General features: G+C 38.4%; 7 protein-coding genes across 8 annotated transcripts; 5 read left to right on the top strand and 2 right to left on the bottom strand.

The window, feature by feature from the left end:
- The first annotated feature begins 4,341 nt into the window (after window positions 1–4,341).
- Window positions 4,342–18,836, top strand: LOC116299721 (polypyrimidine tract-binding protein 2). The gene is made up of 21 exons (XM_031708440.2): window positions 4,342–4,529; window positions 7,125–7,158; window positions 7,500–7,522; window positions 7,764–7,841; window positions 8,554–8,619; window positions 8,971–9,047; window positions 9,123–9,195; window positions 9,521–9,715; window positions 10,305–10,356; window positions 10,429–10,487; window positions 10,998–11,098; window positions 11,420–11,490; window positions 11,976–12,044; window positions 12,962–13,038; window positions 13,721–13,754; window positions 15,205–15,297; window positions 15,691–15,785; window positions 16,327–16,445; window positions 16,643–16,717; window positions 16,982–17,045; window positions 17,251–18,836. The coding sequence occupies exons 1-21, from the start codon at window positions 4,485–4,487 to the stop codon at window positions 17,317–17,319; spliced, it is 1,569 nt and encodes a 522-aa protein (XP_031564300.1). The 5' UTR covers window positions 4,342–4,484; the 3' UTR covers window positions 17,320–18,836.
- Window positions 18,837–19,547: 711 nt separating this feature from the next.
- On the bottom strand, window positions 19,548–84,645 carry LOC116299720 (cytoplasmic dynein 1 heavy chain 1). 2 transcript variants are annotated; one of them, XM_031708438.2, is made up of 93 exons: window positions 84,039–84,645; window positions 83,561–83,819; window positions 83,127–83,313; window positions 82,314–82,534; window positions 81,794–81,844; window positions 81,124–81,293; window positions 80,399–80,656; window positions 80,064–80,280; window positions 79,384–79,470; window positions 78,509–78,664; window positions 77,914–78,048; window positions 77,705–77,839; window positions 77,498–77,569; window positions 77,123–77,206; window positions 76,410–76,589; window positions 75,648–75,794; window positions 75,384–75,530; window positions 74,729–74,973; window positions 74,403–74,586; window positions 73,861–73,980; window positions 73,181–73,321; window positions 72,316–72,538; window positions 71,879–72,024; window positions 71,513–71,623; window positions 70,959–71,168; window positions 69,588–69,734; window positions 69,148–69,314; window positions 68,584–68,757; window positions 67,346–67,697; window positions 66,558–66,755; window positions 66,045–66,327; window positions 65,784–65,884; window positions 64,612–64,762; window positions 64,133–64,370; window positions 63,554–63,737; window positions 62,807–63,019; window positions 62,462–62,614; window positions 61,956–62,041; window positions 61,709–61,865; window positions 61,275–61,493; window positions 60,408–60,611; window positions 60,104–60,271; window positions 59,495–59,728; window positions 58,793–58,967; window positions 58,427–58,580; window positions 57,644–57,973; window positions 57,126–57,312; window positions 56,483–56,578; window positions 56,046–56,141; window positions 55,544–55,705; window positions 54,957–55,079; window positions 54,566–54,657; window positions 54,087–54,180; window positions 53,435–53,626; window positions 51,870–52,049; window positions 51,371–51,436; window positions 50,748–50,835; window positions 50,230–50,425; window positions 46,577–46,694; window positions 46,138–46,227; window positions 45,596–45,721; window positions 44,827–44,965; window positions 44,123–44,223; window positions 42,501–42,685; window positions 42,134–42,203; window positions 41,516–41,662; window positions 40,794–40,944; window positions 40,401–40,488; window positions 39,065–39,230; window positions 38,604–38,738; window positions 37,874–37,968; window positions 37,428–37,527; window positions 36,920–36,994; window positions 32,539–32,614; window positions 32,029–32,189; window positions 31,205–31,316; window positions 30,725–30,785; window positions 29,971–30,094; window positions 29,089–29,202; window positions 28,338–28,508; window positions 27,853–27,954; window positions 26,261–26,379; window positions 26,001–26,104; window positions 25,810–25,891; window positions 24,119–24,172; window positions 23,169–23,256; window positions 22,634–22,826; window positions 22,034–22,176; window positions 21,784–21,894; window positions 21,101–21,164; window positions 20,928–21,024; window positions 20,468–20,504; window positions 19,548–20,040 (listed from the first exon to the last, which is right to left on the bottom strand). In XM_031708438.2, the coding sequence occupies exons 1-93, from the start codon at window positions 84,551–84,553 to the stop codon at window positions 19,897–19,899; spliced, it is 14,004 nt and encodes a 4,667-aa protein (XP_031564298.2). In that variant the 5' UTR covers window positions 84,554–84,645; the 3' UTR covers window positions 19,548–19,896. The 2 variants fall into 2 exon arrangements, with proteins under 2 accessions (XP_031564298.2, XP_031564299.2); XM_031708439.2 differs by lacking the exon at window positions 24,119–24,172.
- Window positions 84,646–85,075: 430 nt separating this feature from the next.
- On the top strand, window positions 85,076–87,523 carry LOC148911021 (transcription elongation factor 1 homolog). Its single transcript, XM_089030857.1, has 3 exons — window positions 85,076–85,266; window positions 85,526–85,596; window positions 85,876–87,523. The coding sequence occupies exons 1-3, from the start codon at window positions 85,154–85,156 to the stop codon at window positions 85,938–85,940; spliced, it is 249 nt and encodes an 82-aa protein (XP_088886983.1). The 5' UTR covers window positions 85,076–85,153; the 3' UTR covers window positions 85,941–87,523.
- Window positions 87,524–88,500: 977 nt separating this feature from the next.
- Window positions 88,501–102,336, top strand: LOC116299731 (mesoderm induction early response protein 1). The gene is made up of 13 exons (XM_031708449.2): window positions 88,501–88,540; window positions 88,862–88,889; window positions 94,544–94,698; window positions 95,097–95,427; window positions 96,010–96,098; window positions 96,816–96,879; window positions 97,256–97,315; window positions 97,524–97,603; window positions 98,209–98,290; window positions 98,422–98,466; window positions 98,574–98,620; window positions 99,276–99,403; window positions 99,668–102,336. Exons 1-13 carry the CDS (start codon window positions 88,523–88,525, stop codon window positions 100,257–100,259), a joined length of 1,719 nt encoding a protein of 572 aa, XP_031564309.1. The 5' UTR covers window positions 88,501–88,522; the 3' UTR covers window positions 100,260–102,336.
- LOC148911020 (uncharacterized) lies at window positions 91,285–92,458 on the top strand. Its single transcript, XM_089030796.1, has 2 exons — window positions 91,285–91,544; window positions 91,685–92,458. Exons 1-2 carry the CDS (start codon window positions 91,285–91,287, stop codon window positions 91,986–91,988), a joined length of 564 nt encoding a protein of 187 aa, XP_088886922.1. The 3' UTR covers window positions 91,989–92,458.
- An 896-nt stretch (window positions 102,337–103,232) lies between the features above and the next one.
- Window positions 103,233–118,084, top strand: LOC116299755 (sodium- and chloride-dependent GABA transporter 1-like). Its single transcript, XM_031708477.2, has 15 exons — window positions 103,233–103,383; window positions 104,749–104,883; window positions 105,070–105,220; window positions 105,551–105,643; window positions 108,669–108,801; window positions 109,815–109,949; window positions 111,018–111,121; window positions 111,901–112,025; window positions 113,050–113,162; window positions 113,841–113,969; window positions 114,170–114,269; window positions 115,018–115,118; window positions 115,979–116,146; window positions 116,880–117,097; window positions 117,329–118,084. Exons 1-15 carry the CDS (start codon window positions 103,233–103,235, stop codon window positions 117,399–117,401), a joined length of 1,929 nt encoding a protein of 642 aa, XP_031564337.2. The 3' UTR covers window positions 117,402–118,084.
- On the bottom strand, window positions 106,220–108,712 carry LOC116299754 (uncharacterized). The gene is made up of 3 exons (XM_031708475.2): window positions 108,547–108,712; window positions 106,906–107,716; window positions 106,220–106,668 (listed from the first exon to the last, which is right to left on the bottom strand). Exons 2-3 carry the CDS (start codon window positions 107,691–107,693, stop codon window positions 106,524–106,526), a joined length of 933 nt encoding a protein of 310 aa, XP_031564335.1. The 5' UTR covers window positions 107,694–107,716; window positions 108,547–108,712; the 3' UTR covers window positions 106,220–106,523.
- Window positions 118,085–118,314: the final 230 nt, after the last annotated feature.

Raw genomic sequence — 118,314 nt, 5'->3', positions numbered from 1 at the left:
TATATTTTGTAAATTGTCTTTATACTTATAACAAATGATGTCAACGTCTCAGTGACCGAAATAACAATAAACCAAAAATGTCTTTCACTAAACCCAAAAAACTCATCATTTTATAAGATAACCAGAGCCGAACTTTGATTAGGATGAGCGGCGCTTCGTACTGATTGAGCTGAGATTAAACAATATTCAGTGTAATGAAAAAGGTCTAATTACTATTTAAATGATCGATGTTCAAACCAATTAAACATTGAACGAATGAAATACTCCGGGCTTTAACTCTGTTGGCCTAGGCAAAACGATAACTAAATATAGAATACCAAAATAAATATAACTAACTTGGGCCAATAAAAAACTGAATTCTTTCAAACAAAAGATATTTTTCATAAAATGAAAAATTTTAACAAAATTATTTTCCAAATCTACTTCATTTTCTTTCTGATATTAAAATTATCACTTGTCTGGAATTATTGGAAAATTTATTTTAGCCGATTTAGCGAGTTATTTTTCATTTTCACGCTTTTCCTGGAAAATTAATATACACGGGAAACTTAGAAGGTTTTCTTTTGGAGTTGAAGTTGTAATAAAAACGGGATATGAAATGTCATATCTCCATTGCTCAGATTTTCTCGAGTGACGTGGCTCCAAAAAGTTTACCTCCTCGAAGAAATTGTTTCAATTGCAGGTTGATAATCGCAGTTTGAGAAACGATCACCCGTTACGACAAAACCGCCCTTCGTCAAAAATTCTGTATATCTGTATTTCTTATCCTTGAAAAGTAAGATTTCGCACTTAATTCATTAAGTGAATGACTTTAGGCGCCTTATGAGCGCGCATTTTTTTTGTTCTTCTAAATGGATTACATCTGTTGGTAATTTATAGACAAGAGGGATATTTTTATTTTCGCAAAGATTAGAATATTTAAGAGCGTTAACGTTCACGTAAGTCAAAATAATTCGGAAATATAGGCAAAATCAATCACGCGAACCAAGATTCAATCAAAAATCGAGGCTTTTCCCAAGTCACAAATACAAAACATTCAGTATACATTCATTAATTCCCTCAAACATATATACAATTTGTTTAATTATTTAGTAACATCTTTTGATATTACTTGAGTGCTAGGTTTTTAATACGCGATGTGGTTTTCTCTCGTATATTGTGGTTTCTCAATTTAGGTTTCGAACGAATCGAAAATGAATTTTTTTTGGAAAAGGAGCTATTATTTTTGGGTGTATTCGTGAGGTTTGTTCTTTTCTTTTTCCTTTTCTTTTTGCATTTCATATCCTTTTTGAATTAATAAATGAGCAAGTTTCTTTGTTTCTCAGAATTTTGGAGAGAAAAATCGGAGATGAAAATTGACCATCTTCAGGCCTTTTTATTTTGGACGAAAGAATTTATTTAATACATAATTCCAAACCGCTTTGAAATAATGTGTTTTGCTTGAATTATCCATGGAGACGATGATTTCCTGGCATTATTAGAAAATACGTAAATGATACTGGAGGGGATGAAGCGTGGTCTAAAATTAATAGAAAAACGAAACGCCCAAGATAACTTGCTCTACTCTGATCAGGGATTAAAGGAATGATATGGCCTACATGGTATCTTGGGAATGACCGTCAGACTTCAAGTACTTTTTCTTGACTACTTGAACATGCGCATCGACGACATTGGGTTTTACCTTTTTAGAATTGAATAAACCTCAGATTGCTTTGGATAACATTTAAACTGACGGAGTTTGTGAAGGACCGAAAGACGAACTTCTGGTCGGCTGAACTGAAAATGACCAACACTCCATCTTCCTTGTGTGATAAAAACTCTATAGTGGGCTTTGCAACAGCACCATATTTGTTACACGAATCAAAAGAACTTCCGGAAAAAAATATGAGCCGTCTCACACTAATAAGTAAACGACCGTGCAAAGGGAGTCCCAAATCCTCGTCTTTTTTCCTCTCCAGCCTCCTCTCCTTCCCTTTCCTTTCCCTCTGCACAACCGCTAATCACGCAAGCCCGCCGGATAAAGTTCCGCCTGTTGAATACCGCCTCTAAGACACAAAATATTCATTTGGAATATTCAATAGCCATGTAACTAGATTTAAAAAATGTTTTGTCTACCATCAGTATTGTAAAATGGCGGAGTATTTTGACACACTGGCGCTGCGGGATGTGGAGGCACTCGCGGTGAAGTGATTGAAATTAATTTTACAACTAGCTATTGAAGTAACTTTTATTGAGACTCGTGTGGCAATTGTGTGTCATATACAGCTATTTTAAAAACGGTTATTGTAGGTTTTGCTGCATGCTGCTTACCAAGCCCGCATTGCACTATGTGATTGCAATCAGCAGAAAGCCGTGTCACAACAACCCCTAACTTTGTTTACATATTTTACCTCCATAGTTTCTTATTTGCTGACATTACTGACATTACTGATGCTTCGGCTAGAACATTTTCTCGCGTAATTCGTACACCCAAGGGCAGAACGGATTTAATCGCCGTCAGGTCCGAAGTCCATACGTTGCCTCAGCTCTGCGGATGTCTCGGGGGTATGACACAGTGGAATCGCAGAATCGCATTTTTTAATGTATTTCGGTGGGTTCGAATTTCATCGTATCCAGATAATATCATCTATTTTTTAGAAATCATGTTACCTTGAATTTGGCACATGCTTATATACTTTTCAGTGTTACATTTCTACCTTAGATCTTTTTTGTTCATTTCCATTGGAAAACACTCTCGATAGGAAAAATCAGCCAGGGGAATTTGAAATGTTCAGGATAATTCTTAACACCTCCTTAAAGTCATGCAAAAAATACGAACCCTCCTAAGGAAGGCTTGTAGCTTCTTTCAAAAATTGTGCATCCCCCCCCCCCCCCCTCCATTTTCCTGGTAAAAATTAGCCCATCCCCTCCTTTTTCCTACCAAAATTTTCCCGATCCTCTCTCAATTTCACCTGCCCTCCCCCCCACCTCTGCAATACCATGAACGCAGCCTTACGAGAGCTTTTACTCCACTTGCTTTCGGGTCTCGGTATTTTCTCTGGCTCTCCATGCATGGAAACAAATAAATTGTTGTTCTGATAGCCTATTTACAATGCAAGTTGTAGTAAATAGGCTATCAGTATTTCCGTGTTTAAATGGTACTGCGACTACTGCATGTCTACCGAAAGGGGCCGGCACTTCCCCACGCACCAATAAGCACCCAACCCCTAACTCCTTTCTGACCATGCCAAAAGAAAAAAATCAAATTCTAAGTACCACGAAGAAAGTCGTTAGTAATTTGTGCCGAGGAAGGACAAACATGTCAAGACAAACATGCTGAATCTATTAAGTTTAGGAGCATCGCTTAAGAAATCGTCGAAAATTAAGCCAAACTTCCCACTGTCCTCAGTCCCAATCGGCAAACGGCGCGCGCAGTTCAAGACTAGCTTCAACCAAACCTCTCCGAGACGCACAGAGCGCTGAATAAACTTCCTCGCTCGCTATTTTATTCTGTTGCAAACTCGGATTCAAATAATGCATTTCAGGAAAGCCATTGTAACCGGAAGTGCACTATTTGAATTCGAGTTTGCAACGAAAAAGAAAGGCGAGCAAGACTTGGAGCAAGTCTTGAATGAGGTCGACCTTCGTTTAGCGCGTGACTGGTTGGGCTGCCTGTGCTTTATTCAGCGCTGGTACCGGTTAATACCAAGACGAAGGACTTTACGAAAGTTTACGACTCGTCTCAAATGCAGCAACTTGTGTAACATGCAGCAACTAGTTTCTTGGGGCCTGTAAATAATAAAATCAATAATAATAAGAAACTAATAATGATAAAAAGCAAATAATTATTATTACAATAATTTAATAATAAGAAAAAGCATATTACTTTACACGAAGTTAGTATTTTATGATAAAAATAATAAAAATAAACGTGAAGTTAATGGATGCAAATAACCTATATAATGAGTGACGAGTTTGGTAATTTTGTTTTTTCGCGGCTTTAATTTTCTTGCAAACGCATGGTAACCTGTTGGATTGAAGAGTTCTATTGGCTCAATGACCTGCAAATACCAGTTTTTCCGGTTTCAAAATATATTTTCATCTGACGTCATTTACGAAATACTTCGCTCAAAATTCCTTTCAAAACGACTTTTTAATATAGAGCGCCATTTCTTAGTCTTAACGTCGCCAAGTGTTTTAAAAAGATAGTGTACCAGCAAAATCTCGAATATCGAGTTGGTTACGTTTTATCTCGTATCTTTTATCCCGGAAGTGAATTAACCGGATGTAGTCACTCCTTATCATGGTCAACGGCGTGTTGTGATTGGTGGACGAGTGTAATATATCCCAGGGTTCCATGGGGTAGTGTGGTGGACTCGGCGGCCATGTTTTTCCTGTAGTAAAGTTTGCTCGCAGTACATCGCATATTTATCAGGCAAAGGAGTTTAAATAAACAGCTCCTTTCTTGACGGTAAAAACCGCTTATCTCTCTACAGCACGGAATTATGACCACTGTCGCAGCCCTGGCTGGACTGGCCTCGGGAACCAAGGTAAGGGGCTCTAATGCGCATCTGAAAAAACACGCACATGTGATAACATTTTGCAGGCAGCGAAAAAGGCAGCAACGGTCCTAACTCGTCTTTTACCAGTAAATTAAATGCCTTTTAACTCTGACTGAATAGCTTTTGTGTGTGGAAGAAGTGGATTACTTGTAATTTCAAGATAAGGGTATCTAGTTTATCTCTTAAAACCGTTTCATAAAGTTTTTCGCTTTGTTTTTATTGGACTTTCTGCGATCGTCTTCTCGCCGCTTCACCTTCAAGGAGCTGGCTTACCGCCAGTGTTAACCTCTTAAACCTCAATTTTAGACACCCGAAGAAGGGGATTTAAGATTGCAGTATAATAAGTATTCTTCTTCTTAGCAAGTTTTCTAATTAGCACATGTAAACTTCCGTCTGTTTTGCAAAATCTCCACGTCTTACTAGTATCCTCAGTTGAATTTGCTAATAATTGCGATCTTTAAAAAATCATGTTTTGCACCTCAACTTCTTTATGTTGTGATTGGAAACCAAGTTTAAATAGCCGTTATACTTAAACAGACTTATATTTTTAGGATCCAAGGTAAAATAATTTTTATCGTGGCTTTTTAAATTCTTCATCTTTCTCGCTATGGTTAATCAACGTGGCATATTTTAGGGACCAGCAAGTTGTCCTGGTGAACAAGAAAATAATACTTTGCGTTGTTTTTTACCCTAAAACTTCGTATCCAACCTATAACTCAGCATTTGAATCTCAAAATCATGATAGTTTTAGATTTATGGCTCTTATTCGCTAGTGTTTTCGTAAATATTGGGCTCGTGGGATTCAAAAATTCTTTAGGCAAACTTTAGTTACCTAGACGCTGGAGTTCTACTTATGACTAATTACCTTATATTTGCATAAATATTTAATTGAGAATACCTTTTGTGCCCCATTTTACTGAATATAATCCTCGATTATTACACCTAAGGATAAAATTAAGATTTGAGTAGCATTTTTTAGTTTTTACAGATTATTTTTGTGTTTTATGAATTTGTTATCGAAGTTTGACTCCTGCATAAACAAGTTGTCTTGAATATAACCAAGAACTGTGTAGTGCAGATATCGGCTGCATTGACAAAGCAAAAAATATCAATAATCTTAATTTCAAAAAAACATCATTTGAACTTTTCTTTGTAGGATGCACAGTTTATATTTTCTTGCTACAGTGGAAGCTTTAGGCATTCCTTTGGAAAGGATTATGCTCTCATTTTATATAACATATCTACATATTTGTATGTAAATGATCTGCTTTCTGTTTTGTAAAAATTCGTGTTATTGGCTCAGATCCAGTCATGCAAAATTATGAGACATCATAATGATTTGTTTTCAAAACGTTATTTGTGAAGCCTGGAATGCTAAGTCCAAACAAAGCTGGTTTTTTAAAGAAACTTTTGTTTCTTCAAAAATTAAACAGTCCAAAATGATTGCTCTTACAGAGGTGCTTTGAAGTGGAAAGATATTAATCTAGCTAGATTCTTTACCTTGGTTTTATTTCAAGTGCTCTCAAAACTGTATCTCTAGGTTTGTGTCCACCCTTGCCATTGAATCGCTTTCTGGTTTTTTATCTTTCTGTTCGCAGTTGTTTAGTACCCATACAATTACTGTACCATCTGTGAAAGAAATCATGCACAAGAGATGACAAATTTCCAAATGCTATGAATGAAATTAGATCATATTTTGTTAAATAAACAATATGTCAGTATTCTTTCATTTGTAGCTTACTAATTAGCCTACTAACTTGTTTTCTGAATAAGATTTGCAAAAAATCAAAATGATTCTGTAACTGATCTTTATTTATGTTCATATATTAAAAAGTATCAGCTAAAGAAATATATAAACAATGACTTTTGTATACATTCCAATTAACCATGTTTGAAGGAACAAATGATAATATTTGAAGCCTTAATCCTCCTTTAAGCAAGATATCAAAAATTCTGTTGTCCAGTGCTCGTGAGCTGGTGGACTTTAAGACACTTTTGTAAAAATTCCTTTTTCAAAACTATATTTCAATTTCTAGGCATTATTGAATGTTTCTTTAATATGTCTGTTTCATTAGCATTGTAGAATATCTGAACTAAGATCTAGACAACCCAGTATTGGCCATTAGTTCACTAAGAGTCTCCTGTAACTCAGTGGCAGGAGTATGATTAGTATGATAACGACTGCATAGTTTTTGTCTGGGTGAAACAAGGCATGAAAACAGAGACAAGCACTACTGTATGTGCACTCTCCCAACCTATTTGGATAATACATTTAAACCTATAGATAATTTCTTCTAAATAGAGTTACTACAAACAAAATAGAATATGAACCTCTTCGCAAGTTTAAACTATCCTGTTTCATAATGTACCCCATGGATTTAAAGTAATATTTTGCACTAAGTTTTTCAGACCAAATTTTTAATCCAAAAATGCCGTTGCCACTTTTAAAATTATCTATGAATGTTTTACAATACTTCCTAAGATTTTAATTTTTTAAGAATTAATTATTTGATTATTATTAGGCTTGCGAATAGTGAGTATTTTGTCCTGTTAGAAATTAATGGTGTTTTCTGATTCCTTTAGCGGTCAGCTGACGACATTATTTCAAGTATGGCTGGTGAGTACTTATTGTTTTTACATTCTACTTGCATTATGGCATCATTTTCTCCAATACCCAGGACTACAAGTAATGTGTGGTTGGTTGCCAGTCAATAGTTTTGGCTCCGTCTTACCTTATTTTTAGCTAAACTTTACTGGTTAAAATGACCAGCAAGAAAAAGATTTGACCAGAAAAGTTCCTGTTCTGGCTGGACATTGTCTAATAAGCAGCCTATATTTTAATCCCTGAATGAATACTAAATTCTTCTCTTGCATGATATTTCATGATAGATACTTATTAAACTTGCTATTAAATATTATTACTGATAATTAATATTTACAATATTTTATCCATTCCAGGGATTTCAAATGATCAGAAAAAGGTAAAGCAACATTAATTTATTTGTTAAGAAAAGTGAATATCTAAAGTTCTCTGATGGTCAGAAAAAGCCATCAAGCAATTCTTGTCTAAAATCGTATAAAGAAATCTATTGAAAAAAACCTTTGTGAATTACCAATTTCCTTACCTCGTATACTTATTGTATCCCTACAGTCTATCTTTTGCCCTATTGTGTATACCATATTTTTTGTATTTCATTTAAGAAAACTGTATGTTTTTTCCAGGCACGAATAGATAATACAAATCCCCCTTCTAAGGTTCTACATTTGCGTAATGTTCCCTCCGATGCGTCTGATGCTGAGGTAATATTATTTTGAATTATTATACATTACATGTAGGTTATTTGATTATTATGTACAGTATTTCATTTATTATATTTTTTTATGTGATTGCTACCCCCCCCCCCCCCCCAAAACATTTACATCCATGACCTTGAGTACTCTACCTTTTTTTGCAACATGTTGATTTTGCAATTTTAGAGGTTGCATACAACACAACACTTTAATCTCCATTATGCCATTAAACCATATTCTAATTCACTTTGATTTCACAATTTCTTTGAATATATCAATTTAACTTGCTTCTAAATACACACATTTCTTGAACAAAATGACTTTATTCTACCTAGTAGTAACCAAAAAAAGCAAAAAAAAAATCATCATTTACTTGGTTTTACAATTTAAAAGGAAAATTATCAAAAATTAACAAGGTTTGAAAGTCAACATGACTTTGTTGGTTTTGACTTGAATAATATAATGATTACTGGAAGTGCCGGTACTTCTCAATACCAGTATCTTTTATCCCTGCTTTTTATGGTCTTTATCTCTTTATTTTCTTTATTACTGAAGATCACTCAATTTTCACATCATTATATTTTTGCAACACTTATTTTTTATGTCACTTTATCTTTTCGTTGTTTTTCTTATTCCGAAAATTATGATAATTTCATGCAGTAGGGTAGATGTTATGTGTTAAGTTTATATATAAATTTAGGATATCTTGTTATTTCACCAGATTATTGCTCTAGGCATTCCCTTTGGAAGAGTAACTAATGTCTTAATGCTTAAAGGCAAAAATCAGGTATTCAATAAACTTTAAATTCTATTCAGTATATTTCATTTTTTATGTAATCATAATAAATCACTGTCTTCCTTCTATGGAGATACTGTAATTTTTCATGATACATCTGATTATGGTTTAAACTCCACTATTGCTTTGTCCTACAAGCTCAACAAATTTTGCTGGAATATCTCTGAATTTACAGTGAATTTATTCTGTAAAAAAAATGAGAAAAGAAGCTTTCCAATAGTCTTAATTTTTATGAAAAAGAAAAGCTCTTAGTTGTTTGTAGGACAAAATGGGTATATTCTGCCACAGTGATTGTTTTGTTATTGTCTTAACTATGAGTACTAACATACTTTGTTTTAATAGGCATTCCTTGAAATGGAAAGTGAGTCAAAAGCAATTGCTCTTGCAAATTACTACAGTTATGTTACACCAACTGTCAGGTAAGAATATCTTTTCTTGTGTGCCTGTGTGTGTCATCTTATTTTATATTTATATTTTTTGGTTATTTCTTGCAGAAATCGTCCTATATATGTTCAGTATTCCAAGCACAAGGAGTTAACAACCAATGAATCCCAACATGCTCCAGGGGTAAGAGTTTTATACTATAAATTATCACACTCAACAGTCATTCATATGATACTCGATATCCTATAAAGGTTTGTTATGCCAGGTTTAATATTAAAATTATAACTGTTATGTTAATACTTCAACATTCATTTCTTAGACATTTAAAAGATAGTTTTCCTTGCTTATAAATTTAAGGTGCATTTTTATATTACAAAAGCTGCTCTTTTCATACAAAATTTACTACGACTTAGACAAACCAAGTTTATATATATAATGGAAAATAAATGGTCAATCTTTCCAGTTTCAGTTTCTTATTAACCAATTCTTGTTATCGTTATCTTGTCAGACATCCCATATATTGGCAGCAGCAAGTTCATCTGAGGTTGTAGCCGCAGCAGGAAGTGCACTGAGTGGTTTAAGTGCTAATCAACTGAGTTCCAGCACTTCTACATCAACTGCAGAGGCTGGAGGTGCTGGATGTGTCTTAAGAATCGTTATTTCCAATATTATATATCCTGTTACTCTTGACATACTTCATCAGGTAAATGATATTAAGTTTTTGTCAGGTAATCAGACATTTTTCCTTAGTGGAGGAGGTGAAGAATTGAGAAATTTCCCTGGATAAAGTCCTAATATTTTGCCCCTAAGTTTCTGCAAGCCTCTAACCGATGGGGGTAAGAACTGACCAATAAATAAACATGGGAAAAGCTTTCAAACTTCACCCACTTGTTGTGCTACTTGAGTAGTATGAAACCTGAAAATCTCATTATAGATATTTTGACTAGATTTTGAGAAAAATGCCAATGTTTCAAGCAAATGGCATTTGGTTGTTGTTGCTGTGGTAACACATGTTGCTAGGAAACCATTATCAAACAAAACTTTGACAAACTTGACAAAGTGTTACTAATACATTTGAAGCATTCTTACCCTGCGAAGTCGTGATTTCAAAAGAGGGTGCCGCGCATGCTGTACCTCAAGCCAAAAAAACTATTTCAAGCCACCCTAATGCCTTGTTTCATGAATTGTTAGTGAAATTTTAAAAAATCTTGTGAAAGGCATACTGTATACTGGAAGGGAAGACCATACAGATATTTAGTAAATTAAATCTTAATTTGTGTTTCATTTCTTAGATTTTCTCCAAGTATGGTACAGTCCTCAGAATTGTTACATTCACCAAAAATGGTGGGTATTTTTAATTTGAAATCTGTTACATATAGTTTTGCTTTATTTGATTTAGTTTCTTGTTAACTTCAGACCAATTCCAAGCATTAGCAGAGTTTTCACAAGCCAGTGAGGCATTAAGTGCTAAATATGTAAGTATTTGTCATGTTGGCCGAATTACAGTATGCATGTTGCACAAGTCATAGTTGTCTACAGGTACTGGCTCATATGTATGCAGGGATGTTGCCTTAGCAGTGTTTCCTTTATTAAGTTCATATAATGCCACTATAAACCTTGAATCAAAACACATTTACTCAGGGTTAGCCTCATTTTAGTATCTAAATATATTCACAAATACCTGCAGGTACTAGTGAACTAAAAAATCCACAATTTCAACGTTGCAAACACTTTGTATTTTCATGGACCTTGCACGAATGCATGCAGATTCTACACAACATCAAGAAACAGCAGAGAATTTCAAACTGGAGCAAGATTACTCTGCTTATGGAGGGATTAAAGATAGTCAGTACCAAAACTAAGGCTTCTATCCAAGATCGTATCACACTTTTCTAGTATTAAAGTCTATGTTCTAAGGGGTAGCTAGTAGACTTTGCTTGATTAGTTTCCTTGTTTTTGACCCTCTTTATCTTACTCTACAACAGTGTCTTGATGGACAGAACATCTATACTGGATGCAACACGCTAAGAATAGATTTCTCCAAACTCACCAATCTTAATGTCAAGTACAACACAGAAAAAAGCAGGTAAGCCATCCCTTTTTCTTTTTGAAAATTAACTTTCCTATCATGGAAAAGCTAAGTGCACTACTTTGTCTCACTACCACAACCTAATTCGTCTACTGACACGCCTACTTTTGTCACTGTCTCCGATCCAGCACATTGCCAGTAAGGTATTTGCTGTAATACATGTAACAAAAGTAGGTGTGACAGTGAACGAATTAGGTTGTGGTAGTGAGACAAATTTTTGACGTGACGCCACAGTTTGGTGAGATCCATAGTACCTTCTGTTCCTAATTACTTTTTGCTGCTGTGACTCAAGCCTTGAATATTCTCTGTATTCTTCAGAGACTACACACGTCCAGATATGCCGCCAGGAGACGTTGATGGTGCCGCTGCTTTTTCACTCCCTGGTTTAGGTAGGTTTACAAACATTTCATGCAATTAGGATGGAACTCTTGTTTTTCCTAAAAAAAGTAAAGTAAATATTTAGGGAGGGATCAGAGTAAGTGGGGAGGGTGTAGTACATTTATGTCCCATAAACTTTGCTTGTGTGTGATGCCCCTCTGCAAAGTCTATTACCAGGCTTGTCCCTACGACCTTGAAAGGAGAGGTTGGTTTCTCTACCAATCTTAGTTATGCCATGTCTTGAAAAACTAAAATGGTGTTAAAAATAATTTTGTATTCCTGCAAAGGTGGGGGGGGGTTCATTCGAAGGATCAAACCACCTCTGGTGAAGGCCTGCTTACTACTCCATGTCATGTCATTGAGAGTGGTGATCAGTTAGCCTTCTTTAAATGACAAAAGTTTGCTAAAAGACATGATGTAATTTATTTATTGTACCTTCACAAATAATGAAACGATAAAACTTTGTTACTTAGGAGACTATTTTTTCTCATTTCAGGTAATGCGTCCAGTGTGCTAGGTAATCCTGCAGCACTGTTGGGCCTGCCCATGGGACTCCCACTAGCAAGTAAGTACTATAAACACAGTTTAGTGTAGTATGTAATCACTGATGAGATATCTATTTTTCTCCATTACTAAAAAGTCCCCCTAAAAGAACAGATTAGATATCTGTAAATTTTATAGACTATGCAATGAAACATGTATTAATTAATATATTAGCTTCTGTAAATGGCATGGAATTGTCACTTCTTGATACAGTACATACTACAGTGAATTACAGTGAAGTTGCCTGTGAGTTCATTGGCCTGGAGTCAAGCTGCCTGGAGTTGTGATTCGGCCCCCCATAATGTATGGTTCAGTTGCACGGAGTTCATAACTTGTCAAACCAGTAAACGCTTTTTTACTCCGACGAAGGACTAGCGTCTCAATCTTCAGTATGATTTGCCTTTTCATCATTACTGTTTCATTAGAAACACCGACGCAGCTCACACTAGTTTTTAGCTAGTTATATCTTCTTAACGCAAATATAATTTATTTAGCAGTAGTAAAGCTTTATAAAACTCCTAGCGACTGAACCATACATTACAGGCGACCGAACCAGGACTCAGGGTGACTTTACTCCGGGCGACTGAATTCATGGGCGACTTCACCGGATTCCACTACAGTAGTTATATTTTAGACCCCTGATTCTTTATTCTTAGTTCTCCACATTAATGTAGTATGCATAGTCATGAATCTTCCTTTCCTTAGATGTTTCTCAGTGTTCATAGAATAGATCATCTAAGAGAAATTGCTAACTACAGCAATATAGTAGCTATATTTAGATCCCTGTTTCTTTATTCTTAGTTCTCTCTATTCTTAGTTAAGGAAGTATGCCTAGTCATGAATCTTTCTTTTTTTAGATTTCATCAGTGTTCATAGAATAGATCATCCTAGAGAAATTGCTAACTGCATTCAGTATAATGTTATTGTTCTCTGTCACAGATATTTCTATGGCTGGAGTGAATCAGAGGTACCAAGGAGGCAGCCCACTGGTACTTGTGAGCAACTTGAATGAAGAGGTTAGTGATTACAGCAGTCAGTCCTACATCACCTTAAATAGAACTGTTTCACTTCAAATATATCTATTTTCAAGAGAAGAATATTGAAGATACAAATAATTCAATTTGATTTCTGTTTCTAAAATGAAGTTTCTGGTACTTTTGTATTGATAAAAAGTATTAGTAGTCGCTTTCACAGTTGTCTGTGCCATTTGAAAGGGTATCTGTGCCTGTGCATCACATATAATGGCGGTAATAAACTTGCAGTGCTAGAGACGTGAATTATAATATTGTCCAAGGTTAAAAAAGGTTTCTTTTCAAGATATAAACTACGAAGGGACTTTTGGATTTTTCTTCTAATTTTCATCATTCACACCTTTTTAAAGCTTTTTCAAAGCATTTCTAAGAGGGTTTGTTCATGTTTTTTCATTTTGTGTGCAAAAATCAAGCTCTTCACACCCTCTTCACTACAAATTTCTGTCATTTATACTTCTCATTGTGAATTTTACTCATTATTCCTCATTATTTCAATGCATGTGCACATAGCATTGTTGTGTTTTCAGTTTTTATTTTGACTTTGTTCTTTTTAGGTTAATAACTTTAACTCTGTCACTGAACTTTGTGTGTCTTTTCTCTTTTTCATTGGACGCTGCGGCGTGGCATTCCTACTCCTATCTCCTCCTTCCTGGTACTCCCTCTCTAGATGATTACCTGTGATGCACTTTTTACTTTGTTTGGTACGTCTCTCTCTTAATCTTTCTGCCACTTGCTAAATCCATACATGACTTGATAACTCGATATAAAGATTATTAACTCAATCTATTTGTTTTTTGTTGGGTATTTTGTATCTTTGTGTGGGTGCACAGAATCTTGCCACCAGTCGTAAACACTGTACATTGCTCTCAGTGGATTTCATTAATATATATATTTTTTCATAATAACTATCATATACACACCCAATAGACCTTTCCCGAATTCACTTGGATAACCATAAAACAATGGTTACAAGTCGTAACTGAGCTTGATTTTTTTATTCATCATGTCCAATCTCGACTTGAAGCCATTGTTTAGTGGTCATTCAAGCGAATTCGGGAAAGGTCTATTGCAAAATCATTGTCGTGTTTAAAATGTAGGACATAGAAGCTGTGACCAAACGGTATGCCGGGAAATGACATAACTGTCCTCAATGTATTATTTGAAATACACGGTTCGATGCGAAACACGTGTTTAAAGCCTTCATGCTTTATGTCAGTGCAACAATTCTACAAGTTATATCACTAGATACATCTCAGTAACAATCTTCCCTCATGTACCATTTTTGTCTTGGCTTCTATGTTCTGTGTAAGCCCAACAATAATTTTGTAATTGAGTGTATACATTAATTTCATACATGCAAGAAATGGCCTGTTTAATGAGGGGGGGGGGGGGGGGGGGTGTCCAACATTGGAGCAGATTTCTCATGGATGAAAAATACATATGGCACTGTGATTCTAGAATGGTTGCTGCTTTAAATCAGTCTGTGCTTATAAGTCCCTTGCTTTAAATAGTCACATACTGATATATCACTTGGATTTAATAATGTAATAATAAATAAATAATAATTAAATTCATGTCCCTTGGGGAACTCCTTTGCCGAAATAGAACCCTTGCAGTATGTCGGAATGCAGCTCAATTTGGAGGACATTCCAATTCTCAAGAGATTGAAATTCTTTTGTTTTGTCCTCCAAATTGACCTGCTCTGAAGTCACATGCAAATGGTCTGTTGAAAGTGATGTATTCCAGGAAAATACATTGTGGCCATGATTGATAATTGGTAAGAGTTGTTTTAAGAGAATATACATCCTGCAAAGAATCTATTGCTCTTACAAATCAGCAAGCCATTTTAGAGTCATTGAATTGTATCATTCCCTCATACCAGAGGGTTTTTTATCCTGGCCATAGGGATTCAAAGGGGTTACTTATTTATTATCTAATTGGCTAGCCTTTAGAGTTCGTTTAGCTTGACAACTCTATCACATAGAGTAGTCCCTGAAGATATCCATATACAGTAATTGCTATCATAGGAATCCCCATTTTGCTCACATGACCCTAACCATTAGAAGTTAAATAAAACTAAACTCAGAGGGAGGGAAGTATATTTGAGTATCTTTTCTCTTGCCATGCTATATCTTCTAATCATGATTGTAGGTTGCTATGGTGATGTGCAACGTGTAAAGATTCTATTCAACAAGAAAGATACAGCCCTCGTACAGTTTTCTAATGCCCAACAAGCACAGACATGTAAGTAAAGCCACTATAACAACAATTAGTACTATCACATATTAAATCTTTCTAAATCCTCAAGATGTTTCTTTGTGAACCGCCATATATATATATATATATTTTTTTTTTGAATTTGGTTTTGGGGCTGGTACTGAGGAGGTGGGGCATATCAGCATGATGCTAAAGAGTTCAAACATAGCCTTCAAAAAACCAAGTCATATTTACTATTATTGTAGGCTTAATCCTTTTAGGCAATGTTTCTAATTACACATAACATGTCTTTAAAAGTGTCATTTTATCATATGGTAGCCTTATGGGTGACAAAAGAATTAATTTTTGATGGAATCTTTAACAAATATTGCTTGGCTTCAAATCATCTACAATCTGGATCTGGATCAAATTGATTTTCAGCTATCGCCCATCTGAATGGAGTACGTGTTTATGGCAAGGAAATAAAAGTTACTGTATCTAAGCATTCGTCTGTCTCTCTACCAAAGGAAGGCGAGGTAAGAATTAAAGGTTATTTGAATCAGAATATACCATTTCTGAATTCCGAATTACTGCTGTGTTCCTTGATTACACACTCATTTGACTCGATGTCTAAATATTTATAAATATCAAGGGTATAGTGAAGAATGCACAACTTCAACAATGCAAACACTTTTGAATAATTCCACAGACCTTTGCTCAAATGCATGAATATTCTGCACAAAGTCGAGGCTAACCCTGAGCAACAGAGAACTCGAAACTGGAGTATTGCTACGCTTCTACTAAGTACAGCAGCAAGAGAATAGAACCTTTACCATAAACCCAGTGTGAACTCAATCTGAAGTGCTTCAATGTGAGACTGCATGTAAGAATATCTCTGGCTGCTACTAATACGGCTACCATTTCATGAAAGGTCCATTGCCGTGGTCTTTCTGGAGTAGTGCTCCCACGAAATTTTTTCCGGTGCTTCCTAGAGGTTCATGAAAATTCCCTTTAGATTTGGGCCAAAATTATGAATTATGGATGTTTTAGATAATTGTCATTTGGTTTTGATTTCAGGATAATAATCTGACCAAGGATTACAGTAATTCACCATTGCATCGATTCAAAAAACCAGGATCCAAAAACTTCCAAAATATTTTCCCTCCAAGTAGAACACTCCACTTATCAAATATCCCGTAAGTATTACCATTGTCATACTCATTCCACTTATCAAATATCCCGTAAGTATTACCATTGTCATACTCATTCCACTTATCAAATATCCCGTAAGTATTACCATTGTCATACTCATTCCACTCTGTTAATCTTCTCCTTTTTTATTCTCGTTTGTTCCTTTTATCCTTTTCATTCTTTCCTGTTTTGATTCCATTAGTGAGGGCGTCACAGAGGAAGAATTAACCGCACACTTCAGTGAGGCAGGGGAAGTCACAGATTTCCGATTCTTGCCGTAAGTAAAACCTAATGTTGGCTCTTTCAGGTATCAAAGCACAGTATGTACATGTAATTCAATATAAATAAATAAATAAATAAATAAATAAATAAATAAATAAATAAAACAAAAACATACCCAAGTTATACAATAAAGAGAAACGAAAAAATGAATATATTAGGGTCTATTTAGGTACATATAGAAGGACCCCAAATGTTTGTCAATTTTAAAGGAAAAATACAAGACCATTGATTAACGTCATGGTTTTATTCTTGATATTAGGAAAGATCATAAGATGGCTCATCTGACAATGGCATCACCAGAAGAAGCCATTGATGCACTAATAGTAAGTACATTGTTTAGTAGAGATGGGTGCTTCTCTCCATTCATTTATAGTGTCTCATGGTCGCTGGATTTGTGGTATAACAAATATCCTGCACAGAACTTCTACAGTCATAGACTAAGCAATAATTAGTGTCCGCCCCAAGTAAAGTTACCTCGCATCCGCCATACGAAATCTGTTTTAAATAACATTTTTTTTCGGTTTACAGAAAATGCATAACTACAAGATCAGCGAATCCCATCATCTTCGAGTGTCTTTTGCCCGATCATCCAACTAAATTCATCATTGATATTTTTTGTAGACTTAAGGTTATCAGTTGACTCCACATCACTAACATAATTCTAGATTTGTTGGACCTATATAGACCACCCCATCAATACACATTTCGTACACTCATTTTCCTCTACCTTAAAAAAGCTCTATATACATCTGTTCCTTGAAATTATATTTTGCATTCATACTACTTTAACCTGAGCTCCAGAGGCTCTAATGCGACAGACGAAGCCTACGACCAAGAAGCACTGCATCGAGAGAGCCTCTGAGACCCAGGGTAATACTACCTCCATTATCCTTTGCAAAATTTAATTCACTGATTACTGGCTGTTAAGCGAGAAAAACTTTAAGCTACTTGTGTGCAAAGCAAGATTCAGCTGAAAAGTTTCGATGTTTAACATCCTCTCCTTGTGAGACGTTGGCGAGAGTTTCATAGAAGAGTAGAACTAGTTTATACTTGTGCGTGCTCCTGAAACTTGTGTTGCACGGCTTTCACTGTGAAACACGCCTTTTACAGACAGCGCTTCTCAATGACGTGCGAAATCGTGTAATTTGCCGTCGCGACAAAGTAGTTTTTAGTGGACGTCAATCAAGTCGTTTCCATGACATTCTCTAGCCATGAGGTACTTGAAGGCTTTGTGTCTCCTGACAGTGCCATGGAAACGAATTGATTGACTATCTTACCGCAGCAGAAAATTGTACGATTACACGTATGACTGAGAAGCGATGTAGTATCGATATTGATGAGATAAGTATGATGTTTTGTTTGCACATTTTGCTTGTTGTTTGACATTTCACTAACTTTTGTCGTTTTTCGATTTATTTCAAGTTACTTTTATTAGGTTTCGTTTGAAAATCAAGTTCTAAAAACTTGCTTTGTTCATTTTATCTCGTTGATACATGGACTTTTCTCACAATGCGACCAAATTTTAAAGTAGCTGTTAACCAGTGCATATGTTATCAGCAATATTTAGACTCGTTCCTATCAGCCAAATTTCTTAATTTTTCTTTTGAACTAGAATACTTCGATTAAATTGCCAAAAAGAAATGATTTGGAAAATATAACGTTTCAGTTTCAAGATGGTCGCGCTGTCCCAAAGTCCACCTGTTTTCCTCAATGTTGCCCGTTTAAGCCTGGTTTTCACTTGCGACGGAATCCGGGTCGGAAGCGCGTCGGCTTGTGCTTGCGGTTTTATGCAATGCACGAACTGCTTCCGACTCTTTTGCGAATGAAAACAACGCTTTAGACGTCTAAAGAAAATGGAACGATTTTCTAAGATAGGACAACATTGATTGATTATAGCAAAATAATGTTCGGTTTGTTAAATAGCGATCTCTTTAAATAAGCGTTGTATTTTTAGGCGGCCATGATGCCTGTATCAGTTTCAGTAATGAATATGACATTTTTATAATGAATAGCACGATTGTGATTTGCTTTTTCACGCTTATATATGAACATGTAAAACACTATATTCTAGACGTCATTTCATACTATCAAAATAAAGAAACTATTTCTTATAACGACTTGTAAGGAGTGTTCATTACCAATCAATAGTCCTCTTTCGCATTTGATGGGTTCCAGTTGTCGTCATCTTTTATAGATTTCCATTTAAAGCTCACAGGATTTCATGGCATTCACAGATTGGGTTAGTAGGCTAATACACATTAAGCTATGGACACAGTGCAACATTTTTATGCACAATGTTGCAGACAATCGATGAATGTCGCAGGATGCAGTTTGTTGCAAGCAATAATAATAATAATAATTGAGAAATGTTTTCTGTAATGTTGTGCGCAATGTTGAACTGTCTGCCTTTAGAAAACAGTAATTCTATTTTCTTTTTTATGTCGTGTCTACCTGACTTCTGTTCTTCATTTTTGGGTACCCAATAACCAAGATAAGAATACAAGGGAACCATGGTTATATGGCTTCATTTTATGATACCCAATAACCAAGATAAGAACAATAGTTTCTTATTCTCAGGAGATTAGAATCCTTTTGTTTTATCCCCCAGATCGAGCTGCTATGAGGTCACATGCAAGGGGTCTATACAGCTTTTTGAGCTTGATGAATGCTTCGTTACAAAAATTGTTACATACCAAGCCCGAAAGACAAATGCACAATGGCCCAATTCAAGTGAATTCGATCAGTGAAAGGAATTGCCCTAAACTTTGTTCACACATTTTCCAGGCATATATTTTTTGAAAACCGAAAAACAAATTCACAACAAATCGAGTTAAGTAGAGAGTTTATTGTCTATAGATTTACCCTTTTTAACCAAATATTTGTTTAAAGATTATAGTTTACTCCAACAAATAAATCACAGGAAAAAACGAAATGGCTCACAATCAAGGATTTTATCTTAGGTAATAATACTATCTGCTTTTTAACTAGTTTAAAGAGACTGGCGCACAGATTTTTGGGGTTAAATATTTAGGAAAACAAGATGGAGGAATCCAAAAACGGCCCCATAATACAATACGGAAAACATACATTTCCAGTCTTCTTTGAGTTTAAATTCTAACCAATCAGATTACTATTTCAGAAATATTACTAGGGTTTTTGTAGTCTTGGATTGTCTTATCCACTGAGAGAAGACGCCAGGAAAGCTACTCCTCGTTCGTAGAACCGGTGACCACGTCCTGAAGGTTCGCCCTGAGTTTTCATGTCTAGAGTAAAAAGCAGTTCGGTTCTTGACTGGTTCAGGTACACTGGAAGGGTCACCTGTAAAAGACGTTTCGCATATAAGAAAGCTATTTACTGAATTCAAAAACATGGTGTTCCCCTATGTTAGCGGTGTTGTGAAAAGAAATCACTGAGAAATCTCTTGCTAACTAGCGTAACGTGCAAAATTCCTATAGGCTAAAGTTTTCAAACAATGTTGTACAACAGTTTGCATTACAGTGCATTGTGGGAATTCTACGCCATTTTGAAAATATGTTCCCTAACACAGTCCCACAATGCACTGTAATGACAGCTCGACCAGTTTTTCCTCAATCTCGGAATGGCTAATTATTTGGAATGTTCTCCATTTTACTTTTCACACGCTTCAGTCATTTTCAGACGCCAGTTTTTCATACCCTCATTTCATCAGCCGTTCATGACTAAATCAAAAATTAAGCATTTTCGGTAGAAGAATCTCAGAACTTACCATGTTACTTGGAGTAGAAGCCTGGTCAGATGGCACTCTGCAAGAAGTAATGGAATTCCGTTAGCATCTCCTAAGAGAAGGTGATATTATGCAAGGCCTCGAACGACCTGGAATATGTTGGTTTTGTACGTACTGCCTCACGCCTCACCCAGCTGTTATTAGTGTCGGCACCAGCCCTCCCTAACAGAGGGGCAAAAAACAGCTGCGCGGGAGACTATGCCCTGCTTCAGGAGTATCATTTATTATTGTTTAACGGTTGTACATGAGAAGACACATCAATAAGGATACAACCAAAATAAAGAATATTATTTTCAAGAAAATGACACATGGTCTGTAATGGGAAAACACATTACGCCTAAGGCAAAGAGGTCTATTTTAAATATTTGTACGACGAGTATGACAGATTTCTGTAAGTGAGGTATACTAGTGTTACAATGGGGAAGAGGACGTTGCAACCCACCTGTTCCACTTGAGACTGGTTAATGCTAGGTCAGTCGAAATGGAAGTGGACAGCTCAAGTTGATTGTTATAACACTTGGAACCTTGTAGTTTGAGTCCTAAAAGGAGATTAAAAAACAGGTTATCTAAACCGGTATAAACTAGTCTGACGTCACACGAAAAGTGAAGTATTACCGGTAACGCCAAAGCTGCAGTCATCCATTTTCAGCTTGTCATCTGGACCGTTGGCGATGGTTACCTGGGGAAAAAAGAGTAATTTAAAAGAAGAGTAATTTAAAGCCCTGTTACTCAAGGCAATTTTTTAAGCAACGAAAAGAGCATTGCAAGTTACAGCCAGTGAGATGTTAAATGTGCGCAACTCTCTTTGCAACTTGGAACATAGCGCTTCATTAGTCTGTGATTAAACCGAGTATGTCAGCAGGGATAAGAAAGAACTGCGCTTTGGTTGGTTATTTGCGACAGTGATTGATTTGCAGTTTGTGGGATATTACACGCTGTAATTTGTAGAACTTCGTTCAACTTTTTCTTCAACTTACAACGTTGCACTGCAAGTCGCAAATGGGGGTGTTACACACGCGATCACTTCTGCAACTTGCAATGCAATGACGTTAAATTGCAAGCTGCAAGAAAAATTGCATCGTGTAACAGGGCCTTCAGACTGTCGCGATATGACTAAGGTCAGAACAGCGTTATAATGCGAAGACTAATATGGTCGAGATACTGTCATTACAATAAAATGATCAAGACACTAGTTTTTACAATACCGACACTATGATCATGATACTGTCACGCCAACTACAATAACGACACTGTCATGACAGGTCACGCTCATGACACAGTCTGTGGTGTATACTCACCTCTAGGGCCAGCTCTTCCAGTGACCAGTTGTTGGCTTGTGCTACGTACTGACGAGTTGCTGTAATGTAGGCCTCTGGTACAAACATACCTCCCAGCCAAATGTGAAGGTTCTAAAAAATATATATAGAACTTAATTTACTCTAAAATTAAGCGTAAAATATGTCCCTAATTACTTCATAGCGTATCAGTAGTGCATTTCATAGTGCATGATAGATGTTTTTACGTGCAATAAGTTAATCAACCCCTCACCTTAAGACCTTTAGCTCCACCAGCGTTGGCGGCCTGCGAGACGGTCTGCAGTTGTTTGACACGATCACTGAAGTCTACCACCCACTGAAGAACAGTGAGCTCCTTGGGAACCGTGTAACGACGCCAGTCTCGAGGGAGAATACCTGCAGGTCAATGAGAATATAATATAATGATATAGATATGAATAGAGAGCAACGAATAAACGAGGCAAATTAATCAGAGCAATTTAAGCCTAGGTAAAGCAATAGGTAAAGCAAATAGGTATAGCAAGAAAAGTAAAACCAGGCAACTTAAATCGTAAGTGGAGAACTGGCGACGGTGTCCGGAGAGGCGAGGTCTAGAGAGATAAGCCATGGAAATAAAGCAGGAAACAGCAAAAAAAAAAAAAAAAAAGGAGTGGTGCAACAAAAGATCCAAGCAAGGGGTTCAGCAGCAGCTGGAATGATGCCGAGAGTACCCAAGAAAGCAGGAAGTACATATACACACCATTAATCTCGTTACTATTAATTATATTTGCTTTGTCACTGTTTTTAATTCATAACAAATAAGATTGGCCGTCATAAGTTAAATCTTTGTTACTGTTATGTTGGATTGCCTTACCTTTAGCCAGATCACTCATTAAATTCCGCAGGTAGTTGGTTGGTTTCTTCTGAGCCTCGCACACCAAGATAGTATCGTTTAGGTTTTGCCTGACAGTGTTGAGTAGAGCAATACCAGTGTTCACCTCACGCTCGAAATACCTGAACAACGGATCCTTGATGTTATCCAATGTTCTCTTGAGTGGATTGATTATCTAGAAACATAGGAATAACGGTCATTTCATTTTTGGGCTTCCTGTGGTTGCGCCCACAAGGCATTGTGGGCCTTTTAACTTATATACAAAAAGTTTGTTACACGTTTGTACTTCCGGGAAAAATCAATAAGTTTTTTTTCTTGTTATCAACTTAACTGCATTAGTGCAATGCATCCCTTCTTATGTCAACAAGACCAAATATTTTGTCAAAGTCGACCAAAATGACGGCAATGTAACGTCACGTCAAAGGCCCAAGATTTTTAATGTTTAACTTCCTTTTTTAGTATTTTAAGACAATATTATCGCTCTAATTAGCAGACCTAAAGTGATTGTCGTAAATACCTTAGGAATCATGCTCAACCAGTTAGCAGCACTAGTGTGCAATGTTCTCATCCATTGTGGGCGGGGATCACTCTCTCTTCTCTTCTGCCTGTAAACCATTAATAACAATGGATTAGCTGAATCCATGGACTATCAGGCTGCGTTTACAGAGTACCAGACGAATTTTTAACCGGGTCAAAAAGTTGTACATTTGGGGTTCCGTTCACACGGGCGTTTGAGCTATCCAAACGAAAAGCCATGCAAATTTGAATCCAGTTCCGTATAAACAGAACGTATTTCTTACACAATTAAAGGAGACGGTTCCGTGTAAACGGTATGTACAGTTCAAATGTTTGACCTGTTAAAAATCGAGTACCGTGTAAACGCAGCTTTCGCGTTCGATGGACATGTCATAGTAATTATAAGGTTTTTTGATTTTCATGCGTATGGATGACAACTTGGCTGTTGGGGAGATGGACGTGACAAACGTTTGTATAGAGTAGTATGACGTAATGCTTTACTGTTTTGCTTGTTGTTTTGCACAGTGTCCATGGAAACCCTAAACGCACGATATATGACGTCAGTTTTCTAAATCTTCTCCGTCAAAAAAACCCTTCCACTCCAAGTCGTTTTTCGCGTTTTTTTTATAATTTCAATCAAATTATTTCTGGACTTTTAATGTAAACAAAAACAAAAAATTTTGTTCCTTGAACGTAATGTTCTTCCCATTTCAACCCTAGGAATGAACAGTCCATATTTTAACATCTTCTTAAGCGTTGCTTTTTTTAAAAAAATAGCTCTCAAGGAAACGAAACTTGAAATGGAAAAAACATTGCGCCAAAACAAAAATTTAATCTAAATTATCAAAGGAGCTTTAAATCTTTATCATGTTCAATACATGTCATTTAAGTGTGTTCACTAGTCTGTTAGCTGACGGACAGACAGCCAGACAGACCGCCCGACTGACTTACTCATCTAGAAGACCTTTGCTTAATGATGTAGGTACGTTGAACAGTTCTTCTGGTCTTTAGAGGCAAATGGTAGTGTATTTTATGGTCAGTAGGTACTTAGTAAGTAGAGCGATTTTAGGAGAATAAGAAACACGCAGTTTAGAGATGAGTTTTCGGATTAAAATAGCGTTAAATTGAGATCGAGTTTAGGAGTTTAGAAGTTCATTTTTTAAGGTTATTCAACGTTGAGGAGGTTCAATTACGAAGTCAATAGAACTGATCAAGAAGAATAAAATGTTTATTTTTCAGATTCAACTTGAGGGAATTAGATTATTAAGTTTAGAAATTCAGTTCTTGTGATTTGAGTTCTTGAACACAAAATGGTTATTAAAATCACTCGAATTAAAAGGACCACGGAGGGGGGTGGGCTGAGGGGCTATAGTCCCTCAATAATTTTGCTGCCATATTTTGAATCAAAACACTAACAAGAATTGTTTAAAACTGAGATTATTTTAGAAAGTTAAGTCCACGTTTAGAAATTAATTTCTGAGATTCAAGTTTTGGAATACACTTAGGAACATTAATATTTCCAAGGTTTAAAATAATGCAGATCATGTTCTGAAGTTCATTTCCGAGAATAAGCCTTGAGAAACTCAGGATTTAAACCATCAACGAAGAATTCAAAGTTTAATTTGAGAATTATAATGTTAGAAATCAAAAAATAATCCAGTTTTTACTTCTGATTTACTTTACTTGGAACATAAAGATTTCATCGAGAAACGTTCAAAATCTTGTTATTATTATTATCATTATATTTTGGTTATACCAGATCGATTTCTGTAGTACAAATTCAGAGAAGTCGGAAAATAAGTGGTTGTAGGACAAAAACTAGTAAAATCTGTCAGTTTAGTCGCTGAAGTCTTGTGTTTGTAAATCCAATATCAAATATTCCTGAATGTAGTCTGTGTGAGGTTTGAAAATGAAAGAGTTGGAGAGATGAACGGTGAATAATGAATAAGTCGGTAAAAAAGGGGTGAACAGTTGATAAACAGTTAGTGATTATTATTATTAGTTTTTTATATTGGAATGTTATTATAGAATTGAAAAAAATAAGAAGCAACACAAATCAAGAAAAAATTAAATAAAGTTACAGAAACAAGTAAAAAAGTAATAAATAAAAGACAAAAATTGAGAAAAGAATTCCATTTCGTTTAGAGAAAAAAGGTTATGAAATGAGATATTATTTTGATAAAAGTAGTTTGGAAAACATCTTTGACATTAACGATATTTTTTGAATGAAAATTAGGATTAAAAAGAAAAAATTGAGAAACATGAAAACACAAGCAAAAATTCAAAATGAAAACAAATCTGAGAAAATAAAAATAACATAACGTTAATTTAACAAATTCATTAAAAACAAAAAACAATAAAACGAAAAACAAAACAAAATTTTTTAAATAAAACTTTTTAAAATCAAATGTTTTGGTCAGTTACGATGTATGTTCGGTTTATTAAATTGAGTGTCGTTACAAATAAGTTTTTACTGCTTCCCCCTCCCCCCCAAATTATTTTCCTTCTCAAGGGCATTGGTGTTTTTCTTTTGGCCACACTGGGGTCACCATTTTGTTCACGTGGTTCGGCACTTTCTGACAGTAAATTTTAGCCGTCCTTCGAGTATGAATGATTAATGATAAATAATAAATAAGACATACCTTGCCGCGTCAGGGGAGTAAGCCAGCTCGTCATCATCACTCAGCATCTGCATCTTCAGCAGCTTGGCGATCAGGTCTTGTCCTGGTAGTCGCGGAATAAAGGAATAGATGAATGAATGGATGGATGAATGAACGAATGATAATCAAGCACTCCAAAAAGCTGATAAATTCTGTCCCGGATATGATCATACCTCGCTGGGTCAAAAGAAGCTTCTCTGCATTATTGGGTAATCCAAGCCAAGATGGCGTCTGTGTGTCTGGAAGTCTCTCCACCCACTGAAAGAACTGTTCACGTCTGAGAGATACAATAAAGAAAAAATATATCATGGGTTGAGCAAACATTGCATCAAAAAATTCAATACATTTTATTTGAGAAGTCAAAGACGGGTTGATAATAAATGAAATAATGGGATAAGAGAAACATGCAAAAATGGGATGGGATGAGACAGACCTGATTCCTTCTGGCATGATAATGTTTTTTCCTTTCCCATTCACATCGATGACTAAAGGGAAGTCAGGCTCAAAGCTGCTTGCGATGAATAGACGGTTCACAAACGTGGTCAGAAGACGCTGTCAACGAAATAGGAGGACTATTAGTGATGGTAGTGAATAGCGCTGATGGACGAATTATCTAGTCTCCCCCACAGCCACTTTCAGTGTCGTCACGCAACGCTACCTCCCCTGAGTAGCTACTCAGGAGAGAAAGCGTTGCGTGACGACACTGAAAGCGGCTGCGTGGGAGACTACGAATTATCTGGCTTTGCAGCTGAAAGTGAATAGACCTATCCCGAATTCGCTTGACTGACCACGAAACAATGGTTTGAAGTTGAGACTGGATTTGATTCTTTTATTCATCAAGTTCAACCTCGACTTCAAACCATTGTTTCGTGACCAGTCAAGCGAATTCGGGATAGGTCTATTACCGTAGATTTACAATGCGTGTATGAAGATCGAAATGAAGAACGAAAAGGTGTGGAAATCCTGATATTGATGATGACAATGATGGATGGGAATAATGGTGAATGTCGATAATGATGTGAAAATGGTAAGACATTTGGTACTCATAAACTGAACAAAAGAAAGTGTGCAAGGGATTATGGTAGAAGTAGTTAATGACGCAATAATGTAAATGTCCTATTACAAGTCTAAACGATATTATAAATAAAGATGTGCGTTGTCGTTGCTGTTGTGAGTCGTTCCTTCATAATAGACGTCATTCGTGGTGTAACAATGTTTTCTCAATTCAGCGTGACGAACCTCCAGAGGATTCATTTTCTTTTGTTTTTACTCTTCGAAAAAATCATGAGTATCCCAAAGGATACGAAAGGAATAACGATGATATCCCGACCAGTTTCAAAACAAGGTTTGCCACGTTCAATTGGGGGGGGGAGGGGAGTGTCATGCCACAAGCGTTGGTGATGATGACCACCAATATTAAGCACAGAGTGGCGCTTACAAAATTAAGAATTAGTAACCATAAGCTTGAAGTAGAAACGGGGAGGTATAAGAGGCCTTATCTCATTTACGATGAAAGGATTTGCCCAGTGTGTAAGTCGGGAGTAGAAAACGAAAAACACTTTCTAGTTTGGTGTCCACTATATAACTCTCATAGAAACGACTTAAGAGAGTTCATAGAAAAAAACACCAGCATTAATTTCAACAATATGAGCGCTGACAGTCGTTTTATGTTCTTAATCAATTCAAAATCAGCGTCTCTACAAAGAGCCATATCAGCATACATTCATCAATGTATGCTGATACGTGAAAATGAATTAAGAAAATTATCTAATACATAGTATATATATATATACCTATAATATATTTGGAATCAAACACTCATGTACTATTAGTATAAGGTGCCAAATAAAATTGTATTGTATTGTATTGATGATGATGATGATGGATGATGATGATGATAATGATGATGTTGATGATGATGATGATGATAATGATAATGATGATGTTGATGATGATGATGATGATGATGATGATGATGATGGATGATAATGATGGGTGATGATGATGATGATGATGGAGACTAACCTGGTCAAAGTCGTTATCAATGCGTCCTCCATAGATAGCAGTAGAAAGTAAAGATCGCAGAGCATCCCATGGGATTTTATTGGGTGGCAGATTAGTACGACCCTGAAACAAATGATTGAGAAGGTGTCAGTAAGAAAAATGAAAATGGCTTCTCCTTTGGCGGGTTTTGTACATGAGTGGGAAGCCAAACTTACAGCACCTGCACAGCGGTGCAGAATGTCGCAACATTGAAATGGCTTCCAATGACCGTCTGAGGGTAAACTGTTTGTGGGTTTTCTACGAGTGGCAAATTAACTTACACAGCGTGTGCAGAGCACAGTATGACTCTGAAATTCTTCATTAGCTTCTCTTGCTAGATCAACCAACATGGCGGCTGTTTCATTGTTTTTATATCTCAAGGGATTTTGAGTCATGTGGTTGCACCCCAAGAATAATTCCCATTAACTAAGAAAGGAATCTCTAAGCAAGTATTTATTAGTCGTTACCTGCGCGACAGAGTCAAGCCAAGTATCCAGGGTGTCAAAACCAACTTTGAGATCAGATTCAGTGAACTCATATCGCTTGGACCATCCGAGGGGCGAGTAACGCAGACGTTCTTGTACGATGGCATGTAGCCAGGCGAGGAGGAAGTACAGGCGAGCACGCTCACTTGGCGCCTGTTGACAAAATAATACAAATTTAGTTACACAAATTTACTTAATCACGATGAAAAACTAAATGAACAAGAAGAGTTTTGAAAAAAAAATGAAAAATTGTTCTGATAACAAAAACCAAAGCTAGGCTAAACTGGTTGTCATTTTTAAGAGGTGATGAGAAAACAAAGATTAGTATAGCTAACGAGTATTGATGCCCAATGCAATGGTTCTTGAAGTGTGCTGTACGAGCATAGTTTTCCTATAGTTGTTGTTGTTGTTTTTGTTTATTATGACCGTATAGGACGAAACCTCATAGCTCGGAACTTGTAAGCAAATGCACAGCATGCAAGCCCACAAGGATGTAATAGATGTGCAAAAAGTGTACCCTGCTGTGGCCTGAGGGGCACCGCCCCGAATATAGCTATTACAAACGACTGCAGGCCAGCCGGGCAATCGATTTTCTTGTCTCTTTTCGCTATATATTTTGATTCATCTAGGTTTTTTTATTGCCATTTTTAACAGTATTCAAACGTGAAGGTTTTGGTAGCACCAGGCTATAAGCTTTATGCTATTAATGCTTTTTTCTGTGACTTCGACTAACCTGACACATGCGAGATGCAGGGACAGCACTGAAGGTCCTGAGAAGATTAGCTTTGACTCCTGGAGGAGGCTCAAATACAAAGATACGCGACGCACGCAGCAGATTGACAGGAACCTGGAATATATATCACAAATATAATGGTTAAAAATACAACACCAAATGCGAGAGAGATTATGAGGAATCGTTTATTTATGTCAAAGTAGAGTGGACAAGGAATGATATTTTTAATGACATTTTCAGTTTTTGTAAACATTTCCCCAGATTTTTGAACATTATTCCCCTTCAAAGTTCACTGCGCCATCTTGAATGGTAACCTTGCCTTTGCATCGAAGCGAGACGAACGGTGAGCTTGCAATGATAGATACCTTTTTATAACACATTGGACAATTATTCAAATGTCTCTATCATTGCAAGCTCAAAGTTCTTCCCTCTTCGATGCAAAGGCACGGCTACCTTTCAAGGTGGCAGGGAACTGGGTTCCCTGCTAGCAGAGTCTCTCTTCTCTTTCTCTCCCTTCTTTCAGGCGGGGAGGAAGGAGACTATGCTGATGTAGAGCATTTCCTTTGATACATCGCCGTCCACGATGGTGGACGAACAAAACCAGTTTTAAAACCGGTTTTTAACCGATTACATGTAGTGCGCATGAGCAAATGTAACACACCGTGGCGCCAAACATTGTTTGACGAGAGCGGCTGTCAAATCATGACAGCGTTGCTAAGTTACGCCACGCATGCGCGATAGAAATAACGTCCTACATCGGCAGAGTCTATTTTTCTCTCTCAACTAAAACAAAAGGAAAATAGGCTCTGCTAGCAGGGAAGGAATTGGGACTATTGAAAAACAGACTTGAATTTGAAAATTTGTTAATTTTTGCTTCTATACCTTTGGATTGATTTCCATGGTAAGGAAGAGCCTGAAGTTCGCGTGTGGGCTGAGAGTGTGTAGTTTCTTTTCCAATGTGACGAGCCACTGAGGTGCAAGATGTACGTTCTTCAACAGCACCCATCTAATTACAAGAGAATTGAGAGTTTGACGTTATTAACTGTGCATATAAAATAACAGTTTCAGTATAATATATTTGAAATATAACGCTCGCGCTGATTAGCTGGCTATCGTGTTTATATCTGACAGAAACACGATCGCGAAAAATCGTTCAAAAATATTTTATAAGAGTAATATGAAACGGCTGATTTTGTCTCTGTACTTAGAAATGAACACTCTATGGTGCTCTAGATCACTCGAAAACCAAGAGAAACACTCAACTATGCTGTGTTCCTAAGCTTGCTTCTCTCTTGCTCTTCAATTCCCAGCGTGTTCATATCACAGTACAGACACATGCGCGCGTGTTTTATATTCCTTAATGAAAGCGATTACACTAGGCAGCTGCATTGGTTGGAAGCTCTCACAGAAACCTCTGTGCTGCTCTAACTCAAGACACGGCTAACTTAGGGATTTTGTGGAGGGAGGAAAAATGGAGAACCTGGAGCAAACCCTCGAAGCACAGGAGAGAACCAAGAAACTATACCAACTGACATGTAACGCCGAGTCCAGTAATTGAACTCATGAGATCCTAGAGATAAGTGCTCTACCAATACATTAACCTTGAATCCCAAATATTCTTTAAGATGTCCCTTACCGTCCTGACTTGACTGCAGAGTTGATGGCTTTCTCAGCATCGCTGAATCCCTCAGCAGATCCTGAAATCAAATGGACATTTTTTGTCAACCAAAGTCGCTTCGAAAACAGCATTCACTAAATTCAAAACTTGTTTTTGGGTTAATTGACAAACTTGAAGGGAGACAAGTTCGCCTTGTGATTCATTAATCAAGATAATAAAGCCGGTAATGGTGCAGATGTAACCAATCACAGTGCGATATTAGTCACTGTTCAACCAATGAAAATGCTTAGCCATAGCACCGTAACGATCACGAACGCGGCACGGATACGGTACATAATTAACAACACCCTTTATATCAATCACAGTGTGATATTGTCACTGTTCATTCAATAAAAATGCTTAGACATAGCACCGTCACGATCAAGGCACGGCACGGCACGGATCGTTAGCTTTTTTACAGAAACGAAATCTGCTCTAGGGATTGGCCCATTAGCTTACCAATAGCAATAGAGGTACAAGGTTGATTCTGTTCTGCTGCCAGATCATCCACCCATCCACTAGCATCATAACCAGTCACAGAACATAACAGGAGAGGCGTCGACGCTTTGACCTGAGAAAAACATATGATGTTATGTTATCACGGAGGCGACATAATTATAATAAACACTCAGTATATCGTAGTACATAGAACGTATTTACAAGCAATGTATTTCATAAACAAGAAAAGTAGAATAAAAACTACAAAGTATGAGTTATACGCAAATCTAAGGATATCAAAGTAACTGCTTATCGCCTTAATACTCTAGGGCTATTCTTACAACACTGTTTCAAATAGAAAAACGCTGTTTAAAAACTTATCTTTGTTAAAGGGGCAATTGGATGAAAACGCCCCAATTTTTCAAAGTCCGAATAATTGAAGTATTTGTGGATAATTTGACTCAATTATGATTATGTAAACCAGATTAGTGAAAATTATCGCCTGGGAGCCACTTGCAGTTGAGAAATTTTGGGTTGAAAGAGAAAAGAACAATAGGGTTGAGTAAATGATGTCATTTACTCACAATCTAGATGCTGAATAAAATTGATAATTTTTATCCCCCACTTTTTACTGTGAAGAAAATATGTTGCTTGGCTACTATTGGGGCCATACAGATACGTCTAACTAAGTTTAAAGTCATTTCCAATTTTTATCCATTTTCATCCAAGTGCTTCTTTAATCCTAACCTGATAGCTATGATTGACTTTCTCTGAATTTTGAAAGGGGTGATTACAGTCAGTGATACCCTTAATGGTCATTCCTGAGAACAAGAAAACACTCTTACCTCTTTTTCCACCACATTTGCCAGGTTCAGAGCCTCTTCAGCTGCCTGCATGAACGATTCTCCAAACACGACGTTGACAACTTTATGGAGCATGGAGATGACACGATCAGGACGCAGTGCCTGGATGACTAGCAGTTGGTGCACTGATGCGCCTGTAGGACCTGTAGTATTGAAGTATTATATATATGAGCATATTATATATATGTTCTACCACCCTAAGATCCAAGTTAATAGGCCATTTGCAACAGTCACTTGCTGATGTATCACTTTGATAACGAATCAATTGAGCCCGGCAAAGGTCCCTTGGGAAAGGCCCTGCTGGATGGCAAAAAAACTTTAAAATGCTTAGAATCTTGAAATCTTAATTATCTTTTAAGGGAAAAAAGTATTTTGAAAAAGGTTTTGGATACGACAGTAATCCAGCAAAAGTTCTTTAGATAAAGGACGCCCAATTTTTGTAATTTTTTTCCGCAAATGGCTTATTGCTTAAAAATGCAATAAATGGCTTACTTAGTTTGAGGCTTGGATTCCAACAGGCTGGTACATCTTGTTCAGGTGTTACAGATTCTATCCATTCAAAGAACTCCTACAACAGCAACCACAAACACAAACTTATTATCCTCATTCTCACGTATATAAAAACACAGAAATTAGAAGAAAACAGAATTGCTAGTGCATGATATTGGAATAATAAAAACACTTGGTGCTGAGATAAGTTTTCATAAACCACTGGTAATCCTTATATTTTCCCCCTAACTAATAGCAAAAATTGGTTATTTTTTAAACCATTTAACTACAAATCATAGAGTAGTATAGGGGTTGGGGGTCCCAACTCACACGCCACCCCGAAATAAGCCGCCTCAAAAGCATACGCCCCATGATCGTTCGGGCTTTAAGAGCAACGTGGCCCGGGTTTCTTTCGCCAAGAGATTACGGGAACTTCCCACCATCCACGACCCATTTAAGACCGTGAATACCCAATGAAATGAAGAAGCCACCAATGAATGCCATTTAGAAGAGCATATTTTTGACCATTGTTTCGGCAACCATTTTCGGCTACTTTTTCTACCCCACACAGGCATTCCTGGTAGACACATTTTTGCACAAGTATTTTTTTGTGCCCTCTGCGCTGGTAGCAGGCACCAGGAATGTCCGTAGTAGCAATTCCCAGATTTTTGGATAGCCGCGAGACAGTGCCTTCGTAGCAAGGGTGTCCACCAGATTGACACCCTCTATCTACGTCGCGGTAGTTGCGCCAAAGTTGCTACGTAGCCCGGTATGCGAAGTCTGTAGAGACCTTCCAAGATCTCCAAAAGTATTTGTGTAGTTCTTTGTTTTCCTAGCATGTATGCGACCATACCCGCAGCTATGTAGAGATACATCTATATACCTATGGACCCACGGAATACCCCTATGGATCCATAGGTACCTAGCTATGTTCGAACCGTATTCGTAGATATATATGGCAACACCCAAGATACTATCTGAGGAGGAAATGGCAGGATTGTTGGAAGATCGACAAAATGGCGTAGGGCTGCAGAAGGTAGCCAAAAAGTACGGCATAGGCATACCAAAGATACGCAGGATAGAGCGAGAAAATGGTCTGGAGGTAGCAATCCCCGAAAAGCCTCCAACTACAGACCTGCAGAAACATTTCCTAGAAGTGCAGGATTCCTTTGCTATAGTCTTGGACGATCTCCAAAAAGCTAGAGAAGAACTCCGAGACGCAAAGGAGGAATTGCTAGCCAAAATGGAACAAAAAGAGGAACCCGAAGAGGATTCCTTCGAAGAAATAGAGGGCGAAGTGGAGAAAGTATCCACGAAAATAGACTGGCAAATAGCTAGCAATGTGCTATTTGCGCTAGTGGGCGTGGCTGCCGTCGTTTGGGCACACAGCAAGCCACCCAAAGTAGTCTACTACAGACATCCAGTGGAGGATACGAAACCGCAGAGAAATTCTAGGATTCCGGAGATGGAGTAGAGGCGAACGCCCTTTGCAGGCCTAGGATTCCGGAGTAGAGACGTGCACCAGTCTGTCTTTCTTCTTTGCCTTGGTAGTCTTTTCCCTACCTATTTTGCAGTATAGCGGTGGTGGAGACGTCCAGTCTATTTTCTGCTCCTCCAGAAAGTGTCCCCAGACCGGAGTGGTTGCATGTTCTACCGCGCAGCCCTCCAAAACACACTCCGAGCATTTTTCGGAAAGGAATAGGATTGTCCTTTCTTTTTTTCTGTAGGTGGTTTTGGCGTATCTCCAGCATTGGTATTCGCCTGGATGCATATGTAGCGCCTGCACGCATTCTTTGTTGGGCGGCGCAGGCACTTCCAGTAGTCTTTCTGGATTTTTGGGAGGGTCTATTTTCCTAGCCAACTCGTAGTACGTATCCAAACCGGGTCCTTCGGGCACGAAGGCAGTGGCTATGTTGTTCTGCCACTCCAGCAGTATTTCTTCTCCTGGTATGGTGGTGCGTATGTTGCCGTTGGCTTCGAACTTCCCAGCCGCAAATGCGTCCAACATTGCTTCTACTGCCCACGCAACGCGGGTCTCTTTGCCCCTGCGCAATACTACGCGGTGTCCTCTTGCCAACCAGTTGGCATCCAAGTCTCTGGGGATCGAATATCCTAGTATCTTGTAGTCTCCTGCAGGTATTTGCTCCATCCTATGCACTTTGGCCCGCGGGCTTTCCTCTCCAAAGAACAATCTACGCAGATTGTCTGTCCTTCTGGAAATCCTATCCAATAGTTTCCTGTATTTCTCCAATTCTTTTTCTATTCTTTTTCTATTCTTTTTCTGTTCTCTTCCTTCTGCCGCAGGATGGATTGCCTTTGTTCCGACAGTTCTGCGTGGTATCTTTTCGTAGCTTCGACCCACTCGTCTCCTTACAAATCATCCCGTATGTCTTCCAATCTTTGCTGTCGTTTTCTTTTGGATAGAAAGGATATTCTGCGGTCCGTAGGCACTTCTAGTATTCCAAACAAACTCTTTTCCACTCCTATCTTTTGTGCCTTCTTCGTGCGCCAAACCCACTCCACGTGCTCCGTAGTTGGGAGAAAGTCTGCGATCGTAGGCGGATCTTTGTGCACTCTGGTGGGTTTGTTAGACTCTGCCAACACGGTAGGGGAATCTTTCGTGCAGCATCGCAGCGGTAGTATTTCCACTGGGTCCAATCCACGCACGTCTATACGGAATATGGGGCATTTGCGCAGACCAAACTCTGCAATGGCCCAAAGTACGCATTGTTCCCATCTTTCGTTGCCCCGTACACGTATACCGGCTATGCGCCCCGTTGTCGCATGGCAGTACCAAGCTAGGAAGATTTCTTTCGTTTCCTCGCAGCAAATACACAAACATCTGTCCAAGTGTTCCGCGAGTGCCAACCACATGTTTTTGGGTGGTTGTACTACGAATATGTCTGCTAGTGGCTCTATAGTCTCCGCAATAGCATTTGTGTTTTCTTTGGAGAAATCCCTACCATAGATGGATATTTCTACTCTGCTGCATCCTCTTTTTTGCACATCTGGGTGCAGGAATGTCCTACGCAGGTGGTCGTTCGGACAATCCACGTACTCTGCTAGCTTTGCGCCTACTGGATTCTGCACTTCTCCGGCTTCGAAGTTGGATACTATTTTGTTGTATATTTTCGTACGTTTTCCGTCTTCCATCCAAGTACAAACATGTTCTCCCACAGCATGCGTGTTCTCCAAAATCGTACCGTTGCGCCAACCGCCACTATGCTGCGGCACGTATCCCAACTCCCGCAAACGACGTACCAATGCGACTCTATCCAAAGTTCCGGAGAAATCCTGTGTGTAGTCCACGGAATAGATACCATATCCGTGCGCATGTAGCAGCCTAGCAAACTTGGAAATGTTTTCGTCTACAGCTTCTATGGACAACTCCGAGGTGTCTACTTTGGCTACGAATACCGCGGCGGGTTCTCCATGCAAACTGGACCACTTGGCTGCCATATTGGAGACGCGGTCTACTATGTTTCCCTGCCTGCACGTGTGCAGATGTCTCCGTGGCTGCGATGGATATCTTGGAGACTATTGCCTTCGCATTCCTACAAAGCAGCTTCTTTCCATACAAATTCTCTTCGGAAACAAAACCATAGACAAACACATCGTCTACGAAAGGAGGCAATCCTTCTAGTGGCTGCAGACTGGTTGGTCCTTCGTTGCCCCGCAAGTAGTCGCACTTGGATATGTCTGGCAGCAGGTTTCCGTCGCAGGCATTGTCCAGCAGCAAATGTGCTAGTAGCCTACTCTTTGCTCGTATACCCATCTCTTGCAATGTAGTCGAAATACTCTTTTGCTCTTCCATCTTCTATATATAGGAGTAGAAGGTTTTTGGCTACTTGCAAGTGCCTTCACCTTGCTACGGACACTACCAGCGCAGTGGACACAAAGAAAATACTTTTCCTACGCAAAATGTGTCTACGAGAGTAGAAAAGGTAGCCGAAAATGGTTGCCGAAACAATGGTCAAAAATATGCTCTTCTAAATGGCATTCATTGGTGGCTTCTTCATTTCATTGGGTATTCACGGTCTGAAATGGCTCGTGGATGGTGGGAAGTTCCCGTAATCTCTTGGCGAAAGAAACCCGGGCCACGTTGCTCTTAAAGCCCGAACGATCATGGGGCGTATGCTTTTGAGGCGGCTTATTTCGGGGTGGCGTGTGAGTTGGGACCCCCAACCACTATACTACTCATAGTATCCTCAAGAAAACAGAATTGCGATTGATGTAAATGATATTGGAACAACAGTAATAAATACTTCACAAGTGAGATAAATTCTTATAACTCCGTTGAAAGCTTTGTTTCCCAAACTGACCATCTTTGGTTGCAATCAAACTGGATAAAGCATTTGACTGCATTATGGTACAAGGACCTTACCCTACGGTTGGTGTTAATGTAGGTCTGGATATCCTTAAATCCTTCCATCTTCGTCAGTCGGTTCAATGCCGTTGCCTAGGAAACAAGAGACTTGTAGTATTAGCCTCTCGATAAATACGAGTAAACGCTGAGAGATTCATAGTGAATAGTGCCGTTTCCTACGCTTCTCTCATGCATCCCGCGTGTTCAGCATCCCGCTTGTTTAGATCAGAGTATCAAAATACAGAACTGGGGTGTTTATCATTTACCAGCAAAAACTGGAAGTTCCATTTCGAAAACAAATGGTATGAAAACTCGGTCATCCGATGGAGATAATCCACTTTTCCCGCCCTTTTCGGTTCTTCCGGTAGACACGTGTACCATTTTGTGGAAGAAAAAGTTTCCCGCTCCTTTTTTTTACCATTAGCAAACGAATTTCTAACCTTATGGATTGGTTGAAATGGTAAGCACCCCTGTTTTATATTTCTTAACTGAAAGTCATCTGGTGCATTCAGGAAGGATGTGTTACCTGATCAGGGTTAAAGCCATGCCACTTCGCTGTTGTACCGGTTGGTACAGCTTCACTGCCGCGCAGGAACGTGTTGAATTCTTCTTCAAATTCCTCCTCACTAGAAAAACCAAAATATCAATATTTATTAATGATTATTAGTTATTATAACAAAGGCTATAAAAATTAGGCAAAGTTGTAACCTAACAAAGTGTTATAGCGTGACTTTGATGGCACTTTGATGGTAATTTGAAATGTTGTGACAAGTACCGTGACTAGTACCGTGACTGTGGCGTGACTGCGATGGTACTGTCAGGAGCATTTTGAATAAATAAATACAAATCTTGCACTTGGATTGGTCAAAGAAATCCTTATTTCCTTTCGGTGACCGTGCCGTGTATTTTATAGCCATGTGACCCTAGTTAGGTGGGTGTTGTATTGTAAAACCAAAATTAATATTTTTTTACCCTGGATGTCCTCGCAAGAAGATTCGGCACAGAAGAATAGCGAAGGTCATACGATCAACATGCATCATACCACGGGCTACCCTGTGGTACACGATCTACAAACACAGACAAATATCACATGTTAAATCATAAAGCAGTGAAACCGATTTCCAAATGGTCTGAAACCACGGGGTTCTGGAGTTTGAATAGTTAGGAAAATGGCATAGAGTGGGAAGTGAGTCACAGATCTTGTATTCAGTTTACCGACGTTTTGATTGGATAAATCATATTAGACGACAGTGGGAAGTCATTTAATTATTACGGCATGTCGTACCTTATATATACGTTTACTACTCATACAAAAAGTATTCTAATAGAGGCAAAATGAGTACTATCTAACATAACGCACAAGGTACGACATACCTTAACAATGAAATGGCTTTCCATTGCTTTTGCGTAAATCATTTATTCAATGACATGTCTGATTCAATCGCGTGCTTTTAAGTACTTGAAAGTCTAAGGTAAGATAGGTGCACAACGGCTACGATACGGTTACAAATATGCCGTAAAGTTCCCCAATCATATATGAAAACCACTCCAACACTATGATCAAACGTCGAATTTCACATGAGCCGAACCTAATGACATCAAAGGAGACCGCCTTGTCATCCATTGTTTCAATCAGGTTCGGCTCATCCATTTGACCTGATCCCAGTATATCATGTAAGGTATACTAATTGCTGTGACGTACCTGGAACAAGTCACTAGTGAGTACTTTGAGACGAGAAGCAGGGTCCTTGATGCCCTTTAGATGAGGGTTCTCGTACAAAATACACTGGAAGATGTCCAGGAAGAACTGCAGACTGTACTGGTACAGGAAGTGAACCTAAATACAAAACCACACAAGAATATAAGTCATGAGTATTTAATATATTTAAGGGGCGGATACAATTTTCTCAGGAGGGGTGAGTCAGGACGTTCACAAACTCAAGTACCAACCATGCAGTAGATATTAAGTCATCTAGGGTTGAGAGGGGGGGGGGGGGGGGGGGGGGTTCAGCCACCCTGCTTTTGCGAATAATCATTCAATCTATCCTTAGAATAAGTCAAGACAAAATATATATAGATATAGAATCCGACTATCTATTAATTTTCTGGAACTCTGAAGAAACCTCTGAGTTGATTTAAGTTGGCTAGTGTCATTGGACCTACCATATGCAGGGCTTCTAGAGTAAAGTAGATGCTGCTACAGTAATGTGACAGTGGTCTGTACTGTTCAGATACTGATTCCACCTCGGCCATCACTACGTCTGTTTCTTCTACCTTCCTTGTGATTTCTGCTGCTTCTTGCTTCAGCTTCTCAAGGGTTGCAATGATTCTGATTTGTTTAATACAAACAATTAGGATAGAAAGCTTACTGTGCAGACACACTAGACTGGACCACTTGAACGAAATTTTAAAATTTTGTTCTTAAAAGATCAAAAAACTTTAGCCAATCAGGAGAGAGTAAAAATCAGTAGAGTGCCTTCAGTCAAACTGTTGAATAGTTAGATAAATGTATTTATTATATAATTACCAATGAAATATCTATTTTTCTCTATTTCGAAAAATTGATATCTTCACACGTGAAAATAACATGTTATTTTCACGTGTGAAGATAACACCATTGCGATGACTATTCAAAAATACACGGAAATAATTGCCTGAAAAAGCCAAAACATACTCCATTGATAATTATATAATAAACAGAATATTACATGGGCGCTTGGAGATACGAAATTTATCTTCTCGTGTTGAAAATCTCTCACTCGTTCGCTGCGCTCACTTGTGAGAGATCTTTTCAACACTCGAAGATAAATTTCGTATCTCCGCGCGCCTATGTAATATCCTCTATATAACTTAGATAACTATTTAGTTGACGTCACCTAAAAGAGTAAAAGCGCGCCAAATAACGGTCATGCTAATCCGGGGGGTTGTTTTACCAGAGAATGAGTGAATAGACATTCATCATCGTTTCTCCCCCTGATCTCAGTAGCTGTTTACTCGTAGTTACAAATTTATGTGAGGTCAGCTAAGATAGTAACTAACTTATCTAAATTAGGTGACGTCAACTATTCAACAGTTTGACTGAATACACTCTATCATTTTGACCTCAGCCAATCACAATCTCTCATTTCCATGGATGGCGTCGATAACATCTAAGTTTCTTCATCAACTATCTAGGTTTCGCTGCTTTTTTCTGATTGGTTCAAGGCCGGTTTAGACGGTACGATTTTCGCCTACAACTATCGTATACAACACGCTCGCGCCATCCTACAACTCGAGTCGTAGCGTGTAAATCAAGCCTACAACTCGCCTACGATAGACACGAGCGTGTTGTGTACGATAGTTGTAGGCGAAAATCGTACCGTCTAAACCGGCCTTTAGGGAACTGACAAGTTGCCGCGAAATAGAGGTTGGTCACTAAAAGAGGTTTACTGCATTTGCAAAGAAAAACAAACGTAGTCTTAAAAGCTAGCACTATTCAATGAGGAAGAGGATGACTCACCGATCGTCATCCAAGATCTTTCCTTTGGCTTCGTTAAGAGCTTGCAGCAGGGACTTCTCCAAGTGACGCAGTCTCAGATGAAACTCACCTAAAACAACCAGGCAAAGAACGAGTAAGTGTAGAAAGATAGAGAAGAAAATATGATGCAAAGGTTTGATATCATTGCACAGTGAAGGAAGAAGTATTTTGAAGTCTAAAGAATAAAAAACCGACGATAATAACAAACAAACGAATGACAAAAAGTTGAACAAACAAACAAACAAATAGACAAACTAAGGACAAACAAACCAAACAAGCAATCAAATGAAAGTACAAACAAACCGACAAACAAGCAAGCATGACAACAAACACAAATGGAAACGTACAATACTATTCCAAAGTCTAATAATTTACCCTGTAACTTGAGAAGATCTGATCTCTTTTCATCTACATCAGGTCGTTCAGCCTTCAACACTTGATTCAAGCACTGACTCTGCAGACTGCTTCGGGTGACCGTGAAGTTGACAAACGTCACACGAGAACACAAATCCGGTGGAAACTCAATCTGAAAAATATATATATTTAAATATTTATGGAGAAAAATAAAACAGGAACGTGTTCGTAAAGAGCTATTATGCATCTATCCTCTTCCTTCAAAACCTTTATCGATACACTAAAAAAACCTTTGGCTATCCAATTTAGGGCACGGCTAACTCACAGATGGAATTGTAACTTAGAGTGTTGGGTTTTGCGGAGAAAGAAAATTAAAGAACCTGGGGGGAAAAACCCTTGAATCAAGAGAGAGACCTATAGCTCAACTCACATGAGATGCCGAATCCAGAAAATGAAACCCGAGACCCCAGAGGAGAGACTAACAAGTATACTACTGCTACGCCACACCCTTAAATTCCCGTAACCTCTCTTCCTAGAGCATTTTAATGGGAGTAAACCAGTGTAAAAACAAGCAAGGAAAGAAGGAGATGTACTAAGATGAAATGAAACCTGAGACCTCAGAGGAGAGATTGACAAGTACACTACTGCTACGCCCGATCCTTAAATTCCCCTAACCCCTCTTCCTAGAGCATTTTAATGGGAGTAAACTATGTAAAAACAAGTAAGGAATGAAGAAGACGTACTGAAGGATCTCTTGTTGAAAGGAAGATTGTGAAGGAAGGAGACAAATCAATATCCTGGTCACCCAGAGTGATGAGTACTCTGCCTCCCGTCCTGCGTAGTTCTCTGTTTAACACAGGGTTTAGGATTGGGTCATAGCTTTCCACGTCCTGAAAACAATATGTAAAGAACACTGGGTTATGAATGAAAGATTCTGACCAACTTAGTTATCTAAGTACTTGCAATAGAGGCTCCATTAGCCTGCGATGGAAAGACTATATACACTCAATTGCATCAATAATCATTGTCGTGTTTAAAATGTAGAAAATGAGACCGATAGGTACCCTGGGAAATGACAATTACTTTTTGATGTATTCATTTGAGATAGTAAGATGTGAAACGCGTTACCTCCATGCTCTCTGTCAGTGCAACGATTTTTGAACATTTCACGAGTTGTATCACTAGATACATCTAATTAACGTACTTCCCTGTACCATTTCGGTCTCAGCTTCTATATTTTCTGTGTTTTTAGACCCGACAATGATTTTGCAATTAACTGTAAATACAGCACTTAACTCAAATGTCATGAAACAGAAACAGTCCAATTTTAACCTCACTCCATTTGATCAACTAAGACTTACCTGGACAAGAAGAGGGTTACCAAATCGCAAAGCACTTTCCAAGTTCTTGCGGAATGCATCATCAAGGAAGCTACAAGAAAATTGAAAATCATATTAACACTGAAAATTGCTTCCTGCTCGTCTAGAGCTGCATTTGATTTTCTGTTATACCTACACATGGGAATTTTAGGGTTTCAACCGTCAAAAAATCACAAAGTAAATTCTGAATTAGCCCTTAGTAAATTTGATGTCATAAGTGTTTTTGTATGCACGAATTAAAAGAATGCGCAAGTATGTCCAAGTCTGGAGTAATATGGGTAACAGAGATGCGAAAAAACGCTGTAAAACAAAAGAATCCTTAAGGTCAAACAGCATTCCCAGGATTTACCTTGTCTTGCTGATTCTCTTTGCCTTGTACTCATTCATAATAAACTCAGTAGCTTGTCCTGAAGGGTCGATCACCAGTGGATAACGGTTGAATCTTTGCAGCATGATGGCATTTTCCGTACACAGATCGTCTGCTGGGAGAGAGTTGGCTTGCCATTTGAGACGATCATCAGCTGTTGAAAGGTACTGAAACGAATACAAAGTATCGGGAAATAAGCTCGAAATATTCAACTATCCTATCTACACTGGCATCATTAGATCAGCTACTCAGTGTACAATCCCAATCACAATTCGTAGTGAGTAAGCTAATACAGCAGAAGAAGTTGGGTCTCAGTTAGTAATGGTTATTAAGTGCTCAAAACAAGTTGGAAAGCATTTGATGATGGTTGGCAAGTTTTTGAGAGATCATTCTCAGAAAATGGTGGTTAGTACGTTCCAGTTAGTAAGTAGTCTGCAAAAATTGGGAAATGGCTGGCTGCCAACCCCTAATGACCATGAATAATCTATAGCCTCATGAGACTACTCTTGATTAACGATTACATTAAGGGACGGACCTTTAGATTTTTGAGGGGGGTTTAAGCAAATATATAAAAAAAATTCGAGCACAGCTTTAAAGAGTGAAAAAATAATCGTGCATAAGAAAAGTGCTAGAAAAAAATCCAAATTGTGTCCAAAAAAAAATTCCTGCACAGCCATGAGGCGTAAAAAAAATCCTGCACAAAATAAATTGCCCAACCCCTCCCCCCTCAAAAATCTGGTCCGTCCCTAAGGAAGCTATCATCATCAAAGTTAAGGTATCAGGGTACCCCAAACGACCATTGTGCATTCAACTCTTAATAGCAAAAAACCTTTTAATCGAAACCTCAACAAAGTATACATTTTCTGAAAGCTGAATAAATGTAGAAACTATTCCTTTTTTCCTTTTTGTAAAATACATTTATCCTTATAAGTTAGAGCGAATTATTCAAATTTTCACCGTGGCATCTTCGCGGAGCTCGATGACAGCCGGTAATAATCGGAAACCAATGCTTATTACCTTTCCGAGATCACAAGATATTACTTGTCAAAAGTGTGTCTCCGATTTTTGATTATTTGCCCCGTTGCTTTTTTATACGCTCTTAAAGTTATGACGCTGCTATATCACCGGTATGCAAGCCAAAATCCACGATAACTTCGGAAATAAGCAAAAAATAAAAAATCGGAGACACACTTTTGAAGAACAACTATCCAAGATAACGTCCTCAAAATTTCAGTTAAATCGGTCAAATTCCCTTTGACATCGGACTCAAAATGTAAGGGTAACTGAACGCAAAATCACTTCCGAGAAAAACCCATAAATGTTTCTGACTGAGCGGAAGCGCCTATGTTGACACAAACTGTATTTTTTTTATTACTCGCTATTAAAAATCACTATCGAAATTTTTTTGGGGGGGAAATCGAAGAATATTACATATTTTATCGCAAAATATAAAAATGTAAAAATCGATACTTTTGAGCAATTTTGGGGTACCGTGATACCTTAACTAAAATCATTAGATTTTTTATTTATCATAGACTCGTTCATTATCTTAACAACATCATTAGATGACAATAATATTAGTTTAGACGGTGTGTTTACAGTACCTCTACACGAGCTATGTCTGGTCTGTACTGTATGCCAGCTTGTTGAAGATGATGAGCCCACGTACTGAACAAATTCTGACGATACTGCTGATCAAAGTAACCTAACGAGCAGAAATACCAACACATGTTAACATACAATGAAATAAAATGAATGAAAAATAAATGAAGAAAAGAGGCTTGGGTAACTAAAGAGATACTAAAGAGATGTTTCTTTGTTTGTTTCTTTATTGTTTGCTTGTTTGCTTGCTTGCTTCTTTGAAAGTTTTTTTGTTTCATTCATTTATTCATTTATTCACTTTCATAAATAGCACTGTCCCTTGGGCAACTACAGAGATTACGAAAGAGATGTTTCTTTGTCGTTTGTTCGTTTGTTCCATTCATTCATTCATTCACTTGCCCATTTATTCCTTCCATTTATTTCCGTCCGCCATCCGTTCATTCAGAGTCTGCACATCAATACTTTGAAATGCAACAAAAATAAACTAATGTACACCTACTTGCAAGAACGTTGTCATACGAAAATAGAACATTAGTGATTTAATGGGATAGGAATTATATCAAAAAAACAAAAGAAGATCACTGAAGCTGAACTTTTTCTTTTGTCTTTTAATGAATTCCTTTCTCACTAAATTAAAAATGTTCTAAATCTGTTCTCGTATAACATCCTCCTTGAAAGTAGGTGTATATTTAGAGTTCTAAAGTACCTCCATATGATAGGAAGGCAGATGACAGAAGAACATCACCAACAATGGTACCCATCTGTGTCTGGAAGGCATTGCTTCCTGTCTCCCACCGTTGTCTCTCTACTGACAAGCTACGCAGGAGGGCAGTACTGCGACTAACCTAAAATAGAATGTCCAGACAGATAGGTCATACCTCTGAAGAAGCTAATAGTGCAGTTTTCGTATGACTGTGAAAAGTTCACGGCACGAACACGGTCGTGACACAGCAAGTGATACGTCAGACCAATCACATTGCACGAGAATTTACTCTCCATCCAATCAAATACCCGGAACACGGCATAAACACGGCGCAGACACGGTCATGCCAAGATCACGGCACTTTTAGACCAATCATATTACGCGTGAAAAAAATGAGCCAATTAAAATTCTAGAAAGTATCACGGTCACGGCACGTCACGCTTACGGCACTGAGCTTTTCACAGTCATACGAAAACTGCTCTAGCTAGGCACAAAGCTGTATTTACGCTGCGTGAATCCACACTACTTTGACAATGTGATGCAATTTATTGTCAATAAGAGGACAGACACATAAAACACTGTTGTCTATTTGTTTTTTACAATAACAAGAACGATAAAAACTTCTCATTTTTAGTGATTAAAACAACCAACGGAAAGAGCGCGCGCTCGTTGACGTCAGCTTTATCTGTCTGTCCTCTTACTGATGATAAAAAATAACCAATCAGCGCGAGAGAAATTTGTAAGTTATTGTAAAATTGTTAATAGGACTCACCTTGGCTTCTACGGCTGCCAAGTCAGCTTTGATGACCTGTGCCTGACTGATAAGACCAGCATACTCCTCCTTGTAGCGGGAAATACTCTTCTCTAGTTCAGTTATGACTCGGCTGATCTCATCGTACTAAATCACGACAAAAATCAGACGGCTTTAGCTATATGCTTTGTTATCATAGATTTTATTGATAATAAGAAAATGAATACATGAATAAGAAGAAAACTTAAAGAGCATGTAAAAATGTTTGTAACAATGTTTGGGGTGCAACCAAATGAATTAAAATCCCTTGAGATATAAATAGCAATGAAACTGCCGTCATGTTGATTGATCTAACAAGAGAAGCTTATGAGGAATGCTTTGTTGCTGTCGACCAGCATGGGGGCTATGACGTAACATATTAAAAATATATCTAGAATATCGTAGAACCCGCTCTCATTGTATTGTAGAAGCCCCTTCTCATCTTCCTTTCTTTTCTAGAACATGCAATTTAAAAAATTTTTTATAATGGCCAATAAGTTAAGAGGTGTTGGATGAAAACACACCTTTATCCTGGTGGATTGGGCATCCATTTCCAGTTTCTTCAGCTCATTCCTGAGAGGCTCCACACGGCCCAACATATCAGCATATTGAACCTAGAAGAAAAAAAACATATCATTCAAATATAAAGTTAGTCATCTAGGCTAATGAAACATAATTGTAAATAGTAAATATTTCAGATATGTCATATCGTTTTTAAATCATACGAAAACCGCTGACTCTTAAGGAAAGCGAACTGTCAGTTAGTAGAGCAGCGAGGGGCATTACCAGAGTTGGAATGAAGACCACACGCGTTTTGGCGCGAAAACCCCTGCCAAATCCACAGGTAGGCCAATGAAATCAGGTGGGGTGGGGTGGGGAAGGGGGGTGGGGTTGGGAAGGAAAATGTACAACTTTAAGTCAAACGTTTGGGGGGTTGTCGCCCCTCTCACTACTGTCACCTACCTGTGCAACAGCCCACTTGACCAGGGGACCACAAGCTTGACTAGCTCTGTTGGCCTTCTCAAATGAGTAATCAGGACTGTTAAGGTACTTGGACTGCATGGTGTTTGTTACCTCCTCACTGAAAAGACATGCAAGTCATATCAACGAGAATAAAGCAGGAAAAACAAAGACTAAATGAGTGGTTTACCCTATGCATTGTTGTTAGGTAGCTGCTTTTGTAGGGGAATGAATATCAAACTGTATGTTTAGGTTATTCTTAATAAAGAAGACGACGACGACGACGACGACGACGACGACGACGACCACCACCACCACCACCACCACCACCACCACCACCACCACCACCACCCCCACACCACCCACACCACCACCACCACCACAGCCCCCACACCCACCACCACCATCCCACCACACCAACCACACCACCACCACCACCACCACCACCCCACCACCCACCACCAACACCACCACCCACACCACCACCACCCACCACACCCACACCCACCCACCACACAACACCACCACCCACCTACCACACCCCACCTACACCCCACCAGCACCACCACCGCACCAGCCACCCCACCACCACCCATCCCCACCAACCAGCCACACCACCACCACCACCCCACCACCACCACCATCCCGACCACCCACCACCACCACCACCTACAACCACCACCACCACCACCACCACCACACACCACACCACCACAACCCACCACCACCACCACTACCACCACCGACCACCACAACGCAACCACCACGCACCACCACCACCTTCAACCACCACCACCAACCACCACCACCAACACCACCCACCAGTACCACCCACCAGCCACCTACGCACTCAGCACCATCCACCACCTAGTTACCACCACCATCCACCACTCACCCACCCACCACCTACCACCTACCACCACCACCACCAACACCACCACCTACGTCAACCACCCACCACCACCCTACCAACCAGCCACCACCACCTACCACCACCACCACCACCTCACCACCACCACCACACCACCACCTACCACCACCTATGCACCCCATCTACCCAAAAAGGCACCACCACACCACACCCACGCACCGACCACCACCACCACGCCACGAACCACACCACCACCACACAGCCCACCACCACCACCACCACCAACCACCCACCTAGCCACTCACACGACCACGCACCAACCACCAACCACCACCACCACCACCACCACCACCACCACACCTACCGACCACCACCACCACCACCAACACCACCACCACCAATTCAACCCACCACCCCCACGCCCCCACCATCCACTTCTAACCACCACCACCACCACCACCACCCACCACCACTCACCACCCCTACCAACTCAACCCCAACCACACAAAACACCCAACCACCACCACCCCCCACACCACCACCACCCACCACCACCACCACCCCCACCACCACCACCACCACCACCACCACGCACCTACTCCTACAACCTACAAAAAACAAAAAAACCACCACCGACCACCACCACCACAAAAAAAAAAAAAACCACCACCCACTCACCACCCACTCACCTACCGACCTACCACCACCACCCACCCCCACCTACCACCACTGACCACCACCACCACCACTCACCCATCGAAAAAAAAAAAAAAAAACCACCACCAAAAAAAAAAACCACACACTACTCACCTTCGCCCAACCACACACCACCACCTACCACCCCACCACCACCTACCGACTCCACCTACCACCCCACCACCACCCCCCCGCCCCCCCAAACCTACCCCACCACCTACCACCACCACAAAAAAACCAACACCACCGACACCCCACCAGACCACTCACCACCACCACCAACCACCACCACCACCACCTACCACCACCACGACCTCACCCCAAACCACCACCACCAAAGTCCACCACCACCCACCACCACTTTACCATCGCGACCGACCACCACCGACCACCACACCTTACCACCACCCCAGCCAACCACCACTACCACCATCCCCTCACCACACACCTACCAACCACCATCCACCCCACACACCACCACACCACCACCTCCCCACCCAAACACTACGCCCAACCTACACCACCACCACCACCAAAGCCACCACAACCACCACCACCGACCACCACCCCACCACCACACAGCGCCACCACCACCCCACCACCACCACCACCACCACCGACCACCAACCAAAAAACCACCACACACCACCACCCACCCCAGGTCACCACACCACACCCCCACCACCACCACCACCCCACTCCACCACCTACCACCACCACCCACCACCACCTACCAGCCTTTGGACCACCTCACAAACGACCACCACCACCACCTATCGTTCACTCACCCCACCACCACCACGCACCACCGACCACCTACCACCACGCACCACCACCACCACCACCCACCACCACCACCCTACCCACCACCACCCCACCGACCCCACCACCACCAACCACCACAAAACCACCACCGGACCACACCACCACCACCCCAACACCACGCACCCCCGACCACACCACCTCCGAACCACCTTACCACCCATCCGGACCACCGGTACCAACAAACCACCAACCAACCACCAAACCACCACAACACCGACATACCTACCCCCAACACCACCACCCACCACCACCCCAACCACCACCACCACCCCCGACCCATCAACCTACCACCACAACACACACAACCACCACCACCACCACCCAACACACCACCCCACACCACCCACACACCTACCACCACCACCACCCCCACCCAACACCCACCACCACACCCCAACACAAATCCCATCCACCACCACCACCACCTACCCCCACCACCACACCCACCAACGCAACCACAAACACCACACCAATCCGACCCAAACCCACCACCCCGACACCACCCACCACCACCCCAACCACCTACCTCCACCAACCACCAACCACCACCACCACCACCACGCTACCTACCACCACCACCACCACCACCACCAACCACGTAGGGGCCCACACCACAACCACCCACCACCACCACCACCAGCCACCCACGCCACCACCACAAAAACCACCACACCACCACCACTACCACCACCACCCCACACCCACCCTACAACCACCACCACCACCACACCACCAACACCAACCACCACCACCACACCACCACCACACCACCACCACCACCACCACCACCACCACCACCACCACCACACCACCACCAACCACCACCACCACCACCACCACCACCACCTCTATCATCACTGCTACCGTCTCAATCATTACCATAATCGTCGTAATTTTTACCATCACCATTATCACCAAAACCATTATCATAATCATCATCATCATTATAACCATCACCATTAACATCATCTACATCACCACCACTATCATCACTGCCACCGTCTCAATCATTACCATAATCGTCGTAATTTTTACCATCTCCATTATCACCACCACCACCATCATAAAGATCATCATCATCATCATCACCATCATCTTCGTCACCACCACTATCATCATTGCCACCGCAATCATTACAATCATCGTAATTTTTACCATCACAATCATCATCATCAACATCACCACTGCAATCATTACCATCATCATAATCATTAAATCCCCTCAAATGTAGTATCACAGTAATTCAACTCTTTCATCCTAATACCTGATGTCTTCAGTATTGAAGTTAACAACAGTAGAAATAAAGTTATCTTTTATGATAACTGCTCGTATTTGTTTCCAGTCTGTTACGCGCTCACCAAGCAGCAAGCAGATGGATTCTAGTGCTAATTTAACAGTTGCTGGTGGGTTGACCATAGCACGGATCTCAACAAGGTGCTGTTTCTTGATTCCCTTGACAGCTGCAATCATACGCATTAATTATCAATTAATCATAATAGATTATTAATGACTAATAGGTACTTAATAATTCATCTAAGCTGAAAAATTGCAAGTGCAGTTTTTATTGGACAGTACTTTTAACATAACACTGTTCAATACTATGCAACCTTACCAACGTCGGCGGTAAAAATAATAATAAAACTCGCATAATTTTGAAAATTATGATGTGCCTTGGGTGTGGCGAGTAATATCCTCTATTCACACATTATATTTCATTGGATGCTAGTGGACCCCCCTCCCCCCACGCTTTATAAAGTAACAAATGTATCTTTAAGTCCCAACCTTGTCTTGCCTCTTCTACTGCCGGCTCCACTTTGGCCAAATCTTCCATAACAAACTTCTGTTTTTCTTTGATTTGCGTTGTTTGTAGCTATAAAGGGAAACGTAATTTGTCTTACTTCGATAGATAACGCAGGGAATGGCTGCCCAAATTTCCCAAACCAGAGACCTATATATAAAGCCCTCAAAGGTGCGTCCTTTACCCCGTCAGACTATCAGTGCTCCTTATAGAACTCATGGTGTATGGTCTCATTTTGTAACAATTCTTTACGAAATGAACCAAGTTTGATAGAGAAAATCCAAGTTAAAGTTTATGCGAATGAAGACGAATCTATATCAGATATAAAACCTCCTTCATGGTCACGATTTCTATGTGTTTCTTTCATGAATTATTGATGAGTATTTAAAGCTAAAGCTACACAGAACAAAGAGGAGTCGAGACAGACGCGGAGATCAATCTGGAGGATTGAACCGTGAACCTCTAGCTCTGAAGGCCTTACACTAACCAACTGAGCTATGCCTGCTCCTAATCACAAGAAAGAAGGATTTCTTAATTCTGCATTCAGAAATGGCAAAGAAGGAATTATGGCCTTTGACAAGAAATTTCTGGGCTAGTAGTTTAATACCTCAATGGTCGTTTGGATGTCAATGGATGAAACTTTCTTCTTCTCTGCTTCTTGTTGATCTTTAACCTAGAGAGAAAAAAGACAGTTATTAAGATGGCCTCAAGAACATGACAGTTCCAGTGGAAATTCCAGCACTTTTAGTCTTCAGGGAATGGAAATAACAATGAGAAATTTTCTTGAATGAGCATTTTAAGCAGGGAAATATGAATTTGACAGATATAAATGTAAAACAAAACTTTTTCTTGACATCTATTTGTCTGCGTACATCTAAGATTGTGAATCAAGGCTGGGGTATGGGTAGTTCACCCTCTTCTCACCTCCTCAGGGGTCTCAGGTTACACTGACTTTGATCAGCCCAGAGGTTAACTTAATTAAATTATTGAGTATTGAATAAAATGTTTACAGTATCCATACCTATCCTACAAGGGGCGGAGGAGGGGTAGATTTTCTCAACTAGCTTTTAAAAGGCTATATTTTTTAATTCTTAGCTATTTCTCACCATTTGCTTTAGCTTTTGATTAGCCAGAGCATTCTTTGCTTCTAGCTCCTGACTCTTGAGCGATAAACTTTTCTGTAGCTCCTCAACTTGGTCTACTGTCTCTCTGATCTTTTGGAGACCAACATTTAGATGGAGTTGTTGTTCTTCAAGATCAGATCTCTTCTCATTAAACAACTTGACCTAAGTAACATGATACATAAATATGCTTAGTAAGCAGGCATAGCAGTCATGGTGTAGAAATGATGCTAACTTCTTAATGATAACAGTCATTGGGAAACGATCATGATAGTGATGATGATCATGACAGTGATGATGATCACGACAGTGATGATGATCATGATAGTGATGATGATCATGATAGTGATGATGATCATGATAGTGATGAAGATCATGATAGTGATCATGATCATGATAGTGATGATGATCATGATAGTGATGAAGATCATGATAGTGATGATGATCATGATAGTGATGAAGATCATGATAGTGATGAAGATCATGATAGTGATGAAGATCATGATAGTGATGAAGATCATGATAGTGATGAAGATCATGATAGTGATGATGATCATGATAGTGATGAAGATCATGATAGTGATGAAGATCATGATAGTGATGATGATCATGACAGTGATGATGATCACGACAGTGATGATGATCACGACAGTGATGATGATCACGATAGTGAAGATGATCACGACAGTGATGATGATCACGATAGTGAAGATGATCATGACAGTGAAGATGATCACGACAGTGATGATGATCACGATAGTGATGATGATCACGACAGTGATGATGATCATGATAGTGAAGATGATCACGATAGTGATGATGATTGGTGATGATGATGATGGTGGTGATGATGATGATGATGTTGGTGATGATGATGATGATGGTGTTGGTGATGATGATGGTGATGATGATGATGGTGGTGATGATGATGATGGTGATGATGATGGTGGTGATGATGATGGTGATGATGATGATGGTGTTGATGATGATGATGGTGGTGGTGGAGATAATGATGATGGTGATGATGGTGGTGATGATGATGGTGGTGGTGATGATGTTGATGTCGATCATGATAATGGTGTTGACTATGACGATGGTGATGATGATGATTTTGATAATGATGGTGGTGATGATGATGGTGATGATGGTGTTGATGATGATGATGATGGTGGTGGAGATAATGATGATGGTGATGATGGTGGTGATGATGATGGTGGTGGTGATGATGTTGATGTCGATCATGATAATGGTGTTGACTATGACGATGGTGATGATGATGATTTTGATAATGTTGGTGATAATGATGATGGTGATGTTAATGATAGTGACGATGGTGTTGACTATGATGATAATGGCTGGTGTCTGAGGTGGTAGTGTTGATGTTGATGTTGATGTTAATGATGATCTTGATGATGGTTATGATGGTTATGATAATGATAATCTGATGGTGGTAAGAAAGGTGATCAAGATGTTGCTGATACCAATGTCGATATGCAAGCAAGTGACGTTCATGACGATTTTTTAAATCAGAGAAAATCATTTTCCCTTACATAGTGATTTATAAAGTCCAGGTAGTGCCTTGGAGTGATAGCCATAACCTGACTTCCTTTCTTCATCAGCCTTGAGTTAGCTTCATGTAGAGTTTGGTGGACAAACACAAAGCCGTTTATGACAGCTTCCCTGTGTGTTGGAGGTACTGGCAGTTCCTCATACACCACTGGCAGGTATGGAGGAGCAGAATACTACAATAAAAAGAATTAGAAGATCACATAGGGCTTAAAATAGGGCTTGTAATGGCTGGTCAATGGACAATGTCTGGCCAAAAGTAGTACTTGTCCAGCCAATGCCTCTTAGGCCAGTCCTCTTGACTGGTCACATGTTTATCAATCCAAAGTAACTTGTCATCTTGTCCAGCCATTGACAACTGCTACTTTTAGCTCATCAATAAAGGATATAAATCCATGAAGTTACAATATTGAGTGACTACTCCCTTTTCAAGTTTGCCTTTGCTCAGTCTTAGCCTAGATTGTGTACAAATGTGTTCTTTTGTTTTATTAAGGTCCATTGTATAGTAAGGAATTTAAATACTTCGGAATACGAGTTGATTGAAATGCCACGGGTTTTGGTTGAATAGCTGAATATTATAACACAGAAATGAGACTGAGCAAAGAGCACTCGAAACTGGAGTATTGAAATGCTCACCTTGGACTTGTCTAAATCAAGTTTACTAGTGAACTCTTTTCCAACTTGGTACAACGCACCAGTAGACCAGTCACCAAACCAGTTGAGCACGCACCTAATGAGGCCAAAAGTAAAACATTAATGTAATATATCTTATTATATAGATATCGATGAAATACCAGGTTTTCCAGGTATATCTTTCACCAGTGGAAGATACCATATCTTTCACATGTGAAGATATCGCTGATGACATAGTAACGTATTCTAATAAAGCATTTTTGAGCTTTTGTTTTATTTAAGTTTCATCGATATCTATATAATAAACAGAACATTACATGTCCGCTTCATGGAAATACGAATTTTATCTTCTCGTGTTCAATTTAGACATCTCACGAGTTCGCTGCGCTCACTCGTGAGATATCAATTGAACACTTGAATCTCCGCGCGCCCATGTAATATCCTCTATATAACCACAGAGGGGAATTATGTCTAGTACTGACCTGTTGAACAAGGCAGGAGATGTTGCAGCTCTGTCCTTCAGGCCTTCAGATGAGGGATTCATAGTGAACACAACATGAAGGTTGGTCATCACCTAATTAGATATAATTTTAGTAAGATGTTAGTAAAATTACATTTGATCCCTGAATCTGCATTTTACCACGTATATCTTCAAGATATTTTTTTTGGGGGGGGAGGGGGGATCAATTAGCTGAATTAATCTCAGGAACCTCATCACCAGCTTTCAATGAGGAGCAAACACCATCATCGATGGTAAAATAAGGTTCAAGTAATAAGTAATGATACCTAAGTAATAAGCTGCAAAGTGTCTTGGGGAATGGACAACATGAAACCTTCCCTGTATCTGGATATATAGGATAAAAGAAAAAGCACCTGTTGTGTGAACCACTTGTAGAGCTCTTCTCCCGAGTCCAACATCAGACCCTCTCTCTGTGATCCTTCCTTGCACTGGGTCATCAATGTGGTGAACTCATCTCCTTCAAACAGACCAGGCACCTAAAACAAAAAAAACATGTTGCATTTTAAAAATCCTATCAACAAAGTAAAGGAAAGGGAGGATAATGTGGACGTTTTTTGGGACTGTTGAAAACATCCCTGCTCCCCCCTCAAAATCAACATTGCCCCCAACTCATAAATCATGAACAGTCCCCAATGGACTAACATCAAAATACAATAGAAATGACAAATTCCATCAAGAACAAGTGTGACTTCTTTCATATTTCCATGTAAGCCTCACGTCCACTATATGACTTAGAAGGGTCCATTTCCGTCTTTTAGCACTGTGCAGTAATACATCACCATGTGTAATTGGCCTTACCTCTCCATTAGCAAGAAGAGTGTTCATTCTCTGTGCAGTAATACATCATCACATGTAATTATTGACCTTACCTCTCCATTAGCAAGAAGAGTGTTCATTCTCTGTGCAGTAATACATCATCACATGTAATTATTGACCTTACCTCTCCATTAGCAAGAAGAGTGTTCATTCTCTCCAGGAAACTTGACTCCATGATGTTGGATTCATCTAGGATGAAGGCAATCTTTTCATTCTTGCAGCCTGATCTTCTCAGTACATTACGCAGGTCTTCATCAAAATCTGCTGCAGTGTATTTACGATGAATCTGAAAATATTAATCTTGTGACTCAGTCTATAGACTTTATAACGGCAACTAGAGATAATTGTGCTTCATTGCCATACTGATCAATGCAAACATCGATCACAATGACTCACTTTTATCTCTAATTTGCATAACATATTTTATTCTAAAATCTCTTCATCTTACGTAGATTGAAAAACTTCAAATTAGAAATAAAGATAAAAAGGCAAAATTATTTCTTTGATACTGTGTAAGAAAAGAGACAAACTGACAAAGTACAACACAGTGACATAACATTTGTTTGCCCATACGTAGAATGAAACTGGACATAGATCTGAGGTACTTTGAACTTGTTGATACACACCTTGACTTGGAAAACACTCAAACCATTCATCCATGCTACAAATCTAGACAATGTAGTCTTGCCTGCTCCACTGACACCAATCAAGAGAAGATGTCCCTGAGAAATAATGATAACAAGCATATATAACTAAATAAACAGTAATGATGAAAAGGTAAATTATACACCGTGAAAAGATGAAAAAACACCGACGCAGCTCACGCTAGTTTTTAGCTAGTTATATCTTCTTATAACTAAGAAACATATATTTAAAAATTGGCCTTGCTTCTGACTATAATACCTTTATTATTTTTATGTCATGATACTGGAATGTCGTTTCCAAGAGGCCAGGGTTTGACAATAAACATTCACTACGGACTTCATTTAATTATTTTGTTACACACATAACCCTCAGTTGAAATGCCAATTTTGCCTGGCAGTGACCCAGTGATCTACTGTACCTGTGGCTGTCTGAATATTCTGTCAATGCGGAGGACATGGTCTAATACTTCATTGAACAACACCAGAGGTACATCTAGTTCTTCCTCATAGAACACCTGGAAAGAAGAAACAATATTGAACATTATTCATAAAATTTGATGAAAGCTCAAAACTATTCCTTGATATTTGCACCATGCTCAACTCTAGAGGTGGGGCAATGATCAAAGGACTTATAACAGCTGTCAGAGTGAAAACCCAGAGTGTCAAAAAGAAACGGAGTTATGCTGATCAAGTGTAAAAACTGGTAATACAAGCATGTTCTGCTCAAAGTACCCGTGCACATTTTGCACAAAAACATTCCACTGATATGCCACATATTTGGCATTTTCCGCTGGAAAGCCTGTCAAAGATGCATAATCTTCATATGTATCAGCAAAATATGCTTACTTATGAGGCAAATTTAGATGTGATAGATGACAAATATATAAAAAGTGAACATTCTGCTGACATTGATAGCTTGGCTTTATTTTTTCTTCTTCATACAATAGAACTGATCAAATTGCATTTAAAAATCATCAACCACTTCTAGCTTGGGTGGATCAGCCATTAAAACAACTTTTCAGGTGCACATTAAGAGTGATATTTTTAGTTACTAATGTTTACCTTCAATCTGGCTTTTACAAAATCTCTTAGTTCTTCTTGTTCTACAGCCACATAGTCCTTAGACAGCCAGTTACTGTAGAGTATAGGCCTCATTAGAGCAGTCTTGCTGTCAATGTTAGGGAAGTGCTTCAAGGCTACCAGGTCCACATTCTCATCTGTCCACTTTCTCTCATCTTCTTCTACAAGTCTAAAGGAGAAAAATGTTTTCATTTAGGAATTGTTATTATTTAATTGGTGGTGCAAAACGTTTCACATGAGAACAAAAGGCCAAAAAATGTGGCTGCCATATTGGCTGATATGACCAGAGAAGCCAAGACAAGGTCACTTGTTTAAATCTTTTAATACAGCTATGATCACGTCCCCAAGAATAGAACGTTGTACCGTAGCTAATACTAATATTAAAGCTACTTTGAGAGAAACACTCAGATGGCATAAAACTGCCAAAATTCATTGTAGGTTTTTGACAATACAATTTGACTTTGAAACAGCTACATATGCCGTACACCAATGTGTCTTACCTGTCTTGGAAGAGTCTCAAAGCCTCATGAGCCCAGATCCTGACCAGTGCTTCTATACTCATAGTCTCCAGTGGTCTCATGGCTTCACAGATTCCTCTCACCCATCTACTCATCTCACGAGGACTGTAGATGTAATGAGGCTGCATGTCCTGAGTGAAACGTTCCTGTGACATTGTGTAAAACTCCACCATGGCGTCAGTAAGAGGCTGTGCATAGTTCCTTAATGAAGGCATCATTCTCAGCATGGCACGGTTGAAGGTGCCATAAATCTGGGTCAGGGAGGCAGGGCCTGGGTAATCAACGTAGATCACAGACACATGGCGAAGGAATCTGAAAGACACATAGAATTTAAATAATAAATAATAAATAGGACTTAGCACTGGAATTTCCACAGAGTGGCTCTTTATCAACTGAATTGCCGTCCAGCATATTTTCCCATACAAATCATTATGAAATATTTGATTTTGTATTTGAAGCCATTTCTCCTATAGTCAACATTATTAGCTAAAACTTTGCCTTCTCACTAATATTGAGGTGCTCTTTCCATTTCTGGTGTTCATTTTGACACAACATCTCTTTTTAAAGGGGGTAGGGTCATGTGATCTGTTGTTGCAAAAGGCCCATTGGGAACACCTATGCCTTCCAATCATAGGGCAAGTAAAAGACCAATGTCTTGGCGTTTTCACGAGTTTCGTTTATCTAATGTATGTTACTGCATATAAAGTGTATACTCATAGAATGTTCTGGGATCCTTTAACATGTTATTATTAATTGTGAGTTAACCTGTGGGTCAAAGGCTTTCTGCCTGGATCAGTAGGAGGGTTACAAGCTCCTACAAACTGCATTCTCTCCAGAGTAACCCAAGCCTGGTCTGAACTACGGAAGAACCCTCCATGCTCAACAATCTGTCGCAAGAATGATATCACACGCTGGGTACCTGAAAATATCCATAACAGAAATATGTGTCTTACATATTAAGTCTTGAATAAAACAATCATTGTCTTTAGTCAGAGAAAAGTGGAAAAACTCAGTTGAAAATAAATTTGTAGTACTGACTTTCCAATGCTTAAAGAACACAAACTGTCCAATCTCAATGAAAGTCATTTGTAGGAAGTCTACAATAAGATAGTGAGCACAAGATGGTCTTACCATAGTGATCCATGTCTGGTAAATTGATCTCATCACAGAACAGAACCATCCACTTATTGAGCTGTGCAGGGGCCAGGACAATGCCGTTTGGTGTACGTCTGTATTCACAGTAGTGATCAAATGTCTTTAGAAGAAGCTCTGGTGTTGTTGCACTGGAGAAATTCAAGCCTACAACCTTGAAATGTGAAACAAGAGTAGAGAACATGAGGTGAACCAAGGCCAATTTTGAGCCTTAACACTTTTTTATAATATATGTTTTTTCCCCCTTTTTTCCAGCTACAAAATTTTAATAATATACTTTTAACAAATTTTTAGCCATGTATTTTCTATACTTAACATTGCATAAATAGTTCTAGTAATAGATTCTCCTCAGGTTGTAGCAACTCCTTCCTTTTTTAATGTGTTTAAAGACTTTATCAACTTAATTTTATCAACTAAGGGTTTAAAACTCATTAATATGAACAGGAAGACAACAAGAGATTGTAGGTAATAGTAACTATCAGTGCCCCAAACCATCTGTAGACCAATTGTTGACCATTTGCTGGTCATTTGTCAACTGTTCCTTGAACGCTTGTGGCCCGTTTGTCCCCTGTTTGTCTACAGTTATCTGTGGTATGTAGTGACCTGCCGACCAACAGCTGACCAACGGTCGGTTAAAAGATGGTTTGGGACCCTAATAGTTATTATCAAGATTGTACTAACCTCCATGTCTGGAAGAGCCCTCAAAGCACTGAACAGTGTCATGGTTTTACCACTACCTGGTGGTCCACACAAGACAAGAGGTTTGTGCTCAGCAAGCCAGGTGTAGAGGAGTGACTCATGACGGACAGTGTCAACTGTAGGAACAACAACATCTGGGGCAGCAACTTTGTGGGTCTCTACTTCAATCTGTGGCACCTTGGACTGCCAGAGAACCCATTCACCTTGAATTGTTACCTGTTGTTTGGGAAAGAGTTTTATCAGTGAAATAACATTTTAATCCTGTCTAAAAATAGGAACACTATTCTAAATTACACTGAATTTCTAGAGGGAATTTTATGGAGACTAGTAAATGAAAAGGAGACTGCCTGTTTTCAAACATCAACAATGACATCAATCAATACCAAAGAGGCAGAACAACAATAACAGTAAGAAACAGTTCCAAGATTGAGATTGGCATGTCTGTAATGTCTGCAATGGTATGGAAAGAACAGTATGAAAAGAATGGTATGAAGCTTAGCAATTCATCAATTAACAACTACAAATAAATAGAGGGTTAACATAAATTATATGGCAATTATATAAACTGCAGCTAAATGCATATAGAATTACCTCAAAGTCAACCACAGTTGCTGTTGAACTTGAAGGAAGTGGGATAGTAGTGATGTTCCTGATGTGAGCACCCAGTTCTTCTCTGACTTTCAGCTTGCCATCACCAGCAAACGCCCATAGCAAAGAATACACCAAGTATCGGGGTATATACTTGTCAATCTGGTCACGCTGCAGAGAAAATTTAGAGTAACAATTAGAGGTCTTGCACAACATGGCATTGCTCTACTTGAGAAGCATCATGGTGGTGCTTCGATCACTCGCAGTATAATCAATTTGGCAGCTGTATTCATAAAATATTGCTTACCTCCATTGGGAAGTCCGGATGTTGTTGGTTGTAGAGCAAAACATTTCTTATTCCCTGGTGTAGCATGGAGAATAGAGATTCCAAGGCACGCATGCGGGTGAAGTCCATAACATGCTCTTGATTGACAGCAAACTCAAGGCACTTCATTACAAGGCCATTAGAAACAAAGTGTTCCCTTAGATTCTCAACAACATCTCGCTGAACCTGTAATGTAAAAGTTTCAACAATTAAACACCTTTTAACAATGCAATTACGAGCCCAATGAGAAAACAAGCCTGGGACAGGGGCAAACTTTGAATTTTAATCCAATTAGCAAGAACATTTAGTCATCTGAGAAAGCATCTTAATATATTAAGTAATTCAGAGTTACAAGCCTTCAAAAGTGTCAAATATATAAAGAAAATTTATGTTTGGGTAGACAAACAAAGACTTGACGTGGAAGATCTGAGGAGGGCTTACTGGGTGCCATGGATTGCTCTCCCCACCAAGGAATGCCACATAATGTAATATGTAAAGCAGTTCCTAAAGACAGTGTCCCCGAAACCCTAAGAGACTTCTGCCATCAGTGATCTGCCCCTCTACAGTGTATTTTTTTGACTAGCTTTGGTTTACTCAAGGAAGCACACTATTTTTCCCCAGGAGATGTCCCCACTATATAAATTGGCAGGATGCTCATAGGAGATTTTGAAAATTACCCTAATACCATAGGTATTAGTCAAGAATGTTGTTCAAGTGGGCATGGCAACTAATGATTAGTGGTGATCTGAAACCCTAAAGGGTAGGACATACATCCCCACCCTTTTCCGATCAAAGTCCCCCGAGATATTCTCTTTTGTCTAGGATATGTGTTACATCTATGCATCTCACCTGCATTGATGGAGAAAGAACTTCTTCTTCCTGGGGTGCTCTGATATGCTGCATATCCTCCTCTGACTCTTCAATGGGTATCTTGCCCATGCGCAGCAGGTAGTTCTCAAATATCATTTCTGTCGACAACACATCCTCACTGAACCACACCATACCACAACGACTGACTGTGGCTAGGGTTGCAAAGCGAAGGTCTTGGACCTCAAACATTATGCGAACCTACAAACAACAACAAATGCGTTTAATGTCGTGTGTGGTAAATAATGAGTGTAGTGGCATTGCTTGTGTAACAGAATGGGTATTATAAGGTATATTAAAAAGGCGAATAAGTTACCCAATGTTATGGTCTTAACTTTACAGGTTCATTTCACTATAATTTATTTTTTCATTCCCATTTCATACCATTTATTTCTTCCTTAGATATTTTTACTTACATTGGGTGGTATAGCAAGACGTTCTCCATTGGGGAGTGTTAAGAGCTTGTTGTCATCTAGCACACTGTTCAAGTTCTCAACCCATTCAGGGTCTACATCACCATCAAATATAATCCACTGTCTCTTGCCAAGCTCACCTCTCACATTCTCAATGATCCTGGTGAAATAAATAAATAAACTTAAGAATTAAGCCACCTTCTGAACAAGGAAACCATAGCCTTACCCCAGTAGATATTTTAGAACTTACTTTCTAAGAACATGAGTAAAGAGACCATCAGTCCATTCTCTTGTGTTGGGGTCCAATGTTCCATAGAGGAATTCCTTGGAGATGGCCTGTATAGAAAGAGAATGAAATTTTGTTACAATGAAATGCAAGCATAACATTTATTTGTCATGCTTCATATTCCAATCTAAAAAGAAAAAAATATTGTTCAGCTGCGAAAATATTACAAATTGCCGAGTGCTACTCAGTCTCAAATTTCAGATCTCCAACCAACGACATTTTTTGACATGATTGGGGTGAAATAGGGTATACACAGAACTTTTCAATAAACCTTGTTTATTATTCCCATGTGTTTATTCTCTTGATTATCATTTTTTTGTCTACAAGTCTTGCTTGAAAAAATACATTAATAGAAATTAAAGTCAAATGGAAAACCTTATCTCAGGTCTGAAATGGTTAAGAAGGATGTCTAAATGGGTCAAAGTCTATAACTGACAGTGTAAAATAGCTGTGAGGTGTTTATTGGCTACCTTTGGATTGAGGACATGTGCCACACCCTCAACACCTTCTGATCTCTCTAAGGCTTTCAGGAGTACTCTCCAGGCCATGGATTTACCACTTCCACTTGGACCAACCATCATTAAACCATGATGAATTTGACAGATCTGGTAGAGCTGCAGCACCTATTGTGAAAAAAATTAACAACATTTACTAAGATAGAGTTTCTTGTAATAGTAATTATGATACCTGATGATCACAGGTCCCCAGGGAGGGAGAGTGGGGGTAGTATACTTTAAAGCTGTGATCATGACCACTATGGCTGCAAATTGTCTTTAAAAAAATGTGGTTAAAACCTTTTGACAAACATACAGTACCTTATCAACCCATGCAGCACCCTGGTCTTCCCCTTCTCCATACACCAAATGCATCTCTTCGCACACTTTCTTGATCTCAGCCTTTAGTCTTCCCATATCAGCACAGATGTACTTCACTCCTGGGAAGACATCTGATAACAGGCTCTGCAGGAGAGGAATGTCCTCTGCAACAAGCTTGGGAACCATTGTCTCATACACACTTTGAATGAGGATCTTGAAATGAAATAAATAAGATGAGTTGAAATACTTGCAAGTATTCTCTCTGAATTTCTTGGCTAGATATAATAGTATTAATAGAGGACAATTTTCCTGCCAGAAATTGAACCTGTCCAGTTAAATCTTATTGCCTTGCCAGTCATTTTGACAAGAAACACTGAGCCAGCCAGTGATTATGACTGGTAACCAACCAGTTGTTATTTTACCACCATTTGCATTGCTACGCGGCCACCCTAGACAAAAATCGCAACGTGCACTTTGCAATAGACTGCCGTCAATCAAACATGTTGAAGTCATTTACACGCGTTTTGATCGGCCCGGATAGGCCCGGTGAGTGTGGCTCATAATACTTGTAAACAATCTACATGTTTTGGTGCCTTTTGAATCACACACGCGTGTAAATGATGTCAACTTGTTGGATTGACGGCAGTCTATTGCAAAGTGCATGTTGCAATTTTTGTCTGGGGTGGCCGCCTAGTAATGCAAATGGCGGTAAACCTAACTTTAAGTAAACAGGCCTTGAATATGTACCTCTTGTTCATTCAATCCTTCAGAGATAGCGGCTTCATCTGCTTTTTCTCCCTTTTCTTTCAAATCCTCTTTGATCTTCTGAATCTTGTCCCTCTTGACATTGCCAGCACTCACAAGCACACTCTTCAATGCTCGCAGCCCAAAGTCATAGTGAGACTGGTTGGACAGTTGTTCTTCACAGAGTCTGTAGATGTTTAGGAAAGTGAGTAATTGGTAATGTACCCATACATCATAATGATTGTGATGGTGATGGTGATAGTAATAATGGTACCATGGTATGGTGTAAGTGACAAGGGCAGTAGTGATAATGATGTTACCAGTAATAATAATGAACAAATACAATGGTTGATTGCATTCAATGATGACTATGATGGTGATGATGACGAAGGCTGCAGAAGTGATGATGATAGACAATTGCATTACATTTGATGGTCAATGAGTTGGGTTTGTTGATGACAAAGAAGTTGTAATCAATACAGATGACAAATTTTAAATGATGATAATGACAATAGATGACAACTGATGCTTGACTAACAACAGGTATAACTAATGTGAGCTATATTACTCTGCAATACTTACTTGAAGAAGGGTACAATCTTTCTAGCAAGTTTCTCTGCTGTGCGGAAACCCTGAGAGTACAACATAACTTCAGCAATCAACTGTCTGTCAGGTTTGGTCATGGCAAGGCTGCGGAACAACTTCTTCAGATTGTCAGGCAAGTTAGATCGGCCTGCATAGCCAGGGTTCATTGTGATGAATATGGCCATGTTCTTGCTGACTTTGACTTGCTTACCAACAAGTTCAATGGTCAAAGAGGCTGTCAACGAAAACAACACTTCTATTAACACAACCAAAAGAAAATCCAACTAGGTTTTGTGGTGCTAAATTGCCATCTGTTGTGCCAATGCAAGGTCAATATGCAACCAACGAACATAATTTATAGAACATGATCACAGTCACTGCAGAAAGAACACGTTTTTCAGGCACATAACATTGTTTCTAAAAGATGAGGCACTCACGCTTATATTATTGAGCAACCTATCCATTGTACCACTTACCAGTATCATTGCTGCTCTCTTTCAAGGCCTGCTGGATTGTCTGAATCTGCTGGGAGACAGCGGACAACATCCTCTCTTCCAAACGATTGAACTCATCAAAGCAACCCCAGGCACCAACATGGCATAGACCAAGGAAGATACGACCCATAGCCTAGAAACAAATTCATTAACCATTAAATGATGAAGTTTAACATCAAGCTATTTATCACTATTAGAGCGCAAACATAATTTCAAGCATAAAATCTGTTAATGAAGAATAATACCATTGTAATCTCTGAATATGGGCACCAATGCCTGAAAGCTTGGAAAAAATTCTTTGTAGTTTAAGAAACATTTAGTTTACAATTATTATGAAAGCAACCTACAAAACACATCAGATCTAGATAGACTAAGATGAAAGCTTGTCGTTTCACTTCTCGATCTGACAACTTCACACAAAGCATTCCTGTTGCCATAATTTTGTTCCATTTAATCATAAAACTACTTTGCAGCATGTTATTTCATGTTATTTGTTTGTAATATTATGTTATAACTTGAAGAAAGGCATGTACCAAAACGACCATGCACATGACCACTGTTGTTTACAAAATGAATCGGAAGGATGACGCTGCCCAATTCAACTGCGTTCGTTCCTAAATTTAGTGTAGTTTTCAATCCACTCAGATACCAATATAAAAGCCGTAGAAAACTAGATCTGACAAAAAACAGGTTGATTCGGCTGAAAAATTGAACACGAAGATAAAACAAAACATAATCTTTGTGGAACAGATTCTTTGTGAAAGAGAAAACTTTAGTCAAGTTTTGCTCACGTATTATATGCGAGCACACTGTGATCGCGATGAAATTGTGATCAAATCGCGAACAACAACATTAAGAAAGGTGCAAACAAATTGTGAGCAGATCGTGAGCACTCGGTGCGATCAGCTCGCTATCTGCTCGTGCAAAAAACGTGATAAATGTACATGTTTCTGGGTGTTACTGTACAAAACAACACTTGACATGAAAATAAACAGGTTAAGCAACATGAAAAAGCCACAATGATTTCCTAATTTCTCTTTCAAGTTTTCTTTCTCTTTCTTTTTCTTTTGTTAATGACAAGAGCCTGAAGTTCCTTTTACAATAATCAGAATACTGATTTCATCATGGTTTTAAACCTAGAGTTAAAATATTACCTGGAAATCAAATTTCTCATCACAGTTAAAGACCAGCACAAATCTACCAAGCTGGTGTCCCAAGGCCTTGACAGACTCTGTTTTACCAGTTCCAGCCGGTCCTGAAAAGATGAACATGATAGTTAGTCTGGTTGTCATATTTTATACGTGTACAGCACCATTTTCAACTTAAAGGATATCTCTCTACAACATGATCATAACAACCGTAATAATCTGCATAAAATTCTTCAAAAAATAGATATTTTCTCTCTATATACTCACCAAATGGAGATCCTCCAAGTCTTCCTTCAAGGGCCTGAGTCATGGTCAAATAACATCGGTCAGTTAGAGGGGTTGTGACAAGCTTGTCTTGCACTCCCAAGTACTCAAATCCATAGTTGAACTTGGCATTGGCCATGTGAATAGTGAGTTGCTGTAACACATCTTTTTGCTTAGGATCAAAGTAGAATCTCATCTGGCTAAGCCATTCAAATGCCTTGTTGCCTGTCACTTTGCTGCTGACCAGTGTGCGTGTGACATCACGTTGGTGGACATGTTCAATGATCTGTATGGCGACAAAAAATGAATTTCATTACCCTACCCTTTACCAACACGCAGGAAAAGATTTTAAGCATATATACATGATAAAAGTTGTGCTTAGTTAAACATGCAGGTTTTTCTTGTTGCACCGAGACTTGACACAGTTTGTGCTTTGACATGTTTGCTGGGGTAAGCATCATATAACAGACAATACACAGATAATAAAGTAAGTGTTGGCTAAGTAAAGTTTCTTACCAAGTGTTCCAGTTTGCGCCGTCTAACAGGTGGTTGTTCTTGGAGTACAGAGTCTGCCAGTACATTCAGCGTAGCGTCAACCACATTCAATACCTTCTCAACAGGCCCAAGATCTGATGGCTTGGATGCCACTGTTTGAAGAGCATTTTCACAACTTTCTGACCAGGAGATCTGTGCTGCTAGGACAACTAGTTGTGCCTATGGAAAAATATGGTACAATGAATAAACAGACTTGCAAACTACTGTTGCTGAAAGCTTTCCTTTCAAACCAGATTATGAATTAATCCTTCAGTATTTACATAGTGTTTTTAGACCTGGACAACAACAAAATTAAAAATTTATGTTTTGGGTGCTTCAGAGTAACAGTGATTAACCATACAATCCTGCTGATATGAGAAAAAAATGTTAGCCAATCAAAATTGAGAAAATTTGCAAAACTGAGGTGTCACTTTTTCTCTCGAAATTATGGATTTCCAGTTCACCAAACTGTGGAGTTTCTAATAGCAGCTGATAAGAGTGACACAATAATTCATGAGTTTTTTCCTATTTTTTATTTCAATGGAGGCCATGTTTTTGTTTTTCGCTGGTCAATTTTCACAGGCTTCATGAGTGACACATTAGTTTTGCAGTGACGACATTTCTAGATCACTATTTCAGATGATTCAGCTGGACAGTTTGATATTTTATTCCATCAAATTTAACCTTAAAAAATCTTAACCTTTGTTTAAGTCAAACATATTTGGATAACTAAATACTTGCATATATTTTTCTCACAAGAAAATACGTACCTGGTATTTGTCTACCCATCCCATGTACGTACTACTGTCAATCTCTTCAGTGTTGAACTGCCGAATCTCCTTGACAGCTGAAGCAAGCAAAGTTGCCAGACTTGTGCGCATCTCACCCTCTACGCATGTCAGCCATTCATTAACCTTGGGATTTTCTTTGAGGGAAACTGGCTTTCTGAAAACAACTTCTTCTCCTTCCTTTGAACTAAGACCTGTGACCAAGGTCTCATCTTCATTCAGGATGATGCTCGATACACCTGCAAACATCTTCTTGAAATGTTTCTGCAGCTTGGGGATGCTCTTGCTGTTGCCAATAATCTCAAGAAGATCTTCATCACCGACAAAGTAGAACCTGTGAATGTTCAAAATATTGATTGGTCAATGTGTAATTGGTTTATTTATATCACATTATGTCAATATTTAGACTCCAGAAATTTGGCAAAAAAGGAGTCACGGAGATGGGCTTCACATGTGAGTAGAGTTTGTTAGCCAGGCTCTCCTTGACTTGAGTGTTATCAGGGCTGTCAACCCCCAAGATATTCAAATCTGGAGAATTGATAGGGAAGGAAATGACGTCACAGCGCGTCAAAAAGCGCGCGAAAAGACGTCTTTCGCTTTGTAACATTTGATGTGATTGGTTTATTTCTGACCAATCAGATTATCACTTATATTACAATGGCCTGCTTGCAAGAACAGTTTATGAGGAACGTTTTGATTTTGTTAGCGATGTAAAATAACACAAACAACACAAAATAATTGGAATTTTAATTATGGTTGTGAAAGTCGAGTCTCAGAAGAAATGGTCAGCTTCGGCGATTATCCGGGAGAATTGAGACTCTAATCTGGAGACCGGGAGATAGGGTCCAAAAATCTGGAGACTCCCGGTTTATCCGGGAGAGTTGACAGCCCTGTGTTATTCTCTGAAATTCTTCCCTTCACAAAAATTAACAACCTAAATCCAGTTCAATTTGTGAGTTAGCCCTGCCCTGACTTTGATCAGCCTAGAGGCTGTTTCAGGTTTCAATAGAAATTTGAATGTTTTTTTCAAAAGCAATAAGGCTAATAGATTAATTCAAAAAGTATGAAGCCAGGACAATGAAGTGTTCATTCTTAACACCACACCACCTAGAGTAAACCTAAATGTTTCATCCAATAAACTACTTCTAGCCTTTGTAATATCCATTCAGAGTGGAGTATAATAAAAATAACCTGCAGTTTGAAGATTCTCTGACCCTCACCTTGGAAATGATGATCTCTCCTGCTCAAGATATTCTCCCAAAGCCTTCTGGATCTTGCCAAGCAGGTCTGCCAGTCTCTCAAGCTGTCGCTGAACTCCCTGGATGTTGAGAACATCAATGATCTTGGGTGACTTTGCAACCTTCTTCATCAAGGTCAGGAACTCTGTGCTGATGCTGCAATATACGTTATAAAATTCAGCAATGATTACAATAATGAAAATCACAAATTAAATCAAGGGTCTTCAAAAAAATTATAAATTAAGAAGAGGGGAGTTTTGCCATAGCTGTGATTATTGGTGTTATGGAATTTTTACAAGCCAAATGGATGATTGAGAATGAAAGGAAGTGTTTTCCCTTTAATGAAGGTTGACAATGAGATTCATTCAGCTGATTAATGGCTGACAACAAAGAAAGATAAAAATCACTTAATTCCCTGGCTTTAATATTAACTGCCGGATATCCGACAATGTCTGGCCAGAACTGGGAGTTGTTCAGTCAAATATTTACCTTGCTAGTCATTTTGACCAGTAACTGATTTGCCATTATTTGAGGCCCTGTAATTACCTTCCAAATCGTTGAGTCTCTACTGGAAGCAAAGTCTTGATATCAGCACTTCCACTGAAGATGCCATCAAGGTAGACCCATCGGCGCTGCACATCTATCCATACATCAAAGATGTCATGGATACGGTTCAGTTTTTCTTCCCACTGCAGGGCATCTTCTTCAAACACCTGTAAAGATATAATACATCATTAGACCAAGCCTGAGTGATGCTTCCTGCTTTGTGACCTCTGTTGCAATGTACTTTTTAGAGCTTTAATCTTAATCAGATTAAAAGAGTTTCAACAGAAAATAAGCAGTGTAAATTCATGTACTCAATGCTAATGCTATTCAACTAAGTAAAGTAACTAGTAAAGCCTGGTTTTCGCTAGTGACACAAGCATAAGCACAAGCACAAGCATAAGACTTCATACAAACACTGAAAAACTGCTTTCCAGACCTACCTTGTAGTATGGAGAAAGCTTCATGGCAGAGATGCTGTTGATGTGTTCCTTGACCTTGGTGAACAAGTCATCCCAGCTGCGGATCAGACGGCACTTGTTCTGGTAATTCACCAGATCAAGCTCGTAGGTTTGCCAAAGATCACGCACCTACAGGAACATTATGATGAAAACGTTTTAAACAAAGAGGTGAAAATCATTTTGCATTAAAAAAATTTAACAAACTTTGTTTGGCAATAAAGAATGAAATAAGATGGACTCTTGAGTTTGGTTCGTTTCATGCTTCAAGTCTACTCCAGTTAGCAGGCATCCCAGCCACTTTTTAGACAAATTTGATAGGAAATATAGGCTGTGCAAGTTCTAAATATAGGAAAATATAGGATTTTTTCCCAAAAATATATGCACTTTATAGGAGCTAAGATAGCTTTCCGGTGGCGTAACCAGGGATCAGGAGGGTGCACAGGCAATGATTTGCAGAACTAAAAAGCCATAAATAAAAAAATAAAAAAAAAAGAAGGGGCCATTTTATTTCCTTCGCCAAAATAATATGCTAAACAGTGTAAAATATAAATGAATCACTCAGCAGTTTTCCTATTTATAGGAAATATAGGAGGTTTTCTTTAAATATAGGCTCTTTATAGGATCCTATACAAATTATAGGAAATATAGGATATATAGGAGGTCTGGGATGCCTGAGTTAGACTTTTTCTTTCGAATATGAATATTGAATATGAACACAGACTTTTACATTGAATATAACTGATTTTTAGATATTTATTATTTGCTGAATATGAACATTGATTTTTATATCAAATATTCTAATATTAATAATTATTGTTTATATATACACCTACTTGCAAGAACATTGACATAGAACATTAGTGATTTAGTGGGATAGGAATTATATTAAAAAACAAAAGAAGATCACTGAAGCTGAACATTTTCTTTTGTCTTTTAATGTATTCCTTTCTCACTAAATTACTAATGTTCCAATATCGTATGACAACGTTCTTGCAAATAGGTGTATATATAATATATGTATAGTATTATTATTATTATTTATATCAGATTTATTCTCAAGTACTTATATCTTATAATATCTTATCTTATATATTTATATCTCTTGTAAATAACTTTTGCATATATGTTTATTTAATGTTATTATTTAAATGTTTTCTCTTAATGTTAAGCACCTCAGAATACACGTACTCATGTAATAGGTGCGCTATACAAATCATTAAAAATTATCATTGTCATTTTGTTTGTAAAAGCGACTTTATTGTCGCGGGATTTAGTGGGATTGGGTTACATGTGACAACCACTTAAAATAAATGGCTCTTTGCATTAAATGAACCACAATCAGACAAATCCTACCTGCTTCAAGAATTCTTCAAGAGCCATTTCTCCTTGGGCAACAAGAATGGTATCTTTGACAATAGCTTCATTCTTCAGCAAATCAATGTCCCAGACTTGTCCCAGGGTGAGATCAGTCAGTACCCAACTAACATGGAGTTTCCTCATCAGGCCCTTCCAGTGTCGTTCCTTGAGAGCTTCGGATTTCAGTTCTACAATCAACACATTGACCTGTGAAATAAAAGGAAAGTAGATTAAAATGAAGCCATCATGAGTGAAAATATTCAGAACCCATGCCAAGAAGCATGGTTTACATTGTTGTGGCTACACACACTGCAAAAATTTGACAGGGGACACATGTACTTGTAAGCTAATTAATTGTACACATGATATTTTAAATAACAAAAGTAACATTTGGATGTGTCATCCCACGTCAGAGCTGAGAATTGCAAAAAACACTGTGCAAGGTAGCTAAGTGTACACATGAAAAAATAATAACAATACTAAGCAGAACAGTAGTACAGAGTATGACATCTGTTAGAATTATAATCAAGGGTAAGCTGTATGTTCAGTACCTTGAGGTATGACTTGATAGTGCTCTGGACATGCTCAAATGATGAATACTGTCTCAGGCGTGAAGGAAGAGCTTTCATCTCATTCAATAGTGCCTCAAGTGACTGACGAAGCTATGATATAAAGCATAAATATGAATTAATATAGACAAAAATAATAAAGTAAAAATCTTTTTTAATCATCTTTAAATTAAGACTATAGTGCATACACTTAATTGCAAAATCATCGTCGGGTTCAAAAAATAGAACATGATAGTTGTAAAATTCTAAACAACTTAGATGTATGAATGCAAATCCTCTCCTCTCCTTCTCTTCCCTTCCCACTAAATCATTAGATTTTGTTATCTTTACATGGACATTTTTGTATACCTTCCTTGGCTGAACAGACAACCATGGCCTTTCCTTGAGCTCCTCAATCTTCTCCCAGAACTTAGCAAGCTCTGACCAGACACCTTTCAGGTCTTGAAGCTCTTCCAAGGCAACCTGGACCTTCTCTTCACTTGGGACCAATGTACCTATGAAAATATCATTAAGCATTTAGTTGAAGCATAACTTCAAAACCAAACATCAATGTTATTGAACCCTTGAAAAGCCTCTACCTCAGGGCGCTGCTAAATATTACAAGTTGAATTGGAATTTGAAGCGGAGGATTTTGCAAGGGGAGAAAAACCTGTTGAGTGTATTCTATTTTACATCTATTCATCACAAAATGATAAAGTGATAATAAAAGCAGTATGCCCACATTCTTTTAATCTACAGTAACAAAAGGTTTCCACTACTATCTGCTCTCTTCTCTAATACCCTACCTGGTTCCATTAGCTCCAAAGCTTCCTTGGCTTTGGCAACATTGTCTCTGTCCTCCTTCAGCCTGGTGAACTTTCCTTCGATGACAGCAAGGGCGCTGAGGGCCTGGTCAGGACGGATGTTACCAGATACTGGTTTGGTCTTCTCCCATTCACCGAGCAGCTCAGTTGAACGAGCCTCAACTGATTGATCCTCTGAGATGATCTTCATTTGCAGAGTAGCAACCTTTTATTAGAAGGTAAAAGAAAATATAAATGGATAATATTTTTCTAATGCAAGCAATGATGATACATGCAATGTTTTTTATGCAAGTCATGCAGAGACTCATGACTAAAGCACTTGACATCAGAATGAATTGGAATCTAGAAGTTACATGCTGCGAAAAGATCATTATTTTTGGGAAGTCAGGAAGGCGTGGTGGTAAAACCCTCCCCTCTCACTTCTGAGGTCCCAGGTTCGAATTCCAGTTGCCCCATGTGATCAGAGTAGGTCTTTCTGACCCAAGAGTATTTTTTCAGATTTTCAGATTTTCAGTTTTTCCTCTTTTTGTGGTGGTGATTTGCGACAACAAATTATTTGGGGAGTGACGAGAACCGGAGATTCCAGAGAAAAAGTACCGAAGCCTCAGCAAGCAGGAAAGAAGCAGTAAGGAACTCTGGTCATGTGATGTTACATGTACTGTAGTTCTGAGAATTGGTCTTAAATGCACAGCAGTGATAGGGAAATGTGATTAGATTACCCATGCTTTCCACATATGAAGACAAGAAAAATTCTACAAAGGGTCTATTTGGAAAAAAACATAGCTGTCCAAAATGTATTCACCCATCATCAATAAAAAATACCAGCCAGAGGACTGTATTTCATTACCTGAGTTTGGATGCTGGAATCCTTCCTCTTGAGGATATCATTAAAGGCTCCCCATTCTCCTTCTACATTATCAACATGCAGCCAGGATGGTGGGAATGCAAAACGCTGACGTTCCAGGATACGTTGACCCTCTTTGAACATCTGTGAATGTAACAAGTAAATAATTAGATAACTAACAAAAAAAAAACACATTTACATCATAATTTATACAGCCACTTGCAAAATTCAGTTTACAGTGAGGACACTTGAACCATGAACATTAATTTAAGTTTTTCGTCACTCTCATAAAATGCATACTGTAAATCATCCCTTGAGCCAATCAATTGCAAATAAGATTTATTTTGATTGTTTGATGTATTTAAACTTAACACTTAATTTTAGAGGGTTTGAAACAGTAGAAAGTTCAGGAAATAATAACCTGGGGGGGGGGGGGGGGGGGAATGATGTGGTAAAGGTTTGAGCGTTGTCAATGTAACATGTCACAGTTATAAATAAAGACAATCTCACATGACCCTAATTTCAAGGCACGTTGCACTGGCGAAATTGATAATATCCTTTGAACCAATCACATCACACAAGTTTACTGTTCATCTAATGAAAAGTACTGTCATGATACCCATGAATGACACGTTTTTTTCCACAGTCATACAAATTGGTCATACAAGCAGTACTGTATATACCTCAACATTCTTGTCCCAGTTCTTCAGTTTTCTCTTCAGTGACTGCACCACAGTAATGAAACCAACAGCCTCAGATGTTGATGCTCCTTCTATTGATTGCTGTTCCATGTCACTGCGAGACTGTAGTATATCAAGAATATAGCACATAAATATGTAAACATACTTTACAATTAATTTGTCATCTGACAAATGATAGAAGTACTAGAATTTGACCTAAATCTTGGGAAATTCATTATAAGTTTCAATGGCAAAAGAAGATGCTTTCACATGCACAGTGCATTAATATAAAAGTGGAATTTCTTTTGCTCATTCTCAAAGTATGCTTTTCAAATATTTTCACCATAGGATAATTTGACATACTACTAATGACTCTCTAAAGATCTAGGAGGTTTTCCAGAGTAGGCAGAAAAAATAATAAGGTATTAAGTTTTAAAAAATAAGCCATAGATTTTCGAAGAACATTAAATGTTACTCAAAGACTGAATTAAAAATCTACAGTCTTATGATCCAGTTAACCAAAAAAGGTTTTAACATTCTCTTACCTTGGATACAACACCATAGAACTCCTGTATGCCATCGCCAAGTCTGGAGGCAAACTTGCTGAGAACATCTTTATGCCATGTGTCATACTTCATGTTGACCTTGGACTGGACTTGAGCAAAGTCAACCACAATAGGACCAAAGACTTTCTTGCTCTCAGAAGTGTCAAAAGTGACACGAGATTTCCTGGAAAATATTGGTAAAGGATCTTTTGAGAATCTGAATTACTGTCAGACAGTCAAGATTAAAAATCTGGAATATTAAGGTTGACTATTTCTGGTGATGACATTTTATATACATTTAATACAGGATAAGAATTCTAGCTTACTTGATGTCTTTGAGCACATTCATCCATTTACTGAGGTCATCACCCAGCCTGTTGTACACATTGCCAATGTCCATATCCCACAGGGCTTGATATTGCAGCCAAACCTGTTCATACTCCTCAACCTTCTTTACTACTTCCTCAATAGCTCCATATGCTGCTTCCAGTACTATGGGACCCTCTGGCAACTTGGCTAGGAGATTCCTGTAAGTTGTTTCTGACTCTGACTCATCACGCTCCAGTCCAACCTGATGGAAAATAACAAAGTAGGAGATATCAATCAATAGAGCAGGGTGGAGCAGGGTGGAGCAGGGTGGAGCAGGGTGGAGCAGGGTGGAGCAAGGTGAATAAGGGGGGTTGCAGGGGTGGAGCAAGGTGAATCATGGGTGGAGCAGGGGTAGAGCAGGGGTGGAGCAAGGTGAATAAGGGGGGGTAGCAGGGGCGGAGCAAGGTGAATCAGAGGTGAAGCAGGGGTAGAGCAGGGGTGGAGCAAGGTGGAGTAGGGGTGTAGAGTAGTTTAGAATACTGAAATGGTGTATAGTGGAATCGAGTGAATTGGGATGGAATGGTGAGTGGTACAGTGGGGTAGAGAAGAACACATTGTGCCAGAGTAAACAAGTTCTAGAAATCCAAAGATGCTAATTAGTTTATGGATTACCTGGTATCTTGAGCTCTGTATCCTTGGCAACAGGGTAATAATTCCAACCCATTTGTGCAGTTCGTTGATAAGATGTTCACGAGCTCTTTCGACTGGTGGACGCATGAACAATACTTGATTCTGGATGCAGACTTCATGGATTGAAACCTGAGAAAAATTGAAAGAATTCAACAACAAAAACGAAATATAGAGAAATGAGGAATTACAGGAAAATAATGACACACAAGAAGAACTACTGTAGTCAGAGTACAGCTTGTTAGTTACCAGAATGTCAGGGTCACCACCAGGTTTGTGAGCAGCCATTGATGTGGTATCTGTGTCATCAAGGTGTTTTGTACTCCTGTTACCTTTAAGGCATTCTGTCCAGCTTTTAATTCCTGCCTGAAGACGGCTGGACAATCTGATTTCAACCTAGATCATCACAAAACCAAGATTAGTTTATGTTCCATTTACATAAGAATAATAATACCTAGATCACTACTGTGCTAGCCCATTGTTTTTGAATAAATGTGTTCCATGTCATTAAAGCTTTCAATAGGAAAAAAATACATAAATATAAGATTGAAGTAAATTTAAACAAAATTTACAAAAAAATGAAAATTTAAGTGTTGCTAGAGGAGACAAAAACTATAACATTAAAAGAATATTATCTCATACTATGATGCCACACATCGAGTCAAAACTTCAAAAGTGTTTAAGTAGGAAAAGAAAAACATCTACATGTTATCGCCTAGTCAGAGATGATCAGCTTTTTAAACTACATAATAAAAATTGCACTACGGATCCCTTGGGAATCAGACTGAAGTTAATGACTTATTGGGCTGTGTGTAATGTTGCCGAGGTTTTAAAGTGGACTGCACACAGATGGATTGACTGCACTAGTTTGAGTGTAGTCTGTTAATGGAGTACATGCATGTAATAACTGTAATAACTGCATGCCATGCTGTTTCGCAGTGCCATAATTATTAAATGTCCTCTATTGTTACGTCAATTTAACCTTGATGTATAAAAACAATATATTCATACCTGTTCATCAAGTGTTCGGACCCAAGAAGGCAAGTTGGAATAGGAATGCAGATTCAGCTCATCCACAGCCTTCTGTACTTTGGACAAGATGTCTCTGAATGACTGGTTGCTCAAAGCACAGGTGTCTAGAGATCTCACCTCAATGTCAATCTTTTCTACGCTGCTTAACAAATCATCAACCTGAAAATGGTTAAGAGGAATTCGATGAAGTGAACATTAAAGTCTGGAAATAAACTGTGACTGTTTTGTGCACCCAATACCGAAACAAAACACATTGATGACCTCTGCAAAACCATCAGCAATGCTGCAGGAGTTGAATCACTATCTACAGCTGTATTTTAGCCACATCAATACACAACAAATTTATAGTGCAAACAAATGAAAATTGCTGCAAATGGGGTGCTTTTTTCAACCAATAAAAAGTAGAACTCATACAGGGCTTAAAAAAACAGAAGGTCAGTTACCAGTCATGTGACTGATGAGCCAAATTAGTTTTAGCTTGGTCATACCCTTACTTTTGGCTCAAATTTAATGGTCGAAATCACTGGCAAGGATTTAAATGGAAAGTTCCAATTATGGACAGATGTTAATAGGTGACTGGCTGTTAGTTTAATCCCTGTGCATACTCAGGCTCTACAACTGTTGCATGCAAAAGTTGCACTAAGTGTTAGGTATTTTCCAAATATTCTTAAAAAGTTCAATAACATTTTTACCTTTTCCTGGAAGTTGAAAACTGCTTCTGCAAGTTTCTGGACATATGGGTCAAGCTTGTAAGACTCCCAAACAAGGCCGATACCCTGTTACAATATATCAATCAGTTATGATTAGTGGCAAGAATTATCATAACTGCAATTGTTGTTGTCATTATCATCATAATCATTATCATTCACTTAACATATAGATCTTTACTGAGTGACAAAAACACATTTCATAAATTATCATTCTTGTCGTCTCAATGACATGTTTATCTTAATGATACCAAAAAACAATCAAATACAGTCACATCTTTCTTGTCAACTCAATTCTAAAAATATTATGCTGTAGATACCAATCAAAAATTGTGACTTAAAAATCTTAGATAACTGTACCTCTGTGATGAGAGCTTGCACTTCTTTCTTCAATCCGGCAACAAGAGGTGAAATGGAGTACTTCTCCTCAACCTAAAAAAATTAATAATGAACAGGAATAAAGAGTCAGTTAATGCAGTTCATTATTTTGTTCATTCATTTCACATTGGTGAAATTTATTACAATGGAATCCCAATAGCATAAAAACGGTGATTTGCATTACTGTACCTTTTCGCAGGTTCTTTCATAGGTGCGTACGCTTTCAATCAAGGAGATTGCAAATGGATATAGCTGATTGGCTTGATGAGCTTTGTTGACAATAGCTAGAGGAACGCGGAACCCAAGCCACTTGAGGTTACGAACCTACAATATACATCAAAAGGTATTAGTAAAGAAGTGAAGAAAATACTATGATCACAATATTATGACTGGATTACCTCTTTAGAAAGAGTAATGATTTCAGGAAGGAAGTTGACTTTAAGCTTCAGAACATTGCCTCTTCCACCTCCTCTTGCACGCTGACTCTCAATGGTGAAGATTCTTCCAGAAACCCCAAGATTTCTTTGTTGGACCTATAGCAAAATTTACAACATAGCCTTGAGTGGATTATTTCTATATTGGGCAGGACTAATGACAATTCTTTCATAGGGCTTAAAATCAACCTGCCAATGGCCAAATGGCAGGCTGAATTTCTGGTTTGACAGGGTGAATTTTAGGATAGGCAATCAATTGGATAGTAGAATGGCAGATGAAATTTACTGGAATCGTCGCCTTTTAAAATGCTCCTTTAAGGTCAGTTTAGACCTTACGATTTTTGCCTACAACTATCGTATACAACACGCTCGTCTCTGTCATAGGCGAGTTGTAGGCTTGATTTACACGCTACGACTAAAGTTGTAGGATGGCACGAGCATGTTGTATACGATAGTTGTAGGCGAAAATCGTACCGTCTAAACCGGCCTTTATATTTAACATGTACTATGGCAGGCTACTATTTTTTCCTATTTCGAGCCCTGCTTAATCATACTGTACCTTTCTTGACCAATCATCAAACAGCTCCTGGGTGTTGAGCTTTTGTCTAAAACTGTCCCCATCAGCTTTCAACCTCTGACCTTCAACATGGTTCTCCCAGCCTTTACCGAGGACGTCCTCCACTCGACGCATGTATGCTGACAGCTGTCTATCAATCTAGATAAATAGAATGAACAAATCATGAACATTTAAAGTTTTGATGGTTGTCTCTTCTAATCAGGGCTCGTGCTACATTTTTGTCACAAAATTCAAGAACTTTTCAAGCACCAAAAGTTCAATTTTCAAGAACAAAGTTTTTTGTATTAGAACGTGGCTTAAGCATTGATTCAATGTTACAGTGCAGCTAATTCAGCCGGGACCACTAGCTTAAATAAATAGATCTTTAATATGCACATTCTTACCAGGAGTACCCAGATATTCAGCTAGGCTATTTACAAAATATACGAAAACTCTCCAATCAATTTTAATCGTTATTTATTTCAAAAGGAAAGTCAGAAATAGCATTAAGTTTGCATTAAATTCAAGGAGTTTTCCAGGAGTTTTGGCGTTTTTCCCTATTTTCAAGAGCTTTTCAAGCGCCCGTAAAAACGTGTTTTCTGTTCAAGGACTTTTCAAGGATTTCAAGGAGTAGCACAAACCCTGTCTAATGCAGTCATGGGCTCAATATTTGAACTTAAACTTGGTATCATAAGATTGCATGATTTTAGTGGCTTTTCTCTTACATGTATACTTAAAAGAAGTCTGATAGAATTTATTTCAATACAAAAAGAAATTAAATGCACTCTACAAAGCATACTCTTCTCAGGAACCCATGAGGGGACTCCTGACAGAATAATAAAAATTAAAAGTTTTAAATTAATGTACATGTCGTATACCTGTCTTGCCCAGATGATTGATCCTGATACAGGTGGAAGATCCCGCACTCTGCTCATCTTGCATGCCTTACTGTGTGGATATTGCACCTGTAAAATTCAATAAGCGTTAATGTTAAAACTCAAATACTTGTTACAGCTCCTACAGTTAAGAGAATCCTGGTCTTAATTTCCCAGGTGTTATATCTAGGTGCTGCAGTTTTAATACACTGGTCAAGTACTCTACACTGACAAGGGAATTACCATGGCAACCAAAAGATACACCACCTGCCCTAATCCCAGCACTTCTAACTGAATTTTTGATATGTATTTAGCCACTGTTGAAAAGGACGGGGACGACTGTTAACTTTGATTAATGAATAATTCAAAAAGGAAGCACATGCATTATGAATGCTAATGCATCACCTCTCACCAACGCAACCCATGTTCAGATCCCAGGTTTCAAATCCTGGGACCGGAGTAGTATGTAAATAGTGTTTCTAATTTTCGAGAGTTTTTCTCCGGGTTCTCTGGTTTTCCTCCCTCCTCAAAAATCCACTTCTAAATTCTTATTCACTCTTGGGCTTTTGCCTCCTTGGAGTCCAGATCTGTTGTGATTGTCCCGCGCTGTGATATAACAGCTAAAGCTTAACAGATTTTTATTGGATAATCACACAAAACAAATGGCGTGTGATGAGAAATACCTTGAACTTGTCATGGAGAGTTTCAATGTCATCCTTGACACGCTGGATAAGCTGTGTTTGGTACTCACGGATAGCACCTCTGATGTGAGGACGAACAAACAAGGCATTGAAACGAGAAAAGATTCTAAACATTTCATTGGCATTTTTAGCTGTTCCAAGTTGGTCTCGGAGCCTGGCTGTGATTCTCGTCTCAACACGGTCAATGCGTTCATCATATCTAAAAGAAAGAAATAATTCAGCTTCATACAAATGTTTTGGAGCTCCAAGAGGACAGATTTTGCAATTTCTTCAGTGAGCTTTAAAGGTTGGTCAGCAAATAATGATAATCTTTTTACCTCTTTATGGCTGCTTCCCATGCTTCAGAGCCCTCCTTTGTCACATCTAGACCGTCAACTTCCTTCACATTTTCATAAGCCAAGTTTACCTCCTCAATGGCATTAGCATCTGCAGGGTCCAGCACAACCTCTGGCTTGTCGTCCTCGTTCTCTTTCCCAGATGGCACTCCAGCATTTCCACCTGGAGTTTGACTGACAGCAGGGGGCTGAAGGACACGGACAATGACAGCACGCAGCTGCTCATGCTGAAGTCTGAACCTGTGTGAAAATACAAAGGCTACTTTTTACAATTTGAATCAAACAATTAAGCTGAAATCCATTGGATAGATAGAGGAATGAACAAAAGGGCAATGAGAGGGAGAAATAAGAGAGGGAGATACGTGTATGTAGAAAGGATGGATGAGACAGTTGGTAGCTGAGTGGGTTTGGTAAGTGGATAGATAGATAAATGGATGGATAGAAGGGATAAGGAGCCAGGGGAGAGACATTTGGAGGGGCTAGAATGCTTAGTTGGTAGGTGGGTGTGTGGATAATGGGTTGAAAGGACAGATAGACTGGAAATTATAAGGTTAGATTAAATTAAATATTTCCTGAAATCTCTATACATTTTCTTTTATCCACTGAATCAACTTATTTGGATAAAATCAATATTGGATAATTCTGGAGACAAACTTCTAGTTATGGGTTTCCTGTGTAACACAGGTATCCCACCCACACAAACGTACTTCCTCATTTGATCAAGTCTAGCTTGTAGTCTCTTGTGTGCAGGATTGACTCTCCAGACCATCTTCAAGCTCTCTTCCCTCTTCTTCTTCACAATGTCTCTTAGCAATCCTTGTAGTTTTTCATATTCATCATCCCAGGTTGAAAACACTTCAAAGCATGCAAGCATGATCTGAAAAATATATATATTCTATTAAGTTAATGCATACAAAACTGTTATATCTCTGAATTTTATTACTATAAAATAAAAAATATAAAATCCCTTTTCATAGTGGGATACAAATTAAGTATAAATATATATTAGGCCTAGGGCAAACGTCAAACTTTCCATGCACCGAACTCATTAAAAACAATGGACATCAGGTGATAATGAGGCGGCATTCTTTGATGCAATTAAGTTTGGTGCATGAAAAGTTCGACGTTTGCCCTAGGCCTAAGTTTCCATTTTGGCCCACTGTCACTCACACACTACCACTATCTTCAACTCACATTTTGATTTTTATGGAGGGAGGAAAACCAGAGAACCCAGAGAAAAACCTTTGTGGCACAGGAGAGAACAACACAATGAAAAAGCTCAACTCACATATGATCTAGCCCGAGCCGCCCGATACTATACTTATGCAAAATAAAGGGTGTATAGACTATCAGTGATAAAACAAGATAACCACGTACCTTTTCAAACTCATCATGAGGGATGTGCATCAACCTCCTTGTACCAAGAACCTACAAAATGAATATATATATGATGCTCAGAAATTATACCAAGGTATATACTATACCATGATGTTATAGCTGTTATGCTAGGACTAGAATACACCCCAATTGAAGGGGAATGGGACTTCCAAATTTAGTCAAATCTATTATGAGAATAGTGTTGTACACTAAGGAGCATTTGATCATATTCACATGTGAATTTGTGCCACATAAGTATTAAATTATTATTATTATTATTAATTTTATTATTATTTTAGTTTTGTAAATTTTCAAGTGTCTGTACAGTCATATTCGAGTAGTCAACTTGAAATATTATTCTTATACAAATTTAGCAAAATTTCTCTTGTCTTATCTAATGGTTCCTACATGTATAATATAGTTGTACTTTAAGCTCTTCCTTAGCAATGATTAACAAAATCATCCTTACTGACTATTTAAATTTGGAAATTATTTATGGCTTTCACATGATTGATTGTACCTTGAGAAGTTGGGAGCTAAGGTCTCTGGAGATGGCCTCAACCAGCCTTAGTGCTCTTTGGATTGGATACTTGGTGGTGCGAATCTTTTTCAGATGAGTGAAAATAGCAACCAATGCTGATCGGATTTTGTCAAGCTCTGAGGCAGACAGCAGATCATCTAAAGGAAAATCCTTCATCAAGGGACTGTAGTCATTGACTGTAGCTAAAGCCTGCTTCAAACCTTTAAAAAAAAAAGATTTATGGGATCAATATAAAACATCATAACTATTTCTTAATTATATGCAACACTCTTATAAGGTTGTAAATTTTGTTGGGTGCTATTTATTTATTAAATGCTGCAGTTTTAAGGTTGTAAATTTTGTTGAGCCCTATTTATATTCCATAGCAACTTTCAAATTAGATGTTGATTTTCACTGAGTGACAAAACTGGAAAACCAGAAGAAAACCCCTTGTAACAAAGTGGGTAACACAACATCACACAAATAAATAGCACCCAGTGTTAAATCCACCACCAACTCAAGAATCTGAGTGGAAAAATGTTTGTGATACCTAAGCATCCTTAGCACCCTAATAAAGGGCTTAAAATAAAGGCAGTCATTGGACAACGTCTGACCAGAACTGGAAATTGTCAGTCAAATCTTTGCTTTGTCAGTCATTTTGGCCAGTAACATTGAGCCAGAAATGAAGTACGACCGAGCTAAAAATTATTTGGCATGTCATCATGACCAGTAACAGATTGGTCATTATTTTAAGCCCTGTAATATAAAGTGTAAAATAAAACGATCAATCAAAACCAATGAAATTTAACACACCTGTGTCAGTGTCAAAACTAACAGTCGCATGGAACCTCTTGCCATGTTTCAGGATGTCCAACGTCAAAGCAATATCAGGACTTTCTCTGATATCTTGGATTCTCAAGAGAGCTCTTTCTAGATTAAGCCAGAAGCTGATTTCTTGCAAGGCTGTTCCTGATGCTGGGTCACGGTCAAGCTTTGTGACCTAAAGAAAAAATGTACACTCATATGAAAATTGAAGATGTTTATAATAATTTTTCTTATATCTTGCCTACAAAAAGCTTTCAAAAGCTTTCAGGTTTTTTGGGAATCTTTACCAGTGCAAGAATTTGTTTTATACCTCATTTTTTTGCCATGTACCACAGGTAGCCCAAAATAATATTTCATCTCTATAAAAATTTCAGAAAATACAGGTGACCTATAGTTTGATTTTTATGTATCATAATCCATACCTTTTGGATCTCTTTAATCCATCTATTGACACCATTCTGAAGCTGGTTCAAGAAGACGGAATCTTCAACCTTGTCTCCAAAGTCTTGAACCTTGGGTCGTCTGTTCTCTTCAGACATACGCTTCTTAACCATCGCTGTGACTTGCTGGTGAATTGGAAGGGTGATTTCTGGGATGTCGATATTCTGTTGTAAATGTAACAATCCCATTTCCAATTCTGCTATTTTCTTCTCCACTGAGGGAACCATTTTGTCCCCATCTCTGAAGAGCAAAAATATTAGTATTATATTCCATATCACTTTATTTTTATTTTTCATAGTTTTAAACGGAAAATAAAAAATGTACCCCTTTATTTCAAAAGCTACTTTATAAATCAAACAATTTACATTTTGAGAATTACAAAGTAAATAAATGACCAAATCTCTGACAACGCCTTTTTCGATCAGAATATTTTGCATAAATAATATTGTACAATCCTACCTGTCTGCCTTGCCAGATCTTCGAACAAACGACTTAAAATAAGGCGAAACTGCATTACTGATGTAGGCGTGTAGTGTTTCATAGGGGGATCCTTCATTCAAGTTGAATACTCTAATCTGAGAGGCGATTTTCTTGTCAGCTTCGACAATAGCACCTCGTTTGATGAAGGCAATGCTTGCGAGCTTGGGTCCCTCATAGTGAACATCCAGATCGAAAGCATACACTGCCTTGCCGTTCTCCGCGCCTGTTTCCGAAGCAGCACTCTCGTCTCCTTCTTCTTCATCTTTTAGAGGTGTCTTAGTAACTAAAAGACATCGAACTTGAGGATCAGAGAGGTATTTTTTGATGTATTCTAGGTGTACCGACTCTTGTAGGGCAGCATCAAGTTCGAGAGGGACTTCAGCTTCACCGTCAAATAAAGGCGGGATAACTCGCCTTAGATAGCTCAAAAAATGACTTGTTTCGACTACCGAAGCTTCCTCTGGAGCTTCCCCACCATCCGAGGAAGCATCCATAACGTTAGATCAATGTATTCTCGTCAGAATAGTTGAAAATAAAATTAGAAATTTTCCTTTCCAACTTTTTGCCTGACTTGGCCAGGAATATTGATCGCTTGGCCTCGAACCGGTGATCCACGTAGCCCAGCATCACGTGACAAATATCCATGTGATTTTCGGAGAAAAATAGCTGCAAAAAAATGCAAAAGAATGTATTACAATAAAAGCCAAATAGACATTAAATGTTGAAACTTATTTTCCTCCCTTATCTCCATAATATTTATTTCCATTACAAACTATGTTTAACAAAATTAATTATGGGTTCCCTGAGACTCAGGAAGCCCAAACGAATTATTTCAGAGCAATCAAAACAGATTGCAGTTATAAATTTTAAGAATTTCCGCAAACTTTTTTTCAATTAATATTGGGACCAGGCACCTTTTTTATTCTTTATTTGCTGGGTCATTTATTCACTTTTTTTCTTTTCTGGGTAATTTTTGAACACGTGATCGATTGAGTCCATAGTTAGGAGAGAGACTGAGCACTAACATCGCATTTAACAAACGAAGCGAAATTTTTCTCAATCTTTGTCTCTTTTGGCAGAAATATTAGCAAAATATGGGTAGAAGGAGATCTAAAAGAAAGGCCGAACCAAAGAAGAAAAGAGAACCCTTAGATGTACAGTTCAACTGTCCTTTTTGTAACCACGAAAAGTCTTGTGAAGTCAAAATGTAAGTCTATTAAACGCAATTTGATCATTGATCACATGGCGTCTTGAGTTTGTTTGAAAATTATGTTATGACTTTCTTGCTGCTAAAATCACAGCTAACGACTTGAATATCATATTTTTGATAACAGTGTTTTAAACTCAAATGATGTCCCTGTGTTCATGTATTGTATATCAATATAATTGTGTTCTAAAGATAGATGATACAGCGAGTGATCATAGTTGTTGGTGACTCATTTTGTGGTTGTTTTCTTTTTTTTCAGAGATCGGGTCAAAAACTTAGGCTACATATCTTGTCGTGTTTGTCTAGAGACCTTCCAAACAACAATTACTTGTATCCTTTACATTAGTTTACTATCTATTCCTTGTCTTGTGAATCAACTGCGATGAACTGAAACCTTTGAGACCAAGTCAGTTTGGTTAGTAATCATCATTTTGAGATCTATGATGATGATGATATTTATGGTATCAGTTTATCTTACCATCATTATGGATTAAGGTACTAAATGTTAAAATACAATTTAAGACTATAATGATGACATATAGAGGGATGATGCTATGAATATTTATCAAAAGCTCAAATGATCAGTTACTTTCCTTCACTTACAGCCAGATCTTTCAGAACCTGTAGATGTATATAGTGACTGGATAGATGCATGTGAGCTTGCCAATCAATAACTACTAGATGATTAAAGAGCTGCAGTGATGGATCTCTATGTTAGCACTATTTCTTGTCATATACAATTTATTGTTCTCATAATTTAAATACAGATGACTCAAAGAGACTGTAAGAGAGTCAAACAAAGTCTACCTAAAAGACTCTGGTTTCAAGTTCTCTCTCATTTAGTGTTAGCCTTAATGAACCCTTCTCCAAATTGTCTTCAATGAGAGGCTAACATGGAAATACAAAAGAAATGCTACCAATTCCACCAAGAACAATTGTGATTTCTTTTATATTTTTCATATTAGCCTAGCATCCAAGGCATTAAGCATGTTAGTTGCTAAATAAATAGCCCTGTTGGCAGTTGAGTCAGCTGTCCAATAACCCAAATAATCGAAGTTAGCCTATAGGGTTCACAGGCAGCCCAAGCACTGCAATACAGTGCTTATAACAGCTTTGAATGTGAGCAATTAACGGTCAAAATTCGAATCCTTTAAATTGCAGTTTATTTGAATAAAAACGACTTACCTTGATAACTTCTTGTGTCTTTTGTTACTTGGCCGAGTTTGAAGACATTTGGACGCATTTTCACTGGGTTATCGATTTTTTTTCCCTCCACTATAAACTCGGCCAAGTAATAAAAGACACAACAAGTTATCGAGGTAAGTCGTTTTTATTCAAATAAACTGCAATTTAAAGGATTCGAATTTTGACCGTTAATTGCTCACATTCAAAGCTGTTATAAGCACTGTATTGCAGTGCTTGGGCTGCCTGTGTAGGGTTTAGCTCATGATAATTCTTTTAAAAAACTATGTAAGATATATGGAGTTTCATAGGATAATTTGCAGCTCATGATGGTAAGTGCAGACATCTTACATGGTTTTTCCTGAATATTTTTGCAAGCTTGACCCAATAGCCTCAATAAACTGTATACTTATTTAGGATAATGCTGGGCTGCAGGCTCATCAGCGAGAAGGGATATTGTACATTGGTCTTCTAAATGAGATATATGTTGAATGTTAGAATTTTCCTTTAACTTTATAGAGATACTGAAAAAACAGCTACAATGTAGTAATGATATTTATATTGAGGGGTCAAGAACATAATTATGTATTGTTAGAAAGAAATAGATATTACATGACCACACGAAAATACTGATTCTAACTTTGAGTGTTGAGGTGATATCCTACAAGTGAGTGCAGCAACCATGTAACATTCTGTTTAATACAATATTATTGTAATTATCAATGAAATAAAATTTTGGTGGATTCTTACTATTTAATGCGACCCCTAAATTTTTTTACCAATGATGTTATTTTCACATATCATGTAATATCTACATATGTAAAGATACCACTTTTTGGTAATTGAGAAAAATAGATATTTCATTGACAATTAATATGTATTAAATATAGAGATCACATGTTCGATGATGCCTATAGTATCCCTGAATAATTTGAAAGTTTTGTAAGAGAAAAATATCATCAATCCTTTAATCCTATGAACTTCACTCACTATGAGAATGTTTTGGAAGGCTTACAGCTGTAATTGGAAAATACTTATAATAAAATTAAAGAAATAACAATGGCATTCATCAGTATTTCGCTTGTTTAATTTGTCATCTGAGCTCAGTGTTAATGGTTACAGTGTGAATCCAACTAGTTGTACACATAAAGATTTCATTGATTTCAACAAACAAGGCATCGCAGGATTACTAAAGTATACCTTATTACATGAAATTTTCGCGACACCTTAATTTCGCGAATTTCGCGATTTAAAAAAAAATCGCGAAATTAAAGTGTCGCGAACATAACATGACGCGAAAATTAAGTGCCTCACAATATGTCAATAATCAAGAAAAAATACGTTTATTACCAATGAAACGTTTGCAAAATCATATTTTTAACTATCCTAGGGGCAATGTCTCGGTCCAACTTATCACTACTGCTTTCTGTTTTCATGTCTTGAAAGGATGGGAGAAAGCGGGAATAAAGGGTGTAGTAACTTGGATATCGTGGTCAATCAGTGACTCAATAATTCATGTACAAGCGTGAATTTTTTGTGGACATTGTGAGAACTTCTTTGTTGTTAATGTTGTCTTATAGACCCGACGCTGCATCTTTTTTTAGTTTTGACGATATTGTAGATGAAGTCGTTCTATTTGATTCAAGGATAAGCTAAATAAAATAGTGCCTTACTTAAAAACGCGAAATTACAGTGATTCAAAATACAAAAATTTCCCAAAATCGCGAAATTTAAGTGTCGCGAAAAACGCGCACCGTAAAATCGCGAAATAAACTTGTCGCGAAAATTTCATGTAATAAGGTAGATCGAGGTCCAGCAGTGGATTTGAAATAATTGTAACAATAACAAAGAAGAATAACTGTAACAAAAACAATTTCGTTTGAAGGGCATGGGCTTAGCTTAGTAAATAATAAAATAAGGAGAAAAGAAAATTTTTAAAAAATTTAAAATACATGAAATGGCACTTTTGCTTTCTAAATTAGCCTTAATTGCATTGTGGGAATAAGTTCCCATGAACCTTTGCTGTCGTATTACACATGCGTAGTAGTCTTCCTGTTGGCTCATTCACATCAAAATGGCCGACATCCCAGAGGTGAGTGAATAAATTACCGAATTCAACGGAATTTTCACCTTAATTTAAGAAATAACACCTTAGAGGACGTCTTATTTTAATTAAGACTATTGTTTAATTTTTTCCAATTGCGAAATTTGTTTGAATCTTGAAAAATTTAGTCGTGTTTTGGTAGTCGTTTTGTCCGTGTGACAGTACAGTTATAACTCGCTTCATATTTTTTTGAATCGTGCTAAGTGTTGGTATAATCTGCAAATTATATATTGCAAGAAAACCAGTAGCTTCTAACTGAATATCCTCCTCTTGTACTGTCTCATAATGTCTCTTTCCTTTCTTCTGCAGGCTCCGAAAGAAAATACTGACGACCAAGGTAAAGCAACCGGCCTTACGTTAAAATTTTTCTCTTCCAATAATTTAGGAAGCATATGAAAATCCTTATCGGTATCTCGCATTCCTGCGAAATTCCGTTCAATGCATGGCTAAAAATTTAACTCAAAGTCATTCTCTGAGCTAATATTTTTTTCTGTTTGTTACTGAAAATTTTTTTCTGTAAGTTTGTTACGTTAGTTTGGAATAGGCATTTCCGATTTAGCGGCATATGAGCGGAATAGGCATATACTAGCGGAATAAGCATTAACCAGCGGAATAAGGCTAGAATCATCGTTATGACCAGAAAATTCAATAAGATAATGAAACAGCTTTCAGTATACCTGTTTTATTTAACTTAAGGTATTGCACAATTATAATCGTTAACACTACCTGTTTTATTAGCTTAACTGACGAGCAGTGTGCTCGAGAATAAGATCTCGTCCCGTTGAAACGCAGTTATATAAAAAAGTTGCGTTCATAATATACTAATGTAAATGCTCGCCCTTAAATTTATAAAAGAACTAAGAATGCTAGCATATAATGTAGAATATCACGACGGTTATTATTTTCGAGAAGTTTTCCTTCTGCATGGACACGTACGTATTGCTAACATATAGTTGATATGTGGATGCCTACTGAGATTGTTCACTGCCTGTAAACACGCACTTGCTTCCCAACTCTGTACCCCCTCTGCGGGGAAAAACATGATTTTATTCAAGTTCTCTGTTAGTTCTTCTACAGTGGAAATGGCTGTGCACATAACCAATGCGTTGAAATTCAGAACAAAACAAGATATTTGAGAGATTCAGTAAGAATCTCGTGTTTTCGACAAACATTTGTGCTACGCAAACGAAAAAAAAGTAAAAAGAAGTTGAAAAGCTTTTCAAGAAGCAATAGATATATAATAAAATAACCTTTGTCTTTGGTGAAAAGGTTTGTAAAAGGTACTAGTTAAATTACAGGGAAAGAACAAAAACGTGCCCATGCCGGCCAGGCTCTGCGGTAAGAAAAAACGTGATGTTTAATGTCTATTTACTAATAACGTGAACAGAACTTATAAAGCATATAAGGTGCTAGTCTTCATCTGACAAAGAATCTGTCACGTCAAGACCATGAACTGCCCTCCAGCTTTTTAATGCTTTCTGGTGCTCTCGTGCAGCACTTTGGGCCGCATCAAGAACGGCGGGGATTGCTTCGAGTAAGCTGTCCAGTTTTTTCTCTCTGGTGACCTGGGAGTTCCTAGATGACTTCAGCTTTTTACTTGACTTTGAGCTTTCCTTAAGAGGTCTTTTCCTGAAAGGATAATAGCAAAATTAACGAGGTTTTATTATCAAATAGGTATGAGCAACGTTAAAAGTAATTCTGTCTGCTTATAAATTACCTGTCTTCCATCCTCTCGCTTTCTCTTGTTTTCTTGATTCGTGTAAGGATGTCAGCAGGGTCGTCATTTGGTTCGTTCTTTTCTGCATCTAACACATACTTTGTTTCGCGGTCATTGATAGCTCTGCAAATGTCTTCAACTTCTTCAGTATCTTTATTACAAGTTTATTCCACACTGGATGCGGACGAGTATTCTTCATCAATTATTTTATTTGACGTGCTTGCTTCACTGGCATTCCTACCAGGAAATAAAAGAATCATCGCACTCCATATAATACCGTTATTGAGAGTCCTTTCTTCTTTGGTCAACAGCATTCTTACCATGAAGGAAGAGCGTTGTTACGCAGTTAAGTAGCTCTCTTCCTTAATTGCTCCTCCAACACTTTGTTGGAATTTCTTTTAGCCAAATACTGATCACCTGCTTCTCCCAAAACCTCAACATGCCTTCTCATAAAACTCAAAACACTTTTCCACTCTCTTCCACATGTTTGCACAGCTTGAAGAAGAAGAGTATCTTCCACTTGAGTGTAGTTTTTCCTTGGTTTTCTTTGCTTGTTGTTGTCCATCGCGCCTTTCTCGCAGGATTAAGAAAAGTGAAAAGAGCCCTAAAAATTTGCATACATAGGCACGTGCACACGTGCACTGGTCGTAATGTTTTTTTTAAATATTTTTGTTTGGTTTCGTGACTGCGAACGGAAAAGTTGCATATACATTTAATACACTACCTGTTCGCGTCAGTCAACAATGGATGTCCCACCTTTCCCAATGTTTATTGTAGTAACCCTGCTGTGTATCTTTGCAGCTATAAAATTGAGTCCTCAAAGACCAAAACGTTTGGTCCCTTTATTTCCTATGCATGTAAAAGGGAACCTGCTCATCACACTTGTTGCGCTTGTCTCTACGGCACCAACAGGGGCTAATCTCCTAGCCCGACTTTTTGGCAATCAGCTGCTTAACCATCGTAACATGTGGCAGAGATGTTTATTGTTTAGCACGAAGAAATCCACACATGGTACATGACCGGGGAAACACCAGAATACTTTGATGCTATTGTACGAAGAATTGGTATAGAAGTTACCCGTCCGAGACACACACCTCGGGTGCCAACTACAGGTAGAAGAAGATCTTGTAATCTTGACGTCAGCAACAGAGTTCTACTGGTGATTATGTGGTTGAGACAATACCTAAAACTTCATGTTCTGGCATTTATTTTCGGAACCAGTAAGAGTACAGCTGCTGATGCTGCAGATGGTTTGAATTTACTCCTTGTAGCTGGGTAAGTTTGCTATATAGTAGCGTTGTCACGTTGTGCATAAGTATTTCGATCTAGCTGCTATTTTACTGCATATATAAACAAACACAAACATAAGCAAAATTTAGTACTACACGTATTCATAGTTAACAAACGTCTTGCAGATTTCCGGGGCACATGAACGATGCGGAGTCATACAGACGACTTCTTGCTATAGGCCATGGAAGAAGAAGGAATCTACCACGACGAGCAAGGCTGCTAGCTGATGGGGGATACGCTAACGCCCCACCTCTTATCACTCCAAGGCGTATTGCTTACAACAGACGACAACAGAATGCCAACAGAGCGCTAAGGTCGCTTCGTATCCGCGTAGAGCACGCCATTGGATTCCCGGCTGAAAATTTACTCAGCGACCTCGGATATTTTTCGACACATGAGGCCATTTCAACCCTTTGTAATAGCAACTAGTGGTGCTCTTGCTAATCGAAGGAAAAGAATTCTAAAAACACTGTAGTGTTATATATGTTCTTTTTGATATACTTTTCGGAAAAGTAAAACAAACTGGCGTAACACATTTATATTAGTGAGAGCAGAAAAATTCCTAGCTTGATATTGTAAACAAATCTCAAGATATGTTGATAATAACTAGCGCTTACTAGTCAGTTGTGACTGTTTTGGTGCGTTGAATATAACAGGTGTATAAGAAAGTTCAAAAGTATATCACGTTTGGGACATTAGTTCTTCGTAGTAAGAGGATTAAATATTAAGGACCATAGTAGTAAGACGAAGGAGTAACGTCTGTAACAATAGTTACAGACAACTTTCGCAGTTGTTATTTACCTAATAATACATTGTACTAGCTGAGAAAACAGTAAGATAAGGAGTTTTGAAAATTCTATTGGTTAAATCTGGAATAAAATGATGATAGCTCTTTTTAATTTATGCTATTCCGGTCGGATTATAGAATGCGGAATATACTTTCCCTATGCCGCTAAATCGGAAATGTCTAATTGTTTTGGATTGCTGTTCTAGTTATTGCGACATGATAATGCCTGTGAGGAGATTTTCACTTAAATTTTGAATAAATTTTTTTTAAACATTAACATATTTATTTATCTAACATATATGGATGCTGTTAATCTTTGGATGTTGCATTTTAGTAACTACTGTATTTAGTTAAAGAAGGGTTAATTTTTTTTAACATCCCAAAAATTGTGGAAAAAATTTGCATTATTTCCCTCGAAATTAAATTTTGCAAATTTTTGATTATCTGTGTACCTGGTTGTTACTTGTTGCTTTAGTTTTTGGGCATTCAATATTGTTTTGTAATCATTATATTTTTCCTTTATTATTATTACATGTATTATTTTCTAATTCTATATGTTATAATTAGTTTTTAAGTTTTTGTATTATTTAAAATCAAGTCATTCATAGCTGTAATAGCATAGAGATGTTAGTAATCAATATCTTTATCTTACTACTAATTTTAAATATTTCTTGATAAAGCCGTATGTACTGTTTAATAAATGAGCAAGAGTGTTTTATCGGGTATAAAACACTAGGCGCAGCGAGCACTAGACGATCTGCAAGTTTATAAAACAGCTTAGAAAACTTGTGCTGTATGTTCTCATATTGTACAGAATTCTTTACGAAATGAACCAAGTTTAATAGAGAAAATCCAAGTTCAAGTTTATGCAGATGAAGACGAATCTATGGCCCTGTCCACATGTATCCGGAAATTTTTGTATCCACAAATTTATTTTTGCGGATAAGAAAATGTTTGAGTCGACACGCAGCGTATTTGAATCATTTTCACTGTGCACACATATCCGGAAATTTCTTGATCTGCCCTGATGCGCGCTAGTGCCTAGTCCCTTTAACGGATAGTTTTTCTTATTGAGCATGCCCAAAATCGTGTTTACATCAACGTATACAAAAATTTCCAGACACGTGTGGACGCAACCCGTATCCGCAAAAAAAATTTCCGGATGTAAAAATTTCCGGATACGTGTGGACAGGGCCTATATCAGATATAAAACCTCCTTCATGGTTATGATTTCTATTGTGTTTCCTTCATGAATTATTAATGAGTTTTTAATAGTTTTTTAGAAAATTCATGAATTCATGAGGAAAGCACAATAGAAATCATGACCATGAAGGAGGTTTTATATCTCATGTAGATTCGTCTTCATTTGCATAAACTTTAACTTGGATTTTCTCTATCAAACTTGGTTCATTTCAGTAAAGAAATCGGTACACTATGAGAACATACGTCATGAGTTTTCTAAGCCGTTTAATAAACTCCCAGATCGTGTTTTATCGGGTCTAAAACCACTCGGATACGACTCGTGATTACCCGATAAAACACTCCTGCACGTTTATTAAACATTACATAAATTGCTTTGTGCATCTGATGTAAAAGTGCTAGAAATATAAGATATCATTATTTTATTATTATTAAGGGTATAAAGAATGGATTGTTACATGAACATTACTAATCCAGGGACGTAGCGCTCATAGGGGCAAGGGACCAGTATCCCCCAGTTTTCCTCATAAAAGTAACGATAAGTAATATAAATGGATTTAAATATTCATTTTTGTGATCACATTGGTGCAAAGTGCCTTTGTGCCTCCCTTTCCTTCCCCCTGATTTATTTTATGTTTTTATCAATGTATATTTTTAAATATACTTTCAAATACAAACATAAAAAACAACATTACAAATGGTATTTTTTTATCAATAAATAAGAGAAGGGGGAATCAATGTTCTTGGCTTAACATGCAGGGTCAAAAATAATGGGCGGCCAGTCAACATACAATGTCTGGCAATATTTGGCATTTATCTGGTCAAACACCTCTCAGGTCATTCTTCTTGACTGGTCACAATGACTGGTCACACGTTAATCGGTCAATGTAACCAGTTATCATTTTTCAATTATGGAACAGCCCACCTTATGAGGTACCCCTTATGAAGCTGATGGGTATAAATGTACTAACATTTTCCTGAATATCTTCTTTTTTAGTTTCAGAACACAGTACTAATGACTCTACAGACCAAGACTTTGATATCACGGCAGATATGATGGTTCATGATATAGATGATGAAACCACACTAGAGGAGGAAGAACTGAATGAAGACAAAGAAAATATTGAAGATGAGATTGCAGAATTAGAAAAGGTATTTTCATTTTATCCTTAGTCATCTAAGTTCTGAAAATTCTCACCAATTTAAAAAGTTTTCTATTGGTTTTTTACAGAAGTATATATATATTTTTAATAAACTTCATATCTTCAAGCCAGCGTGTAATTTTCTTTGTAATATATAGATGCATTTAAAAACAAAAACTTGTTGAAAACATTGGTAAAGATGTCATCCATATCTTTACTAGTGTTATGAAAAATATCTCACTGAGGTCCTGGAGATATATCATATGAAAAATACAAGTGGCATATTTCCCAGTAAAGCACTAAATGTGCATACAATAAATGTCTGTAATGTGGGTTTTTCGCAGTCAAACAGATTTTTCAGTAATAAGAGTCACGCCCTTGCTAACATAAACCTTTTATTTGTAACAGGAAGGGGACATGCCAATTGAAGCATTACTAGCCATGTATGGTTATGCTGGAGACCCTAGTGAACGGTCTCATCCTGTCCCATTGGAAGATATCCAACCTGAACCCCTCCCACCCCTGGTCAGTGCGAGTGGTGAATCCCATGAACAAGATGTTACTCCAAACCAATATGAAGCAAAAGCTGACAATCACAATAACCTCCCCTCAACAGAAGAAGATGATGATTCATCTGTACCTTCCCCAGCTGCACAAGATCAATCTGATTATGCTCCTTCTCCTTCTGCCAACAAAAATGACAATATGTTCCCAGAAAACCAAAGAATCACAAGAGGAAGTAAGTCATAAAGACTACAGTAGGAAAGCATACTTGGTTAAATCCTTCCAATTGTCATCAATAGTCCACTTCTGGTTGTGACTGATTCTGAATAAAGATCAAAATTTGGTTTCTTGGGAAATGAAAAAATCATAATGATTATTTTGTTTCATGAGAGCTTATTCTTTGTTCACACTATTAGTGAATGAAACCCAGAACAAGTGAGCTATTCCAATGAGCAAATGTTTTTAATAAAAAGAGTTTTCAAAAATTCATGCATAATTTCATAAACTACTCATATACACCTACTTGCAAGAAGGTTGTCATACAAGAATAGAACATTAGTAATTTAGTGAGAAAGGAATACATTAAAAGACAAAAGAAAAGTTCAGCTTCAGTGATCTTCTTTTGTCTTTTAATATAATCCCTATCCCACTAAACCACTAATGTTCTATTTTCATATGACAACATTCTTGCAAGTAGGTATACATGTATCATCAGTTTATCAATTATTCAATAACAATTTTTTTCCTTTGCAAGACCTTACACAATAATACTTATATCAAGTCTGACATTAAGTTTTTTCTTTTCCAAACAAATCAGTTCTTGCTGCATACAGCTATTTTAACCTGGGTGAGAGTTCCTCTTCTGATGATGATGATAACGAATATAATCCAGAAGAATGGAAGAAGGTATATATAGAAGATATTACAGGGTTGCACGAAGATATGAATTTTATCTTTCAGTGGTGAAAATATTTCACAAGTGAGCGCAGAGTGATATATTTTTCAACAAGAGATAATAAACTTGATATCTTCAAGCCAACATGTAATTACTCGGGCTTTCGAAGAAATGCCCGAGGTATAAATTGGGCTTCGTTATTTTTTTTCTTCAGTCACAAATCGCCCTCGAAGCCCTAAGGCGCATGCGTCAAATCAAAGTCTATGCGCATGCGTAGAGTCAGCCATGAGCACATGCTTGAGTAATGGCGGATATGGGGAAGGACTCGTCGCTGTTTCAAGTAATGAATAATATGGAGTCTAACACCCTCAACATTTTTAGCACGCTTGATTTTGCACAGACTTTGCACCATCTAAAAGGGTGACAATGTTCACGAAGAATTCTTTCCATTTTCTGCTATGAAGCCCAAGTTCACGCAGATATGCGTCTAGTTTTCTTTTTATTATGTAGACATATTCACATGCAAAAACTTGTAGAAAACATTGGAAAAGACCTCATTGATATCTTCACTAGTGAGGAAATGGAAAATATGTCACTCAATTTGCTCTTTATGTAAAAGGATGATGAGGAAAACTTGTTTATCTTCTTATATATATATCTAGCACACAAATGTTAAAGTTGGATTGCACAAAGGATTTATTCTGTTCTCTATAAATCATTTTCTACAGGAGATCAGAATTGGCCCTGATCATCAAGCTGAGGTTCCTTCTTCGATGTGTACAGATAAAGAATGTGAGTCCATGCAGAAATTTTACTTTATTATAAGCTGTGACTGCAAGGTACAGCCATTTCCAAAATATATAAGAAACTTAAGAAATGCCTGCCTGCCTGCCTGCCTTCCCTTTCTTTTTTAAGCCAAAAGCTTTAACCTCTTTCCAAGATCTCCACCCTGCTTTTTCTCTATATTTCTTCTCCTTCTGGTCTTGGGTATTCCTCTTGCCTTTATTCCCTCCAGTACAATGGATTTATCTGAGCTAGGAGTCACAGTTTCATGTTAAAATATTGATATATTGAACATAGCATAATGCTATAAATCTGGTCCCAAGCTTTCTGTGATAGCTTCTTGTAACCTAATTGGTGAATGTAATTGTTTTTAATTTTTTCATAGATCATTATGATGGGCAGGATAAATGTTTATGGAATCCTACAAAGATTAGTGAAAAAGAATGTAAGTGATAGAATTCTTCTAACATTTTGTAAATTGCTAATAATTATTATAATAGTTATAATATTAGAGATATTATTGTTAGAGGGGGGATCTGATCTCCAGGCAAGAAAACAGAGCTTGGCAAAACATATTATTTAATTTAAATATTAGAATCTTTTTTTTTTTTTTGATATTTTGAATCCTCACAATCTGTAATGTTTATTTACAGTACAATCTTATTTAAATATGATAAGTCAACCAGTCGATGGTGAAGCTATTACAAGAGATGTGTTACGAGATGATGAGCAAGTAAGATGATTCATTTCTTTTTATTCCACAATCTCTTGCCGTCATTAATATTCCAGTTTCAAGTTATCTGTTGCTCAGTGTTAGCCTCAGTTTTGTGAATAATATTCACGTGTTCCAGTCAAGGTCCGTCAAGTTTCAAAGTGTTCGTATTGTTGAAGTGTGTATTCTCTACTTTACCCTTGGTATTTGTGAATATCTAGACACTGATTCTGAGGCTAACCCTGAGTAAATGAGTCTGTGATCAAGGAACACAGCAGTAATTTGGAACTCAAAAATGTTCAATTTATGGTAACCAATGCTCATATGACTTCACCCCCATCTACAGGATGTGACTGTGACTGTACCAGTTCTATTCCATACCCCCTGACTCCAGTTCACCCTTACTTACCTTATAATTACCATACTCAAATCCACTCCTTATGCCTCAGCAAAAATCAACATGTGAGTAAAGAGTTCTATGCATACAGTAGAATATTTAGTGCAGTGGTTGTGTGTGTATATATAATAAATTTGTATCCCCCATACATAGCTCCAGTCACACTAATAATGTAAGTTTCTTCATAGTTCCATGTTTGTTTGCTCACTAGCAATTTTTGTTCTTGTAGGCATTGTACCTCTTACTACAGTGTAATTATGATGTTAAGGAAGCTTTGAATAAAAAGCATTCTCAAACTAACCCTAGAGCTGGTATGTCAAAACATTGTAGTCATGAGTTGATACTTGATCTTTTTATTTCAATGGGAAGAAATAAATTCATATTCTCATCTTTTCTTTTTTTTTCTTTTTTTTTTTTTTTTTTTTTTTTTTTTGTATTACAGAAATGGCATTATGGTCAGAAGAAGAGTGTAGAGACTTCGAAAGTGGTAAGTGATTAGGTACACTGTATTTGTAGACATTTCTGACCTGGGTTTTGGGAGTTTCATAGTTGAGCTCTTTATTTTTGACATTTTATTTTATTACAACACCTTAGGTCTTAGGATGTTTGGAAAAGAATTCAGACAGATACAGCAAAACAAGGTAAGGCTTTCCTTAAATCCTTGGGTCACCCTGCAGAGGTCATCACACCAAGTGGGTACATAGTGCAAAATTGTCATTTCCTACGCTGCCTTGTGGAACAGAGTGCTATTGGTCTCTTTTAACTTTTCAGTGTGAACAACAAAATTTGATTCTTTGACATTCTTAGAGAGTTTTTGTTGATCATAGGAAAATACTTAGATAAAATTCTTCTGTCTGTCTTAAACAATAGAATTCATTTTCAATATCATGATCATCATCTTCCTTATCATCCTACCTCATTGTCATAATATCATCATCATCATCTTTTCGCCATCATCACTATTCAAATCTCATGCGTGTGGACGATTTAATGCCTAACAGGTTTGCAACCCAATTGATAAGTCAGGCAACAGATCAAATTAAAATTTAGAAGTTGCTTTTGCATAGAGAGGAAAAACTGGAGGACCCAGAGAAAAACCCTTGAAGCACAGAAGAGAACCAACAAACAACTCTACTCATGTATGACACTGAGCAGGACAGGTCTCTAACCTGGGTTGCATTGGTGAGAGGTGACGCATTAGCAGCGTATGCCACCTTTGCTTCCCTGCAAAAACTATCAAGATTGCGTTCAATACCCACTGTGATCATTGACCTAGTATCTGTTCTTACTGATCAGGTGACATCAAGGAGTGTTGGAGAGATCGTTCAGTTCTACTATTTATGGAAAAAGACTGAAAGACACGATGCATTTGCTTGTCAGTCAAGGTTGTCAAAGAAAAAATATTCATTTCATCCTGGTATCACGTAAGTGAAAAAATAGATTAAACACACAAAATAATGATACTTCATTATAGATTAAGGTACATTAATTGAATAAACTTGTGCAGCAATTGTTTTTTTTTAAATTCGCATGACCACGTTAATGGACGTTAAAAGAGTGACCACGAGTAAAATTATCAGTTGAATTACTGTCAAGTGCTATCGCCTATAAACAAAGTTTATTTATTTATTAGATTTATTTTAATTGTTTTATCAAATACTAAATTCTTTGTTGTTATATTTTTGTAGGGATTATATGGACAGGTTCCTAGATGATAATGAAAGTGCAGCATCAAGTAGAGCCTCCAGTCCTCATAACTTTCCTGCTCGTTCACGTGTTGGCAATGGCTACCTCCAAAGTCAGGTCTCAAGTCATAACTCAATGTCAGTGTCACAGCCTGATGTCCATTCTGTACCCTCAGGTTCTCACCACACTACAGTCTCAATGATGTCTACTCTACGTCCTTCACACCACCCCCCACGAGAGCCTTATGGTACAACACACCAGTCACCAGGCCAACCACCACAGCTACTCCAGTCATGTGTTCCAACATCTGTCATTGTGTCCAGTCAAGAAAGACATGAAATCTCGCCTAAAAGACCACGTTTAGAACATGACAACATGCCAAGATTAATCAGCTCGGCAATCTCCAGACCACCGCCACTGAAACCCATCTTTTCTGTCTCGAATCCACTCCCTCAAAAATCTACCTCAAGTGAGTTACCATCCCACATGGGAGGTACGTCATCCAGTGTACATATACCCCAAAATAGCACATCTAACATACCAGAATCTTTACAAAGGGTCTCTGGAGCTGATATATTTCCTAAGAAATATTAATGAACTCAATTATAAATTATTTGGCGACATCAAAATAGCGCCTATAGTACCTTACTTTTATAATATACGAAGACATAAGAATTTCACATTGATGTCCTATCATCTTTTTTGCTATCATATTGTTATCGGCTTTATTTAGTGCTGAAATTCTGAAAAATGTAAATACCTAACTCACTCTATGTTTTCCATTTTTTCATTTCAAATAGCTGGCAAACATTGCTATCTTCATAAGGATATAATTTTCTACTTTTGGAACACTAAACATTCAGGAGATATGCTGACTTGAATTAGATGTTGAAACGGAAAAAACGCAAATCAAAAATAAGTCATAAAAATAAGTGAATTTTTCTCACTAATAACCTACTGTAGTTTAAATTTTCTGAGAAAACGTAGTTCCTAATACTAATGTAACTAAAGTTTAAAATCTTCTTTTGTGCGCCAATTACTTTTGAGTTGGTGTTGAGAGGAATTCCCTTGGAAATCTAACGTAGTAATGTTGTTGTAAAACTAGTCTGGGTGACTCAGGTTCAATTTTTGGACTTGGTATCACATGTGAGCAAAGATTGTGGGGTTTCTATGGGTTCTTCAGATTTTCCTCCAAGATTTTCCTTCCACAAATTCCTATTCAATCTGTGAGTTAGCATGCCCTGATTTCAACAGCCCAGAGGTTGTTTCAGGGTTCACTCTGTGAGTAGCCATGCCCTGACTTACTTCAGCCCAGACAAATGCTGTTTCAGTGCTCGATAATAATAATTTTAAATATTTTTTAGAGAGGAATTTCACATTTAAAGCAAAGAGCAAATTCTTCATCCCTGGTCTCCAGTGAATGACACACCCCACCCCACTGGGGCTTCCTATTGATAGGTTACATTACCAGCACGTTGCCAGCACCTTTTATCAGAACATTGAAATCATCTATGCTATAATCTCATAAAGTCAGATTTTCTTCATAACTTAAAGTTTGTTAGAGGAAAAGATTTCTGTCTTGGGAAAGAAAGTATACAGTAGTTGAACACAAAACTTAAATCTTAACAATAAATCTTATTTTGGAATGCAGTTTTGATTTTGAAAACTGAACAATCGGTCAAAATTAATTTTGCCGATTTTTCTCAGTCTTTTGTGAGATCTTTTTCTCGATGGCTAATTTTACAATTTCTATTTATTTTCTGTTTCAATCATTCACAGACTTGACATGACAAATTTACTTAAATATTGATAACAGAAGAAGAGGAATAGATCTTGAACATTGTCAGTTGACCTCTTTATGTTATACTCGTTTCAATTTTCTTTACCTTAGCAATACTTGAGAAGATTTGATATAGATATATGTCAGACAAACAAATGAAACGAGGGAAATGGCAAGTCTGTCAAATTGTGTATGATATTTATTTTTCATTGTACAGTAGCTTTACGTTTTTTACGTATCATTCGTTTCTTTATTTACAAGATACCGTAAACCTTTTCTGGAATAGGGAACATGGTATGCATTATTGAAGAAATAGAAAACGCGTGCTGTGTAGTGCTGTTACACAGCACGCGGGGGTTGGCAGAACACGAGAAAAGTACGAGTACGCGTAGCGGAGTGATTCTCGATTGTTTTGCCAATCTCCAAGTGCTTCATAACTTCACATCGCACAGCAAGCATTTTTTTATTTCTTTTACAAAATACACATTACAATAACCGCTATTTTGGATAGTTCTGACGCAACTGAAAGTGCGCGCGCGTGCGCATCTGTATGCTCTCATAAAGCACTCGCTTCCAACCAATATCGGAATGCTGGATTTATAACTGCTGTTAATTCATAATGTCTAGTTTCCTGATGGTACCCAAATTAGACCAGAATGCACCTTGGTCTTTAGCAAACACGGTCTGCAATCCAGTTTGGTTGCATCCATATATCGATCATGCCTTAATATATGATGTTATTGGTACCCAAGGTAACCCAGAATGCACCTTGACTTAGTTTTGGAACAACTTGGATTCTCATTTTGGGAACAAAAAGGGGCATTTATATTATTGTACAATGTACCATAGTGAAAATATTCATGATGTAAATAATAAAACAATTATATCATATGTACTGGTCGTTTATTTTCTCAGAATCAAGGGTGCAGTAGCGGTAGTACTCTCACTCTGTCTAGTGTCTCGGATTCGACTCCCAAACTCGGCATAACACGCGAGAAATACAACCAGGCATCCCAGACATATATATTGTATAGGATCCTATAAAGAGCCTATATTTAAAGAAAACCTATATTTCCTATAAATAGGACAACTGCTGAGTGATTCATTTATATTTTACACTGTTTAGCATATTTGGCGAAGGAAATAAAGTGCCCCCCCCCCCCTTTTTTTTTGTTCTGTTTTTTTATGGCTTTTTAGTTCTGCAAATCATTGCCTGTGCACCCTCCCGATCCCTGGTTACGCCACCGAAAAGCTATCTTAGCTCCTATAAAGTGCATATATTTTTGGGGAAAAATCCTATATTTTCCTATATGTAGAACTTGCACAGCCTATATTTCCTATCAAATTTGTCTAAAAAGTGGCTGGGATGCCTGTACACTGATCAGCCCAGAAGTTGTTTCAGGGTAAAATTTGAACAGTCAGTATTCAAAAGATTACTCGCTAAGCATCAACAAATGGGCTAAGTATCGACATGCTGAAAGCATTTATTGGGAGTTTTGTATGTGCAAGATTTGAAACCTCAAATTTTGAGAACATGTTTGAACGCAACTGTCGGCAATTCGTCACACACGAAACTTAATTTTAAGCTAAACCTCCCCAGCCTCGACCCCCTTGGGTTTTCCATTGTGCAATCAGAACATCCGAGAAATTAAAACTAATTTAATTCAATTAATTGATCATTAGCGCAGAGCTAATTATGACATAATATGCAATTATTAGCCTCATTTAGCCGTGCAGTTCAATGCGCGCGTTTAAGCGCGCGGTTGGACATGGCGATTTGAGTAGAAATGAAGGTTTGTCCTGCAGGAGTCCCGGAGCCCGAACCTACTAGAGAAAAATGGTCGCACAAGGCAGATTTTATCCTGTCCTGCGTGGGTTATGCAGTAGGATTAGGCAACATTTGGAGATTTCCATCCCTGGTTTACAGGAATGGAGGAGGTAATGTAGAGTTATGTGTCTGCAAAATCAGTAGGTGTTGATTACTTGCGGGTTTTTTTCAATTTTTAAACGCACCTTGAGAACATGTAGCCCTGACGGATGACTTGATGATACTTTGGCGTAGTTTCAAACGCCACCCAGACAACGTTTAGTTTGGTTTTGTGTTTCCGTCGATCAAAAATCAACTCGGGCCATTACTTTATGTATGTAGTGTTGATAAAAGCCATAGTTGACTGGCTGTCTGGCAGGTCTAGCTAGTTTTGTAAATTATAACTTCTAATGCTGTTTTTTTTGTTTTTTGTTGTTGTTTTTTTTTTTCTATTTTTGTATTTTTGAAAGAACATTTTTAAAATCCCATACTTAACGATCTAAAATAAATTTGCAATTCGAACCAATTCGTGTTTTCCAAATGACGTCACAGTTAACAAGATCACGTTCTCCTCGTGACGTAATATGATGACTTACCTTGACACGCGCCTCAAAGGGAACAAATCGGGGTGAAAAAATATTATTTTTCCCCAAGAGTTAGGCAAGAGACAATCATTAGTCACAATTAGATGACGCAGTCAAGACGTCTCAGGTATAAAGAGTAGCTGCTCAGTGATACTGACTCAATCAAACTAGACATTATAAAATGTATACTGTTCTAAACCTTGCGTTCAGATATTGGTTGGGAGCGCGTGGTTGACGAGAGCACACAACACACGCGTGCGCACTTTCAGTTGCGTCATTACTATCCCTTAGTGATTATTCGCTCACAAGATTATGCCATTGTCCACTATCATGTTAAGAGTGTGTGGAATCAGTGTTCTATATGAAACTAGGGCAGTTTTCGTTATGACTGTGAAATGCTCAGTGCCGTAAGCGTGCCGTGCCGTGACCCTTATGTTTTCTAAGCTTTAAATTGGCCGATTTTTTCTCGCGCAATTTGCCGGATTGATCTGGCAGCGCTGTGACTTTTGCGTGACCGTGTTCGTGCCGTGTCTGCGCCGTATTTATGCCGTGTTCAGGGTATTTGATTGGATGGAGAGTAAATTATTGAGCAACGTAATTGGTCTGGCGTATCCCTTGCGCGTTCCATAACGATCGCGTTCGTGCAGTGACCTTTCACAGTCATAGGAAAACTGCTTCTCCTAACACTTCTCTTGTGTTCTGCCAACCCCCGCGTGCTTTATAATTGCACACAGTACGCGCGCGCATTTTCTATTTCTTTAATGCAATGTTTATTATTTCTTTTTCATTGGTGCGCACTCACAAAACCATGTTATATTGATTGTGTCACCCTTGACCACCATCACGTATTTAGTGTGTGGAATCCCATGTTAATATTAATATTATTAACAATGTTAATCAATGTTTTTCCAGCCTCGTTTCTCATCCCCTATGGCATCATGTTGCTGTTGTGTGGGATTCCTTTGTTCTTCATGGAACTGGCAATTGGTCAGTATTTCAATAGAGGTGCTGTGCGCTCTTGGACAAAAATGTGCCCGGCATTTACAGGTAGCTTGGGGTGACATATGGGACGGGCCGGCAGGAAACAGAGGAGGGAAGAGGAGAGGAGAGGAGAGGAGAGGAGAGAAGAGAAAAGGATTCTGTTATTTAATTCATTCTTCATATTCAAAATACCAAAATATATTGCCCATAAGAATTGAACAAACTTTATTTCCTGTCTTATTTTCCATCCAGGGATTGGAATCGCCATGCTCATTATCTCAGCTTTTATCAGTATATATTATAATGTAATTATTGCTTGGAGCTTTTATTACTTTGTCACGAGTATGAAGTCTGAAGTGCCTTACAAAACCTGTGGGAATCCATGGAACTCACCTCTGTGTCTGTAAGTAAGATCAGCTAAGCTTGAAAATCCATGCATGATCCAGTGGGGGACAACCGTCTGCCTTACATCTTTAACCACAAGTAGAATCTCAGTTATCGATATGACATTATAGAACTGGGCGTGTTTTCCTTCCTTTTAGACCATGTGTCATTTTCTTGAGAATAAGACTTCGTTTGAGTTGTACCCATGCCATATTCAGTTCTCTTAAATAATACTCTAGGGAATGACAAGTGGTCTGAAATGGGTAAAGCATTACACCCGAGAGCTACGCCCCATAGAGGTAAAGAGATCTTAAGAAGATCTATTAATCTGGAAATATTTTCACCACAGGGAACCCGGTAGAAATGCCACTCTTCTATGTATGGATCTTGGTCTTACGAACTGCACGATGCAGTTGACAACACCAAGCGTGGAATACTGGAGGTAATTCAACGAAAACGCAACTAGTACTTGTATTATACAGTGGTTTTCGTGTGAGTGGGAAATGTACGGCACTGACTTAAGTACAGCACGGTATACGACATGCAGTAACATCGAAATGGCTTCCCATAAGAATGATTATATCATATCAGTGGGAAACATACAGTACTTACTTACAGCACGTATACAAACACGGTATGGCATGCAGTAACATTGAAATGGCTTTTCATTATTTTCCAGTAATTTATCCAACCACAACGCATAGTTAAGGCTACGGTATATAAAGATAAGGTGCGGCTAGAGTACGACTACGAAGTTACCGCGTATCTTTTCCCACTCATATAAAAACCGCTCTTATTATGATTATCGAAAATTTTCCCCAACACAAACATGTTTTGTCCTCGATACAAACATTTCATTTTTTAAAGAGATCGAGAGGTAATGCAAGATATCAGTAAGTGTTGGATTCAAACACACGCTCAGATTCGTTTCCAAAAGACAAGAAAGGACGTACTAGACGGGTTTTTATAGAACATTAACTATTTTTATTAGAAATGTGAATAAAATAAACAACAAAGGTAAGAAATGCGGCGGCCTTTAAACAGCCAGGAGTGAGTCTAGTGATTTCTGATAGACGTCAAAGTTCCTTGGTTTCAAAGCATTCTGGGTAGATTCCACCAGTGTGGGGTACTGAGGCTAAGATTGCTTCCACAAGTCTATGGACTCAGTATCATCTCTTATTCCGAACCAAATAGTCGAGTTTAGACATCGGGACACTTGTGATTTACCAATCTTTAGACATGGAAGACACACTGACGGAGAGAGCGTTGCTGCTCATCCTGGAATACCAATAGTTGAGTTCAGACAGCCAGACACTTGTGATTTACCAATCTTTAGACATGGAAGACACACTGACAGAGAGAGCGTTGTTGCTCATCCTGGACCACCTTCGACTTCCTCTCCTCGACTGTTGTTTCTTAAGCCACATGTCCTTGACATTTTCCTTGGTCAGGTTTGTTGTCAATATGCTGTGGATAAACAATCAAGATAATGCACCTTTAATAGATCTGTTTGACATTACAATTTGAGATTTATTGTGAGGTGGAAGGTAGTACTATTGCGACACTCAAATGGTTTCCGCTTTGACCCAATCAGCAAGCGAGAATATATTCGCCATCCAATCATAGTCCACGTTTTTGGGAGCCATTTGAGAGGCAATTGTTTAAATGACATAAATGTTTCATTTGATATGTTACAAGCCTTACCTTCTTCTAATGTTGTCAATCTCCTTTTCTCTGATCGTCTGCTTGCTTGTCTCAGGGCGTGGCTCAACAGTTGTTTCATCGCTCAGTTTTTGTTTCTTTGGTTTATCCGTCACTTCACTCGTCTTCCCCTTTTGGTTCTTCAGAATCTCTCTTTCTTTCCCTGGGCTTATAGGAAATATATCTGTAGATTTACAACAGCAGAACTGCTTGCCATTATCAGATGCCAAGCTGCACCATCGGTTATATGCAAGCAATGTCATGACAAAAACTAGCTTCACCACGTTCAGGCCAAGCCACGCCATTAGTACCAGCATGCATGGTAGATAGGACAGTATAATGTAGACCATGGCATAAGTTGCTAGACCACAGATGTGTAGTGCTATGTAACACTCCTCGTATATCAGCCAGATAATATAGGTGAGTAGTGTTCGTGCGGTCCATGGCTCCAACTCAAAACTACGACAGACTTGCAGGATTGCTTTGTAGACAAGGTATATAAGGTAACAAATACCAACCAAGGCAACCCCCAGTACTAAATGTCCTGATAAATGTAGCATCAACGGTAGAGCAAACATAAGCAGATTCACTCCACAACCAGACAGGACAGAAACGGCTTTGAGAATGACCAGACCAGCCAACATGGCCTTGAGTAAACAACCAGGTATGATGAGAGGTAAAAACAGGGCAAACATCAAAGGATGAGACTTCTTGTACTGGAAGACGTATTCAAAAGTTGCTATATACCATAGGTAATGGACGGTTTTCTGGTAATGGATTGGTGATTCCATGACAAACAAACCTTCCAGGTAACCTGCAAATGAACGAATGAAATAATTCTTTAATTTTTATCGTTCCTTATTTATTTGCAGAGAGAAAGCTGAACATTTCTTTCGCGCAGTCTGTTCTTTGCGCATTATATTTGCTTCTCTTAATTCTCTTCCTCTTTCTTTGTCATACTTTTTCAAAAAGCTTACAAATTAGTCGTGATTGCAAATAGAATACTTTGTCTTTTTTCTTTTTCGAAGTTACATCCACATTTAATGAAGATCATTGTTTTCTCAGCAAATAGTAATTATTTTTGCATCGCTCTTTTTTTTCTTCTTTTTTTTTTTTTTTTTTTTTGTTGCTTTTTTCAAAGTTACAACCACACTTAATGTAGATCATTGTTTTCTCAGCCACAAATTCTTTGTGTGCGTACAAGTTTCTCATTTTATTTTTCTTTTCGCTGTTTTAATGTCAAACTCTCTTTAATTTTCACATAATTGAACTAGAAAATCATAATAAAACCGTTTTAGTATGTCAAAGTTCTTACCTGAAACTGTGCTATGTGCTATCAAATATGTAAATAAACCGATTAACGCTTGTGTAATTTTTTATCGCTTTCTTTTGTTCCTCATCAGTTTTCTCTCACTGAACAACTTCATCCAAAGCGCGCGCAAGGCTGAATATCTGATTGATGATGTAACGCGCGCTCTCGTATCCAGTATCACTCGTCCCTACAGTGGGATTGACACTAAAGTTATTTGTGCAATTATTGTGATACCTGTTGGAACCCTAACTATGGGGGCACCCATTTTTCAGTGAACGCTAGCTCGGGATTTGAAATGATTTCCTGGTCATATTTAATGACGGAAAACGAACCTCTATTGAGCGGACACTCCCCATTAAGCGGAAGCTAGGAAAGGTTCATTCGGAAGGTGTACCCTTGATACAGGTGTCATAAGCTTACAACTCAAATACGGCATGCGTTGCTGTTTATTCAGGAACTTCATACTTCAAGTTACATCTGGTATTGAAGTACCGGGAGAGATTCGACCACCTCTGGCCCTTGCACTGTTTGTAGCCTGGGTTATTGTATTCTCCTGTGTATTATACGGCATCAGATCATCTGGAAAGGTATGGGTTGACTTCTGTTTGGCTCAAGCTTCTCTGCATTTTAAGTGTTTATGCTTAGGACTATGAAAATTGTAAAATGATGTGAGAACGCGCTGAGTTAATTATCCCGCGTAAAAGCGCAACAAACAACCTGAGGTGTTCATTAATGATAAAAAGAAGAGATAACTAGCTAAAAACTAGTGTAAGAGTAAAAGACTCCGACGTAGGACTAGCGTCCGAAACGTCAGTAAGTTTTTTCATCTTTTCACGATGTATAATTTACCTTATCATTACTGTTTCATTAGAAACAGCGACGCAGCTCACACTAGTTTTTAGCTAGTTATCTCTTCTGAGGTCTTCATTGATTACAGACCGTACGCGCTACTAGTATACAAATGTGTGTACCGGTTCCGCTAACGTCACTAGTCTCCCCCACAGCCGCTTTTCAGCGTTGCGTGACGACACTGAAAGCGGCTGTGGGGGAGACTATAACGTCATGGTCACGGTAAGGAATGGAAGAACCTCCTACTTCAATAGACCTTATTCGTGGTGTAACAATGTTTTCCCAAATCAGCGTGACAAACCTCTGGGGGAATGAAGAGCTATTGTTTTGAAACTCGTTGGGATATCATCGTTATTCCTTTCGTATCCTTTGGGATACTCATGAATTTTTCGAAGAGTAAAAACAAAAGAAAATGAATCCCCTGGAGGTTCGTCACGCTGAATTGGGAAAACATTGTCACACCACGAATAAGGTCTATTCCAGTACACGAACTGTCTCCTCTGAACCAGAATAATGAGAAATCTCAATGTGTCACGGTCGAGTGTTACCTACCACTCGCTAACCGTCTTATACAAACTATGCGCAAGTTTGGAACAGATAACCGCTTCTGGTTCAACAATGTGAAGAATTTAAAGACCGCAATTCTAAAGACATGCGTTACGTTTTTTAGTGCTTTGCTGTCATTTTCAATATTGTGCATCTATTTACGCTGTTTTGTCTGTGACATTTATTTCTATCTGTTTTTCTGCAGGTTGCGTATTTCTCGGCAACGTTCCCTTACGTTCTACTGGCGATTCTCATCGTTCGAGGCGCAACTCTACCAGGAGCCTACGATGGAATCATGTTTTACTTAACACCTGATTTCAGTATTCTACTTAATCCACAAGTAAGACATGCCTCTTCTCAATGAAACTGCCCCAGCTACAGATGCAATGTCAAATTGAAAAATAACTGAGTTCTTTCGCATTCTCTGATTAGTCGAATGGTCGAAATACCATCTTAGATTATAACATAGTCCGACATAACGCGCGCTTTGATTGGCTAGATATGTATGTTTTCTATATGATATGGGTATATATATATATATGATAATGATAATGATAATAATAATAATGATAATAATAATAATGATAATAATAATAATAATAATGATAATAATAATAATAATAGTCTAAATAACAGTCTAATATGTGTATATATTTTGTGCTTAAACAATGCAACCTCCCTCGTGCATCCAGAACTGGACATACGCACTCTAAACATTCCTTAATAAAAGTATCTAAAACGGTCACGTCATTTTTTCGCGCTCTGAATTTTCATAGTTAACGCTACGCGTCGTGGTTTCCCACGCTTCTCTCGTGTTCTCTCAGCATCCCACGTGTTTAGATCGGAGTAACTAAAACAGATGACTTTACTGTGCTTCACAATCACACGCGCGAAATCGTACAATTTTTCGTCGCGACAAAGTAGGTTTTTGGTTTACGCGTAATTGAGAAGCGTCGCAAATCAACATATTTATTATATTCAAATTTAAATACTTTCAAACCGATGTCAGTCTTAACAAAAGGCAAAAAAGCACCGATACATTTGTCGTTAGGCATTGAGTATCCATGTGCCATGCTCATTGTACTCATTAAAAGGACATTTTTTTCAATAATCAGCAATAATGGCAAAAAGCGCCAAAAACTATGTTGCTTTGTCATGCTTTTTTGTAAAAAAATATATCGGAAATAAGCAAATGAAGGCCTAAACCTCATTTTCGAATAAAATTTTTGCTTTGGGTTAACACTTTGATTCCACTTTCATCGGTCATCTCCACTTCCAAACAAGTTAAACTTTCTGAATAACAAGATTTCAACCTTGTACAACAGCCTTTCTTCGAGAAAATAGTTTTTGGCGCTCACTGCTTGAATACGAAAAGAATTCTTTCTTAATCTACGTTTATTCTTTTCAGGCTTGGGTCGACGCAGCCTCGCAGATTTTTTTCTCTCTAAGCTGTGGACTCGGAGGGCTCATTGTCTTTGGAAGTTACAACGACTTCCATAATAACTGTCAAAAGTACGTAGAATGATGTTGAAGGATATTTGTAGGGGGGTGGTGAGAGGGTTGACTAGACACCCTTTACTTTTACTCAAATGAAATGTGTATATGACCGAAAGCATTTATCCGGAGAAACCGTTCATTCGGTTTACTTGAAGCTCTCAAATTTAATTTACTTCAATTTGAGAAGCCATTTTCCAGCCTTTCATGGGTTTCCTGTGGTATTGACGCGTGCGTAATTTGTCTTATCATATATGACCCGTGTCTGCCCGGGCGTGCGCTCTTAGAAAAACCCGTTCGGAAAAATGGCGTAAGCAGGGCCGTACGGCTTTGAGCGAGCCCTGCTCGAATCCTGCGACCATATTGACATAATTTGCAGCTTTTAAAATATCTTTTCTATATAGTGTCATATGATAAAATGCTCATTGACTGAGTTAGGTCATGGGTCGTACGGGAAAATATTTGGCTCTCGGTCATTTGTACGGACTGTACGGCATCACCTCGAGCCAAATATTTTCCCGTACGGTCCTCCCACTCAGTCAATAAGTAAATAATATTCTTGGGGTACAGCCATATGTTTTAAAATCCCTTGAGATATAAATAACAATGAAACAGCCGGAATGTTGGTTGATCAAACAAGAGAAGCTAATGAAGAATGCTTTGTTATCGTAAACCAACATGACGGCTATGACGCATGCACCCCAAAAATAAGAATAAAAAGAAAACAGAAATCCTGGATCCGTTCCTTTTACGCCTAGATAAAATCCTTAGCCATGTCTTATCTTGTTCGTGTTTAGGGATGCCGTATTCGTGTCCATTATCAACTGTTTTACAAGTTTCTTCGGAGGTTTTGCTACCTTCACCGTCATCGGATTTGTTGCACATACCTTAGAAAAGGACGTCAAACACGTTATATCGTCTGGTAAGTCTCCATTCCATACCAGTCATGGTGTCTATAGGCAATCGTTATTGGATAGACCTAATCCACTGCTTGGATAGACCTAATTCACTGCTTGGATAGACCTAATCCACTGCTTTCTTATTTCAGACCATGTGTTATTCCCTAGAGTATCATTTTTTTGTTTAACGGTTACGCATATCTGTTTTCCCACATTAGACCACATGTCATTCCCTTGAGTATCATTTCTTTGTTTAACTGTTGCGGGTGAGAAGACACATGAATACAGTCAATTCAAAAAACGTTGTCGTCGACCAGCTCAAGCCTACGAGACTGGACCGAAAGGAACTCTGGGTAGTAATCGTTGAAGCCGAGTTGACTCCATAATTTTATCTGACTATAATTTACTAGTTATGCCTGGTTTACAGCACGAACCTTCGTAGGCGAGCAGGAAGTGTTGAAGGAGACGTCTTTTTAATGCCTTCATATTTTCGGAATTGTGAACTGAATCATAACTACTTTGTTTTTCTTTCCCTAAACCCGAAGACATGCATTTGACGGATTGAATTGTTTCTCGCCATTATTATCTTTACTACTGAGCGGGAACAATTAATTCAGAACGAATATTTAACCGCTTCAGTGAATTTTACCCATATTTCTTTCGGTCCTGTCGCGTAGGTTTGAGCCGGTCGACGACAACGTTTTTTGAATTGACTGTATATGAATACAACGCAAACAAGGAATTTTATTCTTAAGGGTATGACATGTGATCTGAAATGGAAAAAAATGTTATGTCCAGACGGATTACGTCCATTACGCGAGAGGTTTTTCACCACCACGTGACGACAACCATATTACAATACAGTCGTTTTACATGAGAAAGAATTCAATTCCCAAGAGCAAAGGGATTTTATTGTCCTACCATCTAACCATAGGAAGCCCAAGAAGTATTGTTGGATGGGCACGTGATGGTGCAAAACCTCTATAGCCAATCTTTGATAGAGATAGCTCAGCCTTTGTCCAATCATTTTATTTGTACTGTTTTCAGGCCCAGGGCTGGCATTTGTTGTGTATCCTGAAAGCATTGCCCAAATGCCCATTTCTCCCTTGTGGTCCGTTCTGTTCTTTTTTATGCTTTTCCTTCTCGGCATCGACAGTCAGGTACGACATAAGCAACGACATGTTATTGGGTTCTGCTGTAATTGCTTTTCCAAGGTTGAGGGGAAAATGTTGGTCGAGTTGGCAATGTGAAATTAGGGACTTTAAGATTTGCAAAATCTGAGACGGCGACGTCTACCGAGTGTAAACAACTTCTCTTTGGGGTTTCGCGCCTTCAAATAATTTTGTCTTCCCTGTGAATGAGTTGACCTTACTGACAATGTTTACAAAGGAAATCTTCAATGAACAGAACCCCAAAGAGAAATTATTTACACTCCCGGTTGACGTTGCCGTCGTAGATTTTGCAAATCTATTTCATGAGGGAACACATTTCCAAGATGGCGTCTATTTTGTCCCTTAAGACAGCCCCACAATGCATCCAACTAGACCCAGGTTTTTTCTCAACTCGGAATGGCTATGGCCAGATATTTCTTTATTCATAACAAATAAGTAAATTATGGTAGGGAAAATGAAAATCAGTATAACACAACGTCATGTGATGGTGTAAAATCTCATGTTTTTTGTAGACTAGAGAAATCTTTTTATATTTTCCCGCCAAACAATAATTAAATTCGACGATTGTGGAAGTAACAGTAGCATTTATAATCACGTGATGTACTGGATGATCTACTTTCTTAAATCTGATTGGTCAACTTGTTTGTATGATATCTTTTCCAACAGTTCGTGTTCATTGAGACCATCATGTCATGTCTTACGGACGAATTCAAGTTGGTCAAGAATCACAAGAAGATGACTTTGGCTGGACTTTGCTGCATCTTCTACCTGCTGGGCCTCTCGTGTGTCACTCAGGTAAGAGCTGCTTGGAACAGGTTTTTAGTTTTCCTTTGTTATGATACCGTGTTTGTTAGCCTCGCCCTTAGGCTATTTTCCGGCTTTGTTGTTCGTCATTTCAGACCACGTGTCATTCCCTAGGCTCCTACGCAGCCCGTATTAGTGTCTCAAACATATCAAGTGTACTCATATCAAAATCTGCCTGATTCAATCAACAGGGCGGTGTTTACGTCTTCCACATCATGGACAAACAGTCTGGTGGACTGTCCTTAATATTTGTCTCCATATTTGAGTGTATTGTAATTGGTTGGTTTTATGGTGAGTTATCTTCTACGAAATTACGGTGGGACATGCCGCAAGTTAGAAGAGTTGCTGCGAATAAAAAACGAGTTGCTGCAAATAAGAAACGAATTGCTGCAAATAAGTTCCTGGAAATAAGAAACGACTTGCATGCAAAATAAGAAACAAGCTGTTGACTGTTAGACGAGTTGCTGCATGTCAAACGATATGTTTGCCAATTGAAGTTGAATTCGGTCATAGAGGCTTGACGTGTTTGTCTTCTCTCGACACAGAATACGAACGACTCTCTTCGTTTTACTTAGGAAAATTGCTCATGATGACACACTCCCGGTCACGGATTAAATGCCCGGTAGTTTTTCATCTTCACTATTCTCAGCTAAAATGGGTTGTAATTTATTGAAAGTTACGGACAAAAATTGAAATTTTTTAAAATAGTAGGCACAAGTTAAGGTCACCCATCCATGTACTAACTTCGCTCAACCGGGCTTGACTTTTTGTCATGATATGGAAGCATATCATTACCAATTTGGCAATACCTTTCACAAACTTCTATTAGAATCGCGATACTAGCCGTGAAAACAATGCTCCAGATAGATTAGATTATTTTCTACTTCAAATCAAATTGTGTCGCAGGTAGGGATTAGCATTAGCTACGCCTCTGGAGGCCAGCTATTTTTTCCCCTTCGGGCTAGAACATTAACCTGCGTAATATCCGTCAATTTAAAACTTCAAATATTCTCAACCTGTTTGATGTGTTCGCTATCAGGAGTGGATCGCTTTAGTGAAAACATCCAAGAAATGTTAGGCAAGAGGCCTTCTCTGTACTTTCGATTGTGTTGGAAGTATATCAGCCCGACCGTGGTAACAGTAAGTAAGGCTAGACTGTACAGTATATCTATTTGTAGGAGAATTGATTTAACTTAATACACCGTATGGTTTGTGATGTTTAGAAACTGACGTCTCGGACGTTAGTCCTTCGTCGGAGTACATTTACTCCGACGAAGGACTAACGTCCGAAACGTCAGTTTCTAAACTCACAAACCATACGGTGTATTAAGTTAAATCAATTCTCCGACTGTTCGATTCCAAACACCGACGCGGTTAACTAGTTTATCTAGTCTCTACCATATTCTTTGTATATCTATTTGGTTACTATGATACACCGCTTGATTTGATAAAGAAAGGAGTCCTGCTTACTTTCACGACAATAAGCCCCCCCACTCATGCAGCCGGACTGCCTTTTGCGAGATCTCGTGATGCCAATCATCCCCCTTTTGTGAAGCCAGTTTTAACAGCTTTATCATTGTGGCGGCCATTTTGGAACTCCACTTTTTAAATTCCTGGATCCGCCACGGAGCACAGGCAGCCCAAACAAGGTTCCTGTGTATGGTTTATAAGGGAATGTATGGGAGTTATGATAAAGTCATGACAATAAAATGTTTCACTCAACAATTTGTCTAAAAACTTGCTGCAGTTGTTGCTTTTACTTTGTTCAGTCTTCTGGCGAAGTTTCAGTGCGATTTGAGGCCGTTTAGTGGGTTTTTTCAAAATCTGCCATTATTTAGGTAGAGAAGAGCTTATAATGTTACAAAAACAATGCTCTAGAAGTAGACAATGATAAAGAAAAATTCATTAAAAAATGGTTGGCAAATGAACATCACTATGATAATGTTTGTAAACACCAACTAGCTCTATATTCTAACACTTGATTCTCTCTGCTCTTTTAGTTGATATTCCTGTGGAGCATAATCCAGTATAAAGGACTGACCTTTGAGGAGTATGTGTACCCGGTGTCTGGTGAACTGTTTGGTTGGGGACTGGCTTTACTTTCAATGTTGTCCATTCCTCTTTATGCATTGTGGTATATTGTACGATTACCTGGATCTTGCGCAACGGTAAATTGGCGATTATTTTCATCCTTCCTCTCAAACCGAGCCTAGCTAATTCAAACTGGTTAGAGCTGTGCTCCAGGTTCATACATGGACTGTATAGTGGCTGCTAGAGGCACCTTCACATGCTTTCAGTTCGACCCCGTTGAGATGCGCCACTCAGTACTGTACTTTACGGTGGTGGATAGCAATGAAAAGTTTTTATATATCTTATTATTTTATCATTGGATTTTCTTTCGATAACATTGCACATCAACTAATAAATAAAAAAAAAACTGAGGAAAGAGGAAGCTGCGTTGTCACAGTCAACGCACTTGCGCATCATAAGGTTTAGTTGTAAGAGTGCAATATTACTTGCTACCATCATAATAGCAAATATATATCACCCCCACCCCCACCTCTTCTGTGTACCATGAAGTCACAACTACCACTACTACTTACTACTGACCTCCATGCACCGGCACCATCCTACTATCACTATCACCACCACCATCACCAGGCGAAGCCACCACCACCATTACTACTAACTACTGACCTCCATGTACCAACACCATCCTACTACCACCACCACTACCACCATCACCAGGCGAAGCCACCACCATCACTACTACTAACTACTGACCTCCATGCACCGCCACCATCCTACTACCACCACAACTACCACCATCATCACCACCATCGCCACCACCATGCACCGCGAAGCAGAAGATTCTAAATGGCATTGTAACTTTTATTCCAGAGAATAAAGACTGGTTTTCGAAGTATTGAAAGCCCCGTCACCTGGGATGTCGAGCAACAATGGAGTCAATACCAAAGTACCAGCGTTACCGGGCGTTTCTCACGCCCAACATTCAAAATCCCTACATTCCACCACTCAATTCCCTCTTCATCAGCATCTGTGGCTGATGTGCACTCGATGAACAAGGAGAAGATAGACGTACCGAACCGCTGCGAAAGGTAGGGTGCGAGTCTAACGGACGGGGATTAGCTTGTAGGGAGTGGAGGGGAGGTGGGAATTTGTCTCCATGCCGCCCACAGACAGATACATTTAGTAGAAGTATCAAAGCGCAACCTCATGGGCAATGTAAGCTCCTTTTTTGATTTGGTAAAAAGTTTATATAGTGGGTAGGGCTTGTCGTATTAATCCTTGTCTCTCACTAAAATTGTTGCTGAAATTATTTCTTGTAGTACACCAATGGACTTAAGAAAACTAGCCATTCTTCGCTCCATGGGACTTCACCTACAGATATCCAAAGTGTGACAAGAAATTAATATTCAAGCTGAAGTCAAGACGAAAGACTTAAACACATCTTGTTCTGCTCTAAAACTGAAAATTTGTAAAAAAGAAATGAATTCCGGAAGCCTTATCTTAATTAGACGGGATTACACGCATTCACTACATTCATTACATCGCTGCTGCAGGAGTTTATCTTCTGCCTAGTGAACTGGCCAAGCACGCAGTCAGTGAAGGCACCAAGGCTGTCCAGCACCAGCAGCAAGTAAACAGTTTTGAACTGTTTGCTACACAAAAACAACGGTTCTTTTAAGAGCCACCCAAATGAATCAAAAGTCATAACTACTATGCTGTCTCGACAACAAACAATTCCAAACCAAACAGAAACAAATATATGTCACTACAACGTCACCTGTTTAATCCTAGTATAACACCTCTAGATAGATAACAAAACAAATGAAGCCCCCACCTTTAATTTAATAAGAAAACCAAAAGGAAAAAAAATGAATTGCCGAAACCCGGGATTGTTCAGTAGAGTTCCTACGAACTCTTCGGATTTGAACCAGGGACCTTCAGATCTTCAGTCTGACGCTCTCCCAACTGAGCTATTTCGGCATATGTGCAATAATTGGGTTGCTTGTTTTTCTGAGATGGCCGGCGTTGTTTGGGGGTCAGCGGTCATTTTATGGCGAGGAGAATGAAGCGTGTTATCAAAAGGAAAATGTTTGTTTTTATCAACGTTGTAGTTTTGAGAAATAAAAATGTTTTGATAAAGTGTGTTGTATGGGAATGTAATCACACAGGGAGTTAGAAACCGGGAGTATGGTCTAGGAGTATGGTGCTGCATAATGGGGGAAAAAAGTGAGAACAATGTATGTCTTTGTTGATGCCAAAATAAAGATGTGAATTACTTTTCAAGGAATGGCAAGTTCATTTTTGC

This window comes from Actinia tenebrosa, unplaced genomic scaffold (assembly GCF_029948245.1).
Source record: "Actinia tenebrosa isolate PJP-AT-01 unplaced genomic scaffold, QUT_ActTen_1.0 PGA_scaffold15__27_contigs__length_11533743, whole genome shotgun sequence".
Taxonomy (NCBI): Eukaryota; Metazoa; Cnidaria; class Anthozoa; order Actiniaria; family Actiniidae; genus Actinia; species Actinia tenebrosa.
The sequence above is the reverse complement of the archived record's forward strand: the minus strand, read 5'-3'. Positions and strand labels throughout refer to the sequence as shown.

Excerpts from the sequence above, each read along its gene's own strand:
- LOC116299720 (XM_031708438.2), bottom strand. The coding sequence starts at position 84,553 with ATGGATGCTTCCTCGGATGGTGGGGAAGCTCCAGAGGAAGCTTCGGTA. Across the intron at positions 83,314-83,560 it reads GGATTAAAGAGATCCAAAAG|GTCACAAAGCTTGACCGTGA; the intron begins GTATGGATTATG and ends TTTTTTCTTTAG. Across the intron at positions 26,380-27,852 it reads TTGATAACGACTTTGACCAG|CGTCTTCTGACCACGTTTGT; the intron begins GTTAGTCTCCAT and ends TTTCGTTGACAG.
- LOC116299721 (XM_031708440.2), top strand. The coding sequence starts at position 4,485 with ATGACCACTGTCGCAGCCCTGGCTGGACTGGCCTCGGGAACCAAG. Across the intron at positions 9,716-10,304 it reads CTCTTGACATACTTCATCAG|ATTTTCTCCAAGTATGGTAC; the intron begins GTAAATGATATT and ends TTCATTTCTTAG. Across the intron at positions 15,298-15,690 it reads TGCCCAACAAGCACAGACAT|CTATCGCCCATCTGAATGGA; the intron begins GTAAGTAAAGCC and ends ATTGATTTTCAG.
- LOC116299754 (XM_031708475.2), bottom strand. The coding sequence starts at position 107,693 with ATGGAATCACCAATCCATTACCAGAAAACCGTCCATTACCTATGGTAT. Across the intron at positions 106,669-106,905 it reads ATTGACAACATTAGAAGAAG|CATATTGACAACAAACCTGA; the intron begins GTAAGGCTTGTA and ends GTTTATCCACAG.
- LOC116299731 (XM_031708449.2), top strand. Across the intron at positions 95,428-96,009 it reads CCAAAGAATCACAAGAGGAA|TTCTTGCTGCATACAGCTAT; the intron begins GTAAGTCATAAA and ends CAAACAAATCAG. Across the intron at positions 96,880-97,255 it reads GATGTGTACAGATAAAGAAT|ATCATTATGATGGGCAGGAT; the intron begins GTGAGTCCATGC and ends ATTTTTTCATAG.
- LOC116299755 (XM_031708477.2), top strand. The coding sequence starts at position 103,233 with ATGAAGGTTTGTCCTGCAGGAGTCCCGGAGCCCGAACCTACTAGAGAA. Across the intron at positions 108,802-109,814 it reads GCATCAGATCATCTGGAAAG|GTTGCGTATTTCTCGGCAAC; the intron begins GTATGGGTTGAC and ends GTTTTTCTGCAG. Across the intron at positions 113,163-113,840 it reads TTCTCGGCATCGACAGTCAG|TTCGTGTTCATTGAGACCAT; the intron begins GTACGACATAAG and ends CTTTTCCAACAG.
- LOC148911020 (XM_089030796.1), top strand. The coding sequence starts at position 91,285 with ATGACCGGGGAAACACCAGAATACTTTGATGCTATTGTACGAAGAATT. Across the intron at positions 91,545-91,684 it reads AATTTACTCCTTGTAGCTGG|ATTTCCGGGGCACATGAACG; the intron begins GTAAGTTTGCTA and ends AACGTCTTGCAG.
- LOC148911021 (XM_089030857.1), top strand. The coding sequence starts at position 85,154 with ATGGGTAGAAGGAGATCTAAAAGAAAGGCCGAACCAAAGAAGAAAAGA. Across the intron at positions 85,267-85,525 it reads AAGTCTTGTGAAGTCAAAAT|AGATCGGGTCAAAAACTTAG; the intron begins GTAAGTCTATTA and ends CTTTTTTTTCAG. Across the intron at positions 85,597-85,875 it reads CTTCCAAACAACAATTACTT|ATCTTTCAGAACCTGTAGAT; the intron begins GTATCCTTTACA and ends ACTTACAGCCAG.